This window comes from Carassius gibelio, chromosome A19 (genome assembly GCF_023724105.1).
Source record: "Carassius gibelio isolate Cgi1373 ecotype wild population from Czech Republic chromosome A19, carGib1.2-hapl.c, whole genome shotgun sequence".
Lineage (NCBI taxonomy): Eukaryota > Metazoa > Chordata > Actinopteri > Cypriniformes > Cyprinidae > Carassius > Carassius gibelio.
Genome location: NC_068389.1, coordinates 20,591,621 through 20,713,516, shown reverse-complemented (window position 1 = coordinate 20,713,516; position 121,896 = coordinate 20,591,621). Strand labels below are relative to the sequence as shown.

Genomic DNA, 121,896 nt, shown 5'->3' with positions numbered 1-121,896 from the left:
GGTAGGAAATGGGGGACCCTCTTTTGAAAATCTAAGGGCCCCCAAAATGTTAGGGCCTCTCCTGTTTGAATTAAACAGCAGAACACATGCATACCAGACAGAATGTATTCCCAAAATTTTGTCTGCCAAACCCCTATGAGCATTAATCACTGAATTAAGTATTCGCTAATCATCTCTCAAATCCCATGCAGTTCATTCACGTGCAGTTTAGGAAACCTTGGCATAATATAATGTTTAATGCACTTCATGATGCTGATAATAAAGAAAGGAATATATTTTTTATGAGTTAGATCTAGAGTAATCTAAAAGAATCAAAAAGTAACTCTAATACATGAATTTAAACATGTAATCCGATAGACTGCGTTACAAATTAAAAATTTTGTCATTTGTTATCAGTTACAGACTACAATTTGTAAGTAATATATATATATATATATATATATATATATATATGTACACACACAAACACACATTCAAGAAAATGATACAATATAAATAAGAATGTATATGTATTGCAAAACAAGATAAAAAATATATAATACCTAACTAGACTATTATAACATTGCTGAAAATATCAGCTGATTACATTTCACTGACCCTTGGCCTTTTTTTTTTTTTTTTTGGATTTCACATATTAAAAGGCCATACATCATTATGGCTTCACAGCAAATGCTCGATTGCAGTCCAAGGAAATGCATCATCATGAGTAAGCACACAGCAAATTATATTCCTTTTTTTTTTTCATTTCAAAAGTAAGGCAACCATCCAAACCTCCAATCATATAACAAATACATTGCCCAACATTCAGCCATGCTACTCGAAACAAGCTTCCTTCCTTCTCCCGAGGTTAAAAACTCAAGTAACTTTAATAAAGTCAGTGTAAAGTCAATATTAAATGTATGTTCTGAGTTTATCACACCACTGGAAAAAGAAAATGTGTTATTAAACACACAGCCATATTTGAAAGCAAAAAAAAAAGTCAAGTTAATAAAATCTATCAAGCTAGAAACTATCAAAATCTTTAAAAAATAAGCCGTATTATCTGCTCTCAAACACTGGGGGCGTGTCCACTGGCTGCACTGAAACCACGCCCACTCGCAGAAAAGCTGCCATCTCTCTCAACTGTCTTACTCTGCAGCTCATTTAAATGAGGAGACAGAGCGGTTTGTAAATTATTGCAACCAGGTATTATGCATTTACGTGGCGAAGGCATAGCTAGCTAGCAACCTCTAGGCTGTAGTAACGAATGGCAGGAGCTCATGATTAATCAGGCAAACCACTGCACTGTATTTATTAGGAGTGTTGGACTTAAAGCAGGGCTGTGCGGAATGATCAGTGTATAACACAAGAGAGATTTGAAAGCACGAGGAGCTGTCTGTTCTCTATAGCTCTGTACTTTAATGTCACACACCGATCGATCTGCGCAGTGCTACTTCAAGTCGAACACGTGTCTTATAGTTAGGGGAGGGGCCATGATCATTGACTCCGTTTCGTTATCAAGTCAGGATTTAAGTCCTGCCTAAAAAATCCTGGACACAAAAATGGTTAAAACCTTTTTAACTGTTTAACTCCACAATTTAGTACTACATAGTTCACAGTCTTTGTAACATGTTTCCACAATGCATTTCTAACATTTATAATGCGTTTAGAAACAATTCTCAGAATTGACTTTACACTGACTTCAAGTCATTTCTGAGCATCTGTAAGCCATCATAAATTATGACAAACATAACAGCTGCAGGAATTACACAGTGGTGCAGTTGGTGGACGGTGCTGGCTCTATCTTGCTCTTCATCTCTCTGGTCTCATTCGTAGGGCACTCAAAAGACACCTGACAACGGAACACCTGCTTATAGGCCTGCCTGAAGTTCTCTGAGAGGAACGCATAGATAACAGGATTAACAGATGAGTTGCTGTAGGCCAGACAATGTGCCGCCACACGGAGCACAAAGGATGCCTGGTTCAGGGGGAAGGAGCCAAACTCGACCCACAGGTGCACCACGTGATGAGGCAGCCAGGACAGGCAAAAGACCACCACAACCACCAGAATTGTCTGAGCAGTCTGACAAGAAATGTGAAGAGAGACATTTTTGCTGTTTTTTAACAACATACAAATGATCAACAATTTACATAAATGTGTGTGGTCAGTGTAAGTAATAATAAATATGACTAATACATCTAATAAATATTAAGTAGAAACATAAGTTAATAAAACATAATCACAAAAGATTATATTATATTTAAAGGGATAGTTCACGTTCAGTTGATGGTCCCCATGTGAAGAAAAAAAAACAAAAAAACACTATGCATGTGAATGGGGACCAGCAACTGAAGGTGAACTATGCCTTTTAATTAGATTTTAATATTTGAAACAATCATGTTAAATGTTTCTTACCTTCTTTTTTGATGCCTCAGACTTTTTGGAGACATTTCTTAACTTTTTATGCAAATGATTCAGGACCTAAAGACACATCAACATATATGAGTTGAAAATTAGAATGTTCTTTTATATATGGGTAAATGATTTAACACTAACTTTTTCTCTATAAAGTTATAAAAAAAATCTATTCAGGTTAATTTAATACACATTTTCTATAACGTTTTGTTGTTAAATAAGAATAACATAAGTCTGGTGTAACCAACATGCAGGATGTCATTTTGGTGTCAAAACACTTTAGAGAGATGTCTTGTTCTATGTAGTTCAAGTGAAATAACCTTGTTCACACCTGTCATGTTTGTTTCGATTAAAACGAAACTCTGTTTAAGTTCGGTTCGTTTGAGTGTGAACGCTGCCATCTGAACCCTGGTGCGCACCAAACAAGCAGATCAAGACAGCTATGGGTCTTCCAAACGAAATCTGGTGCGGTTCGAATGATATACGATCACAACACTTACCAAATAGTCTACTTAAACAAACCAAAAACAGGAAGTAATTTCTAGATGAGACGCTATGCAACATGATTTGACTACACTGTGTAACCAAATCAAAATAGAGTACGAACGTGGAGGAAAGATTAGGTAAAGTGCCTTTTATGACCCTCTTGTGAGTTTGCAGGTGGTGAAAATAAAATTATATGTACACGCAAAAAGACGGCATTAGATGTGTTTGACTTAAACCCACTGAGCAGACCGATCGGTTAATGGGTGCTTTGATCTACATCCGCAGCGCCGCTTTAAGTCTAATGTACCTTTTGTTTGGGGTGTTCGGTGAGTTCCGTCATGGTATATAGGCTACGTCATTCAAGCAGACGAATCAGGTTGTGAACGTATCACTATGCCTTTAGGTTCGCTGTCAAAAATACCAATGTGAACGCTAAGCGGACCAAATGTATAATTTTCCTATTTGGTCCGGAGTCCGGACCAAATGAACCAAACGAACTATGAACTACAAAAAAAAAAAAAAAAAAAAAAAAAAAAAACGGAATAAAATACAATAAACCTTAACATATTCAATATGTTTCCAGATTTTTGTTGGAAGCTATAAAATGGTTCATATATATATATATATATATATATATATATATATATATATATATATATATATATAGTATGTGTGTGTGTGTGTGTGTGTGTGTGTGTGTGTGTGTGTGTGTGTGTGTGCTCAAAGATTGTATTGTTCTAAGAACTCGGAGCACATTATTTAAATGAGATTCCTCCTTTTAAATAATTTCTATAAGGACATCCTAATCAACATGTATTTATTGCCCCATATAAAACAAATCCACATTAAATTGAAATATTCATAATCAAGTCACAATTAAAGAGTCACTGACCTTGGCATAACAGAAAGATATCAGAATCAGCGGTAGCACGTATCCAAAGACGAAGGTGCACACCACATAGATTTTCCTCCTGTTGTGGTCTGGCCAAACTTCCCAGCAAAACGTGCTGTTGTCCTCACTTTCCACGATACCCTGGTAGTAGGCAACTGGTGTAGCCATGGCGAAAGAGAGCACCCATATGACCAACACCCCGATCAGTGCATGCCTCCCAACTCGAATGTAAGAGGACTTTCTGCAGTGCACTATGGCGATATACCTGTCTACCGACATGGCTGATAAAGTGAAAATGCTCACCAACATGGACACGGTGAAAAAGTAGTGGATAAACTTGCAAATAAAGGCACCCAGGTTCCACGTGGGCAGCATATAAACTGTTGACTGAAAGGGGATGCAGAAGAGCAGATAGGACAGATCTGCAACACTGAGATTGAGGATGAATATGTTGGTGGTGCTTCGGTGTTGTCCAGGTTTGCGTTGAGCCAGAACAGTAATAACCAGAGAGTTTCCCAGGACGCCTAGAATAAAAATAAGTCCAAAGATCAAAAGCGTGACGAAGTTGTCGGTGCCTATGCCAAATAAAGGTTTTTCACCAGCACCCAAGTCTTTGTTGATTTCAAGTCTGTCTAAATAACTGTTGTTTTGGATGCTCATCTTCAACGTGAGGTTGTTTTGACGCTTCGTCGTGAAAACGCAATCTTGAAGATCTTCTGCAGATAGTTTTCTTGGATAATTGGTTCTTCAGAAAAGAAGGTTTGGTTGGAAAATCGTTTGCAATTCCATAACAATCTAAAATACAATAATTCTCATAAATTACGTTCCTGATAATCCCTTTGCCTTCTCACACTGATGGCGCTTAGAGATTCATGTTTTCATATGCAGAGACTCTTCTTGTGAGCTCGCGCTTGGTGGAGAAGAACTGTTTTGATGCCGCAGTAAAATATTGCCTGTGTGGACGACGCCACTGATACACCAATTTCCCAGTCTTACTCACCCATCCTCATAAATAGAGATACTACCTCCACCAAGCCGCCCCCGCCCCCGTCCTTTTCCCCACTTTTCCGCTATCCATTGACCCCTTTCAACTCCTGTACATTTTCATGTAATCCTTACAGTTCAGGTGAACTTAAAACTTATTTTTCATTGGGATAAAATAAAACATATATATATATATATATATATATATATATATATATATATATATATATATATATATATATATATAAACACTATATGTATATAAACATAGTGTGTTCAAATAAATCAAGTTCATGTCTTGAAAGTGTGTTTTCGTTTTATAAATGTGTAGTAGGCCTACATATTATCGCTTCTTAAATTAACGTTTCATGACTCACAAAACTTAAGTTTAAGTCAGAGTGCGGTAAATAGACGTCAGCGATCGAAAGGAGACAACCAACCACAGCAACAGTGTGCCGCATGAGCGCTTTCCATTGGAACACTAATATTATGAAATATGATTATAATTAGCAAAAACTTAATTAAAAACATTTAAAATCATCATAATGTCTACAAACTTTTGACAAGTACTGTATACATGTCAAAAATATAACCACAACATAGATAGATCACTCTTCTCAACTATAATGTTAAAGGAAACATCATGAAGTCTAAGAGAAAAATACATATACATATATATATATACATATACACTTTGCCAAGTTCAAATTCTGCAATAAAACTATGGAATTCATTCATTTAAAAGCTCAGTGCTGCATTTATTATTATTATTTTATTATTATTATTATTATTATTATTATTATTATTATTATTATTATTATTATTATTATTATTATGTTGCCCTGTATCATCACTCTAATAAAAGTCATGGCCTAGTGGTTAGAGAGTTTGACTCCTAACTGTAAGGTTGTGGGTTTGAGCCTCGGGCTGACAATACAATGACCGAGGTGCCCTTGAGCAAGGCACTGAACCACAACTGCTCCCCGGGTGCTGAAGCATAAACGGTGGCTCACTGCTCCGTGAGGGTGTGTGTGTGTTCACTGCTGTGTGTGTGCACTTTGGATAGGTTAAATGCAAAGCACGAATTCTGAGTATAGGTCACCATACTTGGCTTTATGTCACTTCACTTTAACGTTTTAAGTGTTTTATTAAAATAACTTTATGATTTAATTTACATTTTAAGTTTATTGATGCCCCTGCAGCTTCATGTTAAGGAACACTGATATTATGAGATAACACATTAAACCAAAATAATACATAATAATACATTAAACCAAACATTTAATGTATTAACCCCCACCCACCAACATATGTTGTTGTTTTATATTATCATTATGGATCTTCCCCTCCTCCTAAATTCCCATGAAATGAAAACTATTTTATTTTCAGACTCTTTAGCACCTCATGACCCATAACTCAGGTTCGACTTTAAAACAGTAATTATTTAATAAGTGCAATATATGTTCTCAAGGATCTCAGGGCATTTATACAGTATGTGTTGGGCACTGATATATATTTGACTCCACAACACTTCTTTTTGAATGATTTTAGGATGTTCATCCTCATCCATTTATAAAAAAATGTTTACTGTTAGCTGCTCTCTCTAAATAAATAAAATAAAATAAAATAAAATAAAATAAAATAAAATAAAATAAAATAAAATAAAATAAAATAAAAATCCCGATCAAGCGCTGGACTCCTCATGCAATGGACAGACAAATATGGACTGTGTCTTTTTTGGACATTCCATTGATGAAACTCTCAGCCTCTCATATACACGAATCGCATATTAAGACTGAATATGTGAATATGATGCTGTTTATTTTGTGATATTTGTTTGTGTATATATTCATTTATTTTACATTTTTATAGTATAGTTGCTCTTTGTTCTGTATTGTTGTTTTATGCTTAATAAAACCGTTGTTTATTATTTAAAGCCGATTACACAAATTGCCCCCTCTCTCATACTGAATGGTTTTCTTTAACCCATGCTGCGCAACTACCAATATCTAAAGAGGAAATATGATTGCACTGTCCTCAGGGAATCAGAAATGTTTAGTCATGTAAGATCATTGAAGAGATAACCACATCTCCAGCCTTCTGATCAGTATTGATGGGGCCCAGGAAACTATGACAACAGAATTTATAATTCAATTATTTTAAAGTAACTTGAAAGCTACCACACATTGTCTTATTAATGGAAAATCATTCTAATGATAAACACATTGACCTGAATGACCATATGACCTGAAACAAAAGCTTTCAATGCATCACCAGTCAATGTGAGAACACCTGAGAATATTTCAGATATAAGAGGCAATTGATTATGAGGTAAGTACAAACAATACAAATCGATGCAAGTTTCTTAAATTAAAGGATCTTTTGAAAAAACCTTTTAGCAAAAACAAATCAGCCTCGGATATGCAAAGGTTGTTTTTAGTGTTGTTCTCGGAAGGCCTGAACATCTCACAAACATGACATCCTCCAAAACGTTGGCTGTTTTGCATAAGAAATAAAATAATGTATCTTAATTCAGCCACTCATCAATTTTCCTATATTCACTCTGAATGATTATTAGGCTGCTCGTTACCGGTTTAGATTGTTTTGGAGTCGTTCAGCCTTTGTGTGCTGGCCCTATGTGATCCTGAGGTACTGATGTTTCCATGGTGACCGCTTGCCTCTTCTCAAAGACCAAAACATTTTTTCTCCCACTGTGAGAGACCGTGCTAGAGCTGATCATGTTTTTCTGGGTCAGACGAGTCAAACACAATGTGGTTAAGCTCTTCAAAAAGATCACTACTTTTTTAAAAATCCATTTTAATCATATGGTTATTAAAAGGGAGGAAAATGGTTGCTTAGAAGGTGTCATCAGAACTCTCAAATGAGTAATGGTCAGCATATTTGTAGAATGCTTGTTTCAGCACCATGGACAGAGGCAGCAAACCCTGAGGCCTTCAACCAAAACATCAGTTTTCACTGAAGGCACTTCTGATGGCTTCTTCTAATTTAAAAGAGACAAAAATAAATGACAATTATTAAAACAGTTATTCAGTGCTTTGTCTGCTGTAGTCACATTTTTGACAATTCTGATGCAACGTGCCCTGATGCGTAAAGTTAGTCATTAGTCTCTCTCCTTAATTTCTATAATAGCCAAATATCTTAATGATTACTGTAATAGATGGGTCCATAAAATGCATAATTTTGCTGGACACTTATTGAGAACACCTGATTAAAATAATGATTTGAATCATCCCTGTTAGAGAATGTACAAATGTGAGTCTGCTGCATAAAATTATCAATGAAACATTCAAAACTCACTTGAATATTTTGTTGAAAATACTGATGTCTGTTTAATATGCTATACTTTTCATTATTTGTCACTGTTTTTGTCAGAAATTCTCGAGCAACAATTTAAACAGTCATCAAATTGCTTACCAGTCACCCCCCATTTTGGCATGGAGACAGAAATGACATACCCAAAATAAAAATGTGTCTGCTCATTTTTCTTTCTGACTAGATACATAATCAACATTTGTTCACAAAGCTGACACTTACAAGTTTACTGTTCAGGAATCAGAATTACTCAGACTGTTATGATAATAGAGATACATAAGCTCAAACATAAAAACAAAAACAAAAATATTAAAAACATATTATTTAAATGTGTTGAAAAAATTGTTGATGTACAGTAGGATATTATTTTAGAAACACCATGTAGCTAAAGCCACAAGTCTATCAAAGCTTCAATTGAAATTTCATAATCCAATCTTTAAAACTGAGAATTGTATTAAATATTTTCTAAGGCCATGTCATGTGTGTTTTTAGAGAAGGCTAATCTGATTGATTTATGGCACTTGTCATCTCTGTAAAATCTCACATGTAAACACTCCTGTGTGCTCTGTATGTGAGTTTGGCTTTGAATACAAAGACCACCATTCATGATTCTATTGTTCTCACAAAACGAGTCTTTCACACCTCCGCCAGGTATGAACATTATCCGCATTATTCTTTTATCATTATTCTTTTGTTTTTATTTCACCTTTATTAGCCCTTGTTGTGGTATTTCAAACTTTATAGAGCCACCAAGCTGCTATCTCACTTCAGTCTCAGTATGGATTTAGCCCTTATTCATCAAAAGTCTTACTATAAAAATACAACAAAACAATTTCTTATGACCTTACGTGAATTATTGTGACAGAAATGCATTATGAAGAAGAAATGCACCTGCTATTAGTAGCATTAGAGCTAACGTTAGCATCAAGCTACATCAGACAATTTATAAAAATATTATTACACTTTTACTCAAAACTCACTTTAAACCCCAATTGAGTGTTTGTAACATCCTTTTGTGATCACTGGTGGAATTTGGTCGTTTACTTTTGTAAAAATATCCGGTTTATAGCATTTTACATTGCTGCACATTTTTTATAAAAATGCCCCAGATCTCAAGAAAATTTCATACCAAGCTTTATTAACATAATCGCGGGTTTATTATTCGGATATTACGTGTACAGAGGTGTATCAGTGTTGTTATGGGCAGTAGGGGTGGGCGGATCGATCTAAATATCGATAGTATCGATGCCAACACTGGTATTTGTATCGGATCGATTCTTTCTTTATTTTATTTTATTTTAAAAGGCTGTAAATAATTAATTCTACAGTGCCTAATAACTAATAATTTTGTGGACTTCAATACATTAATACAAATATTGGCTAAATAACTGATCATTCATCCACCTCAGAAATAATGACATAGACCTACTGCACTCCCCTACACAATTATTTTTTTTTTTAGTAAAAAGTATCGTTTTGGTATCGGTATCGGTGATACTGACCCTATATGTATTTGAAATCGGATCGATACCAAATTTTGCAGTATCGCCCACCACTAATGGGCAGATAACAACCAGGAAGTGTACAGGAACCATGTGTCACGATGTGGCGGTGTCCGGTTATGACACTCCAAAGATTGACAAGGTGAAGGACCAATCAGAGTCTGTCTGACACACAGCATGAGCTCACAGGACTGCAGACTCACACAGATTGCTGGGAGAGTCTATTTATCATCAGATCGTGTAAATCAGGGGAAAATGCATAGAAATTACAATTCTGTCTGAAGAAAAATGAAGTAAACATCAGTAAATATATCCATATATCTCCGCAGATATGCATCTTTGGTCTGTCTATAAATCCTTATCGATGCTGTTCAGTTGTCTATGTGAACACAAATAAACCGCTGCTGACGTGACTGAATATGAGTGGTGAATTTTTGTTCAAAATGTGGCATAATACGGATTTATTATTTTGCACCCCTGACATAAATTACTAAATAACTGTCACTGCAACAATGTTTTATCAAAACATTGGTCAAATATCGAAGCTATAGTCTTAAAACTTTTAATTGATGCACAGTTTTTCCAGATCAAGTAAGAGAGTGATGTTTAACAAGCTGTGAAAGTGAAACAATAATAATATGGATCATTGAACGCAAAGGGGTTTTAAAATAAAGTTAAATATTGCAAGTTGCTGTCCCAAAAAATGAAAAGCAACATCTCTAAATAACCTATATTGCTGCCCTGAATGGTGTTGTTAATTCACCACCATTCATTCGCTTCCTCGTACCCAAAGCAATATTGCTTAGTCAGAAATGAAATTGTGAATAGATCTCAATATTTCCTCCAAAGACTTGCCAAATGTCATTCCCCTCTTATGTGTCCTCTGAGGTAAGTACTTTTGTGAAGAGTGCTATATGACCTGTTGGAGTTTTTAAACAGAAGCGGACAGACATCAGATCAGGAATGAGTGATTGTGGTGCTTCATTTGAACTGTGGAGGGGGTAAGAGAGCATCATTACTCTCTAGAGACTCCCTCAAGACTCCAGTCAAGAAGACAAGCAGCTCTTGTTCTGGGCAACATCTAGGGAGAGGGAAATGAGGAGAAACTATAGAAAGGACATATTTTATTGATGCTGTCAAATCTTTTCAGTAATTTAATTAACATTTATACTCAAATACTTAACACTTCAGAGATAATGAGTGCTTTCACATTTCATAATTGGTTAAATTCTACAGTTAATGAATTCAGAATTGGCTCTTTTGGTTAGGTCTCAGTGAAAAGCAGGGATTCTATGGATGACTCAGTCCAACATGTATTATTGTGTGAGCCTGAAGAGACCTTTGCACCCTAAAAATAGTAACTGTTAATGTGGAAAATAAACACTTTGTGTGTACACAGCTCTGGCTAGCTCACTAGCCAACAGCTGATAAATTTCAATTAAAGTTCTTGCTCACTGTCTGTAACAATGGAACATCTATCTTAATCATGCAAAATTAATCAAATATTTTAGAATGGTCACTGTGATTAGTTTATACTGAAATATATACTGCCTGACTAACAAAAAGTATAAAATTGATTTTAAATATGTGATTCTGGTAAACTGAATCACATTGTTTGCATTCACCCAATTATTCCAAATCAAAATGAAAACAGTGATTTTATTGGTTGCTTTTGATTAGACATGAAATATGTTCTCTTCACGCAGCTGTATTGCGCATACTGTTTTGTTAGATATTAGAAGATAAATTCAATTTAATGACTTTGATTTTTAAATCTCATCAAAATCAAATAATTTTTATTTAAAGGGACAGTTTACCCAATCATTATTATAACTTACGCACTCTTTCTTTTGTATCTGTAGTATCAAAATTCATATGAGTTTACTGAAGGAATTTACAGGGAACAGGATGACATAAAACAAGAATAGTAGCAAACCAAACACATAACAGTCAGATATTAACAAGACTAGACAAAGGACCAGGGGTTTAAATACACAGGTTAACACAGGGGCTCAATGAGTTGTCAGAGGAACTAATGGGGCAATGGGAGTAGTCAGTTAATTGTCATGGAGTCATACAGTGGCATAAGTCACACAGGCACAGGTGGAAGCTTTTTTTCTTATTTTGAATCTTATTAAATCAGCAAATTTCTAAGTTGAGTCCGTACTATAAGGCTCTTCAAAGAATTAGTGCAACATGCTTCAAATATAAAAGAATATTCTATTACTGTAATGGAGTCTAATGGAATTAACGAGCTTCAATACAGATGTAGCACATTGATGTAGGCTTTCGTAGTTCAGGGTCAGAAATGACACTAATGAAGTTGATGGGCCCATAAGCTGAATAAAAATATTTTTCCCCCTATCCATATGTTCTTTGATGAATTTGATGAGTTCCATGTTAACGGAACTTAGATTTGAAGAGCTCTTAACACTTAGTGTATCCCTTTGTATTTAATGAGACCTGACTATCACTGCGTGCAGCATAGTTATGTTTGTCTACTGATAAATTACTCTTTATAGCTCTATTGTTGCATGTCAGCAACACATGGGTTGTTTTGCTATGGGAATATGGATGAAAAATATACTTGAATGCACTTGGATAAAAACGTCCAGAAAATAAATGTAGTTTGATAGAGCCTAACTATAACAGATGACTCTATGCACATTCCTCATTTTAGTTTTGAATCCTTCAAGGCTGTGATAAAGAGCTCCTAGTTTTTGAAACTGAGCATGCATCAAATGTTGTTTTACTACTATACTAAGTTTACAAATGATGGAGGACCAACACATTTTAAAACATTAACCATTCCATATTACAAGTTTTAATGGGTATATGTACAATGTAAAGTTTTGCCTTTACAGGTAGGCCTATGTGACCTGAGACGGTTGCTATTTTTGATTATAAAGCAACTGGGCATGAACTGTTCGATAAAATCTGTAGCAAACAGCATCAACATGCTTCTGTTTACATTATGCGTTAAGGCCCATTCACACAAAGATAAATATAAGTATATATGACATGACATGACACCCATATCTGTTAATTAAGTAAACAATTGTTAATTTATGCACAGTTAATAGATCACATTATTAGGTTACTTTGACCACCGCCCACTATAGATCAGCATAATCTATAAAGGTGAGAAGCAAGATATTTCATGATAATTCAGTTAATGGGTTTGGGAATGTTTCGAATAAAAAGGAAAAAATAAATAAAACATAAGTGCTGGTATTGCTGCTGTGCGTCACATGACCACCACTCTGTGGTTTTTGTACTACAGTTATTACTATCAATCATAGCAATGACTTTCAGAACAATTTAGTGGATTCACCCGTATAATTTTTTTACACTCCCGACTGTCATTGCGTTTTGTGTGGAGGCTAATATAGTTTTCTTTATAGTTATTGTCCTTAGTTTGAATGGGCATTTAATTAGTCATTTCGGTTTTGCGTGGTTTGAAGCTCCTTTTCGCCTCAGAGTATAATATTAAACTAATATCTCACAGTGTGGCTTTATATCTGGTCACAATTGTGACCATTTGTCTGTCAACTGCAACTTCATATTCATAACAATTTCTTAAACCTTATTTTGCAATTAGCTTTTTACTTTTTTGCTTAATAAGAAACATGCTTCCATAGGTTTTGTACACATTCAGTTTAGAACCAACCCTTTTTTGTACAGAAAGAGATTATGCACTGTAAAAGTGTGCTGAGTGGCGGTGGATATGTGTTTGGCCAATGTGTACTGTATCTTCTGCCGTGTCTGACCAAAAACAGTTACAATAAGGAGTGCTGTGCATACAGATGAAATAAAAAATCAAGGGTTTCTGAGCCAAAGAATAACAACTGTGAAAAACAAATCAGCTTGAATCACGCTACAAAGACTCCATTGTGCATTCGGTCTGTGGCAGCGCTTAGGAACAGAGCTCCACCAGTAAAGCTGTGATTCTGTAACACAACCCTCTATGATCTGTACACATCCCATAGACAAACACATATGTTGTGCCATATGTCTCCCTGCCTGCCAGTCATGTGTCCTTGATTTCACCAAGGGATCCATGGTCCTTCATCAATGTGGCCACCAGAAGGTGTTGATGTCCGCTGGTAACTGCAGCTGCCTCCCTCCTGCATCTCTGTGCTCGGGTCATTGGAGCCGTGAAGAACAGCTATTGTGATTGCTTCCCAGCTTTAATGAGAGATTGCAGGGATTTCTTGAAAAAATCTTTGATTAATTACTCAAACAAGTTCCCTTAACACATTCATTCTTAATTAAACAAACATTTTTATTATATTATTAGTATTATTATTTTTTTGGTGGTGGTTCAGTGCTAATGTCAATAAACATTTTTTGATAAGATTTGATAATGTGCATTAAGCACTGTCCTATGCACTTTGTCCTTGGTATATCTGATCTCAGTGTCCCGGAGGGCTGTCCTAATTGTTCCTTCTGGTGGGTAAACAAGGCGATGCTAATGCCTCAGTGATGGGCCGCCAATGATTCCATCAACTCTTGGCATCCTCTCTCAATGCTGGACATAAGCATAATGCTGCCATTTGTTTAATGTCACAACAATATCATGCCCTCACACTTGGCACTGCCATGCAAGGGCAGAAGCTCACAGAAATGTTCACTTTGCCACAAAGAGCACAGAGGGGTTTAACATTTAATGGAGTCCCATTTTTCTTCATGAACTATGTTTATGGTTGATAGGATGTTAATGCACATTTTCCGGTGGGGTATGGGATACTCATGGGATTTAAATATTGCAACATAAAATTAATCATTTACAATTTATTTCATTTAAATATTCATAAGTGACATTCATTAGACCGAGCTGTAAATATAGTTTGTATTTTGAGGGGCTGGACTAATTCTACTTTTCAGTTTCCCTATATTTCATTCAATTAATTAATCATGTTAGTAACACGAAATTAAAGTGTGTAATAAAGAATTAAATTATGTATAACCTAAAATTTAGACGTACTAAACATGCTTTCCAGGCAGCCGATGTGTCCTGCTCTCTCATCCGGAGTTCTCTTGTTTGGCATTTAGATCTTATGGATTTGTTACCATCTGTGATGATCAATCTTGACTTCTTCTATTTCCAATCAGAGATAATTTAGTGCCTTTTTCACGGGAAAATAGCTATTTAATCTACACACACAGTTGTTTTACAGACATTCACTGTGATTCCTCCATAGCAGATGGAAGTGGTGGTTGGGCCATAGCTTGCCCTGTAGGCGTCTTGGTCACGATCCGCATACTTCTCGTTGTTTTGGGCTCTCTCCCATGTTTGTGTCCCAGAAGAACACATCAAGAATTGTATTGTTTGCCCCTATGTGTCTTTCACCCCTTTCAGGGCAAAAAGACCTCTTGTCTCCAACACAAAGGTACTTGCAGTGCAACCTGCCCACTCCCTGCATTCTTGCACTGATCTCTTAAAGAGCAGTAGGAGGTTTGTAGATAGCCAGCCCTTAAGCCAACAGATGAGCTTCTGTGAACTGGTCAGAGTGAAGAAACACAAGCTTACAGCTCCATTTATAGAGACTCAGTGTTTGCTATAAATTTGGACTGAGATGCCAGGCTTAGTTGAATATGCGCATAGGTAAACGCTTGTGAGTAATGTGTGTTGTTGTAATGCTCTGGAATGACTATGCTATAGAAGATGTGCATTAAAGCCAGTTTATTGGTCACTGGTAGTGCATTTATATAGATTAACTATTACTCAAAACATAATATCATAGGGAAATATATAGGAAATCGTTCATTATCTATTTGCTAGATTTTAAAATATATTTTAGCATTGAAGAAGAAATGAGCAATTAAACCATCTTTAAAAAGCATTTTAGAAATAAAAGTCATAAATGGTAAAAGTGTTTCAACATTTTCTTTCAAATACATAAGATTCATACAGAACATTTAGCTCGATCTAGTTTCAGATTTCCATTTGTAATTGTATAATTATTATTATTTTTTTAATTACTGCAGGCCTAGATCTGATTGTGTATTAAATTGACTGGATGTGTTTACAAACTCATTTCTGCTGCACCATGTTTTCCTCCCGTGCACTGTTTGTTATATGCCTCAATATTTCAGCTTATGCCTATTTGCTCAGTGGTATTGCTGTATTTCTAGTACAGGATTTTATTTCCTATACTAATGACCTTGTGGCAAACATGTTCTGGACAAAAGAAATTGCAGCCTCACATCTGCATGATCACAGTGAAGGAAAAGCCTTAATTTATATGATCTGAAATTTTGATGTTTTTGGAAACAGATAGTACAACAAAAACAAAAAGAGAATACAGTTTTAAAAATTCATGAATACATAATCAAAGCAACATATTTCATTACAAAACACTGTAGCCTTTGTTCTTTGGCCAAACTGACCGCACAAACAACTATCAATTGTTTGAAAAAAGCTGAAAGAAAAAACAGCATGCTAAAGCCATCAGCATTTTTAGCAGCAGTTTACCCTCAACAGAGACAGATCTGTCTGTGTGTTCATAATGTTTCTCTGAAAAGCATGGTGGGCACCATGCTGAGTATCACACACAGTGGTTGGTTAATGAATTGCTAAGTCACTGAAAATGAATTCATTTGTGGATATTTTAAGATTGGGAAGGGAACAGAGTGAGCGGCAAATGCAGATTGCACCATTTATCCAGGATATAAACTGCAGCCCTTACTTCAAGAAATCATTCCAAGAACAGCGTTTTTAAATAAAATGTATCAATGAAATAATAGAAGGCGTGTTTCAACTGTAGCATGACATCATCAGGGTGTGTCTATGCTGTTTAATCTTCTGGAGAAGTTTCACTGATACAGTATGTTAAACCACATGGCAACATTTGTCTAAAGCTAACAATTCCGAATCCTGTACATTGCAATATACCATACGCAATTTCTCTATGTAAACTATTTATATAATGAACATGAGTCACCACAACAATGGGTTGATAGTGAAGAACAGCTTCAGCACAGTGCTCTAGTTCTTTCTGATAGACAGGCCTTGTTGTGCTCGGCCCAAGTTGAGGCAGATGTATACTAGAACAATAGCAGCTCCTTTTATCAGAGAGCAGGGTGGTGACACCCTCCGCAGGCACACAAGGGCTCGAAAGAATGCCTGGCACCGGCTCAGAAAAAGTGACGCTATTAGAGACCCACCTCATCTCCCGTGATGCTGTGCAACAGAGGGGACGACACCTTCAAAGGCCAGCCCTTCTTCCTTAGAAGCGCCGAAGACTATCCAGAAAGTTTGCAGAGTGTCCCCAGAGCGGATTTTGGATTGAGTGAAGAAAGACATTCGTGGGCTGTCCAGACTGTAGACCACCAAACCGATCAACACCTAGAATGGCCACGGCAAGCACCTCTGGACAAAGTACCTTTGGGCTGGGCAGGAAGAAGAAGGCCCCTGGTCTCCTGGATCAGATTGGCAGGTTCTTTGGAGGAGACAAAAAGAAAAAGGGAAAGGTGAGTTTTTTTTGTTGTTTTTTTTTAACTTGTTTTCCATATTTTGTCATGGTCAATGACAACTTCTCAAAATATCTTGGGCATAATATAGTTCAGGTGATTACATTTGTGTCGCATTGGATTGAATGTAGTCTACAGATAAACAGAAATACTTAGGAGAAATACTCAAATTCAGATTAGATGGACTATTCTGATTATAGAGTTTGTAGTCCTAGTTTTTGAGGTTCTGTTTATTTACACCAAATACAGTCTATATTTCTGAATAATGTACAATCTCTAAGCTCATTGTAAAAGTTAATGTGCATATCAGTAAAATCCATTGAATATTATATATATATATATATATATATATATATATATATATATATATATATATATATATATATAGTATTATTATTAATTTTTTTAACAACCTTTCCAGTCATACTACCAGATAAGAGGATAATTCCCCACGTTAAATTTCATGAAGCATTTGAAGAACTATGTCTTAAATCCTGTGAATGTTGGACAAATAGCTGAATCTGGTTGAAAATAAAGTTTCTTCCAAGATGAATGTTCAAACACTGTTCAGTCTGCTTTAGAAACTGATTATATTTATGGGTGTTTATTTATTTGGCTCCAGCAGAAGTCATTGGAGGCAAGATGGCTCAAATGCAAAAACCACTGAATTCTCACAGTATTGAGAAGCTTTGGGCACATCTGTTTGCAGTGCAAGTGATATCATTATAGTGGTTTGCTGTTCGGCTGGTAAAGTGTGATTCAATTATTGCCTCTAGGAAGAGCTTTATACTATTGACACTCATATCTCCTTGTTGCATTCTCATTTTAATGTTCAGAGCATGTCAATTTGAGTGCAAATGAAAATTTAGATTAGCATGATATTTTTATCTCTGTCTTTGTTTGGCTGACTTTGCAGTTACATCTATTGAATCTTTAATAATTGAATTTCCAGCCCAGGAAGTTGTCTTAATATATGTTACAACTTGACTTTAGACATTTTTCTTTTATTTATATGAAGGGCTCATTTCTTCCTCTCCACAGAGACCCCAGCACTCTTCCACTCGTCGTCATGGAGAAGTCAACCCTGTGGTGCATTTCTTCAGGAGCTTGGTAAGTATCCACATGTGCTGACATGGATTTTTAAGTGCTAAACTTCAGAGAGTGATGTGAAACCAACAATTGCAACCCTAGAAAAGAAATCAATTCCTCACAAGACATGAGAATGACATTTTCACACCTCCCTTCCTCTCATCTGTAGCTCCCACTGATCCAAAGAGTTTGTTACCACTCTCAAAGCACTGAGCTGCAGGAAAACATTACCTCAGCTGGCTCAATTATATAATAAGAGCATATATATTTAATGAATACTATGGAAAAGCATGCTTCTTTATTTCTTTTTTTACCAAAATTCAATATGCCAAGGACAAGCTTTTGTTCTAGACATGGCACATTGTGTCTGGCCATTTGCTGGCTTAAGTTTGCATGCCAAGTTTGTCGTCATGTTCAACATGCAGCCCGTGTTTTCTTTGCTACAATATCCAGACTTGTTTTAGTGTGAGACAGAAAACATTACACTCACTTACATCACTAGTGTTAGTTTCTCTTGTAGTAAAGAATGAGTCACTCTTTGAAAGTCACTGTTTCAGATGAAAAGATGTGCGTGGAAACTTACCTGAAAGAGAATGTTTAGCATTTTATTTAAAAATGATATTTCTGCTTTAAAGGGGTCATATGATGCTATTTCAAGTTTTCCTTTCTCTTTGGAGTGTTACAAGATGTTTGCGAATAGAAAAGATCCCTAAAGTTGCAAAGACTAAAGTCTCAAACCCAAAGAGATATTCCTTATAAAAGTTAAGAATTGTTAATGCAAGTTAATGCCTCGTTGAAACACGCCCCCACATGTCTACATCACTGTGTGGGAAGATTTGCATAACATTGCCCAAATGTTAACACAAAGGCTTGACTTTGATTCTTGCTGAAGTATTGTTGCTGCTAAAACCATGTTGTGGAGAAGCTGTGTGTTTCATTGTGAAAGCAAAAATACTTTGTTTGGTCTTCCAAAAGAGGACACGACTAGAAATCAGTGGTTAGGTTGTAGGTTGTGTTTACAACACTATTCTAGAACAGTTCAAACCAAATATTCAGTTGTGTGCAATGCATATTACGGATGACGAGGATTGTTTCCTGGGAGAGTAGCCTACAATTCCGGTGTTCAGACAAATAATGCTGACTCACAGTCTGTAAGTACGTTTTCATATTTAAAGGATTTGCCACTGATGATTCAAACAAGAGTTTTGAGCAGTGTAGAGTAACGCTTGTTGTTTGTCGTTCTCCGATCAAAAATGCAGAGATGGATTTATATTTACTTGGCGCGATGCAACGCAACGCATAAAAAAACAGAATAATGAAATTATAATCAGTAATTATGTCCCCACTGGATGCAACAAATGCCTTGTTTATTATGGGTTTTAATATTTTTCTTGTCGCACCGGTGTTCTGATCGGGACATGGCATCACAGTATGGTGAGGGGCGTAACATTTCGGTCACACTCTTGAGGTATCGGCCAATCACAACGCACTCGACAACTGGCACATCAGCATGCAACTCGCTTTTCAGAACGATGAGCTTTGTAAAAATCAATGCGGTTTAGAAAGGCTGGGCATAGAGGAGAAACAATAATGTACGTTATGTGGAAATAATGTGTTTTTAGAACCTTAAACTGCATAAACACATTTCATTACACCAAATACACAAAATAATGTTTTTTTTTGGCAACCTCATGTGACCCATTTAACATCATTTTTTTAATGTAAGATGTGATATTTAAATATTAAATTCCACTTTCAGATGACATGATTTGACTTGCAGATTTATCTCATTACTCATTTTCTTGAATTCTTCCCTGAAAACACAAAATCAGTTTTTTTTTTGGGAAACTAGATACGAATGTTAACGTTTCTCTCATTACTCAAGTCCTAAATTAAAAATTGTATTCTGGCAAGCACTAATTGCACAGTTGTTCCTCAGGTCTGTGGGCTTGTTCATTAAAAAGATACAGTCTCTGCTGTCATTAATCATCTGGACTGCAAGGAAGCCTAATGATCAACCCCATCTTTACAATTAAAAGTTTTCAAGGATTAGTTGTGTAAAGGTTGTTCAAGGATTGCTTATCTTGTGTGCATTCCACTGGATAACGCAACATGTCTTTATAATAATCAGACCTCTAAATTAAAAGCTGTGCCTGTGCCTTTTGAATGCTTAAAATATTCCCTGACTAAAAGTTTCGATTTGTTTCCTTGAAGGGGTCTTCTTCTCGTCCCAAGTCGAGGGTAAGTCTAATATCCCATTTTTCTACTGGCATTTTTCTAATTCCATTGTTTAAAATGGTTTTGGTATATGCATTTATTTCAAGAAAATGCTTTGCCTAGGGTATAAATGGTGCCAAAGCAAGAATATGATATTCATAACACTATATTTGTCAACAATTACCTCTAACCATGAGGTTTCCACCTCCCTCTTAAATTAACAATATAGCTGGTTGCTAGCAGATAGAATAGATTTGACCCATAATCATTTTCCATGCCCTCTCATATCCAGCAATGAAATTAGAAATTCATCTAAAAAGAAAATTAATGAGTCTACTTTCTTTTTTTTTTTCATGTGCAGTGGAGAGAACTGTTGGGTCTGGTATGTCACTTATCCTTGATGTGATTCACAATTGCATTCACAGACACCCTCATGAACAGATCTGATTGGCCGATTGCAGGAAGTCTTCTTGTCCTGTCTCATTTCTAATAGATCTGTCATGTTACTTAATCATTTGTTCTCTTCTTTGTGAATTAACCAATGCATCGCTCTAATTACAGCTGCTGAACTTTTGACTGTGCTTCATGCAATCTTCTCTTTAACCTATGGGATTGGATGATTTATAGGTGGAATGGGTTCATTTTCCACAAATCCCCAGATTGATAACATTTTTAGTTTTGTGGAGGGGCCATGATATTTAAGCCCATGCCATTTTATTTATTGGAGTTTATTAAGCATTATTGAATTGTGCTTTCAGTTTAGCCACATTTAATGCTTTCAATTCAATTATTATACTATTATACTATACACTCTCATAAGATTACATATGCATAATTTCAGTACAGAACATTCTTATGTTAAAATGCATAAATTAGGGATAACTTAAGAAATCGGTTGTAATTTTAAACTAATCTTTTATGTGATTATGAATTTCCACAGCTTTTAGCTGTGCTATTTTACATAAAAGAGTGATCTCGGGCACGGAAATGATTAGAACATTATTAGCGTTTTCATGTTTTTGTTTTCTTTATTTCTTTCTTCTACTCTATTTTATTTATTATTATTTTTTGCCTTGATTGTTGCACTTTTTTTCTGATGGAATTTCTCCTGAACAGCAGGGCTTTTTCTGAGTCGCAGCCAGTAAAGCAGTTTTCTCTCTAGGGGTCTTCAAACTCTTGACTCATACTCCAACCCATCTTCTCCTTTACCAGGTCTTGATTCACTGACTCACCAGTGTTCCCTGTGTTTGTTTGTTTTTCATGTGAGGTTTAACTCCACAGGCTCAAATACATAAAAGCATGCAGCATTGTATTTGGACATTAACAACTGACGCAAAAAGCATTCTTCTTTGGCCTGCAAAACTGTTTCGTTCAGAAAATTCCCTATTGTAGATCAAAAAATGTAAATAACCTGTCTTATGATTATCCTTCTATGCAGCACTCTTGCCATCTCTAAATCACCCCCTCATATAATACCGAGCAAACATGTAACGTTCTCTATGCTCCAACCTTCTATTGCACGCTTCGTTTGTAGAAATACACTGATGCATCACCAATCAAAACATAGCACAGAATGTATACTGGAACATTTGAAACACTAGAATTTTTTTTTTTTAATTCACAGTTTGAAATAACATCACAAAGATAAACATATTCATAGTATATCAGTAAACAGCAGTGGGCTGGTATCTTCTTTTGTTCATAAACTGTGTTTTAGGCTTCCCCGTCAACGCATGGCTCGGAGAGCATTAGATCGCCTCACAGACGCAGAAGGGAACAGAACACACTCTCCAGAATCTTCAACCTGGTGAGCCTAAAACAGCAGAGAACGACTCTCTGAGAAGACTGTCATACATATTTAAGATCTTTTTTAGCTATTTAAAAAAAGGTTATTCTCAATGAAGCGCAATTACAGTTGATTGATGCTTCTTTATGCAAATGCCTACAAAGAAATCAATTTCAACATCGTGGTGTAATTAAGGCTATTAAAAATGTTCGATAACGAGATGTTGCATAGATTATTGCTTTGAAACCATCTAGAACTCTCTTTCTGTGCTTGAAGAGGCATGTGAAAAAGTGAACGAGAATGTCCTTGATAAGACTATCGACTGCTTCTGTTCTGACCCAAAGTAACCTTCTGTATGCAAGTCCAATAATATCCATCTCTCACTAAAGTAATGACACCTATCCTGTCAGTGAGGGCTGTGCAGTCTTTCAGCAGACATTGAAGGTCTTCACTTCACTTAAGCTTTTCAAAATCAATATTTATTTATGTTATAAGGAAAGCCTGTCTCATCTTTTTCAATTTTACAGTCAAAGTGAGTCTTTCTTTGTGCCTCAACCTTGCTTAAGTTCATTGAGCAGTCAGAAGCATTTTGAACTTTTGCCCGGTGCAGGGCAAGTATTCATATCTCTTCATGCTTATTCTCACTGATTGCCAGTAATATTTGATTTTCAGTGGATTAAGGAATATCACCTGCTCCTAAAAAGAATCATTCACATTAAAGTGAAAATTCTGCCATCATTCACTCATCCTTATGTCTTTCCAAACTTTTTCCATCCATTGAAAATAAAGATGGTAAACATCACATTGGAGGTGCTTTTTTCCATACAAAGAAAACGGATGGGAGATGCATATCATTTTTAAACTAGTACTGTTTTTAACATTTTAAGTGTGACATTCAAGCAATAAGACACTGATGTTCGCGTTTAGCTCAAAACATCTACCTCATCTGCTCTTTTGCCTAATTTTCTTTCTCCCTTTTGCATTTTTCACATGACAATCTCTCCTGAACCGAGGAAACTATCAAATCAGACTGGCTTTCCACATCCATTGTGCTGTAGAACTAAAACACTGAGTGCTCAGATCACTCTTTTAGAAACACTTCTACAATATGGATTACTCAGCATTGTCCGTTTTGTTATAAAATTCACTAGTTGTGACATTGAGCACATGGTCCTTCACCCATTCTGCTGATGCTCTGTGCTATTTCTGTGCAAGCTTCAGCGTTTATTCTTTTGTAATATGTTTGAGAACTAACATTGATTTTGACCTTGCATAATCCCAAACCAATGTTGAGAAGGTTTCGTGTTACGCAATTGACATGACAATGACCACGCAATGACAAATTCTCTCCAATCTCAGGGAGAAAGCCGATCTCGCTCTCCACCCAAACGCTGGAGCACCATCTTCTGAGCCCTTCCCCGACCAGAAACACACCAAGATGGAAGAGAGTGAAACGGATGAAAAGCAAAAACTTGAGAGGGAGGATCTCTGCCCTTTATACTCACAAGTCGCAGCAAGTTTAACAGACTAACATTAGCCATCTTCGCTTCCTAGATAGAGATGCAATCCAAGTATTTGTTGTTACAAGCCTGCAGGGTTTTATAAGCATGTGTGGACTGTATGTGTGCAAAACTGCTGCAATAATTGTCAATGGTCAGGAGATGCGATATTTGGACGACTAGTTGCTATATTGAAAGTCTCCCTGCAAAATTTAGTTCAAAGAAGATCATCATACCTCAGAAATGCAGATTAACCATGATTATTATTGTTTGATTATTAGTCTTAATTGACCGAACTAGACAGACTGTTTCTCTGTTTGAACCATTAAACATAAAAGTAAGATATAATGTCCATCAAGACCCCATGACTGTATAATTCATCCTCAGTGATGTGCAGTGTATTTGTGGATATTTATGTTAATTGCGGTCCTTGTGTTATATATTGGTTATGTTCTTTGTACCAAGAACTATGTATATAGGACTATTTATTGTGTTTTGAGCAACATAAAAATGACCTAATATTAAATTTGATTTATTTCAGTAATTATTTAGCTCTTTTATTAGAAACATGCCTTAAAATTATTACTCAAAGACTAAAAACACGATTTTGTGGATTAGGGTGTAGATTCTAAGCATATCTGATGTTTGGATTGTATGCCCTCAAAAATGTTACACTTCGGTATGTGTTTTAAAACAGCCTGTAAATGTTGTCTGCGTCATTGCGTCTGCTATGTTATTTTAAAAAAGGTCTCATGTAATCACCAGGGGTAGGATTAAAATTTAATAACAGACTTGCAAAAATCTAGGACAGTCACTGGGAGCATAAAGGGTATGAAACCGGTGGAAGGAAACCTGAAAGTGTATGAGGGATAATGTGAGAAATTATGAGGAATTCTGAGAGAGTGTGGTGGAGTTTATTCAGCTGATTTTTATTTCTGTGATGTTTCTCACATGTCTAAATAATGTTCATTGTTTCGTGTCTCATAGACTGTATCACTGTATCACTTCCTGTATGTATTGTTTCTGAAATACTGCTGAATAAACATTAGGTCAAATATTCTCCCTGTCAGCGCTGGATTTGTCTCCAAAATGGTGCTACGAGTGGCCAGGTGTTCTGATGTAATATCTTTAACCTTCCCTTTATTTATGAAGTAACTAAATAAAGAATCAGAAACGTAGTCTGTGTTTGACAGTGTGTTTGTTCCTCTTTTAAGGTCTTTCTCTTATTAAGTGTTTCTTTCTTTCTTTCTTTCTTAAAACACTGACGTGAAAGAATAAGAAAAGGGAAATAAAATCATTGATTTAGAAGATTCTCAGTATTCTCTCTGAAGTAAATGACCTTTACTTGGTGTGCTCAATCTGGCCAATTGTGCGTGAGATAGACAGACACTTGGTACTTTCACTTTAAGTGCCCTTAAAATAAGTCTCTTGAAAGGTCACTGAAATGCCTTAAATGGTTTCAAGATACCAAATGTGTCAAAACAGAGTGTAAATATTAGCCTGAAGACCTGGATTTGCCAGGAATGCTAGCTATTTTATTTGCTACAATGCTAATAATAATAATTGTAACAATAAGTCATTATAAGCTGCTTAAAGGAACACATTAAAAGAGCATTTCAGGAACATTATGCTGACATTCAAATAATGTTCTACTAAAATTATCAAACGAGACATTTGTATGTTCTTAGAATATTTCATATATTTCTGGAATGTGTTGTTTGAAATTAAGTACTGAATACTGAATTTAAAGGGTGAAAAGGGCAGACAAAAGAAGCATGTGACTACTTATAAGGCACTTAAAGACCTGCATGAGCATGTGACAAGTGACTTCAGAATTATGTCTCGCAAAATAAATTAATTCCTAAAAAATTATTACAGATAAAAACAACTGTAGAAACAATGAGCTTCCTACTCTTTAATGCTATCATGTTGTACAACATCTGCATTGCAAACTGTATTGCTGCCATTGTCTTTAAAATATGCATCCATAGCAATGCAATTTCGTTACCATAGAAACCAATGCAGATATTCAGTAAAATGGAAGAGCCTCACAGTCACAGGACACACAAATTGGATCTGAACAGTTGCAATACACAGTGACAGTGCAGGCGGTCAATCATTTAAATCAGATTCCAATCGGATCAACAAATAATTGGATTTGGACTGACTGTCTAAACATGGTTGTAGACTGCTGAAGCATTAACTTAATATAGCCTACTTTTTTGTCATTCCATATAGAATGATGCAGTGCAGAAGAGCAGCATCATAATCAGAAGAGCAGCATCAGAATTTCATATCCCAGATATGTGCTAGTAATCGGCCTGAACTCAGCTGTCCCATGGTGCCTGCAGCTCAGACTCGGCATGCATTATCTGGGCCTACAGCTCACTCTGACACATGTATTTTTCTTATGGCTGTAAAACACTGGGCCGATTCCTGTTCAGCATGACTCAAAAGGTGTTACTGTGATTTTGACAAGTAAGACATGTTCTGGGTACAGTCAAACCAACATTTATTCAGACACATTTCACACATTATCACAGTTTATTCAGTTTAGAAAATGGTAGTAAAACATGTCTTCTTCTGGCAGAGAATGAAATAACATTCACCACCATATGAGTGGCCTAATAAACATTTTGTCAGAGATTCACAGTCACCACTATCAACACAGTCATCAGCACCGATGTTCACACGATCACAATCACCTTATTAATTGACCATCCGTTGGAAAGCAAGGGCTGACTCTAGGACTCGATTCTGTATCTTCTCATTCTCCACACTTCACTTTCCCCACTGCATTTACTATCACCTTAGTCAATAAAGACGTGATGTAACCATAACCTTCCGTGTCTTTTAGCCTTTGTCCATCAAAGAAGACCGGACCTGGACTTTTGGCAGGTCATGGAGCACCAGCCTCTCTCTGCTGCACACATGCTGGAAGAATTGATCAATACTCTTTGAGTTTCCCTCACTCCGGCACCTGCCTCTGGATGTCCCATTGCCATTCCTGCTTCCTATGCAGCTTGGTGTGGCAGCCTTCTACTCCAAGTCTCGCTCCCACCTACCGTTCTAAGGAAGCATTTCTCATTTCTCTGTTAAGCGGTAAAGCGTTGCTGTGGCCAAGGGTGATTTGGAATGCCTAAATTATTAATTCCTATTAAGCTTTCTCCATCCATTTCAAGGAGGTCGTTGGTGTGGCTGTGGGAAGGTTGTCTGGGCAAGATCAGCTCCTGCGATTACGTCATGGTGGATCCTCTATCTATGAATATACCTTGGAGTTCCGCACGCTTGCCGCCACAGCGGTTAGGATTGAGGCCGCACTACTGAGAGCTTTCCGCCTGGGGATAAATCACTATATTCACACCCAGATACAATGACATCAAAATACAATGACATCGTGGGACTGGAAAGTTTCATGCATTATGCCTCCCACATTTCGCAATGCCTCATTTCTTGTTTCGAGGATAAGGCCAAAAAATAGCTAACCCACTCCTGGGCCTCCGGTACCAGAACCCATGCAAATGAATTTTTACTCGATTATCCCACACGGAGCGTCCTTGCCACGTAGCAATTGGCCTATGTCTGAACAGTGCTTTTCCAGATCATGCCATCAGGAATTGCTCCGTAAGACCTCTATGCCCAGCGGTGAGTACAATTCAGGATTCAACTCAAGCCAGATATTTCTTCAATGTCCCTTCTCCCGCCTCCCCGTCTCCATCATTGTGCATATTTCTTCCAAAAACTGACCTATGCAGAATAAAACTACGACATCGGCAACTGTGAACTCTGGCCATCAAGTAAGTTCTGGAGGAGTAGCATCACTGGTTGGAGGAAGCCTTTTCACCATTCACCGTCATAAGCGACCAGAAGAATTTACAATATCTCAGATGCCAAATGCCTTAACTCCCGTCAAGCACACTGTTTCCTATTCTTCACACGGTTCCATTTCATCATCACATACCATCCCGAAAACCAAAACCCCAAGGCCAGTGCTCTCTCCTGGTTACATGCACCAGATCAGCCCTCCGATCCAGAACCTATTCTCTCTCCAGCCCTCATTGTCAGCCCTATTCAATGGGAACCTACCGAAAACATACGTGATGCCACCCAAAACTAGCCAGTTCTGCAAGGAGGCCCAGAAGGGAAAGAATAATGGCTGGGAGGATGGCACCTATGTCTTCCCTTCAGGGTCCTCAGTTCATCTTGTATGTATGGAAGGCCTTCTTTTGGCTTCTAGTGGTCCCCATCAGCTTATCCTCCAGCTACCGTCCCCAGACAAATGACCAGACTGAATGCAAAATCCAAAAGGTCGGAAGCTACCTTCGGTCATTCTGCTCAGATGATCAGCACAGCTGGAGCCGCTTCCTCCCCTGGGCCGAGTATGCCCAGAATTCCCTCAGACAGACCACCACCAGCCTTACACCCTTTCAATGCACCTACTCTGTTACCAACCTCTGCTCTTCCCATGGAAGGAGGAGCCATCTGAGGTTACACCGGTGGATGATTGATTCCGAAAGAGCGAGATGGTATGGGACTCTGCACACAACAACCTTATGCATGCAGTGTGGAGACGTTCTTCGCAGACGCCCGTCGGGCAGACCCTCCTCAGTTCCAACAAGGCAATTGGGTAAGGCTATCGACCTAGCATCTCTGCCTCTGCCTGGCCTGCAAAAAGTAGAGTCCCCGCTACATAGTTCCCTTTCCAATCCAGAGGCAGATCAACAACGTCATGTATCAGCTCCAACTCCCAACAAGGTTCAGAATTCACTCTCCCTTCCTGCATTCAGTATCACCTTAGTCAATAAAGACTTGGTTTGACCATTACTTCTGTGTCTTGTAGCCTGTGTCCGTGACACATTTTGCCACCTACACAGTTATTCTCTGTCATGTGTTCTTTGACCATACATTGCACTCTGTACCTGGATGATACACAATGGTAATCATTGATACAAATGTATGATCTATTTTATAATTTAAAGTCATAATGTTTCATAAACATATATACTCTTAATTGGGAATTGATTAGAGACACTTTTCATATATATAAAGTGGAATAAAGATTTAATAATATTTAATAATAAAAGCTTTTGCTAACTAGATGTTGTTATTATATTGGTGTGGATGTTTGATATTATGTGAGACAGTGGTATTTTGTTTAAAAAGAATTCAATAGTGATTCACACTCAAAATCCAGGAAAATGTTAGGCTTGGAGGATAATATTATAACTTTTTTTCTGAATTTTGAGTATGAAACACTATTTGATTATTTTTACAAACTAAAAAGGTTTATGCACCAAACATAGAGACAAGAGAATGTGATGTAAATGTTCTTGTTGAATTTGCTGTATTAAAAAAATTATACAAAGATATTCTTCTAAGATCATATGCATAATAGCCTAAAAAAAATATATATTTCTAAACTTGATTCTGGCATTTGATTCATGACATTATTATTATTAGTAGTAAATGTATACTTCTTATAAATAAATTAAAAAAGATATACTTTTGTTCCACAAGGATGCATAATTTTTTTTTTTTTAATAAATAAATAAATAAATTTTCGAGAATACATTTTTAATGGTATAAAAGATATTTCAAATAAATGCTGTTCTTCTGAACTTTCTTTTCATCAAGGAATCCTGTCGCTATATAGGCACACAGGACAAGTGCCTCTTACAATACATCATGTTTTTCTTTGCATTGTTAACGTCATGCGTGTAATATTTTGAAGTGACAAACACTTTCTAGGGCTATAATTTCCATTTTTTTCCCTACTACACTAATAATTGTTATATATATATTATTATTATATATACATATATTTATATGATTCATTTATTTATTTATTACCCCCCAACGGTGCCCTTCATAATCGCATACTATTTTGCATTAATATTTAAACACGCTCTTGAAATCAGAAGGGTTCACAAATTGACTTTTCATTATAGGCTACACCTGAGAACCTATCACGTAGAATTTTTTGTCTCACATGATCCCAACAAATTTCTCTCCGGTCCAAATAAACAATAAAAACACTTGCGTGATCTTCCCAATAAAAAGAGAATGTTTGATCTGTTTTTGAAATATCTATGTCCTTGTACACACGAATGCTCACATGAATCCATTATTCCCCGTGTTCTGTAGCTCATGACAACAGATGTTTGATATTACTTAATGTGGAACACTGCCCTCGCTTGGTATAATAGTGAAGTGCACGTTTGAAGGGAGAGTTTGAAATGGGTTGCCATGGGTTCTCTTTAGTGATATTTACTGTGTAATGTACATTTGCTTGATATTAGGCTTGGGCTTATTTCAAATATATCCAATATTTATCCATTACTAAATTATATGGTTGTTTGTTTTTACATTTCATATATATATATATATATATATATCAGTTCTCAACTACGGGGCTTTTTTTGTGATTTATAATTTGTATTTCTTTTCTTTTTTTATTTTGTTGAATTGTGGTTCAGGAAATTAAGAAAAATATATATTAAGGTGTAATGGACATTTATACAAATTTTTTTCTAGTAATGTCAAGTTCTAAAATTTATATTTGTAAGTAATTGAAAAATAAAATCTCCCACAAACTCAATAAATATATAATATATAGTATTACAAAAATTAAACATGAAATAATTTTTATTTAATTTATTTTTATTATTTTACCTCTATGTAAATTAAAAAGTTGAAAACAAGTAGCTTTTTCATTACAGCAGCAGTAGCAGAAATATTGTAGCCTACATAGGAGGCCTTTGAATATTGTTTTGAACTGTTGCAGTGACAATGTCCATGGTCCATAATATAAATGTCATGACTTTGATTAGCCAGTAGAGGGCATACGTGTCTCTAAATGAAAGAGACGAGCACATCTATCTATCTATCTATCTATCTATCTATCTATCTATCTATCTATCTATCTATCTATCTATCTATCTATCTATCTACTTCCTGAACCTGCATGAGCAAAGCAGATGTGAGTAGTATTGCGGAGGCAGATTGACAGAGCTGCTTCTTTTCCTCTGGGGGCCGGGATTGGTGATAGCACTGAGGATCTGTTTGCAGGGAGGGGGGAACTGTTGTCATGACACATCTCTCCCTAGTGGAGGAGGGGTTAAACACTCAGGGATTTCCAATGAAGCAAGACTCCACACCAGCCCGACCATCTGCCTGCACCCCTGCTATCCCTCTCTCCCTCTCTCTCTCTCAGCCCTCCCTTCCTTTCTCATTTATCCTGCATTCTCCCTCCTCCTCGCATACATGTCCATTTCTGAAAGAGATCAGATTTGCTGGTTATTAGGCCAATGTAGACTGTTGCATTATAGAATTCATTCTAATTCAGACTAAGAATCTAATACTGTCATTTTTCAAAGGTGAGAAGAGCTGTGCACATAATAAAGGTGCTTGACGTCACACACATATACTTTAATTTTGTGTTGTTGTATTGTGGTTAGGAGGGATATATTCTTTCTAACTGCCAGCTCGCTGATGAACAAAACTGCCTGTTTAGACTGTTCTCCACTATCAGTACTCAGTATTTTAAACCATCAGCTATAACACAACTCAAATCAGGTGCTAAGAGGGAACTTTGACTAGCGTTCAAGTAAGGTCCTTTCTTTTCTTTTCTAGTTGTGTTGATAGAACATTCGTTCTTAATTATTATTGGAGTATGTTTTACAAGAAAATACCATTTCAGTCTTTCTATCTAAAATATGCATGTTTAATTTGATGTGATACTTGCTGTTTATTTGTGTTTATTTGTAAAAATCTGATTGAATTATTGTTCCTACGGCAATTTATTTATGTTACTACTTGTTTAATAATGTTTAGAGAACATTTAAAGTTACATTCCCATGATGTTTGCATAATGATTAAATGGAATATTCCTGTGATGTTTGCATAACAAGCAAACAACATTTTTTCATTTTTTTTTTTTTTCTTAGCTTTTATACGTTTTTAAAATGCAATAATGGACATTAAGCAAAATGGACATTTCATTCAGAAAGAACCTTTTCATAACTTAACTGGAACATTAGCATAAGATGTTTGCTGGGTTACAGCTGTTGTGTAGTCCAAGCCACAAAGCCATCTATGTGACTTCAGGACACATAATAAAGCCCTTTCGGCCTTGAGCTGCTGACTCCAGTCCTGCTGCTGCTCTGAGGTAATGTCATAAACATGCCAGACTAGCGTTTTCTCTACAGCCTGACAGAAAGAATCTATCAGCCATTATTAGGCAGAGCTTCTGAGCAGCCATGACAAGAAAACACAAACCTCTTTATTCTCTTTTTATGCTGTTTTAATAGAGTCAATCTCCTGGCCAAAAACTAATTACAGGTACAAAGAGACACTGCCAGATGAAAGTGCTCTGATTTGATGGATGACCAGAGGCAAAATAAATGTGATTTGTGTGGTAATGGATGGCGGAAGACTTTCTGCAGCATCAGTTCTGTTCGGGAGTGTCAGTTAGAGTTGTGGTCAAGACCACCTAAACCGAGACCAAGAACAAGAAATGTCTAACTAAAACCGTGAGTTATTTTTTACACAAATCCCCATTTAATTCTGATGACACTCAGCAATATGAAAATAAAGATATTGATTACATTTAAAGCAGGAAGTTTTACATCATCGCATTAATGAAGTTAAATAAATCAGACAATGCGGCAGCAATATAGTGATATCCCTGCAGTTGCACAACTACTAGTAATACAACAGTCATTAAACAAGCCTAGAATTTTTAACCATAAAGGATCCAGGCTATGAAGACAAAGACTCCAGGTTCAATCACAAACTAGAAGGGGCCCTGGAGAGTTACTGAGATCATCTTTTCGCTCAATGCCTTTGAGCAAGGCCCTTAACCTTAAAGTGCTCCAGGGGGACCTTCCTGCTACCAGTGCACACAAAATCTCTTTAGATAAAGAAGTATATTCTTATAACATGCTGTGGTATCCATTATGTTCGAACAATGGGATATTTTCCACATTATCTTTTTATTTTTACATTAAAATAAGAAAGAGATTAAAAGATATATATTGAATAGTTTTATATTAATATATGTAGTATATATTTTTTTCTAAAGTATACATTTATCCAGTTAAAATCATGTTTGTTTTATATGTATATTTATCAGTTTTGAACTTATACAAATTCAAACTGAGTGATTTATTATTTATTAATATAATATATTAACGAATAATATATATTATTAATATATATTATCTTTAAAGTCAGCCTTATAGTCACTGATGGTCAATTGTGTACACTTTTTCCTGACCTTTTTGTAGTATATACTTACATTTTTTCTAAATACATGAAACTGTGCTGGTGTTTTACATAAACAGAGTAATATTATTATAACTACGTCTGAATAAATTAACAATTTAATATATAAATTCAATATAATTGAGGCCAAAAAAAAAAAAAACACACACACACACAAGGAATTCCACTGAGGAACAGAAACATGGCAATGTTTATATTTGCTCGATTTACTGTAAATCTACGTCAGATGAAGTTGATCTGTTCGGAAATTAACATGGACAAATATTTAACTGTTGTAGTTTTTATTTTTTTCTGCTACATACCAACACTGTACCAAAGAGGGTTAAGGGCAATTGACAAAAGATTTAATGTTCTCAAGATTCAATTTATAAACATCTTGGTGGAATTTATAATATTCTAAAATAATAATAATAATTTCCATAACACAATGAAATTAAATGTTTTTCATGAAAACTTTTTTTTATCAATGCACAGAAAAGAGCTTTAATTGTCTCCTCCTAAAGGATTCAACTCTGCCTCTTTTTGTCTGAATGGATTAGTCCCCAGGTCAAAGTTTGGCGGGCCACCTTCCCCCTCCCCCCATCATGAAATATTCACCACATTCGGCTGTTGTCAAAGCAACAGGCCTGACACTGCAAATCACAAAACAAGGGGTTAAAGCAGAGGGGTTAAGTATGTAACATGCAGGTTTGAAATGTTTTAACCAATGAGAAACCAAAATGCTTGTGCTGGTGCGACCTATTTTTAGACTTCCTTTTCCTGCAACATTCTATACAAAACAATGCATATTCTGCTTCAGACTAGAGTAGCTGATGTCACTGATAAGCTACTATATGTCCCAGATTTAAAGTAGATGCTTCCTGTTTTACTACAGTGCCAAGAGATTGCATCAGCTACTAATGAACAGGTTTCTGATGAATCGGCCCACTTCAAGTTATAAATGAGTCAATTGAGCATGTTATTCTGTTGTCTCTATAAACTTCACAGTTGGAGGTGAACAGGAAAAGCATTCTGCACTTCTTGATGGAGCCTGTGAACTCTGACCTGCTGGAAGAACATTCACATGCATCCTCCCCCACTCTTCAAACTAACTCTCAGAGTCAAAGCTGTTCCGCTCCACATTGCTGTTCCATTTAAACAACAGGTTGCAGCATTCAGTTACTTTCACATGTTCAATAACTAGGATGCATAAAGATCTGTAGCGCAGGGGGGAATGCAAACCCTTTCTGGATCCGAACGCAAACGCCGAAAGACAAGAAATGAGAAGAAGGTTCTCTGTGAGGGCAAAGTGTGTCTGCAATGCAAATACACTCGGGATACAACAGAATAGCTTGCAGACATACTAAGTGCAAATAGTTTTAAACATTTAATGTCTTTTAAACATACTTTGGCCCAACTGTATCCCTCTTTTCATGCCCCCGTAAAAAAAAAAAACACTGATTATTCCATTGAAGCCACAGAGCTTTATTGTATTCCACATGTGATAATTTATACTCATCCTTTCCCCCTTGTGTGTGAGGTTTTGTGTGTGCCTGAGAGGAATCGACTGGTGAAAGAGTTCAGAACTGCCCTTCCCCCAAAACCAAAAAAAATCCATCGACTCTCGTTCACAGACTTCCATCTCAAAAACAAGCCCTAAAAAAAGGTGCCAGTCCCAGATACCACAAACGAGGCCTAATTTTACCATACTAATTGTCAAGCATACTCATAAAATGATTAGAAAGGATGAAGGATGTATAATAATAGAAAATATTATAGAAAGAGTGAGAGAAAAGTTATCAAAACTGGCATTGTTAGGCTGGCAGCTGTGCCGTTCGATAATTGCGCGAATGCGTTGATTAATGATCAAAGCTGTGGGCTAGAAGCAGTGTGGCTGGTGGTTAATGACAGGGTGAGTCTGGGATTAAATATGAGATGGGTAAGTGGAGATGAGGGAGTCAGGTTGCATGTCTTTTCAGACCTACTGCTCATACTGGAGCATTGTGAGTGGGCGAGGGGGAGGCACTGGGGCCCAGCGGCAGCCACAAGCGACAGCTGTCACAGCCTCTGGTGAGAGCCACTAATGACCGCTCTTCACATAGGTGTCCTGCAACAGCTCCAGCCAAACAGCTACCGCATTATCCACTTCTGCACAGCAGGCCTGAAAGTTATGTAATGAAGGGCTCAAAGTAGACAATGGTGATTAAGTGTGGTGAATAAATAAAAAAAGCAGTTGCCTTAAATGAAAATAATAATAAATCAGTTAATTTAACTAATAAAGAATTAATAAATGATAAAATATTACATTGACATAACATTGAAAATTACCATTTAAATGCAACTATTTGAGATAAATTATATGTGGGTCAGTGACAAAGAATTTCAGAGATGATAAACTTATTTTAAACCACAAGTGATTAGAAATGTAAGACTTCATCTTGATGCACGGTCTAAATGGGTGACGTGCCAACACAAACGACAATAATAATAATAATAATTAAAGATTCTTGGTTGAGCCACTTTGATTTGGCAGTTCATACTCCAAAACAATACCGGGGTCAGAAACCGGCTAATGATAATGATAATAAATAAATAATGATTCAACTTTATTTTTTTTCCCGAGGATTTTTTTCCAGTTACCAAGAAATGTGACTTAAATTAGTCCACTTCATAATTCAATTTTTGTATTCATTATTTAGATATTAAGCTAGTTAGTATAATTAAATACCCTATATTTTTATTACCTAAGACAAATAACCAGACCCAGAGAAAATAAATAAAAAATGAGTATCACGTCCTTGACCCAATAACCTATGTTTCTCCAAATAATTTAATTATAATCCTAAACTGTCGGTCATCATGCGTTATCACTTTGCATGCGAGCAGACAGAGAGTGTGCTCTGAACACCAGAGTTCTGCATCACCCAACTTTATGCTGAACAAACAATAGTCAATGAAAGAGGGAGGAACCATCGCCGCTCCAGGTGTCGCACCAAACGCACGGGGCACTTCGCTGTCGATCCGTCTCGATCTGGATCAACGTCGCTCGATGTCATCACATTGTTTTCTCGATCTACAAACCTAGACGACCAGATCGCTTTGATTTGCGATTTCAGTCATTTGGAAACTGCGGATGTCACTCAGTTTGTCATCATCTTGAAGAGTCACCTTGCGTTTGTGCCGTTGCCCCACAACTTCATTACGTCATTTTTATATACCGAGGTAAGTTTCGAATCGAATTCTTAGAAAGAATCGACCGTAAACACAAGGATCGCATAAGCTGTTGTGTTAATAATAGTTCGCTACTTTGAAGGGAGATTTGACGGGAAGATTTCGCTTGGGTTTTCTGGCGTGATGTGAATAGGCATTGTTTCAGCGCTGGTCTAATTGAGATTAGATTAAGATTAGAGATCAGTCTATTGGCAACTCACTTTAAAAAAAATAGTATCACACTGAATAATTGTTTTCTTTAGTATAGATACACAAAGCCTATGGTGTCGCACACATATATAACCTCTGCCATAACCCATTCGGTTTGTCCATGCGCTATTTTTAGGAAGTTTCTCTTCTGAAGAGCTTTAACCACATCGAACCATCTGTAGGTTATATGGAAATCCGAAGGAGTTTGATGATTCCAATTCCTCCTGACTTGATCATAATTCCATTGACGAGCTTTTTTGGTATATGCTACCTTTGAGGAAGAAGTGTTTCGAAAAATAAATTCTTATCATATTTACTACTGCACTCAGTAGTGGTAGCCTACGATCGAGGAAATCATTTCAGATTTCTGCACATGTAGCTTATAACAAATCAGAAATAAGTCAACAGCACATTTCCGGCAAAGGGAGAGTTTACCCAGACTTTTAATGAGTTTTCATAGACTTTTTAATAGGGGGCAATCCAGACCGTGTAAACTATGTTAGGTTAGGATATAAAATATGAAACAAACAAAATTAAAGGTAACAACTAAATTGTTTCATTTATTTGCCTATATAAAATATAATGATCGCAACTGTAAGTAGCCTATTTGTTGTTTTAGTAAAATGAGGCAGATTAAAGTGCTTTTGATTCACTAAAAAGAACCGACTCATAAGAGTCATTCGTTTGAATCGTATCACCGGTTACTCGGTATGCTTTTGATTCACTAAAGAATCGGCTCATAAGAGAATTGTTCGTTCGGGACTCGGAACATGCTGGCTGCTGTTTGTTTCGCGCTGTACATTCAGTTGTACAGTTGGTATAAACAACACTTAACACAGTCAGAACTGTCAAAAATCGACTGGCGTGAAAATAATTTGTTTCGTTATATGTTTAACAGAATCTATTCTTAAGCCCCGGTTCTCGTTTCCCAACTATAACGTTAACAGCTTTTGAGCTGGCATGCGGAGGTGTCGTGCATATTTTCACTTTACTTTAAGGCTTCAAATGTAGCCTTTTTACTTTAATTTTTTCTTGACAATGCATGTATAACGACCAGCATATTTGATCCACTCTTTTGTTAATTTACCAACAGCCACGTCATGTATTTTACATCTCGCACAGATGCATTTTTTTCTTCTAATTGTTATTATTTTAACTATAAACCCAAGACTCATCCAGGGTCAGGGAAACATCATATTTAAATAGGCCTAATAAACTTGTTGATGCAGAGCAACACATGATCCATCACTGAACACCAATTATTTTAGATGGAAAAACATGCCATGCAAATAGCATACAATTAGGTTATCAGTAATCTTCCATTATCCTATTGATTTTTTTCAACATGATTATTTTAAACATTAGCCAACCTATCTATTATTAGACTTTTTTGGATTGTCTTAAACCCTTACTTTGAGAGCTATTACAGTCCAGGGCGGGGTTTGGTGCTTTACTTTTTTTGTTTTGTTCAGTTTTTTTTTTCCTCCCCTCTCCCTGAAAGCTTGTCGGATGCCTGTCAGTTCACATTTAGCTTACCATTATCAAGGCTCAAAGCCTTTAGAGGACGATGAACTGCGATTTACAGGGAATTTTTGGATAACGGTCCTGTTGAATTGGGATCTTAACTATGCAGAGATAAGGAATATGCGAATGAAGCATTTGAAAACCAGCAGAGGATGTTCGTGTTTCCTAAAGAATGTGCATGACTGATCTTCCACATGAGGACACTTAATAAATAATAACATATGGTAAGACATTTTACATTTATAAAACGTAACCAAACTGATTGGTATGTATACTAATTATATCATGTTTGCATTATACAGTATTTCATTCTGTATATTTTGATTAGTTTCAACACAGTTTCAACACACATCTATAGTTGAGAAACTAGTTATAATCTCAAGGGTTTTATTAGAGGGTTTATAATTGTTACTAGCTCCTTAAGTTTACATATAAGGAAGGTTACTTATTTATTGTGTTCATTAGTTTGGATAAAAACTGTTAAACTGGTTTCGGTGATGTTTGATAATGATAATTAGGAGGGTGATATGTGTGTGCATTATCATGATCACGACTGTCATGGTGCCAAAGAACATCTGCTCATGTGAAGCTGAAAGTTCATGTGACAGTCAAAGTCGAGGGAGGTTTTGTGGTAAATGACACAACGGACATATGTAGGGCTCTCTTGTATTATTAGGTGAATTTGCTGGCATAAGGGCTGTTGGGGGGCTGCTGCTGGGATGGCGTCAGCACACTAATACCCCTTTGCTTTGTGATGAGGGGTCTGTATCGGACTAAAACGACTTTGAGTGGGATCAATAGTTTGAGCTTTCCTTTGTCTGTAGGAGTGTGTGACTATTAGCTTCACTGTTTTACATATATTGTGATAGTAGGTTTCTTAAAATTATATTTCATTTCTTAATGAATCCATTTAATCCCAGTGTAATTTCAGTGTGCACGTGTAGTTTTACTCTAACTGAATCACTTTTCTAAAAACAACAAAAAAAACATTAGTTGATATGTGAAAATAATTACCTCCTCAAAGTAACAACTGGATACTTTACTTTGTTTACTATCTTCTTAGTTTTCAAGAGACAGCCATAGATAAAAAAAATAAAAAAAAATAAAAAAAAATATTAACACTGACTGAACACTACAGTTATTCTAATGTTCTGCGATAGACAAAAACCTTACCTTGCAGCAGTGGTGGGAAATATTTGCATGGGGCCTTTGCTAAAGTCACTTCCCTTTTATGTGCAGCTGGTAACTGTGCTCAGCCTCAATGAAGCAGGTTGTTTACACGGCTTCGGTTCATGCACTACACACCTTTTGACAGTGCAAATCAAACAAACTCCAGCATGTTCATTTGGGAATGAGTGAGTGGGTGTTGTACCGCTTGTTTGAGTTGTGAAGAGACCCAAGCAACCTATGAACTGTGACTGTTCTGAGATGTAAGGAAAAGTGATAAGATGTTCTGTGCTTCTTTTGTTTTTCATCTGAAAAGGGCAAGGGGGCTGGGGCTCAAACACTCAAATGTCGAAAGATGTGGGATTTTCGGATTTCAAGAATTGCTGCAATCCTTTTCTGTGAATGGGAAAATGTAAATGTTTACGGCACTCCTTAAAATAAAGGTTCTTTATTAGCATTTATGGTTCCATGAAGAACCTTAAGCATCCATGGAACCTAATCGTTGGACAAAAGGTTCTTTATATTGGAAAAATGATTCGATTATTAAAATATTCTTCACCTTAACACTTTTATGGCATGAACTTGTGTTGACCTCGCAGTGTTGACCCTGTACGTCCCCTCGACATTCATCTATGACTTAACAAGCGTTTTCAGTCCTCTCGCAGCCCCTAATAGCTCAAGATCTGCTGGCTGGAGGAAGGGACCATTAACATTATCAGTGGCTTTGAGTACAGGCAGTGGGGAGGCTAAAACAAAAGGCACAAGGGGGGCATTGTGAAGGATCAGCAGTAGATTACTGGAATTCTTTTTCCATGGCCTGAATAAGCTTCTAGTTCCCCCATCTGGACACATGAGAAAAGCTTACATTTGCAACTTTAATATTTTAATGCTATTGTTACACTGAAGCAATTTGAGGCTGCTTAGCCATTAGTGTCATTTGGATTCAAAAGACATAATAACGCAAGACACTTTTGGTGTAGTGCGAGCAGTAATGTTTTATGATGTGTTATGTTGATTATTAAAACATTCATGGTAGGGGAAATAGATTTTATGAGTTGACTTTATTGCTACAGTATGCATCGTTTGTATTATAGCATGTCACAAAGCTGTTAAATGTTTCATTGCTGCATCATTACCTCTCATTGCTCATTAAATCAAACATACACGTACAGGAATAGATAGATGAGAGAGAGGGCTGGAGGATTTGGTCATGCACGTCATCAACCGCAAAGCAGTTTTACCTGTTGTGGATTAATTTGAATAACTGTCTGTTTAATAAACAGCTGACTGTTGTACATTCAGTCTAAGAGAATCATAATTAGGAAAATGGCTTCAAGGACACACACACACACACACACAGAGAGAGAGAGAGTTCAGATTGAGAGACAAAGTCAATTGCTCTTTATCCTGAGGGAAATATCCATGCATTTTCTGAATTCTCACCACTGTGGTCTTACTCTACCTTTGGTTTAATTTAGGGGAATAAATTGCTTTTTCCAAACAATGAAAGTGAAAGGAAACTGAGGCTGTCAAGACCCCAATTTCCAAAAGGAATAAAAACTACTAAACAAGCATTGTAAAAGTAGACACATCACTCGTGCACTATTCCAAGTCATCTAAAACTATATATTTGCTTTGGGTAATGAAATGACTGAATTGTGGTCACCATTGGTCTCTATTCACTTTCATTGTATGAAAAAGAGGAGCTTGGATATTCTGCTATAACTTATTTAAAGTGATAGTCCACCCCCCCAAAAAATAAACACATTCTGTCATTTACTCCCCCTCATGTCATTCAAAACCTGTATGACTGGCTTACTTCTGTGGAGCACAAAATGATGTCAGTTGAAGAATGTTGGTATGATTTTAGGTCCCACTGAGTATGAACTAAATCAAAATAGGTAGCTGAAACTGTTTGGTTATCAGTCCTCTTCTCTAATTATCCTCTTCTGTTTTCCACAGTAAAAAAAAAAAAAGAAAAAAAAAATCATACAAGTGTTGTATCTGCTAACATATTAGCATTAGACATGACATTTACACCAGTTGTCATAGAACCTGTCAAGTTCCTAGCAAGTTGTGCTAAGGCGTCTAAATGTGGGATGATTATGGAGAATTTGACTACATCTTAACTGACAACACAGCTGAGATGACGGAGTTTGCAAATAAAAGAACTTAATGAGTTGCCAAATACTTGTTAATGCGCACACTTTAAACAGATGAACGTACTTATGCTTTCATTGAGTGGTGTGTTATGTCTTCATTGCTCCCCCTGGCCATCTGATGGGAAGCTGGGCTCCAACACGCGTGGTCAACATGTGGGTGGTAATCCCTCTATTAGGGTAATCTGCTCAAACCACCAATCAATAAAGAGCATGCCCATCCTCCATCAGAGCCCTGTAACACGCAAAATTAGGGCTGAAGAAAAATGATTTAATCACTTGGATTAAGTGCAGCTGAGGGGGAGGAGAGACTCTGCGTGAAGAATTTAATTTACAGAGTTAAGACGTCCAGGTTAAGACTGAACAGATGTCTTCCTAAATTGGTTGATCGTTATTTGTTTATATACCTATTTGTGCTTTTTGTTTGTTTTTGACTAGGTAGTAAATGGTCCGTGTTTTATAGTTAAAACATTGTTAGTTACGTACAGTTCCGAAAAATCTTTGAACATTTAAGACATAATTAAAGATATATAAAAGGGGTCATGACATGGGGTCAAAACATAATCATTTAAAAGTAATAGAATATTTTTCTGTTTTGTGTTGACCCCCCTCATCAGAATGCTCTGTTTGAAAAGACTCGCTAAGATTGGCTAAAAGTTGTGTATGTTTGACAGCCTACATCCTTCATAGATTAAAGCTGCTGTGATTAAGGTTAAAAACGCATGAATACTCAGTATATATCAAAGGATCTGCAATAGTGAGCTATAGTGCAAGCTATAGTGCAAGCTATAGTGACCATGTAATAACAGTTACTCATACTTGGGTAGCACTTTATTTTACAGTCCTGTTCCTCATGTAAATACTATGTACTTATTATAGTAATTACAATAACTATGTAACAACTGGGTACTAACCCTGAACCTACCCCTAAACCTAAACCAAACCCCATGTAGTTACCTTGTATTACCAGAACTTTCTTAGATAAATACACTGTAAGTACACTATAAGTACATGTTAGTACACGTACTGTAAAATAAAGTGCAACCCATACTTGTGTGGTGTCAAATTACTGTCACATCTAATATAGTCGCCACAGCATCATCTTTTAGTTTCAATCTTTCTGAAAATATTGCAATGAATTGTGCCTTGTTTGTAAGCAGATCCATGGTAAAATAAAGTGAACAAAAAGGAAGTTAGTGTTAGTGGTCAGTTAGTGGTCAGTAAGATAACTCTTTCCTTAAGAAGGATGACAATGAACAGCTTCCTGACTTCGGAGCCATCTTTATTATTTTGGTTTCTGCAAAGACTGCACATCACGCATTCATTACACGCGTGAATCGGTGGGCGGGACTTTAACAGGCTGTGATGTAGAAGCAGGTGTTGCTTTTCCTCTGCGGGGGTGGGGTTTAGCCACACTATTACATCATAAAGTGGCACATTTCACAACCTGTCATTTTCAATATAATGCATTTTTAGACTAATGAGAGAAGTTTGAGTTCTGAAATTTACTGGAAGGTTTTATAGTACAATGATCTCTTATATGTCAAAAGATAAAGGGAAGTGATTTCGCAGTTTATGACCCCTTTAATGTCATTGCAGTAAATATTAAACTTTTTAAATAATTTTTTAAAAAACTTTTAAAATAAACTTTTATAAAAAATGTTAAAATAAAACACCTTTAAAAGCACTTTTCAAGCTAAATATTCATAAAATTGTTATTTGGAAAAATGTTTAGGTTACCTTAATAAAAAGAAAAGAAAAATAAATAATCGTTTATAGCTATTAATGATTAATAGTTATTAAATCAACTTAAATCAACATTTTATTTGATCTATTTATTAAACAAATATTTATTTATGTATAATAATAATAATAAAAAAATCCACTTCATATTATAGTTATTCTATTTTGTAATTGTTCTTTCATTTATGGCATTATGGCCTCAACTGGCATAGCAAGGTAAACTAACTGAACTTGTTTTTCTGAAATGCTTATGTGAGAATACATGTCCTAATATGCCAGTGCGTTGTTTTATAAGTACACAAACAAATACTATCTGTCTTGAATAAACCAGGAATTATTTAAATGATTGCAGATCCCTTATTTTTTTAATTTAGTAATGCTGAATCATCAGCATCATCCAGCATAGTGGAAAAACAAGCTGGTGATGCCATTACTGTAAATTGCTTGCAGTAATACGAACAAATGTGTTTTGAGCATAAAAACTGTTTTGGGATTATTGTGTCCAGAATTTGGAGAGTATCAGTTGTGTTAGGCGTGCATAATGCCCTGTGTCTAGTGGAGGACTTGGCACATGGGTGAGCTGGCAGCAGCGGGCAGAGACAGAGAGAGCTAAGCAGGGCACAGCTTTGGCACTAGAGAGCACAACAAGTGATGGCAGTGTGTATCTTCCTGTCCAACGTTCCAACAGGAACAGGTTGGTACTGTATACTGCACACATCCCAGTTTTTGACCATGACCTCACTGCCATCATGTCCAGCATATAGTTAGAAGAGTTTTTCTGAACCATTGCCAGAACCATTGTCCTTTTAAAGGGATGGATTACTCAAAAATCTTATTCATGCCCCCTAATGTTGTTCCAAACTTCTTTTTACTGTGGAACACCAACGTGGATTGTTTTATGATGTTTATTTTTTATTTATTTTTTTATGAAAGAAAATGGTAGCTGTCGTTATAAAGATCCAAATGCTGAAAAAGGAACATAGAAGCTTATAATATGAAAACCCTTCTCTGAATGATTTTTGCTTTCTTTTTAAGGCTGATGGCTTTGATCCTCATTCACAGATTTTCTTCTAAATTCGTTTTTTTTTTTGAAAGAAAGAAAGTCATATGATATTAGACAACATGATATTGAGTAAATAATAACACACTACCGTTCAAAAGTTTGGGGTCAGTAAGATTACTATTACTATTTTTATTATATATATATATATTTATTTATTTTTTTAATAATTAAATATTTTTTTTCAGCAAGGCTACATTAAATTGACGAAATAACCTATGGTAAGGACATTTAAAATATTAATAAAGATTTTTCTTTTAATAAATGCTTAACTTTTGAACTCTCTATTCATAAAATAGTCCACAAAATATTTAGTAGTAATAATAATAATAATAATATTAATAATAATAATAATAAATGTTTCTTGAGCAAATCAGTAAGTGCGAAGGATTTCTGAATGAAGTAATGACTGTTGAAAATTCTGAATTGCCATCAAAGGAATAAAAAAATGTAAATATATATTACATTGGAGAATATTTTTTATTTTATTTTAATAATATATATATATATATATATATATATATATATATATATATAATTCTTTTTTTTACTTCTTACCAACCCCAAACTTTTGATCTTCCTGACCCTTAAACATTTGAATGTGCAATTAGTGTAATTCTTTTTTGTGAGAACTGCCCCGTTTTATGTGTGCCTTAACCTCATACCACAACCGTATTAAACTAAGACCAGACCTTTTCAGACTAGCAGTGCTGAAAGACTGATCATATGATACCACGAAAGGCCAAATTAGACTAGACCATACCAAACCAAACCTGGTTAAACCAGATCATGTTATACAATTAGAACATAAAACTTCTCCAAACCACAGCAAATCAAGCCATATCATATAATGCCACACTAGACCAAACCGACTATACTACACTAAGAACCAGACCAAAGCCTTTTATCTTACTTTATTCAGTAGCGTATAATCACACAATGTCTAACAAATGTTCTATTGGAGATTATAGAAACAAGTCATTGTTGCCATTGGCTGGAAACCACACAAACCGTTGTGGCAACTCCACCCTTAGACAGAACCGAAACATCTCGTTTTCTTTTGAGCTTGTAATGCAAACCAATGCAAACCCAATCTGACTGATAAAGTCATAAGGAATTAATAACAGTTTCACAAGAGTAGTTTATATTGTGCTTCTGGCTTGGATTCATTTTGTAAACTTTCTAGGTCAGATTCTTTTATCTAAACTTGGCTTGCTTGTTTTGTTTTAGTTGTTTACTCTCTTGTTACTATTAGTGACATGGCCATAACCATCATAACTAACCTCAATGTTTAGATTAGTCATCAACATTTTTTTTTATTTTAAATAGTTGACGATAGTTCAGCCAAAAATGACAATTCTGCCATAATTTCCTCACTCTTGTGCTGATCTAAACTTTTGAATGCTTTTGATGAACACACAAGAAGATAATTTGAAAAAAGGTAGCTGTTATTTTTTGTATCTATAAAACAACATCGGACCCCATCAACTTTCACTGTTAGCGCAAAAACATCTTTTGTTTTAAGCAGAAGAAATAAAGTTGTAGTTACAATCTTTTGTTGCAAGCTGTGCAGTTCTTCACTTGATTTATGGAAAAGCTTAAAGTTCAGCAAAGACAAACATTCAGCTGGTCTGGGATTTGCATGTCACTTTTATTTATTTTTGAGGGCACTTAAACTGATTATTTTTTTAAGACTACAAGCAAATGTCATACCATATCATAAGCTATACAGTACTGTAACATAGTTCTATATATGAAATTAAACTGCACTATCATCATACACTATATCTAATAGCTGCTGCTATTTAAAGCACAGCTATTACTAAGTCAGTAGAACCTTATCAGAGGTTTGTTTGAGTAACTGAGGTATTTGTATACGAGTATCATATTCTTTGCTCACTGATCTGATTTCAAGGATTCCATGTTCCATCAAAGCAGTGGTGCATTTGCTCTTCTCTTTACGCAGTTCACCCCTCTGTATTTTAGAAACTTGCTAATAGTGTCTCGTCTCTCTGGAGATGTCCCTGTTGTGCTTTTTCCTGTGGACTGATTGCATGTGGATTTCAACTAATTGGATCCTGTGGATGTCAAGACCTTGCTGCTGTAAATTATTCAGAGTCTGGTTTGACTGTAAAACGACATGTAGAAAAGCACAGCACGTTATATCTTCTTGTGTACTTTGTATCTAATGCAGCTAAATATTTGATGTCGCTTTGATTGATCATTGGTTTAAAATACATGTATATTTTATTTTGAAAGGATTGTGATCATATGAATAGGAATGGAAAGTATGTCTTGGTCATATGGGTGGCCAGTGAGTTGTATGAATGATATTACATTGTTTCTTGCACAACACTTTCAAGGTGGAATGTCCAGTGAGTGGTGCTTAAAGTGCTTTCAGTTTTAATTTGAATGTGACCCATTGGTTGTTCTACATATTACAGCAATTCGAAAATAATAATTCCAGCGAGTCGTGCTAAAGGTTTATGCTCTATCGCGTTTAAAAATAACACCATCTACACTAAATTCTATCTTAAACCTAACCGATAGTGTTAACGAAAGCAAACATGAGACAAAAGCCGAGGCAACCACGCCATTTTATCTTAAATCTACAAGTCTGTACGTTTTTTTTAAGCCTCATGTTTCACAGGACACCCAAGTGTTCTACAACAAGTGTTGTTCTAAAACAGCAAGTGCAGTGTTGTACCAGATGAGATACCGAGCAAGTTTACTCTGTCAGAAAAGCCATATATTGGGAGCTGGTGATACAAACACTTAAATGTGTTAGTTTATAATGCACTAAAAGTATTTTGAAGTCATTAACATAGTGCTGTGCAAAGAAAGGCACAAAATAAGTGTTCATTAAAGGGATACTCCAACCCAAAAATGAAAAATTTGTCCTTAATCACTTACCCTCATGTCGTTCCAAACCCGTAAAAGGTTAGTTCGTCTTCAGAACACAATTTAAGATATTTTGGATGAAAACCGGGAAGCTTATGACTGTTCCATAGACTGCCTAGTAAGTTACACTGTATAGGTCCAGAAAAGTATGAAAGCATTGTCAGAATAGTCCCTCTGCCATCAGTGGTTCAACAGTAACGTTATGAAGTGACGACAATACTTGTTGTATGTGAATGAAACAAAAATAACGACTTAACAATGTGTCTCTTCTGTATCACTCCACATCAGCGTAGCACCATTTTGGAGAATGAGCAGTACGCAGGTAGTCTTGGCAGTCTATGGGTCAGTCACAACGGTTTTCATCTAAAATATCTTCAATTGTGTTCCGAAGATGAACAGAGCTTTTACAGGTTTGGAACTACATGGGGGTAAGTGATTGATGACAACATTAGCATTTTGGGGTGGAGTATGCCTGTAATCACAATTTGTGAACAAGAATGAAAAGTCATTGGTGTTTTAGGACCACTAGTGTTCATTTCAACATGAAACTGAAGTAAATATAGGTACGTTTTTGGAGTTTTTCTGTAGACAGAGGCTTGATTTTCCAGTGAGCCTAGGTTGGAAAAATGACTAAATTTCAGCTTCCCCAACAGCTTTTCCTCTGTAAAAAAAAATAAAAGAGCTCAGAGCCTATTAATAGCTCAAGCTCAAGGGATTTCAGTTATTGAGAAAATAAAACTAGCATTCAGTGCCAAACCTCTCTTATACAATACAGTGCAACACTACTGTTCAAATTACTCAAGTTGTTGAAGTAAATGTATGCAAGTACATGCTTGCATTTCCAGTTACACACGTAAACTTCTTCAGTAAACACCTGTCTTTGAGAGCAGAGAAATTGCAAAGTGTTGTATCTGAAATCAGTATGTTGTGCTTTATAAAGTGGGATCAAAACATGGTGTCTGGGCATCCATTTTTGTTTGTAGGGAGATACAAAAACAAATTCAGTATAACAAATTATTTCGGTTTTTGAACATTTATGAAGCTTACAATTTGCAGCATTTATTTTGTACAGCATTCAACATAATTTAACATGATTCTAAAGAACTGATAGAAGTATTATACTCCTAATTCCTTGACAAAACTTCTAAGTCTTAACCCTCGTCACATGATACGGTGTAAATACATAATTCACCTCAGCAGTCAGTGCTGCTGTTCCCCTAAGGGCAAAACTCTTTTACATCTGTTTTTTTTTACTTTTTTTTATCCTGTCAAGTGATAGTAGCACTTCTCTCACATTTCACCAAGTCTGTTTAAAGAGATTCAGGAAGATCAGCTGAATGAAGACTGTGGTCTGAAGAAAGACGCTGACAGCTTTAGTTCACTTCCTTTGGGGTGACTGGGATTAAAGGGTGTAATCCACCTCATTTTGGCACCAGACGTCCAGCTGGACTGACCTTAAATCCCAGAGAGCCCGCCATGACATATCACTCCGTGAGGGGAGCGCTCAACACCATTTTGATCAGACCAGAGCCAAAAGTTACCACTTTAGTTGTTGTTTAATTAAAGACTTTTATGCTTATTTACGAGTGATCAATAACATTGTGTATTGTCTCTGATTTCTCACATATTGTGTAGTATGTTAGTCAGCAAGAGTGAAGCTTTCCTCTGGAGGGTGTGAGTTGGGCGTCTTCTCTGCCGAATGCCGATCCATCAAAATTCCAGCTATTGTTGTGCTCCAGTGGTTGCTCTATAAACAGGAAGTGAGACCTCTCATCAGAGAAAAGGCTTCCTGCTGTAATGACACCGCACATACATACATGTGTTCCTATTCCCTCTGGTTACATGTATACTAACACACACTCACATAACCACACAAGCCTCCTCCTCTCACACACATATATGCACACATACCAGATGGGAGATGGGTGTGATGGGGGAGTTTCATTAAAAAGAGACAGATCTTCTCTTACAGAACAGGAACATGCAAAAGAAGAACAGAGAAGAGGGAGGGAAAGAGAGCGATTCCGATGGCTGTCTTGGTCTTAGATTACCTGTCCTCCTATAAACTAACCAGAGTGAGAGAAACCAACCGTTTTAAGAAACTTGAGCTTGTTCAGAGACTGTGACAATGACCTTAAAGCATAGATTCATTTTCTTTAATGTATTAATGCCCTGATGCATAACATTAATACTGTAATAAATAAAAAACACACATATATACACACACACACACACACACACACACACACACACACACACACACACACATATATATATATATATACATATTTGATTTGATTTGATTTGATTATTTTTAATATTCATAAAGGATTCGCAAAAGAGAACAAAAACTTTCTTTTCTTCCAAACTATTAAAAATATGATGTAAAAATAATTATACACAAAGAAAAAACTTTCTTAATAGTTCTTTGTACTACAAACCAATTAGATTCTGTCCGCTACAATATATGATAATGCTACTTGGTGCATCACCACTTTCGTGCTGTAGAATTTATGTTGTCATATAGTTGTCATTTTCATATAGAATTATGGGGTCACAAAGGTATTTTTGATGTAAGGTCACACCGTGAATGGTCAATTAAATATCAGTTAAATGCGCTGGACATTGTGCACCAGAGCTTTAAGGTTTCTTACACTTTATAGGGGAAATCCAATCCCTAAAAATAAAAAAAATTTCAAGATCAGCACCAGGTATTTTTTTTAATAATGTAAATATCACTATTACTATTGCTCAAATGTGAATTTTATCAAACCTTGATCCTAGAGTATTCAACTTTATTTCAGCTCAAATAGTGCTCTATTACTTTAAGCATTCAGATGTCACCTTATAGAAAGAGCAAACGACTCATTTAGGGAGCAGAATGTTATAGACTCTATAGTTCTTTTGACTTTGATGGGTAAGCAACCACCTAGCAACAGCCTATAGCACCTTAGCAACCTGATAGCAATGCCCTAGCAATCAAACACAAAACTGTACAGCTGCATCCTGGTGGCTTATATATATATATATATATATATATATATATATATATATATATATATATATATATATATATATATATATATATATATATATATATATATATATATATATATATATATATAAAAATATATATATAAAAGTGTATTTACATTCATCTTTAAATGCTTGCCTCTTCTCATGGTTCTGGTATAATAAACAGTATTTGCAGGGTGAGAGTTATCGCAGTGTGAACTTAACATTAATAAATAAACAGCTGGAGAGACAATACTTTAAAGGCCATGAGACAGACATCTGGCATGCCCTGTGCAAGCTCTAACCGAGCGACCATGATGTCGTCTCTCGCCAAGGACGCAGATATATTTACGGAGGCCAGACGGTTCTGAGTAAGAGTGTCCCACTCGGGGTGTCATCAAGGTCAATAAAGCATGCGGTGGAGGGATGAGCTGTGCGGTTTGAAAGTGTATATAATGCAAGAATTGATATTGTAATTGATGTTGTTTTTGTAGCTTGTTTTGGATGCTTTTTTGACCATTACATGAGTAAATGATGACAAAATAAATAAAAAGCAAAAATGTGTGAACTATCCCTTTAAGAAAATGATTTTTGCTGTTCACTGCATTTTCATTAGGACTCTACAGTCAACAATCACTCACCCTCCAGCTATAAACCCAGAAAAGTGTTTTTGTTGCTCTGTGCCATAATATATGCTAGATGTAAGATGAAACATTGATATGGTTTACAGAGTTTTACATACTTAACTTTATTGTCCTTAAAAGGAAATTCTTTAGTATACATGCACATGCAGCAGCAACACTACACACATACAACACACATTTATAATTAGTCATTTAATTGTATATTTCTTGTATCTGTTTGATTTGCACAAATTTGGGTTTCATTCTCTGGCCAGAAGGAAGCAGTGGAAATTTATTACACAATGGATGGGTGACATAAAGGACTAACTGGCCTTTTTCTTAGTCACCTTATATTCATAAATTTGTGTGATAGTCTTTAAATCAGTCCCAACTCTCTTACTTCACATTTTAACAATACTGTTCAACTTACCCGTTCTTTAAATTCAAATTGCCATACCAACAAATAATAGAAAAACATATAATAGATTCAATAAAACAAGTATAAAACATCTTCATAAAAGTTTCCTCAGAAAATACATACGTTGAGGAACGTTCCCTCTAATCATATCAGTGTTTGCCTCAAACTGAAATTTATCACAAATATTTGTAGACCTTGACCACTTCTACCTGATGTCTTTTAATGACGGCAGGCAGCACAGGTACAAAGTTACAAAGTTTTGGATTGAACTCAAAGAATGACCCACATCAGCAGCCTTTCTAGTTTTTGTGACATATTTATTCTTTTACCTTCATTTGTTGAGAAAGTGTGTGCAAAAAAGAGTAGGAATGAGAGACAAAAAAGAGAGCGGGAGAGAGAGTCTGAGCTGGCCTTACCATGATAATCTAATCCCTGTTCAGAGAGCTTTTTTTAGAGAGCAAGTTAATGCCTTCAGATTATAGTTCAGCACTAGAGCACGTTAACCACACAAGTGTATCTGCAAGCCACTTACTGTCCCAACATCAATTCTACAGCCACCCATCTTCAGTAACAAACATTGCGTAAAGGCTTTAGTTCATTAAAGCTAAACCCATAAAAAAAAAAAAACTTTTTATTACTTGACATAAAATACGCATTAACTGAAATAAAACTTTATTTCAGCATTTATCATTTTCATTTAGTTAAACGATATACTAAAATAAATACAACTAAAACTCACATAAAAATGAATAAATACTATAAAACAAAAACATAAAAATGAAATCATTAAAAAAAAAAACTAAATTGAAAAAGAACATTTAAAAAGAAAAACTAATTAAAATCATATGTAAAATCTATAATAGTATCTCAAGGGTATGTGAATTAAGCACTATATTCCAAACCTTGTAAAGCTATATAATAGTTTTGTGAGTCAGTGTTTTGAACTCAACCGGATTAGTTTGCTTCAAGAACAAATCATTAAGAACAGTTTGAACTGGATCAACTGGTTCATTTATCCTGATTCAAAAGAATGATTTGTTCAGAAATAAGACATTGGTTCTTTTAAATTTCAGATGGTTACTTCCATAAAGCTACTGTATGACTTCAAAAGATGTAAATTATAGTTCATAAGTCATATAGACATAATTGGTGGTGTATCTTTGCCACTTTGGAGCTTGAAGTCCCCACTTAGAGTCGTCATTCACTTTCATTCTTTGAAAAAAAAATATTGGACAGTATTCTTTTTTTTCTTTTTTTTAATTGTGTATCATTATAAATAACATGCTGACAGATTTTTCATATTTAGATGAAAATACTAAATATGTATTTTTTTTATCAAATCAACGTGTGATTTTGTTTTCCTGTGAATTTGTTTGCTATTTTGAAACTATCAAATCATGATAGATTGCATTTAAATCAAAATAGACCAGAGGAATCTTCTTTGTGTGTCTGAGTGTACATGTGTGTGTTTCTTGGATGAGCTGTGTGTCCGCATAGGTGTTATGTCATCCTGCCATCAGGAGTGCTGCACAGGCTCAGGCAGATATTACATAAACATTACTGATAGTGTCCCTCTCTCATCTCTCTATCATGCGTGCGCGCGCACACACACACACACACACACACACACACACACACACACACAGGCACACTTGCATGCTTTGACTTCCACCAAAAAACAAAACACATATAATCCCACTCTGTGAACACCTGTAGCAAAATTTTCTCTTTATCCAAAAACATTTATATTGCAATTCACCCATTTGACGGATCTGCTGGAATTTATAATACAATCGTCTTTGTTTAAAATAGCTTAAAGTTATAAGTTAAAAAAGGGTAAAAATAGCTGAATAGCAAAATTGCATAATGACTATTCATTATGCACGTATAAGAAAGTAATACATGATTTTTTTTTTTTTACATATTTGTCATTTTTATATAGAATTGTTTTTTTTTTTTAAGTAAATTAATGATCAGGGGATCCTAAAGAAATTCTGATTCATGTACATGTATGAATTTATGAATTGTTTTGACAAGATATTTTAATTCATTCACAGATTTTTGACTTAACTCAATCTGAGGTTTAAGCTTAACTGCAACTGTAAAACAAGTGAGAAAACCGAGAAACATTTTCATAATAGAAAATAATTTTTCTAAAGATCGCATTTTCTTAATTTGTAAAGCAATTTTGTTGTCCATATAAATAAATGTATATATTTTTTTTTACGTATTTTTAGTTTTTCTTTTTATGACAAAAAATTAATGTAGATTAAAAAGAGCTGTATTTCTCTTGAACAAACGCTCTGCACCATTACACGATTTAATCACAAGTTGGAAGTTGCTAGAGTTACTTATCAGAATGTCTCACATCTTATCAAAACCTAAACCCTTTCCAATGATATCATCATTCAAGATTTCCAGATTCTTTGCTCAGACATCAAGCACACAAGCAGGAAAATAATCCCTCGCTTTATTGCTTGTGTAAGCGTGTTCTGGCTTTAGGGAGTGGTGTTCTGCAGTGATGGCGATGGCACATCTGTAATCTCTGCTTGATAATACTCATCTCCAACCAATCTGAGGCCATTATCATTCCATTATACAATTACGAGCTATGAATTCTGACTGAGCTTGGAAGAACTACTGCTTTGTGAAGAAGTCATTTCAGCGGAGTAATCTTATCAGGAGATGAGCGTCACACATCAATAACACACACATTAAGCTGCACTGTTGCTTCGTGGTATAACATGGCCATCAGCAGTGCCAGTGCAGTTTCCTGCAGCCCCTCTCTTGCTCAGCATCTCAAGATATTTTAGGATTTATCAAACACACACACTGGCATGCAACATGTTTGTTTGGCACGAATGCAATTAACATATGTGCACAGTGCACACACATACTAGCACACACACATTCCCACATAGGATTTTGGCTCAAGGTCTATGGTTCAGGCCAGGGCGTGTTAGAAAAACCATGTGTGTCATGAACTTGCTTAGCTCTGTCTTTCACATGAGGATATACACACTTTTTCTCATTCTCTCCCACACACACACTGGCTCAGAGCAGAGGAGTAGTGTCCAGAGCATGGAGTGTTCGTGCTGAGCTGGACTAGCCGTCAGGTTGAATGAGCGAGCAGACAGTTGATTCGCCATAGCCATTCATCAGCCAGAGAAAAGAGAGGAGGGGAAAGAATGGAGCTCTCGCTCAGGGCTGTGTCTCTCAGATTCAGGCCTGTGTACGTGCTGCTGTTTCTTTCCACTGAAAGCTGGCTGTCTTTGTGTGTGTTTTTGTGCTTGTGCATGTCTTTACCGGCACGTGTTGTTGCTTGCATGTCGGTGGCATGTAAACAGCGGATCCTGAAGATGTGATTTCATTTATGTGAAGAATATCCTCAAGCATATGGCTGCGTATCAATCATTGATCACTTGATTATAATTTGATTACTTCAGCAGTAGTCAGTCATAGAAAAAGTACAATACTAAGGATGGATAAAAGTTTCTGCTTAGCATATATGTTCCAACATATACTGTAAAATAGCTCCAGGTAGCTTACAGAATATGCTTAATGTGGTAACACTATGGGTCAGCATTTATTTTTTTGGAAATACTCTTATTTGAATGCTTTTAGGATGCACTACATGATCAAAAGACACATTACAGTCATTTGTAATGTCACAAAATATATCTATTATAAGTAATTGTTGTTCTTTTGAACTTTCTGTTTATTAACGTATCCTACATCATGCAAATTGCATCATGGTTTCAACCAAAATATTAAACCACACACGTTTTCAACATTCACAATAATAAGAAATGTTTCTTAACACCAAATCAGCATATTTCATAAGGATTTCTGAAGGATCATGTGACACTAAAGACTGGAGTAATGATGCTGAAAATTCAGCTTTGCCATAACAGGAATAAATTGTATTTAAAAATGATATTCAGTAAACTGTTATTTTAAATTGTAGTAATATTTCACAATGTTACTATTTTTCTGTATTTTCATGGGCATGAAATATCAAACAATCTTATCAACCCATAAACATGTGAGCAAAACTAGTGTTTTTTATTATTGAATTTAATGTTATTTTGTTTATTATGTTGTTCATTTCCTTTTTAACCCCTGCATTCTTTTTTTTTTTTTGGAAAAGAAACAAATGTTTTAGAAATCATTACACAACAACTTGACAAAAAGTGATCATTGGCATTTGACCATTTCCTGATCACTATATATTCATTAAATCTACTTTTATACTTCTCTGTGAAAATAAAAGCATATGAAATGTTGAAAAGCAAGTGAGGGTGACTAAATACTGACATCATTTTTGAGTGAACTGTTCCTTTAAGAGGACTCAATCACTAATCACTATTCAGAAGGTGCTCACTTTGTACAGTGTGTATATTGGAAAATGTGTATTAGAAACAACAGCTTAGCATTGAGGCAGGGGTAACAGCAGACGTGTCAGAGGACGTTTCCTCAGGATTCTCAAATGAATGGTGGCTATATCAAAACTGTGGAAACCACTAGAATCACATACGGCTAAACATAACCACTGTCAGCAACCATAACTAGTGGACAGGGACGAAGTCTCTATAGGGGAGGCGTATTTTTGAAGAACTCAAGTTGTAAATCTTGTCTTATGCCTATGTAACATGGGCAGGCTACAGCTAAGTAGTGTTCATTGTGTCTTCATTTCAGAAACATTGCAGAACAAAGGAGCCCTTCACCCTGTGCAAGCTGTATCACTTAGCTTTACATTTCAGCTGAATAGAAACGTTTGTGCCCGTTCTCCGTTCAGTTTTTATTGTATGACCACATCTGTACTCACATTCCTCATTACACAGACTTTAACTTTGCTAGACTTGACATTTTGTGTAGCATGTCCAACCAAGCCTGTTTCTTCTTGGCTTCTCTCGTTCCTTGGTTTCAAACCTGGGGGAATCGCATCTTTGAAACACACCAGAATATTTTGTGTAATTTAACATGACAATGTTAGCCTCAGCACTTGCTATTCTGCTTGCAGTCGTAAACTTGCATCAGAGACCCTCTTTTATTTAAGTCGTAATCAGCAGTTGAGGGTACCAGGCAGGATCTACTCCAAAATGGGACCGGGAGGGACTTCCTTTTGTCTCCCCCAACCAGACATGCTTCAGACAGGCCTCTAGTGTAGGATAGACCCCTGCATCCAACAATGGCTGCGGTGGACTCCCCATAGCTCAGTGGAGGTACAGACATGAGCTATTGTGACAGTTCTGGTGTGGGAGGCACAATGCAATTGTAGTATGAGGGGATTTGAGATCCACCAAATGGTTAGTAAGATAGGAAGCCAGCAGAGACAATAATGAAGAATAACAAGTGAGTTTCATCATTGGTAAATGTAATTTTGAATAAAAACAAAATACCATTTGCGCATTGTGTGGAAATTCAAAATGGATGTTAATTCATACCGAAGTTTTGTTTTGTTACAGTTTGCTTGTTTTAGGACAAATTTTGCATTAACAATCTCACTGGTTGCAGTCTTGAGGAAAAACAAGTGATTTATCTGATGTCTGTCACATCACAATGAGAACAAAAGATAACAGAGCTCTTCTATCTTCTCTTGTCAGCATTGATGCCTGTTAGTGGTTTGGTTAGTGCCTCTGTGCATTTGGACAAAATGCACAGTTTGGGTTAGGATTTGAGTGCACACATGCATACTGACACACATACACACACTCACACACCGCTCAATTTGAAAAATGCACTGATCCTGCATTGATGGAGCTACAAGATGAGATGAACTGTCTGGGGATAAGTAGGTCAGCAGAGCTGAGGTAAGCCCTCTGAGAACAGCCATGTTTCAATAATAACCCCATTGCTGACGTGTGTGTATATATATGTGTGTGTGTGTTCTCGTAGTGTGTGTCTTTACACATCTCCCAAACCTCTTGGTATCATAGTTACAGCGATTTAATGCTCAGCTCATTGGTTTGCTAAACAGCAAAACACTATTCATTACTAGCTCAGCATGTTCAGTTCCGTTTTTATGTGGTTAAGCACCTCATTCATTCCATTGTCATAGAGGCTACGCTGTTTACACGCTACCCAACATACAAAATCAAATAATCAAAGGAAATAAACTAGATAAGTAGGCAAACATTGGATAGAAGTCGAGATAAATGGATGATGGGAAAACTAAACGGACCTCTAGGTAAACTTCCAATTTCCTAAACATCACCTCTTTAAATTTCTTACCTGGCATTTTATGGCACAGCAAGTTAACTTACCGTAAAAGATGAACTGTGGAGAGGCGAGTGCATTTCGTGCATTAGAATGTGTGTGTTTGTGTGAGGGGGATGCAGGGCCAGTGGTGAAATGTAGTTGGTATATAATGGATTATTGATTGTTGGGAGAGAGAGAGAGGACTGGCCCTCAGGGTTCATCCCAACTGGCCCATCTCTTGCCCTACACTGAATAGTCTCTTTACGCCTGAGCAGACACACGCACACACACGTACACACAATGAATTTAGGCCTATGAGCAGACAGCCACTGCTCATACTGACTATGAGAGGGGACTAACTGAGACTTACTGTTGTCCTTCAGGCAAAGGTTCACACAAATGGGCTAAAATATAAGGTGGATGGGGCAAGTTGTCACACATACCTTAAAGTAAAAAATAAATAAAATACTAAACATTTCCAGCTCTTTAAATTAAACTGCCTATTATAGGTATTTTAGCTAAATGTAAACAGTAATTGACTTTACATTTAAAGACTTATTACATTACTCAGACTTAGTCTGTACTGTAGTGTAGAAAGCATTAATTTTAATTAAATTAACCAATTTCACAAACTAGATTAACAGATATTCCAACACACAGCTTATGTACTACAATAACATTCAGTCAGCAAAACCATTTTTGAAGAATGCAGAAAGATTTGCCATGTTTACATTTGATAAAAAAAGAAAAAAAAAAAAACAGAATGGCAGGAAATCCTGATTCTGGACTGGGGTGTGTATGTTTTTGTGGATTTACAACATTTAATATCCTTCTTTTTAGAATATTGAGAAGTGTATTTACTGCATCTTTGTTTATGTTCTTGTTAGAATATTCAGAAAGCTTGTTGGATAAGTTAGTGTGTTTATGCAATACTTAAAGATGTGCCTTTTCCTCTGACTCTTAAATGAGGACATCAGTAGTCTCCCTCTCTCTCTCTCTATCTCATTGTCCCTCTCCCACTCACTTGTAAATGGTGCAGAGCATAAAACCCAATGTACTGTATCCTCTGTATTCAGCTATGAAGTATGGATCCTGCCTTAAACGAATAGTTTTGACGGAACAAAAGACTGTCAGATGACATTATATATAAGGACTCTGTTAGCTGGGGGTTGTCTCAAACAATGGGCCTTAGTTCTTTCCATTCAACAGTTTCGTATCACTGCATCTTTTGTACATAGCACTTGATTCATAACAGCACTTGATTCATAATAAGAATCATTAAGACAGTAATTTTATAAAACATATATGCATAGTGCCTTCCATTTAAGTTCAAGTGGAGCTTTATTACTAATAACAGCTTGTTTATTGGCATGGACTAATGGATTAATGAATAACCTTTATTTGCTCATTTGCTCATTCTCAATTTTGCTTCTGTTCTGTCCCCATTTCCTCCCAGGTGACCAGAATGACCAGAAGATGATTCATAATAGAAATAACTCCAGACATATTCCAGACAAAAGCAACACTGTCAAGACAGAATTACCAACAATGGCACGTTTGACAAAGAGAACTTTTACCCAGACCGAATGACTACAGGCGAGACATACTTAATAGGTTCTAATAACTTGGACAACAGATAGCAGCATACTAGAACATTCAAGCCTTGGGATGGAGATGGAACGGCTGGACATTGTAGAGGAGGAGTCCTTCTCCAAGGGTCACCAGGAAAGCAAGAAGAGTAGGGGTCACACTTGTGAACTCTGTGGAAGAAGTTTCCCTTTCCTCAGCTCCTTGTCCCAGCACATGAGAAAGCACACTGGGGAGAAACCATACAAGTGTCCTCACTGTGAACACCGCTCAGCCCAGAAGGGTAGCTTAAAGGCCCACATTCGCAGTCACAAACTGGATGGCCTTAGCCAGAGCACCGGTGGTGAGGAGGAAGACATGGACGAAGAAGGGGAAGGGGAAAAGGAAGGAGGGGTGCCAGAAGATCAAGGTGGTTGCTCCAGTCCGACTGAGAGTACCTCGGCCTGCAACAAGGTTGTGAGCGGTGAGGATGCGACCAAAACAAGGAAGAAAGGCGGGAAGAAGGAAAGAACCTCTGGTGAGAATAGCAAACAGTCAGTGCAATGCACACTGTGCAGGAAGAGACTATCCAGTCTTGCAGAGCTTGAACAACATATGCAAGAGCTTCACAAGGTCTTTCGATGTGACCTGTGCCCTTATGAGACTTTGCAGGAGGACCAACTGCAGGCTCATATTGAGAAAGTACATCCTATCGAGGAGGAATCTGCCACCAAAGCCTCTGTCGGTGAGGATGCTGACTGTGTACTTGGTAAAGGCGAGTTCCCATGTGAACAATGTGACCAGGTGTTCACCCAGGCCTGGTTTCTGAAAGGTCACATGAAAAAGCATCAAAACAGTCTGCATCATGGGTGCCGGATCTGTGGACGCCGCTTTCGTGAGCCCTGGTTCCTTCGTAGCCACATGAAGACCCACAACACCAAGGTAAAACCAAAGAGTGACTCTTACCTTCCAGCTACTGTCAATGAGGTGGCGCAGGATGAGTCGAACCTGGTGAACGAAGTGTGTCTCTATGAACTCTGTGCCAAGTGTGGTAACTTCTTCCACAACAGCAAGGGCCTGCTGTTGCACGAGCAGGTCCACAGAAATGTTGAGCGGGCTCCTAACAACACCTTCTGCAGTGATAAAGACTTCACATCTGTCACCAAGACGAGCTTCTTGGAATGCCTAAACTTGAAACCAGCAGGACATGAAGAGAACCCCACTGAGGGAACTCTAGGGAAAAGAATCCCAGAGCTGGATCCAGTTAGTAGCTACCAGGCTTGGCAACTTGCCACCAGAGGCAAAGTGGTGGAGGTATCGGAGAAGAACCTGGGTTGGGAAGAGAGGTTAGCCGATGCAGATGTAGCATATGACAGGGAAAAAGGCGAGTATGTCTTGCTGAGACAGGACAAGCGGAAGAAGTCACTTGATGCCATGGCGAGTATCCCAACCAAGAAACGGAGAGGGGCTGGGACCCAAGGCTCCAATACAGATCAACACAGCAATGGAGAAAAGAATGTCCAGGTCTCGATAGGTGAGCGAAGCCCAGAGAATCTGAGTGACACTGAGTACCGGCCTACTTCTCGCCCTAGTCGTAAGAATTCCCAGAAAACCTCAGAGTGCTTGGAGTGCGGAAAGGGCTTCCGCACACAGCAACAGATGGTGATCCACATGCTCATCAGACATGGTGGTTTGGGTGAAACCATTGGTGGAAATGGACTGTTCCGTAAAGCAGCGTCCAGCCCATCTAAAGCAGGTGAATCAGCAGGACTCTTCAGGGACACAGGTAAGGGCAACCTCCTTACAGTATGTTGACATTTAAAGCCAGCTCAAAGTTTAGTGTAATCTCATGAATGTGTTCTTAGTTTAAAAATGTGTTATAAACTTCAAGAACCACTTGCTTGCATATCATAACCTCGCTTAGACCTACCAGTTTGTAAACAACAGACAGTATTATTCATGCAATGTTGGGCAGATACTAAACCTCTGGGATAGTTTTTGCTTTCATGTTGATCAGATAATGTTTAAATTCACTGAAAGGAATGTGATTTCATTCAAATCTGTGTGTGTGTATTATACACCATAGGAGTCCTTGGCATTGCTAAGGTAAATCTACTTTACTGCAGGGATTTCAGTTTCTACTCCTATTCAACACCTGCCTACAGTACAGTTTACAAAAGAACATACTGACTTTGATTAGTTGACTCAGATGTGTTCGATTGCAGTTCGATTACAGAATTACTTTTAATCCTGAATAAGCTATGTGACAGGACGAATGTGTACATTTCACAACGGGTAACTGGTTACTGATCAGAAATGATGCTAAGACCATTAAATGAGGGATACTGTAACATTTATAAAGCAGGTTTATCTGCTATAGTAATTTCATTTATGAACCTTTATATATTTTTTGTTCTGTTTTTATTAATCCTACTCTTGTAGATCCTGCATCCTATGGAGTTCTAATCAAACACACTTGATCTATCAAATAAAGGGGGGTTTGGGGTTCACTTGATCATTACTGGAAGGTGTGTTAGACTAAAGGCAGATCTCCAGGAAAAGAAAATTAGAATGGCTGGCTTAACAGCATGATATACTGTTTCTGAAGCTGAAGTTACGGAGGACAGAGACACCTTGTGGACAATTACTGCAGGAAATCTGAATGTATTCATTGAATTGTACTGTTTGTGCATACCTTAAATCTTGAGAACTATTTGATTTCAAGTAGGACTCTTATAAAGACATTTATTCACTTGGTTGTTTAATTAATGAAGGCATGGTATTTGCATCCAATTTATTAACATAATATATTAAAAATAGTAATAATCACGTTAAGAATAGAACCTTTATGATTTACATTTGCAGTATCAGTGTTTTACTATTCTGCTTCAAATTCAAAAACAAAATTACACTAATTGAAAAGGACCTTATTACATTGAATTCAGTTCCAGTTACTCAAAGGACTAGTTTATGGATTTAGGATATTTTTAGAAATATATTTTAGCCTAAGTACCGCGTTCACACATATTTACTTTCACATCTGTTTTCTGTTCTTTCATACCATTAAAAAAAAACCTACATAAAAACATTTTCAGATCACAGCCTGTGTGAGCTCTTTGAAACATATTTTTATTATCAAGGTGCGACACCAGGCTCTGAATTGTTAAATCTTTTGCTTGTGGCTGGAGCTGTCCAGCCCTCTTTGCATGATGCTATTTCTGGACTTCCTGTCTCGGGAAGGCAAGCTTTAAAGATCTGTGTCTTTTTTTTCCACTTTCCCCATTTAAGTGCAGATCTTCAGTTAAAACCAGTGTTAAAATCACTAGAAAACACGGCAGATTACAGGTATCTCAACAAAGCCAATATGCCCCCATAGAGCACTGAAGCTATCTTGATAATTGATCGTTCCTGTCCTATTTTTTATTATAATTACTATAAGAGAAGATTTATAATAGATCTGATAAATTTGCTGTGTTTTACTTAACCACAATGTTAAGTAAAATAAAATTTCCTTAAACAAAAGTTGCCTCTTAGGGATTGACACAGATGGAATGTTCCATAGAGTTGAAACAGATGTCCACTCACTGCTGATATTTTCATGTAGGTGTGAAGTCTGTAGAATGCTCTGCAACGCTATTTCTCTCCTATACAAGATTCTCAAGATTCTCCAAATAATTCTTAAAATATGATAGTTCCTCTTGTAGCTTTTCTACTGAAAGGCAGAGGGAATGTATGGAAACAGTCATGGCCATTATGTTCGTGTTAAGTTTATCTCAGAGGACCCCCCTCTCTGAATTGGCTCAAAAATAACCTCAGAGAGGTTGGAATGAAGGCTGCACAGCAGCTAGTGTAAGCCACCAAATGCAATCCAGATGGCTTGAGAGAGAGAATGGAAACAGAGAGAGAGCTACTGAGAGATTGCAGACATGTTAAATGTAAACAAACATCTTGCTGACAGATGAGAAGAGGTAGTCCCAGGCAAAGTTCCCAGGCCCATTAGTCTGTTGCTCCATTGCACTACTGTTAAACAAACTGTGTGCGATTGTGCTACCACTGTTAAGGTTTTTGGCCTTGTGTGACTGTGCAGATGATCATTTATAGGTTTATGTTATACAATGCTATAGAGAGTAAATATCACATATTAAATGCTGCATTATATTAGACAATTATATTGTAACATCATATTATATATGTTTATATATTATTGATTTGGTGTTAAATTATATATATATATATATATATATATATATATATATATATATATATATATATATATATATCATCAGTGTTGAAAAGTTTATATGTTGTGCCACTTAATGTTTTAGTGGAAAACTCAAATTTGTCACGATTCTCTGATGAATAGAATATACAAAATAAATATTTAAATAATATATTTGAAATAGAAATCTTTGCTACATCTTTAACTTTAATACTTATTTTGAACAATTTAATACATCTTTGCTGAATGAAATAGGATGTTATTTGAAAAAAAAAAAAATCTTACTGATCCTGTGTTTTTTTGTGTGTGTGTGTGTGTGTGTGGGTGTACACTTGCTCTTAAACCAGGTTTCAGTCATAAAAATGATGTAAAACTTTTGTACAGTATTAGTCCATGTACTGAAGCAAAATTAAGTAGTCATGTGATGCCATCTTGTGGTGGAACTCCAAAACTGTTTTGACTTTCAGTGTCTAAATTCAGTGTTGTGCTGATGGCTGGCTTTTGTTCAGAAAATGCTGTTGTTGTGTAGTTACAAATCCCCATATGTTGCTTTCATGACAGATAAAAAGCCATACACCTGTGAGCACTGTGACTTTTGCACCTCGGAGCCCTCTGCCATCGCTGCCCATGTCCAAACACATCATATGGCAATCAGGAACTGGGACCAGAGGAGTGATGCCTTAACCAGCTCACTCAGCCAAAGCCAACCTCACCAAACTAACCACAAGGGCTTCCCAAGGCTGAGAAATGCCCTGCTGCAGCAGCCCAATTCGCCCTACTCCAGCTCAACTCACCTGGAGAGGGCAGCACTGAGCAATGCTGCGTCAAAGACTGAGGAGGAAAAGAACAAGGGGTTAGAAGACAGTAGCACCTCGGATAAAGTGGATGCTAATCTCATTAATCTCTCCATGGAGGTGGATAATGAAAAAGAAGGTGTTTCTTCCACATTATTGAAAAGTTTGGTTCGACACCAGTGTCCTTACTGTTCCTATGCAACACTCTATCCTGAAGTTCTCTGGATACACCAACGAATTGCGCACAAAGTTGACAGCACTACGTTGGTGCCTAAGTGGGCTCCGAGAAATGGCCTCAAGGGGCCCAAATCACTTCTCGATTTCAAGAGACGCACCGGGGCGCCTCCGTTTCTGGAGGGTAAGGACTGCCCCTCTCTGCCACAGATGAGAACTTCCCGAACGTTTCCACCTGATGGCAGCCCTGGAGGGATGAAGAAATCAAAACCTCTGACAAGTAGTGCAGAGTCCAGCTCCTCGCAAAGCAAGACCTGGCAAGCAGCCACAGCACCGGGGGCATCATCTCACTCGTCCAAGCACAAGACCATCAAGTCCAGGACAGATGAGTTGGCAGGAAGTAAACACAAAGCGGACATCCATCAAAACAGTTCCTCGCGGCGTACGGCAAGTCCTCAGAAGACTGGAAACACAAAGACAGGAAGCAGAGTGATGGAGAGTAGTCTGCTACCTCAAGAGGGACTTCATTTTATGCTCTCTAGCAAACACAAACTCTCAGATCAGAGGGGCTCCAAAGCCCATGCTCCTCAGACCCCCGACAGGTCTGATTCTCAAGCTCAGGATACACCGTCCATGGCTGGGTATGACCCCTGGAGCAGACTTGGCCTGAGAGGCCCGTCCTCTCATGCCCAGTCCAAGAGACAGTCGATGACTGATGGTCCCGAACCTGTGACAGACATCCTGAGTTTCTTGAAGAACTGCAGTCCTCACGATCTAGCTGCCCTCTACCACCACTGGGGCTTAAACAACGTCATGGCAGAGCAAGCAGGTTAGTGGGTGTATAGAATTCTGCATTGATAATCATAACCAGTATTATATGATGCTGATTTTTTTATGTATTACATTATTATTTTAAATTCATTATATAATTTGTTTTATTAAATAAAAGTATTTGGGAATTAAAGACACCCTCATTCAGTTTGTAGGGTTTCATTTTTATTTGTTTTGACAAATGTAATCCTTCAGAATTTATCTATTTATTGGTAGTTAGAATTTCATCGATAACAAACTTTACAGCACCATGGTAATTTTGCGAAACAGGTAAAGATTGACATACTGGGAAATGGCTGTCAGGTCAAAGTAGTTGAATTATTCAGCAAAGGCATAATAACAACATGTACTCCTGAGCAGCAGAAATGAGAAATGAGAACAGTGAGGGTTAAATGGCATGTAGAACCTCGCACCATCACATACCATTGTGCCAGCATGCGAATACGCAAAGGGTGATGGAATTATTGAGTAATCATCGTGTAACCATACGAAAATGTGTAAAAACATTTCAGACAGCAATTGCTGAGAGGCATCGCGAGCCTTAAACATCAGGCTCGTAACAGCACGCTTGGGTGCTGTCCTTGGGGATACAGCGCCGCGATGCCACAAATATGCAAATCAGCACACTCAACGAGTGAATGAACGAAAGAGAAAGAGGAGTCAAATTAAGCGACCAGCTGCTTAGAAAAACATTTTCAGATGCTTTTTTTTTTTCTTCATTCCACTTCATTTAAGGACATTTTGCCAGGCGCTGGTCCAGTTGGCCCGCATCAGTGAGTGTAGTTCTATGGAAAGACAGTGGAAATTTCTGTCAACTGTCTGGCCTGATATCATCAGCACTCTCTTTAGCCCTTTGAGTCACATACAATAAAGTGACCTTTCCAATATTAGACTTTCCTTTTGTTTGTACTGTCTGCTGCTTTTCCTGTTGCGTCGCTCCGGTATGGTAATAACTCATTTTTACTAAACGTAGCCTTGCTTACTACTGCCACCAACACTCTCAGTCAAGGCTCAGCGCTACAACAAAGTGGGGCTTGAGGGGTTGGAGCAGGTAGGACCACCAGTGCCAGGTGACGGACAGGAGCCAGTGGGACGACATTTCAGCTCGTGCTCTTAAAAGCACCCTAAGGGGAAACGAGATGCCGGTTGCTTCAGGTTCCACATCCGTTCCTGTTACTTCAGATAGTCCTTCACCGATGCACACGTGTCCGAGCGATTCCCCTCACATGGACGAAGGATGACATAGCTAGAGCGATGGGCAGGAAAAGAGCAGTGAGAGGGAGGGAGACACGGAGAGCAGCACACCTGACATGTGACATGGTAGCGCAGATGGGGGCACATCACAGGGCAAGGCTTTTAATTCACAGTAATTTATGCAGTCACATGAGCCTGTGTTCATGTCAGGCTGTTGGAGGTGCTCTGGTGATGCGGCATGACAGCTCCCCATCCAAGCCCTGAAGGTAGCCTCCCATAATGACACATAAAACATACTAATGACGCTTAGTACCTCTCTCCCTCTGTCTCTTAACCTCTCTTTCTGCTCCGTGCACATGTTTTTCCTATTCATTTTGATTTCTCTTTCTCTATTTGTGTGTGTGAACTGAAGGGTTGGCGAGGTCAGGGTCTCAGCAGGGGGAGTATGTGTGTCCAGTGTGCAGGAAGAGCTTCAACCAGCCCAGCCATTACCGCACACATATGAGATCACACACAGGTGAGAAACACACACTAAAAACAAACACACACCAACATTGGACAACAATTAACTGAATCTACTAACTTCCTTTTAATGTATAGTATTTCTAGTATTTTATTTTATTTTTTCAGAACGAACATTTTGTTTTGTGACATTTTTATCACATTTTATCATTGCAAATATTATACAATTTTAAAATACTATAAGATAATGTATCCTGTTTTTTATTGTCACATTATAAATATGATGGTAAATATATTAAATATAATTTTTATAAAAAATATTATAATTCAATATCACATTATATTATTATTTTTTGTCATGTTAATGTTATATCATTTTATCCTCATAAATATATGTAATCTTAAAAGATACTTTAATATGTTAGTGTTGTGCAGTAAAATAGTTACAAATATCTGAAAATGTATTTATAAAACGTGAAATATTTACAAATACACCAAAAATGTGTATAGTCTTGCTGGAATATGAAGAAGCTGCAAAATGATTCCTAAATATATGCGTCAAATATCTGTATAGATTTAAATGTACATGTATGAATGCTTTTATGTGCAAGTGTGTGTGTATGTATAACGAGCGATCTCTCCCTGTCCTTGGACGAGACTCTTTCTTTTTTTTTTCACCGCAAACATATTTGCGTGTGACTCTGACCTGTGAAAATTGTATACATTATTAATCAGATGTCACTTATGGAGCTGTAATTGTGCATGCTAATAAGCTGAGCAGTCACCAGTCCAGTATGATATGTGTCAAATGCTTGCTGAGAAAATGTGACAGTTTGCCCTTGTCTTCTCATCAAACCACACACACACATAAACACCTACTCAATCAGGAGACTTTATTTCATTACAGATAAGATTATATCCATCATTCATGCTCAACAACAAACTTTCATATGATATAATAAATCTGTAATGAAGTTTTGCACCATTTTATGTTTGCATTATTTAGATATCATATGATCCATCGCCATTGTATTTTAAACAAAAAATACAAAAATGAAATGACCTTTGCTATGAGTATTTACTACATTTACCTCCTGGTTGCTGGGGGCAAAGGGCACCTCATTAGCATGCACCATAGCAGATTTCAGATTTTTAAGGTCATGTAACATTCGCAGTAGTCCAGATGAACAGAATTTCCTTCAGTCTTTTTAAAAGGGTGCACTTAGTTGCTCAGATTATGACTAGGACTGAGTGTTTTTTTTTTAAGAGTGTGTTAAGGCTGTGCATGCTAACCAGACTGATCCCCAGTGACAGAGGCCAAATGCTACATTTTATGGAGCTCTCTCTCTCTACGCACATAGATTTACAATCAACGTCATCAGTGATTGCTCTCTTCAGTGTGAGCTTCCAAATACAGCGGGGCAGGGGCCCCCGGCCTCCATTAGCATGCACACTAACTATGTGTGTCACTTTAAATTGGTAGTTTCAGTTCAGTGTCTGCTGTGGCCACGCTAACCGGTGATGCTAATTCAAGGCCTTTACAGCTAATGCTCGATGAGCGGGTGGATTCTGGGTTTGTGCCTTAGCACTTTTAAAATGGATTCCTGCTTTGAAAATGCTCAATATTTCCTTTGAAATATCCAGGAGAAGCAGAAACATTCTTTTTATTAGTCCAGTCGATTGGTTTCTATTTCATGTGGTTGGAGGGTTGAAAAATTAAGAGGGCTTGGTGACTTCAGCCGTAAAGGAAGGTTTTATTGGTGCATTAGTTTTTTAGTTGGTGCATCATTGGAATGATGTGTACCAATGGGTCATTCATAAATAGACCAGGAACATGTGATTCAAAAGTAAAATTGGATTTTATGTAGATTTCAAAGTTGAATTTTTGCTAGAATGATGATGCTAGAATTTACCCCTACTGGGTAACAGTAAAAGGGAACAAGTTCCAATTTTTGCTACATGATCAATTTGATTTCCTCTGTTTAACCTGGCCACCTTGCTCCCACAGTGATGTTTGAGTCCAGTGGACTCATGGGACCTGGAGTCCATCCTCTACAGAAGCCCCCAAACAAGTATGTTTCACTTTTCGTTGGGTTTTTTGCCTTATATGTGTGTATCTTGTGTATTTTGTTCTGTCCTGTCAGTCATTTCTTCATCTTTCTTCATTCTGTGATGTGCAGTTTCTACCTGCCATCATTGTTACTGCGCATAAATTTCAAGAAATAAACCAATGCTAGGAGATCAAATGGATTGCATCCCGCATCTACCTTAACCATTGGCGATGTGCTTTGCTACTGCGGGGAGGCCTACCCTTAATGAATCACCTCCTTTGCATGTGTTGCATATTACAAATGGCAAAAGCAGGCCGGGAGTAAAGGTCAAATTAAATTTGTGCCGCACTCTTGGTGATGTTCTGACAATAACCTTTAATGTAATTTGGTGGGTTCTGTTTTGGATCAGGGTTTCTCTTTCTACTCCTCTAGGGAACCACAGTGGCCCTGAATGAGCTCTTACTGTGCCGCAGACCTTATCAGGCAGCCAGCGCAACCCAGCCTCAGATAGTCCTGATTAATTGTGTCTGTCTTCATTTTTTTTATGAACCATGATTTATGATAATACCCCTCTTTCAGCCCCTCGGAATGACAATTATTTCCTAGTGGATAATTCGTTCATTTTTCAAAAATAATAATACAGAGAAATTGAATGGCAGACTCATTTGTTTTGCTCAGGTGTTGGGGGGATATTTTTGTGCGATTGCACGAGGACAACGTTGTACATCAGTCTAATTAAACGCTGAAACTGGGACTCTGAAAATTATTCCAGCGTTGAGCCCCAAACAGACATGGGCAGAAGGAGAAACTAGGTCTGTGTGTGGTTGTCAAGTTCGCCTCTCCTTGCAAAACTTGATATGCCCAGACTTTCGACATCTACCGTCGGTGTGACGTCTTATTGCTCAGGGGAAGGCAGACAGGCAGATATTCCTGTGTCTTAAGTTTGTGTGTTTGTATGAACAGCTGACAGAAACAGAAAACAAAAGGCTGACGTCCCCTCGGGGGGAACAGTCAACCGTCTCCATATGGCATGTCATCAGCCCATCAATCATGCCGTGGTCCCTCCCTCCACCTTCCCAACCTGCCTCTGTTCTTTCCTCTTGACAAGGGAAGGCAGCGCTCTCAAAGCCAGCCCTCCAACATCACCGCCACGTTACCTCTCTCTTCTCTCTGGTTCCAACCTCAGCTTCGCTCTCACCTTGGGGTCCAGGCTCTGACCTCATCTTGTTTTTTGTGTGTCTGTTTCAGGTGAGCGACCTTTCCAGTGCCGATACTGTCCTTACAGCGCCTCGCAGAAAGGTAACCTGAAGACCCATGTCCAGACCGTGCACCGCCTAGCCTTCGACAACACGCAGTACCCGGACAGGAGACTCCGCCAAGCCCCTACCAATGAACCTACAGACACTTCCAGGCCTCACTGAGCATCTCCACATCCTCAAAACCATCTCAACTGAGTGCTGAAATTCATAAAAGGTCCATTAATAATGGTTTGATGCACAAATACGGCATTCGAGGAAGACTTAATGTACGGCATTGGATTCGTTTGTGTTTTTAGTTTAGTTTTAGTTTTTCCATGTTTCCTTTTTATTTTCTGCTGACACAAAGCTCTAGATTAAACTGAAAGGAGGAACACATGTTTACACCTCCTTTATCCAGAGACTTAAAAAAACACTCGAGGGCTAAAGCCTCAACAACACGAGGTTCGAGCTGATGGAGTATGACAGTGAGCTGCGTTCTCAAACCCAAGGTCTTCAGCTGATCCCCTAAACTTGAAATTCTGCCTCGGAGTTCCCCACTTGACTAGCTGGTAAACAAAATAGCCTTAGTGCACAATGAGTGTAGTTTGTGAGTGCGTGTGCGATTGTGTTTTCCACATTCTACTTCTCAGGACTTGAATTACATGCGATTCCAAAGCCTGCATTCATTCACATCAGTGTGCAACTACATGCAAAGGAGACATGCAGTGAAATTCATTCATTAGTTTTGCTGGTAAAGACACATGACATATTTTGCGTTAGTGTCATTTGATTGGTCCAACAAAGTTAGAAATACTATTTGTGTTTACGGTTACTTTTTGATGTAGCCTACACAAGTTTTTATGTTTTTCTCTTTTTTTTTTTTACCCCATCAAACATGTTTGCCTTAGTGGACTTTAAATAATCGTATCCCAAAAAAGAAAGAAAACAAACTGTTAATTCATTGGTGCATCAGATTTTAAAGCCACGTTAAAATGAAGGATCTGTATTAGTCTTAACAAGGTGCAAGTTGTCCGTGTAATCATTAAAATTATTGCATAATAGAGAGACTAGTGAATAGTGCAAGACTAGATTGGGGATTTAGTATTTTTTATAATGTTACACATAAAACTGTAGAATACCATATTTTTAGAGGTTGAAAACTTAAATGCAGAGAAATTCTTGGCCATATATTTCTATGAATGTTGTATATGGTAATTAGGTATTTACGGAGATAAAAGCGGTGGACGTTTTAAAGCATTCAAAAATGAACATTTATCTAGAGCATTTATATTGACTAAATCCATGTGTTGGAAAGTAAGCCAAGAGAACTGATCCTATATTATGAATTTTATTTTAGAAGAACCTCCGATGTGAATTTGTGTTGATGCTCAGCAGTCAAACTGAAACATGTTGCAGGTTTGGTGACCCAGGAACTGAGAGTTATTGTGAACACGGTCCTATCACCACTGCCCTTGAGTAAGGCACTTAACCCTTGGTCACTCTATAGGGACTCCATGCTCCTGCAATTGATGTCATGGAAGTTGCATTGAATGAAATGTGAGTGCTTAATTGTAATTTACTAACAGTAAATCAACTTTTAAAATTTGTCCTAGGACACGAGAAACATGAATAGCTTTTCCTGTTAGCTTTTTAATAAATTTAAACCCCTGAGTACTAGAACAGAAGACCTAAGAAAATTAATAGCATGTTTTGAATTAATTTGCAATTGGAGTGTTTTTTCTTTATGTAACACTATTAATTTTGTGCTTTGAATAGAAGTAGTAGTTGAATGTATGGAATGTATTTTTGTGTGGTTAAAAGTTTTTTCTTCCCTCCACATATATTTTGTTCAATGAAGTACAAAAAACCTGTTGACTGTCATCCTCAGATTATCTCCAACTCATTTATTGTCCACTGTTTAAGTTTTGAACTGCTTAAATTAAACTTTACCCCTACCTTTGGTCTAAATGGTTTTAATATTAATATTAGTGTTAATACTGATCTAGACCAATGTTTCCCCAACCAGGGCTACAGAATGATTGAGATGTGGTATCATTCATTTTTTTCTAGGAATAATTCTTCATTCTTCATTTTTAAAGTATTTCCCTTTTGTAGTTGCTCCTTGGCTGACTTTAAAGACTCACAATATAATCCAAGTTTAAGTATGGAAATAACATTTAATTGGTGAATGGCTCCCCTGCAATCGACTATTCTTACGTCCCTACTATACATTAGGCAAAAAACAGTATGTGAGAAGATAAATATGATTTTGGATGCTATTGAATCAGTTGCCTAATGATTCAATGACTCACTCATAGCAGTTGGTGTCACCCACTGGTGTATCATCTTTTTTAGAGACCAGATTCAAAATATTAAAATGTCTGTAAAGAATTCCTAAAGCGAAAAGCTTCATTTTACTCAATATTACTTTTTGTATCTATAGCAAAATCACACTTGCAGTTGGGTGTTGTTGCAGCTGAATAATTTTCTGTTTTGGCTACATAAAAAAATGCATTGGAAACATTGGTCAAGACAGTCTATTCATGCACACTGCCATTCAAGATACTGCACTGCAGCATGGGGAAACTGTATTCCACAGTAAGGGTCAACCGTTAACACTTGTATAGGTGTGAAATATCTAAAACACACAGACATTAGCAAAATTATTATACGCTCTAAATTACATTTTACTCAAACAGACATCTCTCTTTCTCTCCCTCTTTTTCTCTCTGACCTCTCTCTGTCATGTGTGTTCACTTACATTAGTATTGAAGTCCTTTGCATTGAAATGGCTGCTAATTGCATTGATCTCCTTTTGTGCATGCATAGCTACTGCTGCTGCACTGTGCTGTGACAAATGGCTTGGGATTACATTGCTAAACCACTGCAGGAGTCTGTCTGACCTACTAGCTACACAGTAGACATCTGACCAAAAACAAACCTCTGTGGGGGGCTGTCCAAATTCACAGTTGTACCTATGCGGGTACAAGTAAAAGCAAGATAAGTGAAGGTTCTTGTTAAAATATATTTATAAATGTTTAATATTATTCAAGAAATTTAGCATAAACTGCAATGACCATCTAATGCCCTGAAAGAGAAGAGATTAGATGCTTTTATAACTCTAAATAAAACTAATGGTGTTCTTATTAATTCATTTAAATTTCCTAAAATGGGGGGTAAATATAGGTAACAAAGAATATCTTCTTCCCAAAACTTAAAAAAAATGCTTCAACACAAGTTATTTCGAACAGATCTCATTTGTGAGCTTCAGTTATACTACCAAGAAATTAAACATTCCTCTGCAAATGGACTAAACGAATTGCTTTGACTGGTACAGTTGAAGTCCATTCACAGCCCCAGAATGAGAACCACATTGCTAAAATCTGATTCATGCATTAAAAACTCAGTGCCTTTAATCAGACTAGATTTAAAAGGCAAGAGGCCATCCATCCTTGGGAAATTCAGAAGGGATTGCGATCCACTTCACTGGACACTTCTCCGAGGGTCAGACCTGAACAGTAGAGTTGTCGCAGGAAAGCGAAGGACACTGTCACTGTCATCGGAGGTGAGTAGAAAAGAAGTGCATGTGTGTTTTTGTGTGTGTGGGCCCCGATCGCCACACGACAAAAAGGCCAGAGAAAATTACAACACTTCAAGTGTTTCCGACACCCCAGCAGTGTCTGTGGCAGGAAATATGTAAATACGCTGCTAATCAAACGATCTGGAATTGCAAATGCCACAGCGAGGTCACGACCCAGAGCCTTGCTAATGGAGGGTTTAGGGTACTGGTGAAGCAGGTTGGAGTGACGGGTACCACCGGGTTGAGAGCGGAGAGCGGACCCCTGGCGGACGACCTCTGCCTGCAGGCCCCTCACTATGCTGACAGTAATGAATGGAGAGAGCTGTTTATGCATATCAATGATTATTTACAGCCAAACAGCTGAGAGAGCGAACGCTAGTCAGGGACGCAGACACTCTCTTCTGTTCACCTCGCATCGCCATTGTTAAATGCGAGAGGCTGGCAGCCAAGAAAATGACGTCTCTCAATGAGAAGGCTTTATGTTATGGATGGAGTTAAATTCTCTGAACATAAACGTGCTTGTTAAATTGACAAAAAGAATGACATTTAACTAAAAGACATTAAAAAGTCTGATAAACTCAAAATAATAAATTTGATTTATACCCCTCTCCGTTGTAAAAACTGTAAAATAAATAAATACTTTGTTACCTTTAAGTCACATACATAGTACAGCACAATTAAGGATGTCACATCAGTAACATGACTTTTCACTTTTTTTGGTAATTGTTTTTCAATCATTGTTCAGTACAGTATATCCAATATTTTATTGCGCATGCTAATTTACCCTATTTTAACCTTTAGATTATGCTCAATCTTATCTCAATCTTTAAAAACATTTATAATGTGACCCCTTAATTCATTTGCAATATTTAAAACAATTGTTAACTTAAATCCAAATGTATTCGGATAAAATAGTATGTAAATTAATATCAGTCATTTATCAGCCATGACATGAAAATAATGATTTTATAAGCCATAATTTTAATATCAATGCATTGTTAATGGGTTACTACTGTTGATAATATAAAAAAAAAAAAAAAAAAAAGTCTTGTATTTTTACCTTGAAATTACCTTTGCTGTGACCTAAAGTTATTTTTTAAAGACAATAATATTAATAACACTTTTAATTGTAATCTTTAAGTTATGATTGCTAAAATTCCTTTATAGCATTTAAAGCAATGGTTTATTCCTTTATTTTTATTTTGCTCAAATAGTATATCTAGAGTAACCCATTCGGAACAGTCCTACTCTACTTCATGATAAATCACTTTGTTTTGCCCTTCACACTTAAACTAGAGTCAGACATATAAAGAACATCCTCAATCTTGCATATTAACTTGTCCTGTATATTTTCTGACACCCAGCAGCCTTTGTCTTTTAGCATCATTGTCAAAGCTTTATGGATCCATGTGATTTGTGCCTCATATCAGCAGAGGAGAGAATTAAACCATATCTAAAGTATGCTAATCAGAAGCTATTCAGTAGGTCTGCACTCTTAAAAGTGCAAATGGTTCCCCGGACATCCAGTGACATTTAACATAGCCCTCACTAATTTGTGCTTAATAGGCAAAAAGTGATTAGCATTAACGTTACAGACATTTCATACATCCCCCTTTCCCATTAATTTTTTTCTTCTTTCTTTTTTTACTGATACTTAACAGTTGATGTATGTAGCTGGATTCCACAGCTTAAACTAATGCTACTCTTTTGGCAGAAATCCTTCAGAAGTATAGCAAGAGTACCAGTATAGTCTGTTCTGTGACAAAAAGACAAAATAGCAAAAAGTAACAGAACATTTTAAAAAAGCCGGTTAAAATAAATCCCGGGATATCAGTCAGGCGCTCTTAAAAAAAACCTCCAGGGTCTGACTAAAGTGGCTAATGTGCATGGGATTAGCCAAAAGAGCTAATATACAGCTCTTCTGGTTTGCCCAACAGAGTCATGTGTCATTTGTTCATCTAGACCAGTTAAGATGAATGGACTAGTGAGGTTATAAACACTCTCATGTACCATTTATAACTCTCGTGTCCTCTTCTGTCAATGGTGGTCTCTAAGATGATGGCACAAAGATCTCTAACAATGTCCTAGAACTGATGTTCTCAAAGTCAGAGCAGTGTAAGGACAATGGTTCAATCACTTCGCCTTCAACACAAACAACTCTTCAACCTTCTCATGGGAAATGGGCAGAGCCAATGATGATGGACAGTCCAATCTTCCAACCAGACACCTCTAAGAAGGACAAGACTTTGGCCCACTACCTTTGGCCCAGCCAGAGCTGAAGGTGATAAATGTATATTGGCAAAGTGTCTGTGCCAATGCTATTAGCCTGAAGGTTTAAACTCTTGTGTAATTTTCTTTAGAGACTTCTTTATAGGCAGAGCCCACAGTATTGGCAACTGTGATAGGAAGACTTGACTCTCCCAGACATAGTGGAGTGGAATTTCTGATTAGGCCTCTTCCAATGCATTGAGCCAGTAATGAGCGAGAAGAAGAAGGAAATCTCTCTAAACAAATAGCGATGTTAACAATAGCAAAACTTTAAGTGCTGATGTGTTTAACTAGATATTTAGTAGACAAATGATGAATGGCCTCAGGGAATTCTTAGTGACCGACTTAGAAGCAGGTTGCCCACCACTAGTGTTACCAAAGGAATGGCAAAACAGCGATTTTAAACATGTTTCCAGAACACTTCCACCCCTGTCAATCACTGGTCAACAAACAGATAACCACGCCCCCATACCCACGTCATCACAGAGTGGTGGAACTATTCGCCACGGATTCCTTCGAGATTTTATCATTTTCATTTTATTATTATTTTTTAATGAAGGTGTAAATAAGGCCTGTGGTAAACATATGCTTGAGATGCTTTTACGTTTTGTTCTACAACATAAATGACACTCATCCATACCCAAAACACAAATTTTGAAGCATTTATGTTAAGTGATACAGCATGGCCTCTTGCACCTTATGTTTATTTAAAAAATGTAACTAGCCTATGCATTATTAAAAAGCTTATTAAGCTTAACACTATAAATATAAATATTATAATTTAATGTATATTACCTCTGAATATTTATACAAAATTTGTGCAAAATGTACTTAACTTTCAGGGTCTCATACACTTTTTCTCATACTCCGCAACATGGCAATGTGTCCTCGACTTATTCCCACCCTCACCTTCTCTTTTACAAGGAACAGAAGCAGACTTTGTCAGTCCTCAGATAAATGCACGCAAAAAAAAAAAAAAAAAAAAAAACCGCGTTAGTAATTTGAGTCTTTTGTAATACACTTGACAATCATGCTGGAATCTTTCACCCCAGAAATGCTAATTACTCGCGGCGGGAAACAGTTATGGAGAAGGGCGCAGGAGTTTAATGTATTCCAGTATTGCCGTAAAGTCGACAAAGCGGAGCATTTGCGTGCCTCTCCTTTTCCCAAATACCTTAAGCCAAATGCTGAAGGATTGTTGTTAATTGGAGAACCTTTAATGAGCCAAGAGTGACTTTATGAAGGTGAATTGAGCCTACGGCTATATAACGACTATCATTGCACCCTGTTTTACACGGTTGTCTGCAGCGGATTAAACGCTCCCTAAATGACGTAGGCTACATTATATTGCAAAGCTGAAGTTTATGAAACAAACTACGCTATAACTTCACTCTAACATTCTTCTAGTCCTAGTAGTTTCTACGTAAAGGGATATGAAATGTATAAATAGAAATGTCAACGTGACTTACCCCGAAACTTTTCTGTGTAATGGTAAGTTGGCCTAGCTCCTTTTAAATGCTCGACCTGGATCTGGCCATAACACAGCTAGACTTATTCTTGACACAGAAACGTGATTAAGTGAATCTACAATAATCACGTCAAACTGTATTGAAATAATTCACTAAATAGGCTATTGTTTTTGTAAAGAGTGTCATTCCATCAAAGGAGGCAGCAGCGTCTCTTTGACAGTTACTGATGCGACCAGCAGATGGCGCGCTGCGGTAAGCAGAGAGCCCTGGAGCGGCTGGAGGCATTTTCAGACAACACTGCCTCCAGAAATGTCTTCTCAGAGAGGTCAGCAATCGTTGTCAGCAAAGCACAAGCAAGGAATCTTTTTCTTTCTTTCTTTCTTTCTTTCATTCATTTTGTTTTTCATTCACTGATTACATTGATTGCACTGTATGAAATTAGTTGATTATTGAGATGTTTAGTTATGCATGGGAATGGTCGGATAGCCATAAGTGTTTGTCATTACCTCAAAATGTGCTTTTTTATTATTATTATTTATTTCTTTCTTATAGAATGCCGTTTTATCCATCCATCTCTGTCTTAGCCCTCTTATTTAAATAAAACCTTGCCGTCTTGTCTTCGCTAAGCCATTCCAGCCTCCCTTTTCTCCCTTACCCGTGTGTCAGATCGGCTGAGCGTCAGCATGTCAGGACCCAGCTCACTGGCAGTGTCAGTCAGACATGGGTTTAACAGACACGGATCATAGACGGCCCTGCCAGCTAGAGAAGACTACGAGTTCCAGCGCTCAAGGCTCGGGGAGTAGATAGCCTACCGTTACAGGGGCATATGTTCTTTGGCAGCCCAGTCAACTCAGACACTCACCCTCTCTCTTGTTGACTCAGCCAGCTGGTGGTGGAAGAGATGGGCAGCCAGCTGATTAGAATGACAGGCATCTCACTATGTGAAAGGCAGGCTGAGAGGCCAGGGCCTCACACACACACACACACACACACACACACACACTCACTCACAGACTCATGTAAACCTAGAATGAGCAAAAGAGTGAGACAGAGAGGATGAGAAAAAGAAAGGGACAGAGGCTTCACACAAAGCAGAAGCTACACAAATACCGAGCTCAACAGCGGGTCAGCGGAGTGGGCGAAGAACAAGGAGAGAGACGGAGTCCTCACATGCCCCTTTTCATCAAGATTCGACATGATGGCTCTTGAAGACACTAAAACATTCCTGTATGTGGTCATACAAACACTAGATGCGTAGTTCGATTCTCAACAAAACTGAAATTTCCTCTGATGTATTGTCAGCAAATATCGCCCACTACATTTATAACACTAAGTAAGTCAGCAAGCCATTTGTGTGAACTAAAAGCCGACCCGTTCTCCAGTCGCTCTGATAATAGGCGCTGTAATTGATCCTGCATCGGGTTATTGATGTCTGGATCAATTAGCCTAAAACTGGCTATGTTCGAGGTATTCATTTTAGGAAACAATCTGCCTTTATAATACTGCACATTAATCATTAGTAAATGCCACTTAACACAAGGTTAATTACACTCTTAACGACTCTCATAACCATTTTGAAGCTGAGAGCTCTTGTATGTGTAATTTGCTCGTCATAATCTTGAGCATAGTACATTTTAAGTGGCTGATTGATGGACAGGAAATAGAATCTGCCCATCATTTTAAAAGATAATAAAGCACCTTATACAAGGAGGTCAGACTGCGGGAACAGACGGCAGGTAAAAGAGGTAGTTCATGCTCACGCTAAAATTGAAGTTTTCAGGTTTTCAGATTTTTTGAAATGTCATGGGTAATATTGAAGCCAGGGAACTTTTTTGTCAGTCATTCCTAAACTCACAGTCATGGAAAACCTGGAAATGTTGGGGACATGTTATTAAATGGTGATTTTCAGACATTTATATAGTAAATAAACAGTTTTCTAGTTATGCTCTGTTAAATTTTTTTTTTGTTTGTTTGTTTTTTTTCATTTATATTTCATGATAGGAAGCAGCCGAAGTGAAGCTCAATCTCTGAGTGAATCATTATTCCAAGTCGGATCTTTTCAATGAATTGACCAAACCAGTTCATAGATGATTCATTATTGAATCAGTCTGAATCAAAATTGATTTATTTTTTCCCCCAATAATCACAAAATACTGATTTGGTAAACTTTTCGAAAAGTGTCTCAAAAGACCGGGGAATTGTCAAGGCCTGTAAGTGTTTTTTCTTCTTCTTTTTTTTTTCAAGCATGGAGTAAAAAAAAAAAAAAAATCCATGCTTTTGTTCAGCCTTAAACTAAAATTTGAGCACAATGCTTGTTTGATTTGTGAGTGAATCACTCTTTTGAGCCTTTTTTTTTACATTTCATTTTATTTTTTTAATAAATTAGCAACACTGGTTCACGAATGATTCATTAGTGAATAAGCCTGAATCTAAATGATTTGTAAACAAAAAATAATAATAATCATTATATATTAATAATCACAAATGAATGTATTGGAAAACCTGGAAAGTATTGTCAATGCTTAGAAGTCTTTTTTTTCCCAGGCCTAGAAAAAATCCATATATATTTTTCTAATTATGCTCTACTATAAAATATTTTACTTGATCTTGCAAGATTGCAACGTTGAGCGTAAAACTTGAAGAAACGTTTGACTTGTGAGCAAATCATATTCTAGCAACGGATCTGCACTGGCTTAATCTCATCTTAATCACTTTCAATTTATTTTAATTTTGCAACAGAGCAAACAACAGACTTTTTCGGCAGCAAGCCTTCTTCAGTGAATCATACGTATGATCAAGGTATGATTCACCGAAGAAGGCTTTCTGCCGAGAATATGATGTGCTGATAGATCAACGCACCCAAGACTAAAGTTGAGTGCAGTGAACTTAATTTTTTCATGAACTGTAAGCAAATCATGAACAAATGTAAAAAATTATTTTTAAAAATCACCAAAACGGACTGGAAAGGTCATTGAAACGTCCTGTACGGTAGAAAATTTTTATCTATATTATGTGACCAAAATTCAATCAGCATTGAGAATATGAAAAAACCCTCCAATATTCTCAATAAGTAGTTCAAATTCTGAATAAGAATGGAAATAAATGATTGTTAAGTTCATTAACTGTTGGCTGTTCATGTCTGCCGAGGAACAGCAGGCTCATTAGAATATGCAGTCACATGTTGGATTGTCCAATCAGGATAAAAACAAATTGAAACATGTTATAGATAGTGTAACAGACCTTGTGTTTACTTCAGCTTTAGTAATATAAGCTCACATGTCCAACTTGTAATCTGAAGGTTTATTCCCCCTGCTCATTGACTGGGGCTTTGTTCCAGCTCGACCCAACTTCGGTTGGCTTCAGATGAAAACTATCGATTTAAAGTCAGTTTACGGAGGATTTCATTTGTTCAGAAGCGTGAGAGCTGCTAAAGCATTGCAATATCAGCATTAACAGGAAACACTACCTCGCACGCCTTAAACTCGTTTCACTATGTTCCGGGGACACTAATGGCAGCACAGAGTTAATCAGAAAAATGTCAATTAATCAAAAGCAGATTGATAGGCTCCTTCGTTTGAGTAACATTTTACAAGGGCACGGCCAGTCGGTATACGTTCCACTTCCAAATTAACTGCCTTTTTAAAAAGGTGCAACCTCTGTCCATCTCTCTAAGAACAAATTAATTCTGGTAACCTTGATATTCAGGCGGATTCACGAAAAAGCACACTTACATTTCTAGCATTTACCCCCCCCCCCCCCCCCCCGTTCTCTTTCATACACACACAAACACATTCACACACATGATTCAGGCTCTTGTTCGCACCTTGTACGTTTTCAACATGCAAGGGTAAGTGGGCGGCACGCTAGTCCTCCCCCTCATGCTCGCTGCCATCTTTATATGATGTTTTGGGTAATAATCACTGCTATCAGGCCATCCTCTCTCTCTTTGTTTCATTTCCTGTTCATCGGCAGGCACGCCGCCTCTCTCCGCTCATCCCTCTTCTCAGCTTTGTGTAGCGCGGGGCCTTTACAATAGAGAGGCGAGGCAGAGGAGGCGTGCGGTTGGCACAGCGTGTCATTAACTCTTTACTGTTGCTGCAGAGCCAGACAGCAATCTGACTTACTGCACACGATTACACCAGGCCCCTCTGCAGCCTAACAGTATTTATTAACATGTCCCTCCCTGTCACCTATCAACAGGTACTTAAAGGCCTTTCACCTCGTGGAGCACTTAGCTGTTAGAGGAACACCTGTATTAATGTGTCACTCCCAAGCTATTTCTGTGAGTTAAAAGGCAGCTATTGTGCCGAATGATAGCGCACGACCCATCTGTACAGTGGAGAAAAGCAGGTGTACGAGCCGTTGCTATGATAGAGTAACAAAACTACTTAAAGTAATGAATAATTGATAATTGCTTCATTTAAACCGTGTTGTTAAATGATCAAGTGAAACTTTGGGCTCTGAAGTGCAATTCTTTAGAGCCAAATGCCAAATTGTTGTGAATATTATTACTGTACTATTCGTAAATGACAGTGTACAGTCATTATCACAACGTAAGCATTGAACTAAAGGGGTCTTGAATCACCATGAAAGGGTTTATTTTGCAATAAGTACAACTATTGCAAATAAATCAATAAATGGACTTGAAATATTGATTTGAATTTGAAATTGTTTTATGTGAAAAGAAAGACATAGCCTAATTAACAGGTAGATAAGAAAGTCAATATCTAATAAACAGTTAAGTGGTCATTATACAAAATTTCAACTGGCCAATCAGAATCAATTATTCCAGAGGTGAAAGTCAGTCATTGTGCAGGGCTCAATACTGTCAGCAAAAAATGTTTTAAGATATACTAAGCATGCAAACTGTACTAAGGTCATGGAGAGTATCTGTCTCTATTTAATAATAAATGTATTTATTAACTTATTCTGAATAAATAAGAAGAGCATTGTACTGCTGGGTCATTATCTGATGATTTTTTAATTACTAATTCGGGGAAATGTCAGTATGTCAGTTTGTAATTACACCCCCCCCCCCCCCCCCCCCAAAAAAAAGAGAAATTTGACAGACAAGAATTGCTTTCCACTCCATTTCAGGGGAACACTTATATTTAGACATTTTACAGGTATGTTTAACCAAACTCAAGCTGTGACACATTCACACACAGATTTGGACGCAAATGGGGATACAAAAGTCTAATAAAAATGCTTCTATTTAGAACTTTTCTAAGAAAAAGAATAAAATAAATAAATAAGCAATAACTTACTTACAACATAATAAAAATGAACATTATTTCTCTAAATCCTCAGAATTGTCAGTTAATTTAACTCTAACATACCTTTCTATTTAAAATAATAATAATTAGAAATTTCTGCAGTTCTCTGAAACAATCAAGATTACTGTTTGTTTGCATATTAAAAATACACCCAATGGAAACATGTCAACTCCCATCTATATTGCAAAAAAATAGGTTTTTACTCTCTCATATGAGGTGATTTTTTTATTCTTTTTATTTCGAAAAAGGAATATTTTGCTAAACTACAATGGTGTACGAAAAAAAGTCACATGAGCATTCTTTAATGTACTATAACCTCTGAAAAACACCTTATTCGTGGCTGCAAATATAAGGGGCTTTCCTTGCCATTAATGCTTGGACAACCCCTTATTATCACTGCACTTGTCTGCGGTGCATTATAGCTGGACACGGCCACACACAGTCAATGATTGTGTTTATACCAGCTGAGTCGAGCTCTCTGTGCTGCTTCGCTAGATACCGCCTACGTCTCTGATTAAAAAAAAAATATATTTTTTGCAAAGTTTTGTGCAAATCTTTAATGGAAACTGAACTAAACTAATGAGAATTTAACTGCTATATTTTCAATGTGGTCGCCGAATTTTAAATTCAATTTTATTTACTGTCTGGAAATTAAGCATTGTATTTTAAAAACCTCTTACACATTTGTGTAAGCAGTACACATAAAAACATGGACATTAGAAACGCTGTACATACCAGATCCGTCGTAATAACGAGTCATAAACACATCCACAGCTGTAAAGCCCGGTTTAGTTAGAAAGGTAAGGGTCCACTGAACGACATCTCATGGAGCACGTTTGGTCCAACGAAGCAATAACGTTGTAATATTGATCATACTTCCTTTGTTTACGTTTCAGTTCTTCAGCAACAGAACTGTTTGTGTCCGTTATGGAATAACTCACGGTTGGAAACTGCGTCTTGGTAGTAAAAAAAAAAAAAGGCATGGTTTTTCAGCGTACAGTGTCACAAACAGAATGAGACGATCCGCCAGAGAAAAGAATGAATGAAAGGTAGGCGAAAGATAGTTTATTTGAATTTTGGCGCTACCTCGTGACGCGCTCTGACGCACCTGTCACCTGATGGAGGCGGAACTTATAGCGATTGCCTTTTCTTTGTTTGTTTTATTTTAAAACAGTTTTTATATATGTGAGAGTGTGTTTTATGTTGAATGTGATTGTATCTGCATGATTACCATCTGTGCAAATTAGCTGGCTATTACTGTATGATAATGGCTATCAAAGTGAATAGAGAGAGTGGATTATTTACTTTATTGCGCATTTGTGTTATTACCATCTGTATAAGTGGCCATCAGCACATATTTGCATCGTAATTCATTGTAAATGCTGCATTTCTAGCAATCTCAGGATTTTCTGTAATTGGCAAACAAAGTTAAATCTTTATTTTTTATTTTTATTATTATTATTTTTCTTACTCAGATTATTCTTATTGTATTTTTCTAGTGCTCAAATAAATCACTTATATGAAGTTTCTGTCTAGTGTTTTATAATTGAAAAAAAAACTATGCAGTGGTATGTTTACTGACTAAATAGTTTGTAGAAGCCTTCAATACTGTTGGGAAATATATTTTCTTATATTTGTGTGTGTGTGGGGGGGGGGATCTAGACATAGTCTCAGAAAAATATAAGTCTCATTTTTCATGATATCTTATTCATATTTGAAATATAAACTCATGAGACATGTGGTTTTCGACCCATTACTTTTCTAGATTTCTATGAGACTCATTTCATGTATTTTTGTATCAAATAAAAAAATATTTAAGTGTGGTAAAAAAAAATTCAAGCCACTTCAGTGTCTATAACTTTTAATATTTTTGAGCATTATCAAATCCGGTTGATAAAAAGTAAAGCCCAAAGTGTCTTCTTTCCAAAGATAAAAAAAATCTTAAATTCCAAAAATTATGTTTGTAACACACTGAAGTAGGAAACTGTTACAATTATAAGTTAGGTAGAGCACTTATGGTGAGTCCCATAATGAGGGAAACAGGTTAAAAGAAATAAAACAAAACCTGAAATGATTCTAAAGATGTGACTCAATCTCTGCAAGAGAAAGAAATGAGACTCATTCGTTTATGATATGCACCATATAATACATACACACTGAAAACTTAAGGGTGAAAAGCGAACTAGGCATATTGCGAATAATAAAACACCCTATCTGCAGACCATAGGTGAATATACATGCTTTGAGAACAAAAAAGAAAAAGATTTTGGTGTGAACACCAACACCAACAGCATATTTGGGCATTCTACATGTGTGAATTGTCTGTCCTATCTCCTCGTCTCGAGGGACAACAGGACAGGTGGCCATCATAACCAAAACAGATGCTGAAGAGAAGCAGTGCTGATGAGATTGTCTGGCTACTGAGAGAAAAGAGAAGTGGTGATGAAGTCAGCGCTTTTGTTCTACTTCATACGCGGTCAAGGCCGCCATGTTGAGGCACGTGTAAACTCTCGCTCCCCTGTGACAAAACGAGAAAAATAGCTCTTGGCAAAATGCACATTTCTTTTTTTCCTCTTGGAAGACAGGATTTGTTTTTTTGTCTGTTTAACATATGAGGGTGTTTCTCCTGCATGAAAGGCTGTTTCAGAGAGGAGGCAACACTGAATAGATCGTTTGCACCATAAAATGTCTCCTTTGTTTGAATGGAAGGCTAACAACAATGCAATACACAACAGAATAAAATGAGGTATTTTCTCCCTCTGTTGAGGAGAGGGATTGAAAAAAAAAAAAAGATTTCTATAGCAACACAGTATTCAGAACCTTAAAGTCTTATTTTTCAGCACAGAGCAGAACTTGATTACACAATGGAAGGTGCTTATTTAAGAGATGAATTTACATGCTAACAATCCTTCCATTCAACAATCGTGATTCAGATGATCTATATCTCATTTGAGCTAGGCATCTGAATGGCGTGAAACAAAAGAGATACACAATAGTGTATGATGTTGCATAGACTAATGGGATTTATTTTAAAAAGAACAAAAGCACTGGGGCACTCGTTTCAGAACAATATAATGTATGGAAAACAAGAAAAGGGGCTAAACTACGATTATTTACATGTACAATTTCAGATTATTGTTATTTTTGAGCACTTTAATTCAAATCACCAGTTGGCATCCAAAATAATGGATATTTTACACAACCATAAAACTAAATGGCAATTCTACATATGTGTGTCAATGCAAGAACTGGAGATTCACTGCACTTTTTTTACACTCACACATTACCAAATGTAATTGGATGTCAGAATGGTAAAACCAACAAACATGACATAGAGTCAGATATATATATTATATATATATATATATATATATATATATATAAAATAAAAAATAAAAAAACATTAACCATTATACCTTAATGCTAAACTAAGATTTAAAAGGTTAAATGAACTGCTTTGAAATGTTAAGTGACAGTGATTTCATTTTAGGACAGACATAAATGACATGCATACTATTGATTATACATAAATACTTGTAATATAATAATATAATAATAATAATAATAATAATAATAATAAATACATATTTATTATTGATATATACAATGAAATAATTATAAATAAATTTAACCAAAAGTAATTCAATAATTGGTCAATTACTACATGTAAAACATAAATATTACATTAATACATTCAGGTCAGCTGGGTAAAAATAAATGAAAATAAAATAAAAAAACAACAACAACAAAAAAACAACAACCGTAAAATAACTTTGATATTACATAAAAATGGTTTATTTAATTACACACACACATAATGTTTTTAAAAACTTAAAAAAAAACTTAAAATGTATATTTAAAAAAAATAATCTAATAAAAATGACAAACACAAAAACATTGCAAAAGATTTAAATAAAAGGTGAAAACAAAATATAAAAATAAAATCTAATTCACAGTCTAAATAACACTGGTCAGACCTATCAATCAGAGCGTATGGAGATTTGAGATACCCAACCACGGCGGCTCTGAGTTCTCCTGCATTGTTTTTTTGTATCAGCATACACTGTTGTTTTGCAGCTTTGCTGGGGTGTAGTCTGTGCTGATGAATTAGGAGAGCTGTAGGCTGGCACTGGAGAGGAATGCAGCATAGGTGATGAATATTAGTGTCTTCTCTGGTGTTAAGTTTGAATTAATCATCTCACGGCTGGCGAGCAGAGCCACAGTCCAGCGGCTTTACCGCTACGGTCCCACAAAGAGAATGTATTGCATCAGTCCAACATGGTACACTGCATCCCTAAATGTTTGCTTCCCTCTTTTCCTTTTTCAGACAAAAGGAAAGAAATGGCAAAGAATACAGGGATGGAGAGGGCCACAAGAGAAGAATAGCTTGGAGATGCACTTCACAGTTTATCATCTTGCTTTGTTTTCAGAGGATTGTTAGAGGAGAAACTGAGATCAGGAGCCTTCTAGCCATGAATGTCCAATTTGGAGACCACTGCTTGTACGTACTGATGACTACAAAATACTAACAGCTGTTCTCACACCATTTCCTCCCTATTGGCTTTTTCCCACTCACGCTGCTCTTTCCTGTCTCTCTCTCTCTCTCCCCTCCAGCGCTCTGCAGTGATAGATAGACATGTGTCTGTGACACCAAAGTGCCTATCTGGCCCTGGTGTGTCAGCTCACCTTTATCAAAGCATGCACAGGTATATCCAGCTGCCATGGCTCATTACACCACCGCAGCGTGCCTGAAATGTTTGAGCTGCTTCTGTCGCACCCCTCCCTCTACATCCCTCCCCCCAACCCATCACCCCTGCGCTCTACTAACTTTGTAGCGCCCAAGCTAAAGGAGACAATTGAACGAAGGCCATTAGACAGCAGCGGCGGAAAAATGGGTGCGGGTGAGTGATGGATGTTAAGCACAGCCGCTCCGGCTGAGGGCAGGTGATCGGCACTAACGAGGGAGCCGTCAGGCCTCGTTCTGACAGATGGGGACGGGGCAGCTAATATTGGCAGGCGATTGACAGCGAGTACAGTGATTAGCGTTGCTTAAACACTCCCCCCACACACCTTACCTCTCACAGCCTGCCCCTCCTCGCTCGGAGACTGACCGCTGGATGACACCGGCTGATTGTACCGACGGAGGGACAAAAGGGCAGAATGGTACAGAGTTTTCTCTGGGAAAATTTGTGCTGGTGTATGTGCCGGATAATTGATTAAAAGTGAATACACAGGTATGCATTTTTTATAAACTTTAAAAGTATAAGATGTAAAAGCTTGAGCATTTAAGTATTAAAATATTTATGTAATTTTAAAACATGTTTATCTCAGATGTTAATGTATATCTAAAATATACATTTCGCATAAACAACATATATATTTGTAAACTAAAGATGTAAAATAAAAAGTAAATTCATTTACAAATTGGAAGAATATTACAAATTGAAAAACAAACAAAATGTACAAATGAAACATTGAAAAATATACAATTTGAAAAGACATTATACATACATATAATTTAAAGAAATATATTATTAGATTTTTTTAATTATAAAAACCTGTAAAAAATTAAATTAGTATGTGTGATTTATGTTTAAATATTTTCTGGTTTTTATTTACCATTTTGTACATTTTAAATGAAAAAAATAAAAACTGAAAACTATTTTCCAAATTCCTTCTTAAAATGTTCAAAACTCATTTTTCCTTATCTTTTCCATGTTTTTTTGCACTCCATCCATTACGCTCCTGTGCTAGGCTACCAAAACTCCTGTACTCATCCAATTATCCACCCATCCATCATCCGCTCTCCAAAATTGTATCAACACAATGAGGCAATAATGATCTAAACCCTGTGCTAGTGTGGTGGACCCACTACAATGAGACCGGCACTGCCGCTCATGGCCTGTGGACACTCAGATCTATAATAAATCCTTCAGCGCTAGTTTGCTGTTCCGTAGGAGCTGGTTCACCTTGTTAGGAGCTAACAAACAGCCTTGGGCCTCCTGGTTAGCTGCACAACTCCATTAGTCATCTGATGAAGAGCCCATGTCTGATACCAGCACAACAGCAAGGCAACCACTCCATCTTTACCTGCAAGAGAAGCTTTCAGTTATGACCCTGCTAAAGCACTTTTCTATGGTTAGCATTTCAGATGTAAAGTATGAATGCACTGTGGGTGCTCACAACATCTATTAACGTTAAAGTCCTAAAACACCAATGCATTTAACGTAGAGGCAAGCTATAGGAATAAATCAAAAATGAATCCGTGTCCAACTTTACTCAGAATGTAAGCTGCACTTTGTAAGGATATAGTCTGAGTTTTATCGAACTAAAGCCCTGACGCTATTTTGCTGGTCTGTGAATCAGTTTAAACTATTTAAGCTCTGATCTGTGGTGCCTCATAATGAGGCAGATACCTTATTCCAGTCCCATTTGTTTCCTTTAGTTTAAGGCCAATAGGATGACACTGAGTTGGAAAAGGCCCTTGAAAATGCCAGACATGGAGCCATTTTGGGTTCGGATCAATGGTGTAATTTGGTGCTTTGGAGACTGTGAACTTCCTCTTGCCTTTATGGGTCAAAGGGGAAGACAAACAGGCAAGCATTACATTTTACAACCTACATTTATTTACCCTCTATACATTTCACACGCTTATAAAAGAGAACGTCTGTTGTATGTAGGCATCATAATTTCCAATTAAACTCAGTTCAAGATGAAAGTCTTTGTGGCAAACAGGAAGGAAATGTAATTTCTTTCCATTGGCTACTGAGAATGTTTAATATGATATTCGGTGCGAACGTAGTCTTAAAGGACACCAACAGGACCTGATATTGGATACATGTATTAGTATTTATCTCTTCTTATTAAAGCAATAAGCAACAAGGCCATATTACAATCATTTTACCCCAGGTATGTACTCAGAGCTCACTTAACCATGGTAAAAATAATAAATAATAAGTAATGATAGTGCTTTAGCCAAAACGGATAACTTGAAGCAGTAAAAAAGCATTGTTCACTAAATGAAAAATAAATAAATAAAAAATGACACATTAAACTACAGACTTCAGTTCAGAAAAATAAATAATACAACAAAAATATGTTTTCTATATTAATCTTATATGTAGTTTTATATGACATTCATTTAAAGTAAAGATACATACAGAATATCAACATATGGGGGAATATTGTTGGTCTAGCTAGCATGTTTTTTTTTTTAATGATGAAATTCATCTTGTGTTAGCTAATTTGTATTTATTTATTTGTTCATCTGCATTTTAAAGCGGTTTTATACAACTAATCCAGTCAAAATTAAGGACATTCTGAGTTTTATAATAATTTGTTATCAATAAAGATGCTTTTAACAAGATCGTATTCTTTATGTGCTACAGATTATCATTTAACAGGTGTTTTTTTTCTTCTTACTTTTCCTACTGCACGTACATTAAGCAAGTCACCTCACATATTTGTTTTAGAAGAAATACATCTGATGAGATTGGCTTTAATTAAAATATTGCATTTAATCATGTTACATGAAATGATCATCTATTGCGCAGCTGTGTTTATAGAAACATTCTGTGGGTGGAGACTAAAAGGGCTTTGAGTTTGAGCTTCACCTCTCTTTCCCTCAAAGCTTTAATTGGGATGTGTGCAGGCTGACACTCAAATGCTGCGTGGGTGATTTGAGGTGAAGAGTATGATATCACCTTTCCACAAGCACACACTAAGAGATGGAGCAAGAGAGTGTGAAGAAGGCTGCAGGCGCTCCTATGGACAGCGAGTCTCATAAATCCAGCTGTGTGTGATTTGTGCTCAGGCATTGTTATGAAACTCGGTTCGTGGAAATAGAGGACAGCCTAGAAAAAAAAGGGAGGGGGAAAAAAAACGACACAGAAATCAAAGATATCCATCAAATTAACACATCAATGGCTTGATTGTAATCTCCCCGGCACTGCACCGCAAACACTTGCTCTGCCACCGACGGGCACAGAGCTGTGATTTATCAATGCAAAGCTAATAGCATCAATATGAATCTAACTAAAAATCAATATTTCATTACTAAATTGTTGGAGGGAATGAAGAGAGATGAGAGGGGTGGGATGGTTCTCCTGGGTGAGAGCATCTGGAGTTCACTGTGACACGATGAGTGATGCGTGACTCTGGGGCGCTGGGAGAGGACACGGGGAGGACAGCAGGCCGGAGTCCTACCAGAGCCATGAAGCCGCGTCTACGACTCTTACCCTGCACCGTCTCCATCATATCTTTCTGTCCCCCTTTGCCACTTTATCAGTCTCTCTCGGTTTCTTATGTATTTTTAAAAAGGTGTAAAAGCAGACTTCTTTTTTACTGCATTGACTCACATTATTGAATAATGACAATTGGTGTAGAATGCTTTTTCTTTTTGTGTAAGTTTCTTTTGATGTACTTCTCACCAAAAGAGTTTTAACATATAAAGCCAGTGATGTAATAAAGGCTTTTTAACTTTTCACAATTCGAGTGTGTTGGAGTTCTTGTCTTTAGCTTTTTCTTTTACTTTCTTCTAAACTTGACCCCCTGCTTTTTAAGCAGTTTTAAGTGCAATTTTTTTTTTCTGAATTTTGTATTTAGTGAAAAACGTTTTCAAATGATTAATTATTTTATTATTTACTAATTACAAATTATGTTTTTTTTAATTCTAACAATTTATCAATTATTTTTCCGAGAACTGAATTTTTGGCCATTCCTTTTTTAGGCAAGTCCTTATTTATTTTTTTTTATTTATTTTTTTTTAACCATGGTTGAGAGGGGTTTAGATACTTAACCACACCTAAATGTATTGTGCACTTGTTTTTAGGACGGCAAAGATATACATATAAATGTTTAAAACTATATATACTACATGTAGTTATATACACTTAAAAATAATGGTGCTTCACGGTGACATAGAAGAACCTTTTTGTCTAAATGGTTCCATGAAGAACCTTTAACATGTAAAGAACCTTTCTGTTTAACAAAAGGTTCCTTTGTGGCGATGAAGATGAAGATGGTTCTTTAGATTTTAAAAAGGTAAGAAAGAGATGGTTCTTTAAAGGACCTTTGACTGAATGGTTCTTTGTGGAACCAAAAATGGTTCTTCTATGGCATCGCTTGAAGAACCTTTTAAGCACCTTTGTTTTTAAGAGTGTATATGTATGTAGGTATGCATTTATATTTTCTAAATTTAATGAAATTAAATTAATTATCTCTATAAGTTAAATAAACTATATATATGATGTTTATTTAGAAGATATTTCTGAAAAAAATATCAGTTTTAAACTTTAAACAGAAGATTCAACTTTAACCAAGGCTAAACTTTTCAATGAATGAAAATTATAGCATTTATGTATTATGATATACCTTTGATCTTATGTTTTGTGTTGTTTCAGAATGTCAGAGCTGATAAAAGTATCATAAAAGTATTATTTTATTTTAATTTATTTTATTTTATTTAAATGTAATTTTAATTTAAAGACAAATCTGCCTTTTTCTGACAAAGTACTTTCTCCAGTAAATGAGAGTACCACCTGGATCAAGGGTACACTTTTAAGATTCTGTTAGTACGGTGATAGTGCTCTTTGTGAACATGAAGATCATCCTCATTTCACGCATCTTTTCTCTCACTCTCTTCGTTGCTCTACAATATTTTCTACACTCGCTGTTTGCACCTCAGGATTTCATTTTTTCAGATATAAAAGCATTTGCAATCAGTACTGAATCACTGGAGAATCTCCTCTTTACTCTGTTTTGCTGCCTGCATTTTCTCATCTGCAACGTGTCAATACAGAAAGATCTGAGACTGGAAGCCCGGCCTTAGAACTCTCTTCTGAATTCAACGCTAACGATAAGACGCTACGATACACGCACGATTAGCCATAGCGTATGAAATGGTAGGCAGAAGGCTCTTTGCCCCTCGTTGCTTTCCTATGAACCATAGCAGCATCTATTTTGGCATTCCTCTACTCTTCAAACGCCAAACATTTAGACTATTTACCATTTAAATGATCGCCGTTTTTTATCTAGCAGCCTGTGAGAGTGCTTTCGACATGCACAGATTGACATGCCTATGTTTTTAATGCCTCGGGGCAAACCCTCTGGAGTTTAAAACCAACAGACTTTCTGCTAGTGCTGAGAAAACAGCATTTGATCTCAGAAGGAGCAGCAGCCACACTAATGATGATATGCAAGCGCTAGCTAACTTTTCTCAGGGAGGAAGAAGAGCGAGAGAGTGGAAAAAGGAGAAGAAGAAAAAACGCAAAGTATGACAACTCCCAAAGGTGAGATCTGTGCCAGTGATTTGTTTGCTCTACCTTCAGGGCGTCAAGAATTCGTTTATTTTTCCTGATATATTTCCATCCTATTAAATCATCTCTTTTTAAGGTCAAGTTTGCACTAATATCTCCAAAATAAATGTCCCAGAAGAGGGATAAATATTGCATTCAGAGAGCGCCGAGCTTTAAGAGACATCTGTAGGAAGAGGCAGGGACGTGATGTTGAGTTATCCCAGTCGAGATGTTAGTTCGCTAGAGCTGTGATCAGTACTGTATCACACAGTCTTCACCAGAGACAAGCCAAACCCCATGCCGACTGCCGTAATTATTAGCTGCAAACGGACTCAGCTTGAGCACTATTAGAGTGGATTAACAAACGTTCCAGCCATAATTATCAAAGGTGCAAAAGCAGGTGTTTAGGAACCGAATTAGGAGGAGGAACCGTGGCACTGCTGAGAGCACATCAGGATGGAAGGGGATGGGGGGATGCAGGAAACAAACTTCATTAAAAATCTGTACATTTGTTCTCAGACTTTTTGTCTAATTTTCAGATTGCCGGGACTTGCTCTATTGTCGCCAGTTTTAACACGTGATTAAACAGCACATGGGAGGAGGGGATCTGTTGGAAGGAAATCATCAGGGGAACGCTTCTGTGTTTCACGACAGATGTTTCTTATAGGCGGATTGGAGAAGTGTGGCCATTTACCAAAGGACAGGCAGGAAGTGGTGAGGTTTTGGGTGTTAGAAATAAAGAAGGAAAACAGGTGTTGCACCTTTTTTTGCATATTGTGTAAATATTGCGAACTGTAGTTCAAAAGTTTGGGGTTGGACTTTCTGTTAAATAAGTATTTTATGATCACAGAGGCTGCATTTATTTGATCTAAAAACTGTAATATTGTTTAAAATAAAGGTTTTCTATTTTAATATATTTTCAAATAGAAATTTAACCTGTGATGGCTAAGTTGAATTTTTAATGCGTCATTACTCCAGTTTTCAGTGTCATATATTTCAGAAATCATTCTAATATGCTGATTTGCTGCTCGAGAAACATTTCTTATTATTATCAATGTTGAAAAAAGTTGTGCTGCTTAATATTCTTGTGGAAATGTAAAAAAAAAAAAAGTCAGGATTCTTTAATGAATAGAAAGTTCAAAAGAACACAGTTACATGAAATAGATGGGGTTTTTTTTAACATTATTTTATTTATCTCTTTTGATCAACTGAATGTGTCCTTACAGAGAAAATAATCTTACTGGCTTCAAACGGTAGAATGGATATTTATATAAACACAATAAAACTAATATTGGTGGCTACAGAGGACAGTACCTAATCTGAAAACACAACACAGCCAACATTGTGTGAATCAAAATGAGTAAAGTTTTTGAAATATCTCACATTTTGATCACAAGTTGACAGACAAAAATTTCAAATATTTTATATAACCTTAATCTTTTAATTAAGCCCCTAATGCAACCTATTTTTAGACATCAAAGTCAGGGCCCAATTAAAAAAAATATTATATTCTCTAAAGAGTATCCAACATAGCCTTCCAGATAAGATGCTTTTTGGCTTGAAAATAACGAATGGCAAACATGCAAATGTTAGAATCTGCAAAATGAAAAAAACAAAACAAAACAACAACCAGTCCAGCAACACACTTTTTTAAATTCGGACTCAGTGCTTTTCCTTCCCTGAAGCAGGGACCGAAAAGAGAACCAACAATTACTAAGAGATGTGGATACACAAGAATCATTCCTGGCGAATAACAACCGACTTCAAACACCGGTATCTATGCAATCAAATGATGAATTTGACAGTAGGCTGTATAAATAATATAAAACAAATATGAAAACAAACCCATAGTCCTTTTAGAGAGCTAAACGAGGGACCTTGACCCCGAGGGCCACCAGGAACACCAGAGCAAAGGAGGCCTTCTGTGCTTATAGCCCCTCTCTGCCCTCCTTTGGCAGGTGAACAGACAAGGGCTTCACCCACAGGCTGTAGGCTCTTTTACATTCATGCTAAGGGAACGGATGCCCTGACGGATGCCAGTTCACGCACCCCACAATCATGGGCACACCTGCCTGGCCTTGAACACCAAAACGAGGGTCACTGCTGCAAGTCTGATGGGGGGTAGGACCTTTAGCTTTACTAAGTCCACAAATCCCAATCTGGCGTATGTATGGACGGCTCTGTCAACAAACGGATCCCCTAAAAGAGATGTCGGCTGCTGTCCTCGGCGACTTTAACTGGCATGTAAGAAGCTAAAGGGCATAAAACGCAGAAGACTGGTCCGGCACCCGCACAAGTATGTCCAAACGCCATAACACGCTGTTTCCAAACGGGTCCTGACCTCTAGCTCCGGGGCAAACAGGTTGAAGTTATTCATGTCGAGTCTGTGTCTGTTCCACCATCTTCACTTACACATAAGGAGCGGTGGCTTGTTTACTGCTGCCCCGGTCTCGCCTGCCAGGGACCGTTCTAATCGCATTACCAATTTTACATTAGCAATTTTACCTCGTACGTCTCACATAATGGCCGACAACGTATCGTAGATCTTGATTTCCGCAGGAAGCGTTTAGAGTGAAGCTTAGTCTCCTGAGATCTGACCATTCGTACTTGACCCTTTCCTGGGACACCACGATGTACTTTAACATGTTAAACAGCTCTTTTTGAAACTCGCATGTGGAATTTCCTCGACTGACCCCCAGGGGCCTCGGTGAGCTGACGTTATATGTGCATTTTTACAGTTTTAACAGCTTTATAAGCAACTGCTAGAACAAACTTTTTCAGATGAAGATTTGGACCGCTCCCAATGAGAGGACAAACGGATAATTTTTCCTCTTCAAGGCTTTCCAACATCTCGTTCTTGTTTTGGCATCGCACATCCTCCTCTGTGCGGAGTAAAGGAAAGGAAAGGAGAGGAGGTGAGAGAACGAACACAGGAGAGAAACCGACAGAGAGAGAGGGAGCGTCTCGAAGCACAATCGATCTTTGTTGAACAAACTCCTAGCAGATGGCGCTGTGTGTTGGTGACACATTGCCACCCACACTGCTGACTGACTCACTGTTTGCCACGTTTGTGATAAATCACTAAGCTTGAACGATACTGTACCATAACATCATTTGGCTCAACACAAACAAGCTCTGATCTGATCCTTCATTCAATCCGTTTGATGGCAAAGTAAATACATTTCAATCAAATCGTCTTTCCATACCTGAAAATTTTGCCTCACATTGCCGCCCGATTTCACAGGGCCTGGAACAAAAATTATAAGTGTGGGCTCTGCAATGTAAACACACATTTAGTGGGTTGCTTTCATCCCTTAAGAAATTAAAATAGAAACAAATGAGTAAAGTGCTGATATGCAGTAAAAACATAGAGCTATAAAAATGATGGTAAATGATATAGCATAGATTATTTGTTCTGAATTTAATGAGTAATGTCTGAGTTCATTTTAAATCACTCACTTCTGACTGTACACTTTTCGTTTAGCAAACGTGAGCAGAGTTTGAGATATTCTTGAGATCTTTTTTGAAAGTCTAGGAGAAATCTGTAAAATCTGAGAGACAGAAACACTCAATTTCATCTCTCATTTAATCTCATTCTTGTCTAAAATAAAGTAAAATGTACTCTCCATCTAATCTATATAGAAGAAACAAATATCAAATGAAAGAGATTATATTAATCTAATCTCACACAAAAAATGACAATTTAACCTGGGTCAAAGCTTAAACTGTAAATTATACTAACCATGGTACATTCCTTCAGTCCCAGCATTGGTTGTCCTTTTGTATTAAACTTGTTAAACAACATCTTTTCACGGCTGTACGAACATTTACACACATACAGTACATTTTTAGGAGGATGATTTGGGCTGAAGCCGAATGAATGACTATTCCACAGAGACAAGAAATCTTCAGCGGCTCTATCTCTGATGAGTATCAGCTATTAGCTGCTTTTGGCTGGATATTCTCCTGGGCTCTGCTTGTGCTGAGCGCTGGGCTGCACTGCTCTCTCCTTATCACGCCTGTCCACCTGTCACACTTGGCCCTTCTGTCCACTCCCTGCTGCGTTAACTGTTAAACACACACACACACACATTACTCACTCATCTAATCAATCACTCAAAAATGCAAAAAAAAAAAAAATAAATAAAAAAAAAAATAACACGGCACACAAAGTTACACACACACAGTCTACCCACCAAACTGTGTCATGGGCACCCTCGCATTAGTAAGCCAAGTGGATCTTTAATGTGACTTATAAGTAAAAAAATAAAAAAATAAAAAATAAAAAAAAAAATTCATATACTACTATAGATAATGTTTTTTTTTTTTTACACACGCACGCACGCACACACACACACATATAAATGTGTATTAAAAAATGTAATGAATACATCCTAATATAAATATTTGTATAAATCTAAATATTTACAAAGTATTTAAAATATTTTCATAAATATTAAGTTAGAATTTTATATTCACTTTCATATTGATGAGATTTTGTTCATTTGACATCATGGGATTTTTTTTTTTACATATCCAACAATGTTAACCAGTATTAATTGTTTTTCTTAAACTTAAATAAATAAATTTAAAAAAACAACACAAAAATTAACAATAGCATACCAAAATAATTTAACTGAGGCCTTAAAAAAAATAAAAACAAGAAAAAAAAAGGGAGGTACATGCCCAGCAAAAAGGTCTTTGACATCCTCAAGGAAACAAAAAATAACAGTCAAAAACCTTGTGCACATGCTCTGATACAAATAATCACTCAAATTAATACGTATAATGCTTAAAAACTCAGTCCGACATTCACCAGCCAAAGGTCATCTCGCAAAGGCCCAGTGGTCATGGATCATGTGCCAAGCCGGCATGTTTATTCTTGGATTTCACATGCACTATCAAAAGGCAGAAGGATGCAGGAAACCTCCAGACTCTTGCCTTAACAGAGTTAAAACCTCAGGTCGCCCTCATGCGATCGCAGAGACTAGAACTGCTGTGACAGGCTTTCTCCTCGCGCTCTTCCTCTGTGCTGTTCCATGAAAGCTCACACGCTTTGACGCTAATGTTTTTCCGAATTCCTCTCTTAACGATGCTGAAATAAAGTCCTTCCCCTGAGGAGACACTGGCATTAGAGTCAAGTCAAGTCGCGATAGTGCCACCACCGCGCCACCGGTTTATTCGCAAGTGCTCACTACTGCTATTGACTAGGCAGATTAGTGCGCCGCGCATGAGCCCCCCTCGGCCCCCACCACCAGCATCCATGAGAACAGAATGGGGTCAGAGGCGCGTTAGGACAGAACACACTTAGATGCACCAGATTAGATTATTTGAAGCCCTTTGCCGAGCTCTCGTCTTGACAACAAATATCCCCGGGCCACTCAGAGATGGTCACTGGGCGACTGCTCGCGACGTGGCAAAAACAATGTGTTGATTTTGATCTAGTGTGGAGCTGCTCACACTGTCCATAGCAGTTATGTAAATAAACATGTCATTCGGGAGGTTAAAGCTAATTTCAGACCCTCCGTTTTAGATTATGTCAAAGAAAGAGGAGCAGAGAAACACGCTCGTGACCTTTCGGCTAAGGCTGTCTGTGTGGCTAATTTACAAGTGCTGTGTTAAAGTACGGGGTCAGGCGTTTTAAATGGCTGGGCATTCTTTCTATTGCCTGTTTTATTTAGAAAAGAAAAAAAAAGCATTGTGGGCTTTGGGATGCACAACTCTCCGGATCTGACCTCTACATCACAGAGGCATGCTCTGTTAAATTAGTCTGATGTGTTTGCCCTGAGCACATGTAGCATTTAGTCTATTGTCCACTTTCACCTCACAACTCTCGCTTTTAACCCTTTGCATTTAATAATGGTGTCCTAATGGAAATCTAATCTCGGAATGACGGACTGGGTCTGTGTGAAAGAGCGGCGTTTCGATTCCAGCACCAACCAAATGTGGGTTTTGTCTTCCCTTTAATCTCTTCATCCATGATTTCACTCCTTTTACCCCCCCCCCCCCCCCCCCCCCCGTTGTTCTCAACAGAAAGCGAGATTTGCATTGCTCTTTGGTGTCCCATCCTATCTCTTTTTGTTCTCGCTCTCTTTCCTGATTTGACTGGATTGTGGAAGAGAGATGATTGTGTAGCCTCAGGTAAGATTTTGTAGCTTTACATATCAAAGTCACTAAATATCTCTTTTTCTCACACACGGGTGTAAAGGGCTTGTCGAAGGGGGAAAGTTCCAAGCCAAGTTTTTTTTTTTTTTTTTTTTTACAGGGAATTGTTTGCTTTAGCGTATAAGAACAACAAATCCTGCGAAACAAAAGGGATTACAGAGCTGTGTCGCTGTTGTGTTATTTATCTATTCCGCTTCTTTTTCTTTTTTTCCAGGGTGATGCATCAATGTCAGGAGAATTATTGTGCAGGCGCTCAGTAAACACGCGAAAACTAAACAAGGTGTTTGTTAATGCAAGAAAATGGGGCTGATCTCTCAACTCTTTTCCCTTTTGTGAGCTAACATCACTGTCTTTCCCACTAACTGCTGAGGAAAATACATAGCCGGCACAATTTATCATCTATACATAATGTAATACCCCATGAGCTTCAACGGCTCAATCAGTTATGTTATTTCAAGATTAAACTATATGATTTCTGATAAATTTTCCATATTGAGAATCAATCAACAAACAATGTCCTTTGAATACATTTTTCAAGAGCCTTAGAGCTTAAGTTAGTAATGAAAAATTAGATGGATGTACAAATTCAAACGATTGGATATAACGGAGTAACATTTTAGATTTTAATAGAGAAACGAAGTATCTGACTTTGAGTATCTAACTTTGACAAATAATTACATGCAAGACTTCTAAAAGCATTTCCTTTGAACAATTTTAGTATTTTAATTATTATGAACACAGTTGTTTTTTTTCCAGGCCTTGAGGACTTGTCTGTGATGTAAAGATTGTGAAGGCTACGAGACATAATGCTATTGATTTGCCTGTGAATCGGGTGGACAGCGACCGTGCCGTAATCTGGGACAACGTCAGAGCACGTCTGCGTACCACATCAGAGCTCTGCGGAGAGGACATGACAACGTTTTGATACGGTCATCATGTTCTCATGCCTGATGCCCTGTAATTCCTCTCAGACAGGGCCGAGGCATAATGGGATCCATATGGGGCTGCTAGAGACCGCTAGATCAACACTGCAGATAGACAGGACCAGGAAAGGTCCATCAGCATGGCTCCACCAAATTATTATCAACGTCATGCCCACAGCCCTTCTCCGGCCCGCTCACAGCTGTCTGATGCATGTGTCACTAAAAAAGCAAGCACTTTCTCAAACGGACAAGCTTTAATGTGATTGGTTGACTACTACGTTACTTCTAAGAGTCACAGTGCATTGGTTTTATAAATCCAACAGAAAACAAAGTTGTGTTTACAAGGTACGGCTACAACATAGGATGATATATTATATTATAATATAGGATAATAAAGTCTGCTATAATGATACAAACTGATCTAAAGTTTTGAATTGATAGAAATGTAATAGTAGCAATAATCTGTAATGTATATATATATATATATATATATATTAGGGGTGTAACGATACGCGTATTCGTATTGAACCGTTCGGTACGACGCTTTCGGTTCGGTACGCGGTACGCATTATGTATACCGAACGGTTCGTTGGAGTAATTAATTATATTTGAAAAAAAAAAAAAAAGAGAGAGAGAGAAATATAATGATATGCGTTCAACAAGGTAGCCCAATAACCCAAACAACGTAACAGGCAACGCCCCTGACACTCCCGAAGAAGAAAAAAACACCATCTTATATGTTTATGTTAGGCTACTCAGCAGGCGCTCGCTCACTCAGTACGCGCTGAAGGCTCGTTGCAAAATAGCCAATGCGTTTAACAGACTAGAAATGAGAAGATCCTCCAATAACCAACAGGTCTGGTGTTTGGGTGCACTTTGGATTCCCTTTAAGCTATAATGGTGATGGCAAGAGAGTGGTGGATAAAAAAACAACGGTATGTCGCATCTGCAACATGACAGGGTACACCAGCGGGAATAAAAATAAAAAATAAAAAAAAAACACCAGCGGGAATATCTGGGATATATGCGTCAGTACTATCTGGGAAAAGACGAAAAAAAGGAGAAACATGCACGCAGCAAACTATCCCTGCAGCATTTAGAAACTATAGCTTACAGGGAATCCAACCCAAACACCAGACCTGTTGGTTATTTTAGGATCTTATATTTCTGGTCTGTTAAAGGCATTCGACATTTTGCAACGAGCCTTCAGCGCGTGCTGAGTGAGCGAGCGCCATAGGGGCCGTTCACAAATCGTGCCTAAAAACGCATGGAAAACGCTAAGCGCGTCTTTCTCCTCCTTTCCAAAGCGCTTGGGCAGAAGCGCTCATGAGGCGTCTGTCTTTGCTAAGCAACAATGACGTGCTCTCTCCATGAGACGCGGAAATTTCAGCGAAGGATAAATGGATTTGCAGCTCTAAAAATCGCTTGCAGTAGCGCTGCTACTAAATTTATTTCAAAATTGCAATCCATATACAACTATGATCAGCTGATCCTTCATCTTGGCTGAGCTCTCAACGTTGTTACGGGAAAGGATGAAGCTGATTGGTTAGTTCTTGTCACATGACCCGCGGTGCACTTGCGGCATTCTGAAAAGTTGAGATTTTTTTACATTTTGCTGTATCTAAAACGTATCGAACCGAACCGAACCGAACCGTGACATCAGTGTATCGTATCGAACCGAACCGTGAATTTTGTGAACCGTTACACCCCTAATATATATATATATATATATATATATATATATATATATATTTATTATGTTATGTTATCTTCCAGAAAATATATATCATAGCATTATATAATTTTCTTAAAAGTGCAACAACAAATTTGTATCAACCTTATTACAGGTGCAACTCTATCTAAATTACAATGTCTTGTAAAAGTTCATTTATTTCAGTAATTCAACTCAAATTGTGAAACTTGTGTATTAAATAAATTCAATGCACACAGACTGAAGTAGTTTAAGTCCTTGGTTCTTTTAGTTGTGTTGATTTTGGCTCACATTTAACAAATGATTTAACAAATTAGATAAAACAAATATATCAACAAATTGGAATATGGTGACATGACAATCAGCTAATCAATTCAAAACACCTGCAAAGGTTTCCTGAGCCTTCAGAATGGTCTCTAAGTTTGGTTCACTAGACTACACAATCATGGGGAAGACTGCTGATATAACAGTTGTCCAGAAGACAATCATTGACACCCTTCACAAGGAGGGTAAGCCACAAACATTCATTGGCAAAGAAGCTGGCTGTTCACAGAGTGCTGTATCCAAGCATGTTAACAGAAAATTGAGTGGAAGGAAAAAGTGCGGAAGAAAAAGTTGCACAACCAAACGAGAGGACTGCAGGCTTATGAGGATTATCAAGCAAAATCGATTTAAGAATTTGAGTGAACTTCACAAGGAATGGAAAGAGGCTGGGGTCAAGGTATCAAGAGCCACCACACACAGACATGTCAAGGAATTTGCTGAACCACAGACAACATCAGAGGCGTCTTACCTGTGCTAAGGAGAAGAGGAACTGGACTGTTGCCCAGTGGTCTAAAGTCCTCTTTTCAGATGAGAACATGTTTTTTATTTCATTTGGAAACCAAGGTTCTAGAGTCTGGAGGGAGGGGGGAGAAGCTCATAGCCCAAGTGGCTTCAAGTCCAGTGTTAATTTTTCAGTCTGTGATGATTTGGGGCGCAATGTCATCTGCTGGTGTTGGTAAAGTCACTACACCTGTTTACCAAGAATCTTTGGAGCACTTCATGCTTCCTTCTGCTGCACCTCAGCAGTGCCACAAACTGATCACCTCCATGCCACACCGGATTGAGGCAGTAATTAAAGCAAAAGGAGCCCCTACTAATTTATTTATTTTTTAATTGGTTTTCTCAAATTTCTTATTTGTTAAGATGTTAAGATGAATTAGTGGGTTTTTGTTAAATATGAGCCAAAACCATCACAATTAAAAGAACCAAAGACTTAAACTACTTCAGTCTGTGTGCATTGAATTTATTTAATACACTAGTTCACAATTTGAGTTGAATTACTGAAATTAACTTTTCCATTACATTCTAATTTATTGAAATGCACCTGTATTTCCATAAGCGCGGGTGTCGCCATTTGTAAATTTCATGTGCGAGGCTTCCAGTGGCATTCGCTTTCAGCTATTTTTAGCTATACAAAACAGCTCGTTTTACTGCTTGATAATGTCTTACCATGTAATTTTAATTTATTATCTAAATTTTGAGCAACATGGTTTGTAGTGCAAACAGTTTTAACGTTTACTGTATTTTGATAATCTTCTCATTATTTCTCTACATCGGTTAATGAACCTGAAGTCTTGCACATTCACTTCCACATTGAAAAGTAAGTTGGATAGTTCCAGAACGTATTTCAGAAATTTAGGCACATTCCTATTTCACCATTTCACTCTGTTTTCATAATCAGAAGCGACACAGCAATAAAACTGCCTGGCCGTTCATGTACTTTTGAAAACTATTGATACTGTAATTTCATCATCTCTGTTTATAGTAAAGTACCAAAGACTCCAACTGCAGCTACATCTGACTGCAGCCCATAAAGTCACTTAGTCACTTAGATGTGCATCCGAGCCCTTCACAAACTAGCCTGTGACTTACAATGGAGAAAAGGACGGTGGGAAAAAGAAGAAAGATTTCACGTCTGGTTGCTGTCTTGTTCATGTCACTCTGAAAGTGTCACTGCTCGGCATGCTGGGATGTGTAGTCCCTTGGGCCTGCGTGGGGCGCATGTAGCTTCTAATTGGACCTGTTAGGGTCAGCAATTAGTGTACAGCCATCAAAAGCTTCACGACAGCTACTCCTTTCATGCTACGGCCAATCCCTCAGTGAAGACAGTGAAGAGAAGAGTGAAGAGACATGACCAGAAAGCCCAAACAGAGAGACAGAAAGAGTATATGAATCCAAAGCAGCACATGGAGTTCGGAAGAGTAGGACAGCTGCAGGCTTTTTTTTTTATATGTTTGTGATAGAGTACAGAACTTAATGGGACGTGTTCGTTGCCCAAGGCTCAAAGCCTTGAATCCATCTGTTATTTTTTTGGATGCTTGGACCAGCTGCGGCTCCTCTAACAAAGGCCACTTTGTAGAACTGTCTAGTTCTTGAACTTCAGCCGTTGCGGTAAAATTGTGCTCCTTTTGTTGAGCGCACAATGATTAATCTAGTATATGAAGGTGTTTGGCCCAGCCATCAGGTGGCAGTCAGGAGTAGTTAGAGGTATTCTCCAGCCCTGGTTGCCACAGCTAAAGGGTTTTCTTTAAGCATCTAGATGCTATTTCAGACAAGAAAAGCTCTGACCACACAACAGAATGTTTTTGATTTGAAAATGAAGTTTATATTAATTAAGATAATTAAGAGGGAAAAGTTTATATCAGTGGTTATGAACTGCTTGGATTCCTGACACTGTTAAACACAATATCCAAATACATATAACAGATATTTATTCATATAGAATCAATGCAGAACATATTTCCAGTATTTCTAGTATGTTCTAGTGTTTTCCCCATTTTTCAGTACATATTTCAAGAATTACTGCTTGTTTTCAAACCTTTTTTTTTTTTTTTTTTTATTAACAGGAACTGGGAGTGTTGATGCATTAAATGAATTAACCACAATCCAGTGAAACTTCATGATTCCTGAGGTTTCAACTCTGTATTCTTGATAAAATTACCTTTTACTTCTGTAATGTGACATATTGATTCCTATATATACACATTTTTATTCAGACTTGCATGATTAAATGTCCCCTGTGGTGTGACCAATTAATGTTTAAAAGTACAAATATTCCATGTAGTTTCACAGTTAATATAAAGGCCAAAACTGAGCTTTATAAAATATAAATAAAAAAATATATATAATTTAAAAATTCAAATTAGCATCTTTTAACATGTGACATTGCTTTGGGCAAGACGGAGTAAAATCATCCTGTTCTCCACAATCTCTCCAAATCCCCAACCAAACCTGACCTGAGGGCCAAATACATTTTTGTACAGAATGGTTGTCATGGTAATGGAGACAATGCGTACCTTTTTTTGGCCAATTTTTACCACCCACAATCAATGCTTTGAATGCAGCGACTGATTTAGCTGTGCTCCAGACAAATCAATATTTAGGGAGATGTGATCATGGGAGGTTTCGATAATTAAAAGCAAAGCTGACAACGCCATATGAACCTCGTGTGACCAACAAGGCTTATGTTGTGGACGAAATGGAAGTCATATATCAGCGTGATAGTACTGCGTGATGGATTATTACAAAGACTTCATAAAGAACTCAAGCCATCTGACAGAGCATCCGGTTCAAAGTGGATGCAATAGTCTTCATCTTGTATTTTCTTCATCCTGCTGGAAAGATGTTAAGTCATAACTTTCAATCCAGAGCTGCAGCTCAGAGTTGAAGCATTCAACTTGACGACAGTCCACCGGTACTGCTGCGCGACTCGTTTTGGACATTAAGCAAAACGGTTGCACATGTTTTTAAACAAAAGCTGAAATAACTTGTCACACACCCCCTCACTCCTACACTCCCAGCATGCCATGCAAAGGACTACCTGACCTCCTGCCGATGCCTGGGAGCCAAGTCACCCACACAGCTGGTGTGTGTGTATGTGCACGCATTTGTGTGCGCAAAATACTGGCACTGGCCCAGGATAAAGTTATCTGATACTGTACTGCCCCCACATCCATGAACAACAGTGAAGAACAAGAAAGAGGAGAGATGTGGCAGGCCTCGTCCTCAGGGAAAGAGAAAAAGAGACAGAGAGACACACAGATGGATACAGAGTGAGATCTGTAAAGAGTTTGAGTGTTGAGACTGTAGAAATGCTATAAATGTGTGAAGAGGATACAAAAGTTTTTGATTTGAAACTCGTATGCATTGTTATGGCTGACTCCTGATGTACTGGCTCTGAAAGAGTAATGGCAAACAAATACTGCACTTATTTACACCACCCACACATACTTCAGGGTGGAAAACTAATCATAATAGTCTACATTTTTTTTAGTGCTTGTGTACACTGAAGAGATAGTTTACATAAAAATGAAAATACTCATTTAAAAATAATCATTTACCCACTTTCATGGCATTCCAAACCTGTATGTGCAGGCAATTTATCAGTTAATCAATTTAAAATAATTATTCTATTTAAATATATATTAAATGCAATTTACACAAAGTATTATGTAATTTTCACACAAAGCTATAAAGTCACCATTCACTGTCACAAAAGAGCAGCATGAACATTCCACTGAAAATCTTCGTGTTCTAAGGAGGAAAAAAATTCATACAGGTTTGGAAGGGCATGATAATTAATATTGAAAAAGCGCTTTACACAAAAATTTGTCTAGGTCAATTGGTACAGTACAAGACCTTTAAAATGAACTTCAGCAAACTATTGCACGTTTTCTTCAAGCTCATATGATCAGCTGAACTGTACATATCCTGCTGAGAGATGACACACAGATTTTTTCTTTTCAGCAAACTCACAGGTGTAAGCCACTTTCCAGAGGTAGCGCAATGTCTCTTTTTCCCTATCTGTAAGGCAGCAAGTGTTTTTAAGTAGAGTAAGCAGACTTTGGCAGAATATAGCTGAACAATGTTATTGTTCTCAAACTCAGGTGGAGCTGTGCAGTTCACTACAGATGCTGGCTCTGTAATTGCTGAGTTTATTGCTCTTATTATTACTGTAGTTCAAACAAAAGAGCATGGTGCTAGCAAAACCAAAATCATAGATCAGATTTGTAGAAATTGTTAGTATTGTTAACTAAAACTATTTAAAATAGTTATGGGTAACTGAAACAAAGCAGAATAAAATATAAATACTGGATGAAAAACTAAAACTAATGAAAAAGAAATTGAAATAAAAATAAATTTAGGCTTAAATACGGTTACTAATATTACTGAAACTAAAACAGAAATAAAAATAAACTTATATATATTTATATATAATACTATAATAGTAGATAAATAATATTATAACAACATCTCTAAAATGCATGGCTTAAATACAGTGCAAGTTGCTTCTTATAAAAAACAAAAACAAAAAAACAATCCGCAGAATATTTTATGCATACCAGCATCTGTATACTGCGCTCTTACTGTTGTCATATGCTTTCAGTGAAATATTTTATACACCTAGTTTGAAATGTCACACACTCTTCAGCGTGGCCACCTACTGTAAACAGTCTAGAAGCGCAGCTGATCGCGCCTAGCTAGGACACTGTGTTACTGTAGAGTTGCAGTAGTCAGTACATATAATCACCTGGAGAAAGAGACAAGACAAGAGGAAGAGGTCTGAGACAACTGCATCCACAGCCAACTTTGTGTATATGTGTTTGTGTGAGGGAGTGTGTAAGAGACAGAGAGTTTAATTGTCCCCTGCTTGTCCTAATTTGACACAAGCTGGCATGTGTGGGTGAGTCGTGTGTGTGTGTGTGATACAAGGTACCGTTCACTCCTCACTTCCCCGCAGTCTTCCCATAAGCCCATGTGTACGAGTGCTGACTGACACACCTTACAGGCCTAATGGAGGGCTGGCAGAAGAAGATGGCAGCTCTCAGAGACTGCCAGGGGGATCTGCCGCAGGCAAACACAGCTTCATACCACCCTCTGAGGAAGAGAGAGAGATAGAAATAAATATATCAGCTCTACTACTCCACGTAAACAGTCAAACAGGCAGGCACACACTTTCCTGGTCTCTTTTGCACACACACAAGCGCTTGCTTGTAGTGCTGGTGAAGTCTCTGGCATCTTAAAACACGATTTAGAGAGTTTCAAATGCTTCCACAGAAGAAAAGGCCATTATGGTCAGTAAAAAAAAATGGCCACAAAGTATTTTTTGTCAATTTTTTTTGTTTTTTTAGTATTTCCCTTTTGGGAAAATCAGACCAAAACACATTGCACGATTTTATCCATACTTAATCTTAATAAAAATGTCTTCACTTGATCTTTCGAATTCTCACTGATGACTTATGTAATACTTTTCCAGTCATCAGTCTGCTTAAACCTGTCTCCTTTCTTGCAATTTACTGCAACTTTGCTTTCATATCTACCTCCACCCAATCAACAATCGATGGATATAATCAAGTATCCACCTTAGAATTTTCGCATTTCATTCGGATGGATGTCACGATACAGACTTTAAATATGTAAAAGTCCTGTTTCAATAGGAGATGTGTCAACACAAGGAAGAAAACTGAACTCATCAAGCCATTTCTTGGGGTCTTGCCCATTTCTCGGATTGCAAGATAACGTTCTTACCAAACACAGTGACATTACACAAAATTAGATTTTCACTATACCATGGATCATGGTGTAAAGTACCTCTAGTGCCAACACTGGACCAATTTCTATATTTGTTTTATCTTTGTATCTTAAAGCAAATTACATTACTTTTTTTAATGACAAAGACGGTCTCTATGGAGCAAGTTGGGTATGCAAGTATCTTGCTCAAGGACACAATGGTGGTTTATCAAAAATAGTGGCCTATGTGGTTTAAACCTACAACCCAGATTTCTTTCTTTATCTTTGACCTTCAAACCCAAGGCCTTTAAAGCTCTATAAAGGAATAGGCCACCTAAAAATGAAAGTTCTATCATCATTTATATCATGTCATTCCAAGTATAATTTTCTTTCTTCTGCAAAAAAACAAATTTGAACTCATACAAAAGTCAATGGGGTCAAAAAAAGGTCATTAATAAATAAAAAAATAACATAAATTTTGTATGATCCCTCTAATTTCGGTAAAATAATTAACATTTTGCAGATACTGCAAAGTGTATATAAAATTTTGACTCAAAGGGGAAAATAAATACTTTAAAGAACAAGTCAAACTCACAAGAAATTAAAAGTGAGATTAAAACAAAAATAAACACTTAAACTAGACTAGAATAAACAAGATAAGATAAACTTAAACTAATAAATACCAGACTTTAACAGACATGGAAAAACTCTATTAGGATAGATCGGCTAGCAAGCTAAGCTAACACTAACTCACATACAAAACGAACCAGCAACCACATGAGGGAAATGGTCACATTACATAGGAAGGAAAGCACACAAACACAAGGTGAGAACAATCAATTAATGAGCACCAAACAAGGACTAAACAAGGGGGCGTGGTAATGTGAAACAAGGCGGCAGGACGAACGGAGCACATGGCCAACATAAACAAAGACAAAGCCATGTGGTCATACACAGGGAAAACAGAGAAACACACACACACACAAAAAGACAAAATAGACACAGCTGCCAGGGCAGAGCCCTGACAATACATGAATTGATCAATGATTTGATTTGAGAAATAGGAGTTAATGCATTGATAGAAACCGCTAGGCTATGAATCCAATTCAACTTGGATTGTTTAAGCTTTCTATTCATCAAAGAATCTAGAAAACTGAGTAACTGTTTCCACACAAACTGCACAACTGTTTCCGCCAATAATAAGAAATGTTTCTTGAGCAGCAAATCCGCATATTAAAATGATTGAAGAATCATGTGACACCTGAAGACTGGAGTAAAGGTTGCTGAAATGTTAAAATATATTAAAATAGAAAACAGTTATTTTATTAATATTTTACAATATTACTTTTTTACTGTATTTTTTATCAAATAAATGCAGCCTTGGTGAGCATAAGATACTTCTTTCGAATTATTTTAAAAAATCTTACCGAACTGTAGTGTATATATTGGTATATCACTTATAAAAGCTTAACTCTGGTAAATTATTTATTCTTAACTTTGAATGGCATCAGGTGTTCTGACTTATTCCTCTTTAAAAAAAAAATCTATATTATTTTATCTTTTCTACAGATATCCTGTTCAGGCCTTTTCTTCTTGTTCAGGATTGTGAGAAAACTTAAGAGTGATTCTGATGCAGCTCTATCATCCTCAGAATTCAAGGGGATTTATTTAAGGACACAGAGAGATAGACAAAAAAATAAGATGCCAGAGGAGAAAGAGGGAGAGTTTAGATGCAACCCGATCAATACGTCAGTCAAAGGAAGCTTTGATTTGTGTGTGTGTGTGTGTGTGTTTGTGTGTGTGTGTGTGTGTGTGTGTGTGTGTGTGTGCACAATAAAATATAAGAGAATGCATACAAGAGCACTAAAACTAGGCAGAATTACTCAGAACCTCAAATGCCCTCCTAATCCACTTAACCCGACACTGGCTGAACAGAGAAAATTTTGCAAGACCCTTAAACAGAGAGTCTCTGCAAACACGGTTTCCACACCTGTCCCCATTTCCATTTGAAGCAGGTGTGGAATAAAATCGGTGCCTCTCTGTCCAAGTGACCCTGAGCTTCTCTCCTGTCTCAGCGGTGGTTTTAAAGAGAGCTCCGAGAGCTTTATTGCTAAGTGGGCCTCGGCACACTAAAGTGGCCGGTGACTGTGTTTAACAGGACCATTAAGAACAGACAGACCGATCAATACGGTGAGGGAACAGGAGAGAAAGGAGATGTGTAGTTAGTGCATGACTGTCCAGTGGTGTCTGCAAATCTTAAACAAACACATCCCTCTCTCATCCTATTATTCTTTAATATACCTGACTCTGCTACAATTAAACCAAATCCTCTCAGGGCATATTGCACATTGACTATAAAACTGAACATGCCAACATTTCTTTATGTTTGATTTGCAATCAGACATATCTCATATCACCTTATGAATGCAGAAAATTCCTTTCGAATTAGGGGTAGTGCTTAAGTGATTAAAAAACATCATTTGTATATATATATATATATATATATATATATATATATATATATATATATATATATATATATATATATATATATATATATATATATATATATATATATATATATATATATATATATAATAATGCATCCTTGCTGAGCTGATAAAAAAAATATATATATATAATTTTAGTGGCCCCAAAATTTTGACAGGTAGCGTACATTTATCAATATGCATATAAAATAGGATAGAAAATGGAAAAACATCTGAAACAAACAGCAAGCTTAAAGTAAGCATAACTGAGAACTCCATTATATCTCCTCAGCCATGAAAGAGCAAGACAATTTTCCTCTGTAAATGACGGAATATTGTTTAACATCTTTCAGAAAGATTTTATTTCGGTTTGCAAATAATCAGGGCAAACTACATATAGCCCATTTCAGAAAGCGGATCTTGACCATGCCCTGGAGGATTGAAAAGCCAGCCAATCAGGAAATGGCGCAAAACTCACACAACCGTTGTACATACTAAATGACAAGATAATTCCACTGCAAAAGAGCATGTTTCTAAAGATCTTTCTCCAGAGCCAAATCTCCTCATCTGGCAGGATGGTAGCTCAGTACTCTTCAATTACACTTTATCTCAGTACTGCACTTTAAAGAGAGAGAAAATCAGAGAGCAAGACAAAGAAAGAGAGCGTGACTGCAAATTGCGCAAAGAAGGGGAAATTGGGGAAAAGAGAGAACATGTTCAGAAGCAAACAACTGTGTTTGCAGTACATTTAGAACAATGCTCTTAAGGGATGCTGGGTCGTTAGTAAACGGAGTTGCCTTTTATTAGTTGAATGATATAAAACATGACAAAACAGCTAGTCAAAGAGGATCTGCAATTCATACACTCCCACTGGGATTTCTATATAGGCCACGAGCTCTCCTCTCTCCCATTTAGAGGAGAGAGAAAGAGAATGAGAGAGAGAGATCCAAGAACTAACGGAGTGCAAGAAAAGAGGATAGAGAGAGCATGAACAAGAGTGTGCAAATAAATAAGAAAACAGATTAAAAAAGGGATGAGAAATCAGAGACTGCACACAAACACAAGACTGCACAAAAAAGTGCTGACATTCAATTTGTACAATGTTAATTTACAAACCTACTTGAGCTACTGCTTTGTAATTTTAAATACACTAATAAACAAATTCCTCCATAAATTATGCATGTGGTACAATAAATAGCTGCAATGCATTTTACATTTGATCAAAATGATAGAAAAGGTCTTTCTAATTGAAGTAAATGCTGTTCTTTTGAACTTTCAATTCTTGAAAGAATCCAGAAAAAAAAAATTAAAAAAAAAAAATAAATAAATATATATATATATATATATATATATATATATATATATATATATATATATATATATATATATATATATATATATATATATATATATATATATATATATATATATATATATATATATATATAATAAATAAATCATGGTTTCCACAAAGATATAAAGAAGCACAACTGTTTTCAAAACTGACAATTAAAAGAAATGTTTCTTGAGCAGCAAATCTGCATATTAGAATTATTTCTGAAGGATCATGTGACACTAAAGACTGGAGTAATGAGTAAAGATTTGCATCACAGGAAATAGAACAGTTATTTTATGAATAGCAATAATATTTCACAACATAACTGCTATAACAGTTTTTTTTATTATTAAATAAATTCAACACTGATGAGCATAAGAGACTTCTTTTAAAAAAAATTTACCAACACCAAACAAACTATAATGAGCATGCATCCCAAGTGTGCATAGGTGATAACAAAAGTAAGAAACATAACCAAGAAAAGCCTTACACATCACATTTAATTTAGTGCCTAACAATTTACACATTCACATGTGTATTCCTTTGTTAAATATAAAATTGTTTTACTATTAAACAATTAACATGTTTATGAATTAAGAACTTTGACATTATCTTTCCAATAAAATTTCTAAAAATGTGTTACAGTGATAGCAGATGGTGCAGAATACAAATATAGGAGAATATATTCATAGTGGCAAGAGAGAGAGAAAAATTAGAGCACTTCTAAATCTTAAAGATACAAGTCTAGGTGGAATAGACAGAACGAGACAGAGAGAGAAAGTAAATGAATGTTAGTAAAACTCTCCGGTGTGTATTAATAGTAAGACTGCTGGACTGAGTCCCATGAGCGCAGGTTTCAAGCGACAACGCTGAGACAATATAGGACTCGGACAGACTCTAAAGCAATGCAATCCCATAATAAGTCCAGTGAGGCGTCACCCTGGTGACGAATACATGTGTGCCTCTTTTACGTGCTGAAAACCAAACAGCTGTTATGCTACAGCTCATAATATGATGCATATTATAAAAGCAGAGCTACACTCTTAACTAATAACCAGAATAATTATGTATGTTGATTATTTAATGTTAACTACATGTAATGCTTCATATTGCACAGCTAATTATATTTACAAAATTCCTAATATAAATGAATAAATTAATTTAATCTAATTCCACTTTGCTACAAACATGATTTTACAGGCAACCTTGCTAAACCACACACAGCTTTTTATCTTAGGACGTCAAAAAATATACAGATTTTTATATATATATATTTTTGTCAATCCAGTGCCTCACTCCTCTGCCACAATAATGTTATGTCTTCTCAGTGAGTATATACATGCGAGTATTGCATGGCTCTGATCACCCTGTCTGGATTTATTTTGTAATAATACCTGAAATGACTGTACATTATGCCTTACATAAATTGAACTTTCATTATATTAAATTATTATTGAAGTCTCAAATGACACAGAAAACACTACAAAAACAAAAATCTATGAAACAGCTTTGTCTAAATGATGCTTTCTGACAAATGCTTTCATTGCATGAAACTGGAATGGACAGTCACCGCAGGCCAGTGATTTGATGGTCACACAACAGTGCAGGCGACCTGACTTCCGCTGATATTGAAAGTCAGGTCACAGCAGAACATACAATATAGTGTCTTGGTTTGCCATTGGTCTGTAACGATTGTGTTTAACACTGACGACAATAAAAGCATGTTTACTGACACTTTCTGACAGTGTTGCTTAAATTATTAATTAAAGCGAAGCAGTGACTGACTGTGTGTGGTGTGTGTGTGTGTGTGTGCTGTTGTTCCCAGCAGTATGACAGGATCAATAAGCTCCGGATAATGATGTTGTCAGTAAATGATCAGACCGTCTCCAGGGCACACACAGCAAACACCATTAGTGACAATGACTGCAAATACGTCCTTTTGTATGTACGTGTGTGATATATGCACAGTGAACAGTTCCTAGAAATGCACTGTTGTGTGTTTGACCACATCTTTACACTGGTATAAACAGTCTGATGGTCAGTTATTTGAAGGAAGAGTTCATTTAAACATGAGAATTAGCTGAAAATGTACTCACCCTCAGGCCATTCAAGATGTAAATGAGTTTGTTTCTTCATTGGGACAGATTTAGAGAATTTTTTTACTACATCACTTGAGTCCACCGACATATTTGTTTAGGAGCATTGAAGACTGTTTTCACTTGTAAAAGGTGCTTCATCTGTGCATTTTTCTTTCTTGATTCAGACAAGAATGTTTTTTTTTCACTGGAGAAAAAAAAACAAAACAATGTATAGAGGACTCACAGAGCCTGATAGCAATGATGTAAAGTTAAAAACATGATAATGATGAATTTGTATATTACAAAAATGCAGCATTTCGCTTTACAATATGTTAACTGATGAAAGGAAACCTGTGGATAACTTGTGGATTATCGTGATGCTTTTATCAGCTGTTTGGACAACCATTCACTGCAGAGGATCCATTGGTGAACGTAACACTACATTTTCCAAAATCTGTTCCAACGAAGAAGAAATAAAATAACATCTTAGATGGCCTGAGGGTGAGTAAGTTTTCAGCTAATTTAAAATTTTTGTCTGAACTATTCTAGATGTTTTTGGTACAATATGTGTCCAAAATATTTATTTTCTAATAAACGCAATAAGACCCAGCAGTGCTCTATTGTGAACATATTCATGGCTGAAGATGTTGCAAGCCATTTACATTGACTATATTCACAACATATCACAGCCTCTTGAATCTTATTGCATAATAAATGTGCAACAAGCACACAAGTACAGCTTTGGATCAGAAAACCTCTACTTAATGACAGACATTTGAAGTCAGCATTCATGAATGCAGTAATTCTAGTGGCACTACAAATCTCCCAATAAATAAACAAACAGGTGTATTACAATACAATGTGCTGTAAGTATGGATGTATGTATGTGTCTCCTCCATCCTCCTCTTCTAGACCGTCCACTAATGTAGATAAACACATACTGTATGTCCTCGATGCACTGATGTATGTGTGTCTGCTGACAGTAGATAGCTGTGGTAGTAATAAAGGTAGCCTGATTCACAGAATAATTACCATATGCAAATGCTCCTGATTTCAGTGCCAGTCTTTAATAGATGGCTGAGTGGAGCTGTTTATCAGAGAGAGAAAGAGCGAGAGAGATGTCAAGGGAGGTGGCCTTATTTACTGTTTAAACCATCTAGACTGACTGGACAATAGTGTACTACTGTGAGAATTACAGTAGTAACACTTCACGGAAGATTTGAAACAAACAGACTTTAAACCTTTTTCAGTCAGGGTTCGGACTTTATTTTACAGTGTTACTTTTCTTTTACAATAATGTTAATGATAACAATAACTGGAATAAATAAAACTACAACTAAAGTATTATTATTCATATTACTATGATTCTATCTGGATACACTAATTATAGTTTTTGTTGTTCAAACTATGATTATTATGAATATAATAATGATGATGATGATGATGTAAACAAGTAAAAGTACTACTACAGCCAGAGTCTTATTATTAATAATATAATACTAATTCAATAAAACTACTACTACTACTACTAGTACAAGATGGTACATTCTGAACACTCAGATACTCTCAGACTCACCCCGCTGCTGTGAATTTGGTTTGATCTGATCCTGTAGAGTGGTAAACGGCATGAGGGCTGCTTCAATCCTCATCACTGAGCTGTTAATTAAAACTCCCTGATATACTGACCAGCGCTCCATGTCTCCCTCCTGACAGGAGCCCTCCTCCCCCTCTCCATTTTCATGAATTAGGAAGCGATTCTTTTGTCCTGTAAAGAACACAAAGTGCCAAATGTGAACACCACAGAATTGGGAAATGCAAAAGCAGCAGTTTTTAAAAAAAAAATTCAAACATTTTTTATTTACGTATTTATTTTCTAATTTTGAGGCTTTATGAATTGATTTATTTGATTCAGAGCTGTGTCCCTGTGAGCACTGCAGCCCTTGAACTTGTGCATCACAACTGCAATACTCTGCAAATCCCTCTCATTTCAAAGTCTCTTTTTGTCTCGTACTCTCTGGAACGGAGAGGGTTATTGCAAGTGTTGCCAAAGGTTGCGTGACAGATGTCAGTGTCGCCCACCGTGACAAACATGTCACACTCTGAATGCCTTTTCCTGTCCCCTGATAGAGCAGCTCTCACCTCTCATAGAGGCAGACTGCACAAACTCAATCACGCATCACGTTCTTGCCCTTCCTTCATCAGTCTCTCCTCCTTTCTTTCTATATCTCCTCATCTTTTTATTTCTGTTACCTCTTCTATTTCTCTTTTTTAACTGCCCTCTAGACATGCTCCTGCTCAGATGAGGAAGATTTCTCATGAGGGACCTTATTAAAAAAGGCCTAGGTCTCTTCTGCTGAGAGGTTCAAGCGCAGCTAGCCAAGCATGCAAAGCCAATAGAGAAAAGCACAAATGCCAGACAACACTTTGCAAATGATTGTCGACAGTCATATAACAGAGAACGCAAACAAAGAAAATAGAGAGATGTCAGGAGAGCTGAAGTATGTGAACAAGTATGCCATGTTTTGTTTCCGTTTCTCATTAATTTATATTTGAATCAGCATTTATTCTGAAAATACATAATTTTTTCTTATTTTAAAATGGACAAGATTTACTCACCATTATGTTGTTCCAAACCTTTATGTCTATCTTTCTTCAGTCCTGAATTTCCTGAAGACTGCGTCAAATGTGACTGAAAGATCAGAAAGAGATGTTTTTGCAGCTTAGTTTCAATAGATGTTGTTTTTTCTGAAAGTTACAGTATGTTTTCAATTATAATTTACAGTTAACTCCTAAAAGATCAATGCCAATTTCATTCCATCTGACACTTTTCAAAAACTTCATGCACATTCGTATTTGTCCATTTTATATTAATATACTCCCCTCCCCCAAAAAGGCAAATAAGTAAGGTAAAATACTATAGCTGAAATCACTCTTTTAAATTGGATAAGGCCAAATGAGTCGCACTTTCCACAGATCATTTACTTTCCATAGTGTCAAACCAACACGTGTTTCTCAAAAAGAAAAATAGGAAATGTAAAGGAGAAAAACAGATAAAGAAAGAAAGACAGAAATACAGTATAACACAGATAAAGAGACAAAGATCGAGGAGCAGCGGAAGTTTGCTCTTGTGTCTGTTCTTGAAGAGGATGTGTCGCATTTGACAGCCTGCCGCAGAGAACGTGAGCTCATCTCTCCTGACAGCTCGGCGTTCCCGTCCTCTTCCTCAGGTGCTACAGATGGAAAGCCTGAAAGAACGGAGATGACTTACAAGACAGCTTGGAAGGGAGCATCAATATTTCATCACAACTGCATTTACACTCACAAACAAACAAAAAAGATTGCCTGTGGAACTTTCCTGTGGCGCTCCCTCCTCTCCATCTTTGTGAGCTTCTCTTTCTTGTCTGAACATTTGCTTTCAGACAGTTATGGGATTTTGAATAAAAACTGATAACGAGTCATGTTGTTTTTCTATTGTTTTGTATGAAGTTTGAGCAAGCAGTAGTAAAAGTATGTCGTAGAAAGAAAAAAAAAGAGTAATATATATATATATATATATATACACCCATAAAAATAGAGTGATTTATGGTGCATTCACAGTTTAGTCTGCAAGAGAACACACCTCATGATAAAAAAGGACTCATTGTAAATCTTGTTAACTTTGGTTACATTATTAATTTAATTTCTCATTCTCAAACATGTGATCTTAAATTAAGCTCCAAATAAACCTTGTACAATAGTATAGGAAAATAACCATGGTATCCACATTTTTTTTTTTTTTGCACATTAAAGCTGTGGAAAGCTTTAACACACACACACACAATTGTTTTTGTGAAAAGTGGGGACATCCCATAGGCGTAATGGTTTAACCCTCACAGGAAACTTTGTGCATTTTTACTTTCTCAGAAAAACTCATTCTATATGATTTAAGCGTTTTGAAAAATGGGGACATGGGTTATGTCCTCATAAGTGCACCCTCTCCTAGTAATACCTGTGTCATACCCATGTCAATATACAGAGTTGTGTCCTGATATGTAACAAAACATGCCCACACGTGTGTGTGTGTGTGTGTGTGTGTGTGTGTGTGTGTGTGCGTAAACACAAATAGACAAAAATTGTATGTACAGGTGTGATATCTATGGAATATAGAGTAAGATTTAGGGATGGTCTAAGATGGGTGGTATATAATATATGTAAGGCAAAAGATTTCTGATTTCTGAGCCAATTTCCTCACTCTGGATATATACAGTTCTTGAAGGGTGAGCTTGAGAGCAAAAGTAATAATTTCAGCATTCCAAACAGTCTTCTGTAGTCTTCTGATATCTTATTTTGTAGCTGATTTTGTGAGCATCTCTTGTGGCAAGTTGAACCTCCTTGGTGAAGGAAGTACAACCTTTGTTGGGCCTTTTTAACAATGGAGTCAGTGTGATTGTCCCACTTCAGGTCCTGAAAGATGGTGGTGCCCACCAGGAACCTGAATGACTCTGCTGCAGCCACATTGCTGTTCAGTGAGTGGGGGGAATGCTGGGGGTTTTGAGTGTGTTTGAGTGTGTTAAGCTCAGGTTATTAAGACTGCACCAGACAGCCAGCTGCTCAACCTCTTGTCTGTAAGCAGACTAATCACTGTCCTGGATTAGGCCGATGACTGTAACGTCGTCCACAAACTTCAGAAGTGGTCCAGTCATTGGTGTACAGGGAGAAGAGCAGTGGGGAGAGAATGCATCCCTGAGGGACACCAGTGCTGATGTTGTGGCTGTTTGACATGAGTTTCCCCAGTTTCAATAGATGTTGCCTGTCTGTCAGAAAGCTGGTGATCCATTGATAGATAGAGCTAGGAACAAAGAGTCTTGTTAGTTTGGTCCGGAGGAGTTTTGGGATGAAGGTGTTCAAGGCCGAACTGAAGTCCACAAACAGGATCCTCAAATAATTCCCAGTATTGTCCAGATGCTACAGGATGAAGTGCAGTACCATGCTGACTGCATCATCCACGGACCTGTTTGCTCTGTAAGCAAACTGCAGGTGGTCCATAATAATTCAGTCTTGTGATTTGGAGTTTGTTTGGAATGGGAATGATTGTGGAACATTTGGTCTGGGCCTGGTGCTTTCCTTCTCTTTTGTTTCCTGAAGACCTGATGCACATTATCTTCATTGATCTATAGTGCAGGAGGGGGAGAGCGTGGTTGAGGTGTTAAAGTTTGTGTAGAGAGATGTTCAGGATGATGTGGAGGGTGAGACCAGGAGTTTCACATCTACAGTAAAACTCATTCAGGTCTTCAGCAAGTTTTTGATTCACCTCAGTGCTGGGGGATGGCATCTTGTAGTTTGTAATGTCTTTCATGCCTTTCCACTCTTAAGCAGGGTCATTGGCTGAAAACAGTTTTTCCAGCTTTTTAGAGTAGTTTTTCTTAACCGTTCCGATCTCCTTTGTCAGTGTGTTCCTGGCCTGATTGTACAAGATTCTGTCCCCGCTCCTGTAGGTATACTTTGTGGCCTGAGTTTTTCTGAAAGAGATCATGTAGTACTTTTAGTTATTATGAATTTTTTTTTAATGAATTTTGGAATGAACTATGGTTGATAATGGTAAATGTTAAAACTTTATTTGTTGTGTCATACATTCTACACCACTTTATGTTGGATAAATATTTATTTGAATAAGTATGCCATCTAATAGCATAATTGACCAATCAACATTTACTGCTTCATCCATTGATATTCATTACAGGACAAAAGGCTAGCATGAAATAAATACATATGATCAGTCAGTGCTTTATTTATTCACTTCTCATGGGATCATAACCTGCGCACACAGGCCCAGAGCCTTGAGGCTGTTCTATTGGAAGAGACACACCATCACGTCTCTGCAAGTCTGATAAATATCCCCGCTGACTTCTGAAGACATCATCTCTCTTTTTTTAATGATAATCAAGCAAATGCACTTCCCTGCTCAGGATAAGCAGCCAGGGTCTATCTGAGCGAGCACAGACTGAACAAACTCCCCGGCGACACGTTGTCACGAAAGCGAGCTTTCCTTAAGTTGCCACAAAAATCTTTCTTTGAATCCTTGTTTGTTTGGCTTTGAATTTGCTCCGGCATTTATCACAGAGATACGGAGGAGCGGGGAGGGGAGACAGCAGAGTCTTAAAACCACAGCGTTGAAGCCGTGATCCCCAACAGTCTGTTGCTGAAGAAAGACATAGAGGCCCGTCGGAGAGGAATTAGGAGAATGTATAAACGAGTTGTTTGTTGCCTGTGTTTTGGAGCGTTACGCTCCGCTTTCGTCGTAAGGCTTTGAAGGTGGTGAATGTCTTTTTGAAGAGTGAAATCGAGTGTGTTTGTTTTACATTCGGATGAGGCGTCTGTGTAGCATTGGCTTCAGATCCCTCCTGATGTTTCTGTGTGAATCTGTAAGAAAGTGTGCACAATCACACATTATTCCATGTAGAAACTACACAAACAACATCTACACTACTTTCTTGCAGACGTTCAAACTCTCCGAAAACATCATGTTAAATCTTTAGAAAAACCTTAAAGGAATGGTTCACTCAGAGATGAAAATACTGTCATCACTTACTCACCTTTATGTCATTCCAAGCCTATATGACTTTCTTCTTTTGTGTAATACAAGGAGAGTATTGCAGAACTTCCAAGAAACTGTTTTACATCAAATGAAAGTAGATGGTGATTTTAAATGTTAAGCACCAAAAAAGAAAAAAACAACTTAAAAGTTGTGAACCTGTAAGAAAATGTGGACAAGCACACATTATTCCATGTACAAACCACTCAAACCAAATCTTTACTATTTTTGTGCAGACTCTTTAGCTTTAATTTTCACATAATGTTATGTTTACACTTTAAGTATAGTTCACTGAAAAATGAAAATACTGTCATTATTTGAAGCACCATACAAGTGATGCATACATGTATTTAAAGTCTTCCAAAGCCTTATAATATATGTGATTTAATAAAGACAGTACTTTAATTTTAGGGTAATCTAATTCCTTAATATATATTACAACCACACATTTGCCAGTGTAAGACACACACACATTACTCTGAAGAGTAAGTGGTGAAGATCAGTTTTGCCGAGGTTGCAGATGCAAATGGGGAAACTGTCAAGTGCCACAAAACTCAAAAATACATCAACGTCATCTCTCAATCTTTAATTATCTCTCTTTCTGGCACACACTCATTTTCTGCATCACAGTACTGTCAGATAAGGAAGACACATCATTTAAACACCTGACCCTCTGTCTTTAATCTTTCAGTGTCAAAGGGATTTTTATTTTGAGTTTACCTCAGAGTGAACATGCTAACATCAAGCAAATTCATTTTGTTCCTCTTGAAGAATCTAGACAAGCTACTCTCTACTTAACCTGAAACTATACAAAAATTAAAAAGTGTATCTTGAGTCTAACATTAGGGTGAGTAAATCATGTCAGGATGTTCATTTTTGAGTGAGCTAATCCATCAAATCTGGGCTCCAGAAATGGACGTCTTAAACATAACATTGTAGCTTGTTTCCTCCGGCTACACCTGACTTCTTGCTTCCTGTTGAGTGAAATCAAGACAGGAAGTCAGGTGGGAATGTCCTGCTCTGATCCCTCAACACCCCCCCCCCCCCCCCCCCCCCCAAAAAAAAAGTCAATTCCTCCCTCGTCTGGAAAATGACAATGGTTTTTAAGGAGCTGAAGTGATCTTGATTTTATTTATCCAGACCTTCTGAAGAACTTCACTAATGATTGAAAGTAGACAAGGAGAAGGAGATCATTTTTAAGAGCTGGGACAAGAGCCAAATAGCTACATTAAGCTGTTTAACAGCCATTCAAACTAACGCCAAAGCCACGCGGATCTTAGAAACTCTATAGATAACATTAATCTGCAGACTGAAGGAGAAATGGTCGGCCAGTGCGTGTTGAAGAGAGACAGGCTATATATTTGTCACATATCTACTTGTTCCTTTCATCTCATGGCCATTGAAACAGCCATCTCTGAGCTTTTCTCTGTGTTAATCCTCCTCATGCTGCCCCTCATCTAACCCCCCATCCATGGCACTTTGATGGTTCTCCAACTC

General features: G+C 37.1%; 3 protein-coding genes across 7 annotated transcripts; 2 read left to right on the top strand and 1 right to left on the bottom strand.

Moving 5' to 3' along the window:
- Positions 1 to 443: 443 nt before the first annotated feature.
- LOC127935693 (galanin receptor type 1-like) lies at positions 444 to 4,727 on the bottom strand. The gene is made up of 3 exons (XM_052533788.1): positions 3,774 to 4,727; positions 2,396 to 2,461; positions 444 to 2,062 (listed from the first exon to the last, which is right to left on the bottom strand). The coding sequence occupies exons 1-3, from the start codon at positions 4,431 to 4,433 to the stop codon at positions 1,745 to 1,747; spliced, it is 1,044 nt and encodes a 347-aa protein (XP_052389748.1). The 5' UTR covers positions 4,434 to 4,727; the 3' UTR covers positions 444 to 1,744.
- Positions 4,728 to 16,796: 12,069 nt separating this feature from the next.
- LOC127935929 (myelin basic protein-like) lies at positions 16,797 to 24,837 on the top strand. 3 transcript variants are annotated; one of them, XM_052534153.1, is made up of 6 exons: positions 16,797 to 17,068; positions 18,110 to 18,178; positions 20,372 to 20,398; positions 20,736 to 20,756; positions 22,092 to 22,181; positions 23,520 to 24,837. In XM_052534153.1, the coding sequence occupies exons 1-6, from the start codon at positions 16,949 to 16,951 to the stop codon at positions 23,568 to 23,570; spliced, it is 378 nt and encodes a 125-aa protein (XP_052390113.1). In that variant the 5' UTR covers positions 16,797 to 16,948; the 3' UTR covers positions 23,571 to 24,837. The 3 variants fall into 3 exon arrangements, with proteins under 3 accessions (XP_052390113.1, XP_052390115.1, XP_052390114.1); XM_052534154.1 differs by lacking the exon at positions 22,092 to 22,181 and having other exon boundaries at positions 16,809 to 17,068; XM_052534155.1 differs by lacking the exons at positions 20,736 to 20,756; positions 22,092 to 22,181 and having other exon boundaries at positions 16,803 to 17,068.
- An 11,033-nt stretch (positions 24,838 to 35,870) lies between these two features.
- LOC127935712 (zinc finger protein 516) lies at positions 35,871 to 71,651 on the top strand. 3 transcript variants are annotated; one of them, XM_052533813.1, is made up of 6 exons: positions 35,871 to 36,145; positions 58,611 to 60,506; positions 63,501 to 64,736; positions 66,345 to 66,449; positions 68,403 to 68,466; positions 69,694 to 69,841. In XM_052533813.1, exons 2-6 carry the CDS (start codon positions 58,823 to 58,825, stop codon positions 69,695 to 69,697), a joined length of 3,093 nt encoding a protein of 1,030 aa, XP_052389773.1. In that variant the 5' UTR covers positions 35,871 to 36,145; positions 58,611 to 58,822; the 3' UTR covers positions 69,698 to 69,841. The 3 variants fall into 3 exon arrangements, with proteins under 3 accessions (XP_052389773.1, XP_052389772.1, XP_052389771.1); XM_052533812.1 differs by lacking the exon at positions 68,403 to 68,466 and having other exon boundaries at positions 69,694 to 71,651; XM_052533811.1 differs by lacking the exons at positions 35,871 to 36,145; positions 68,403 to 68,466 and adding an exon at positions 37,815 to 38,091 and having other exon boundaries at positions 69,694 to 71,651.
- The last annotated feature ends 50,245 nt before the right edge of the window (positions 71,652 to 121,896 follow it).

Coding starts and splice junctions, on each gene's coding strand:
- LOC127935693 (XM_052533788.1), bottom strand. CDS start 4,433: ATGAGCATCCAAAACAACAGTTATTTAGACAGACTTGAAATCAACAAA. Junction 2,462..3,773: donor TATCTTTCTGTTATGCCAAG/GTCAGTGACTCT, acceptor ATGTGTCTTTAG/GTCCTGAATCATTTGCATAA. Junction 2,063..2,395: donor CTGAGGCATCAAAAAAGAAG/GTAAGAAACATT, acceptor ATTTCTTGTCAG/ACTGCTCAGACAATTCTGGT.
- LOC127935929 (XM_052534153.1), top strand. CDS start 16,949: ATGGCCACGGCAAGCACCTCTGGACAAAGTACCTTTGGGCTGGGCAGG. Junction 20,399..20,735: donor CTTCTCGTCCCAAGTCGAGG/GTAAGTCTAATA, acceptor TTTCATGTGCAG/TGGAGAGAACTGTTGGGTCT. Junction 22,182..23,519: donor TCTCCAGAATCTTCAACCTG/GTGAGCCTAAAA, acceptor CTCCAATCTCAG/GGAGAAAGCCGATCTCGCTC.
- LOC127935712 (XM_052533812.1), top strand. CDS start 58,823: ATGGAGATGGAACGGCTGGACATTGTAGAGGAGGAGTCCTTCTCCAAG. Junction 60,507..63,500: donor AGGACTCTTCAGGGACACAG/GTAAGGGCAACC, acceptor CTTTCATGACAG/ATAAAAAGCCATACACCTGT. Junction 64,737..66,344: donor CGTCATGGCAGAGCAAGCAG/GTTAGTGGGTGT, acceptor TGTGAACTGAAG/GGTTGGCGAGGTCAGGGTCT.